Source organism: Salvelinus namaycush, chromosome 21 (assembly GCF_016432855.1).
Source record: "Salvelinus namaycush isolate Seneca chromosome 21, SaNama_1.0, whole genome shotgun sequence".
Lineage (NCBI taxonomy): Eukaryota > Metazoa > Chordata > Actinopteri > Salmoniformes > Salmonidae > Salvelinus > Salvelinus namaycush.
This window is the reverse complement of record NC_052327.1, coordinates 11,423,480-11,567,658: the sequence shown is the minus strand read 5'-3', so window position 1 is coordinate 11,567,658 and position 144,179 is coordinate 11,423,480. Positions and strand designations below refer to the sequence as shown.

The following is a 144,179-nucleotide window of genomic DNA, read 5'->3' as shown; positions in this document are numbered from 1 at the left end:
AGATTGCCTGCAATGACAACAAGCTCAGTCTGATTATGCTGTGACACACTGCCCCAGACCATGACGGATCCTCCACCTCGATCCCGCTCCAGAGTACAGGCCTCGGTGTAACGCTCATTCCTTTGACGATAAATGCGAATCCTACCATCACCCCTGGTGAGACAAAACCGCGACTCGTCAGTGAAGAGCACTTTTTTCCAGTCCTGTCTGGTCCAGCAACGGTGGGTTTGTGCCCATAGGCGAGTGATGTCTGGTGAGCACCTGCCCTACAACAGGCCTACAAGCCCTCAGTCCAGCCTCTCTCAGCCTATTGCGGACAGTCTGAGCACTGATGGAGGGATTGTGCGTTCCTGGTGTAACTCGGGCAGTTGTTGTTGCCATCCTGTACCCATCCCGCAGGTGTGACGTTCGGATGTACCGATCCGGTGCATGTGTTGTTACACGTGGTCTGCCACTGCAAGGACGATCAGCTGTCCGTCCTGTCTCCCTGTAGCGCTGTGTTAGGCGTGTCTTAGTACGGACATTGCAATTTATTGCCCTGGCCACATCTGCAGTCCTCATGCCTCCTTGCAGCATGCCTAAGACACGTTTACGCAGATGAGCAGGGACCCTGGGCATCTGTATTTTGGTGTTTTTCAGAGTCCGTAGAAAGGCCTCTTTAGTGTCCTAATTTTCATAACTGTGACTTTAATTGCCCACCGTCTGTAAGCTATTAGTCTCTTAACGACCGTTCCACAGGTGCATGTTCATTAATTGTTTATGGTTCATTGAACAAGCATGGGAAACAGTGTTTAAACCCTTTACAATGAAGATCTGTGAAGTTATTTGGATTTTTATGAATTATCTTTGAAAGACAATGTCCTGGATTTTTTTGCTGAATAAAAAAAATAAATATTATGGACACCTGTCTGATTTATGCATGTCTCGGTGGACTAATCCATTGGAGGCCGCAGGATGGCACACCAGTATCACCAGTGGTACATTTACCACTAATTCCGCTAATATTATTATTCGTATTTTACCGTTCTCATTGTCGGGGTGGACACATTGTTTGCAGACCGCACAACCTAGGCTACACTGGTGAGGAACAAGTTTTGGTTTATTTAATTTCATTCCATTGTATTTTATTTGTAGAGCTCCGGTCAATGCTGAGTAAGGACGCGCACCTGATTATGCATAGAAGTAGGCCTAGGCTACCTGGCCTGCATCGAAATGTAGGCCTATAAATGTGCCCATTTTTGGATCTGATAGTATTTATGGATTGTCTTAACGCACCACCACTGTGGAGCTTCTCAAAGTAATTACATCCATTGAGGATGACAATAGTTCCTCAACGTAGCCTATTTGAAAAATCTTTCCAGCTCTTTCGATAACCACTTGGTGTGAAAGGGGAAAAAAATGTAATACTCTGATCTGGTGGAAACGTCATAAAATAGGCCTACCTGATTACTTATTTTCCCTTGCTCAAATAGCCTACAGCTGTGTCTGTCCGGAGATCAATGGCGCTTGAAACTGAGGGTGCAGAATATTTTATACAATTTTGCAAGTGTAATGTTTCAAGTTCCTTGCAGACAGGCCATGCGTAGCCAATGTGATTTATAGGATATTTATAAATCAGGATATTTTCTACCTGCAGGCTTCAATGTTTTTATTTGTTGGCTTTATGTAGGCTATTTTTCCATAGTTGCTAATGGCAATAGAAGTCACTTTTGGAATTTTGATAAGAGTATTATAAATGAAACTGTTCCACAAAAATGTGCATATGACAATCATAACTGGCATGCAGATCAGTATAAATGTTAAGATAAATTGGTACTTCAAATGGAAAAGGTTGCCGACCCCTGGTGTAGCCTATTACCGACAACTTCAGGAGCTTAAATGGCAGAAGCTGCCAAGGCCAGCAGCTGCTGGAGGAGGGGGAGGTGGGGGGATCGGGAACAGTTTTTTAAAATTCTGGTTAGGTGATCTTGATCTCTGGCTCCCTCGAGTCATTGGTGTGCCTTAATTATTTAATCACAGTGTGCTAAAAGCATCAGACAAGCTCAGTAGCCTACATCTGGTTGATTTTATTAACACATAAGGGTGTGTCTATTTAGGGAAAAATATGTGTTAAAAAATGTTGACTAATAGGTCGAAAGAACAGACTACTCTCGACCAACCAAAATACATTTTTTTTTTTTTAGTCGGGGACAGTCCTAGTGTAGATGCAGTTGCATGTAACCTTTGTTGAGATGTCACCTCTCCACGCCATAACAACTTTAGCCTGTCTTCCCTGCTGAGAATGACATCACTGTGGTATTTCATGAGGTTTGACCAAGGCCCATAGCGACTCGTGACATGGGCTTTGAGAGGACTGTTGCTCAATGTCGGCAATTAAGAGTTGTTGGGGAATGTGGGTCTCTATGCCCATGTCTATCCTCACTATGAGACATTGACAGTGTAGAGCGGAATACGAGCTAGAACTAAGGTACCGTATTCCCTATAGGAGGTAGGCCAAGTTTGAAGATCTCCTCCTGCAGTCACCTATTGCGCTCTTTGCTGAATAGCTTGATGGTTTTCCCCTTTAAGGCTCCTTGGGGGTTCAGGTTAATATATTTAAAAAAAAAATAAACTAACCCATGTGCTTTGTAGAGTATGGACATGGTTCCTTACAATAAAATGGCATGATGCTATTATATAGTTACTATAGATAATGAATACATTGTTGCTCTGAAAAGTGCAGTTTCCCCCTCATCAAAACGCTTATGATGCCCATCCTGCAAGCATCTCCATACACCAAACGCAACCTCACTGAATAAGCCATGTTGACCAGCGGCAAATAACGCAGTGGCTACATGTGTAACAATACAAGTCAAAGAGTAATTATACCCCCCCCCCCGCGACATGGAACGCTACTAGTCAGATACAAAGTAACTAAACCAAATGCGTCACGTTCAGTATTGCTTGTCCATTGAAAATGTGACACTGTATTATTATAACGTTACATGTTTGATAGGTGGGGTCAACAAATCTAACCGACCTAGTATCTAACAGTTTGGGGAAAATGTGTTACGTTTCTGTTTTAAAACCGCATCCATGACATTATCAAAGGCAAAGGGGTGAAAATGATGCTTCTTCGAGCCTGTTTGGGTGACTGAGCTAGTGGTTTTCGACCACACAAAGCAAACCTAAAGATAACCTGAATGTTGTCACGTTATTTTCTCGACGTAATAACGTTACTACCCTACCAAGCGTCTGTGTGTTGGAATTGAACGGCCACGATAGATGTGCCGTTCAACGCTATGCAGCGAGACAGCAGCTTGCAAGAGCGATTTGACATTCGACTTGATGTCAATAGCCTTGCACAGGGACAGTTAGGTAGATTTGGTGCTTGCCATAGACTATATAATCTATGCCCTCGTATGTAAAGTGTGAGTAACGTTATCAAACGGGTTTACCTCCACTGTTGCTTGAATCCACTCCTGTAGTCCAGCTCCCGATACAACCTTTTCTAATGAGGAAGGCGTGCGCTCCGTCTGCTTACAAATACAGTACTGCACTCAAACCCATACTAATTCCCTTTCCACGAATGACAATGTGACTGCTTTCCAAACGGCACCCCCTGGTTAGCTTCTTCAAAATAAATCTTACTCAGTACAGCTGTCAACTAGTAGATAATCCACATTTCCTTTATTTTTTTTCCTCCAGAATATTGCGTATTTGAGAGCGCTGTGTCACGTCACCAGCCAACAGCTTGGTCTTTTTCGTGTTAATCGGTGTAAACTTCTGAGCGCGCGACCTCTCTATTTTATCATTTCATTGTATCGTATTATGGGAGGTAGCCTACAGTTTGGTGGGAGGGAGTTGTGCTGGGAATGGGCGTCAACGAGGGAGGGGTCTCCAGAGTAATTCAACCTGAAGATAGGCTACTGTATCATATACATTCTGAAAATTAAGAGTAAGTTTTCTGCTTTTGCCTATAGTATCCCAGGCATGTGATATGACTAGATGTACACTCAGTGGCCAGTTTATTAGGTACACTCATCTAGTACCAGGTCAGACTCCCCTTTGCCTCCAGAACAGCCTGAATTCTTAGGGGCATGGAAACGTTGCTCAATTGGTATCAAGAGACCTAATGTGTGCCAGGGAAACATTTCCCACACCATTACACCACCAGGCTGTATCGTTGACACCAGACAGGATGGGGCCTTGGACTCATGCTGCTTACGGCAAATCTTGACTCTGCCATCAGCTAACGCAACATGATGATGGCGCCGGAGGGTAGGGCTGCCGTCTTATCGGCTCTCAAACAATCATATGATTTTGTTTGTTTTTTTGCATTGTTCGTAACTTGTTTTGTACATTTTGTTGCTGCTACCATCGCTTATGAACGAAAAGAGCTTCTGGACATCAGAACTGGGATTATTCACCTCAAATTGGACGAGGGGTTCTTCTTCAATGAGTCGGACGCGAGGGATATACTGCAGACACCTGACCAGGCCCTGAGTCCAGTGATTTGCTGGAGAAGGAAACAGAGATTTAGAGGCAAAAGATCAGGGTGCCTTGCGAGGATCAGGCGATAAGTGGCTAATCTGCCTTTACCTTCCGTTCTGCTAGCTAACGTTCAATCGCTGGAAAATAAATGGGGTGAACTGAAAGCATGTATATCCTACCAATGGGACATTAAAAACTGTAATATCTTATGTTTCACCGAGTCGTGGCTGAACGACGACATTAAGAACATACAGCTGGTGGATTATACAATTTATCGGCAAGACAGAACAGCAGCCTCTGGTAAGACACGGGGCGGGGGCCTATGCATTTATGTAAACAACAGCTGGTGCACAATATCTAAAGCAGTCTCCAAGTTTTACTCACCTGAGGTAGAGTATCTCATGATAAGCTGTAAACCACACTATCTACCAAGAGAGTTTCCATCTGTATTTTTCGTAGCTGTCTACATATCAGTGAGGTTGGCACTAAAACCGCACTCAATGAGCTGTATTCCGCCATAAGCAAACAGGAAAACGCTCATCCAGAGGCTGTGCTCCTAGTGGCCGGTAACTTTTTTGCAGGGAAACTTAAATCAGTTTTACCGAATTTCTATCAGCATGTTAAATGTGCAACCAGAGGGGGAAAAAGTTCTAGACCACCTTCACTCCACACACAGAGACACGTACAAAGCTCTCCCTCGCTCTCCATTTGGCAAATCTGACCATAACTCTATTCTCCTGATTCCTGCTTACAAGCAAAAATTTAAGCAGGAAGCACCAGTGACTCGGTCTATAAAAAAGTGGTCAGATCAAGCAGATGCTAAACTACAGGACTGTTTTGCGAGCACAGACTGGAATATGTCCCGCGATTCTTCCGATGGCATTGAGGAGTACACCACATCAGTCACTGGCTTTATCAATAAGTGCATCGATGACGTTGTCCCCACAGTGACTGTACATACATACCCCAACCAGGGTATGCCATGGATTACAGGCAACATTCGCACTGAGCTAAAGGATAGAGCTGCAGCTTTTAAGGAGCGGGACTCTAACCCAGAAGCTTATAAGAAATCCCGCTATGTCCTCCGGCGAACCATCAAACAGGCAAAACGTCAATACAGGACTAAGATTAAATCGTACTACACCAGCTCCTACGCTCGTCGGATAAGGCAGGGCTTGCAAACTATTACAGACTACAAAGGGAAGCACAGCCGAGAGCTGCCCAGTGACACGAGCATACCAGATGAGCTAAACAACTTCTATACTAGCTTCGGGGCAAGTAACACTAAAACATGTATGAGAGCTTCAGCTGTTCCGGATGACTGTGTGATCCCACTCTCCGCAGCCGATGTGAGTAAGACCTTTAAACAGGTCAACATTCACAAGGCCGCTGGGCCAGACGTATTACCAGGACATGTACTCCGAGCATGCGCTGACCAACTGGCAAGTGTCTTCACTGACATTTTCAACCTCCATACCACCATAGTCCCTGTGCCCAAGAACACTAAGGTAACCTGCCTAAATGACTACGGACCCATAGCACTCACGTCTGTATCCATGAAACGCTTTGAAAGGCTGGTCATGGCTCACATCAAATCCCAGAAACCCAGAAACCCTAGACCCACTCCAATTTGCATACCTCACCAACAGATCCACAGATGATGCAATCTGTATTGTACTCCACACTGCCCTTTCCCACCTGGTATAAAAGGAACACCTATGTGAGAATGCTATTCATTGACTACAGCTCAGCGTTCAACACCATAGTGCCTTCAACGCTCATCACTAAGCTAAGGGCCCTGGGACTAAACACCTCCCTCTGCAACTGGATCCTAGACTTCCTGACGGGCCGCCCCCCCAGGTGGTAAGGGTAGGTAACAACACATCCGCCACACTGATCCTCAACACGGGGCCCCTCAGGGGTGCGTGCTCAGTCCCCTCCTGCACTCCCTGTTCACTCATGACTGCGTGGCCAGGCACAACTCCAACACCATCATCAAGTTTTCTGATGACACAACAGTGATCACCGACAACGATGAGACAGCCTATAGGGAGGAGGTCAGAGACCTGACCTGGTGGTGCCAGGACAACAACCTCCCCCTCAACGTGATCAAGACTAAGGAGATGATTGTGGACTACAGGAAAAGGATGACCAAGCACGCCCCCATTCTCATCGACGGGGCTGTAGTGTAGCAGGTTGGGAGCTTCAAGTTCCTTGGCGTCCACATCACCAACAAACTATCATGGTCCAAGCACACCATGACAGTCGTGAAGAGGGCACGGCAAAGCCTATTCCCCCTCAGGAGACTGAAAAGATTTGGCATGGGTCCTCAGATCCTCAAAAGGTTTTACAGCTGCACCATCGAGAGGATCCTGACGGGTTGCATCACTGCCTGGTATGGCAATGCTCAGCCTCCGACTGCAAGGCACTACAGAGGGTAGTGCGTACGGCCCAGTACATCACTGGGGCCAGGCTTCCTGCCATCCAAGACCTCTATACCAGGCAGTGTCAGAGGAAGGCCCTAACAATTGTCAAAGACTCCAGGCGCCCTAGTCATAGACTGTTCTCTCTGCGTCCACATGGCAAGAGATACCGGAGCGCCAAGTCTAGGTCCAAGAGGCTTCAAAACAGCTTCTACCCCCAAGCCATAAGACTCCTGAACAGCTAATCAAATGGTTACCCAGACTATTTGCACCCCCGCACCACCCCAACGCCGCTGCTACTCTCTGTTATCTTCTATGCATAGCTACTTTAAAACCTTTTCTCAATAGGGGGGTGCTGTTTTCACTTTGTAAAAATTTGTTCCCAAATTAAACTGCCTCGTACTCAATTCTTGCTCGTACAATATGCATATTATTATTACTATTGGATAGAAAACACTCTCTAGTTTCTAAAACCGTTTGAATTATATCTGTGAGTAAAACAGAACTCATTTTGCAGCAAACTTCCTGTCAGGAACTGAAAAATCTGAAATCTGGGGCTCTGTTCCAGGGTCAGTTTATAAATCTGCATGTAATCTATGGGTCGACATGCACTGCATACACCTTCCCCTAGATGTCAGCAAGCAGTGAGAATTGGAATGGAGTTGCTAGGTAGATCTGAGGCAGTATAAAGGCTCTTGGAACGGGTGGTGCACTCTTTTCAACGTTCGTCATGGCGCAAGACAGACCTCAGGATGGCATTCTGAAAAGCTCTCGTTATAGGCCTTAGATATATCCGGCTCTGATTTTATTCGATATAGGTGTTAAAAACATCATAATGTAGTTATTTTAAACCGAGTTATATCAGTTTATATCAGTATATTGCGATTTTCGGAATTTTCTTTGTGCTGCGTTATGAAGAGTTGGACACGTCTGGGCCACATAGCTAATGTTTGCTGCTAATTCCTAAGTTGAAGACGACAATCTACAACCGAGCAACGATGATTATGGACAAAGGACAACTTGCACAAGATTCTGATGGAAGCTCATCAAATAGTAAGAACTATTTATGATGTTAATTCGTTGTTCTGTTGAAAAATGTGAAACTATTATTCCGCCATTCATTTCGGTGCGGTCTCGCTTTAACGCACGCTGTATGTCGTAGTAACGTTAATTTTAAAAATCTAACACAGCGGTTGCATTAAGAACTAATGTATCTTTCATTTGCTGTCCAACCTGTATTTTTTAGTCAAGTTTATGATTAGTTATTGATTAGATTAGGTGCCTCTCCCAAGATTTCTCCCGACATTTTGTTTGTTGTTTGGCTACTATTCATATTGTATAACCACGATTTGTGCCGCTAAATATGCACATTTTCGAACAAACCATATATGTATTGTGTAATTTGATGTTATAGGACTGTCATCTGAAGAAGTTTGAGAAGGTTAGTGAAAATGTATATCTTTTGCTGGTTTATTCGTTATCACTACTGTTGGCTTGAATCAATGCTGTTGTGTGGTTGGCTATTGTAGTAAGCTAATATAATGCTATATTGTGTTTTCGCTGTAAAACACTTAAAAAATCTGAAGTATTGGCTGGATCCACAAGATCTTTGTCTTTCATTTGCTGTACACTGTGTATTTTTCATAAATGTTTTATGATGAGTATTTAGGTAATTCACGTTGCTCTCTGTAGTTATTCTAGTTGCTTTGGTGAGAGTTGTGATGGTGGCTGCAATGTAAAACTATGATTTATACCTGAAATATGCACATTTTTCGAACAAAACATATGCTATACAATAAATATGTTATCAGACTGTCATCTGATGAAGTTGTTTCTTGGTTAGTGACTATTTATATATTTATTTGGTCGAATTTGTGATAGCTACCTATGCAGTAAAAAAATGGTGGAAAAAAAAGTTGGCTCTTTTGCTATCGTGGTTAGCTAATAGAAATAGATATTGTGTCTTCCCTGTAAAACATTTTAAAAATCAGAAATGATGGCTGGATTCACAAGATGTGTATCTTTCATCTGGTGTCTTGGACTTGTGATTTCATGATATTTAGATGCTAGTATTTACTTGTGGCGCTATGCTAGGCTATGCTAGTCAGCTTTTTTACTCATGAGGGTGCTCCCGGATCCGGGATTGTGTGCAACTAGAAGTTAATAACCCTACCTGCATGTACATAATTACCTCAACTACCTCGACACCGGTGCCCCTGCACATTGACACATTGAGCCCCGCTATTGCTTTTTTACTGCTGCTCTTTAATTATTTGTTTTTCTTATGTCTTACTCTTAAATTTTGTATCTTTTTTCGGTATTTTCTTAAAACTGCGTTGTTGTTTAAGGGCTTGTAAGTAAGCATTTCACTGTCAGGTCTACACCTGTTATTCGGGCATGTGACAAACAACATTTGATTTGATTTGATTTGAACTGGCAATTCGTCAGACCTGGTGATTGTTTTTCCACTCCTCAGCGATCCAGTGTTGGTGATTGCTTTCCCACTGGAGACGCTTCTCCTTGTTTTTTTGCTGATAGGAGTGGAACCCGGTGTGGCCGTCTGCTGCAGTAACCCATCCGTCAAAAGGATTTATGAGTTGTGCGGGCTCAATTGGGAAGGTGGAGTCAATCAGTGACCAGGAGTGGTATGGTGTTGATTTATTGTACGTCAGGAGAACAAAAGGAAAGTGCATTGTGTCTCAGGGAATTTTCAGAAAAAGATGTAATCTCTGGCGTCGCAGTGTACATTCTTATTATGCACCACGTACCAGGAGTGGAAGCATGTCAATTGAACCATATGGTGAATGGAAGGAAAGAGGACGTGTTAATTACACCATGAGATTCGGGGGTCTCTATTGAGTGCACGCACATTCCTTTTTTTATGGGCCTATTAATAAAGATGTAATTTAAACGGTAAAAATGTATTACCTTTCAATTTGGCATGAACATAATCAGTCATGATATTTTCAAGCGAATCACTTCAAAAAGGGCATGTTTGTCCACTCCCAAATAATTCCAGCATCCAAACGGCATGTACTGCATACTCACGCTATTTAATGAGTGGAAATAGACATCTGTTACAAAATGCCAAAAAGTTTGCATAATGACATCTTAGGGATAGCCCCCTTTTTTTCTAACTGCCTGTAGCTCAGGCCCTAAAGCAAGGATATGCGTATTCTTGGTACCATTTGAAAGGAAACACTTTGAAGTTTGTGGAAATGTGGATTGAATGTAGGAGAATATAACACAATAGATCTAGTAGAAGAAAATACAAAGAATAAACCAATCGTTTTCATTTTTTGTCTACCACCATCTTTGAAATGCAACAGAAAGGCCCCAAATCTAGCCATCACTCTGGTTGTAATTCCGATGGAATACACAAGATGGCAGCAGTGTATGTGCAAAGTTTCAGACGGATAACTTGAAGTATGAGCAAACTACATGACATTTAGTGTGAAGTCACCCAGGTACATTTGGGCAAATCGTGAAGGAGACATTTACATTTTTCTGCAAGAATATCGTCAAATCTGTATACTTGGACTTTGATTTAGCTTTTCCAGTATTAGTAGCCATATTATAAGTTAAACATTTGCAAAACACCCAGTTTTCCTAACTTCATAACTCATTTTTGTCCAAAAGGAAAAGGTTTGCTGTCGCACAAGGTTAGCAGCAACATTCTGCGACAGATACGGGATTTGTTTACATCCCTGTTAGTGAGCATTTCTCCTTTGCTCTGATAATCATTGCAGAGGTGCACCTTGTGCTGGGGACAATAAAAGGCCACTCTTAAATGTGCAGTTTTGTCACACAAGACAATGCCACAGATGTCTCAAGTTTTGTCGGAGTGTGCAATTGGCATAGGAATGTCCACCAGAGCTGTTGCTAGAGAATTGAATGTTCATTTCTCCACTATAAGACGCCTCCAACGTCGTTTTAGAGAACTTGGCAGTACATCCAACCGACCTCACAACTGCAGACCACGTGTAACCACGCCAGACCTGACCTCCACATCCGGCTACTTCACCTGCGGGATTGTCTGAGGGGAGAGGGGGGTATTTTCTGTCTGTAATAAAGCCCTTTTGTGGGGAAAAATGTATTCTGATTGGCTGGGCCTCCGCAGTGGGTGGGCCTATGCCCTCCCAGGCCCACCCATGGCTGCGCCTCTGCCCAGTCATATGAAATCCATAGATTAGGGCCTAATGAATTTATTTCAATTGACTGATTTCCTTATATGAACTGTAACTCAGTAAAATTGTTAATTGTTGCATGTTGCGTATATATTTATGTTCATTATAAAACATTGAACTTGAACCCTGTATGAGTCATGGATCTTGGAGATCTCAGAAAATGCATTGCAAGTGTAACTATGCCTACATAATATTTAATTATGTTTAGCTGTGATTCAAAATTCAAATGGCACTCCCACATCTGGGATATCTTTCTTTCAGGTGCATGGTAACAATTAAATAAAATGAGAGAAAAAAGAAGAAACCGCACACAGCTCTTGCTAGCATCACTGCTCTTAATTAAGCTTTACGTATCGGCCTCAAGGCCTTCGTCGGAGCTTCTGTCAGTGTTTTTAATGTGTACCCTTATGTAGACATTGCTCCACCCACATCCGTTCAATGCATCGAATGGGGTGTGGGTGGAGCAATGTCTCCCTTAATTCTCTATTTGCGGGGGGGGCTGGTAGGAGTGAGCCAACAAACGGAGGGTTGCTGGCATCAATATCTCAGACAGATCTCATGTGCCACCTACTGCCGATGTTCCCATGAGCAAGGAAATTAACCACCTAAACTGCTCGTTGGGTGCTCCACTGCGGCTGCCTTCTGATCCAGTGGTTCAAACCTGATGTGTGTGTGTATATCGGAGGGGTTGGGTTAAAAGCAGCGTAAAAATGTCCATCATGTATGGACTAATAAGGTATATCTCACTCTTATTTGTTGTGGGCAATTTAACTGTATTGTCTACCTACCGCCCCTAATAGTAGTTCAATTATCAAGGATTATTATTATTGGCAAACCAAACAAACTGTCTCAGCCAGAAGAAAATAGTTGTACTCTTGGATGTGTATTGGCTCCTCAGGAAGGGGAGGACCATCCTCAGTGAATTTCATAAAAATTTAAATAGTGAAACATTTAAAAATTATCCTTTTTAGATAAAACTATTAAATATATTCACATCCCCAAATAATTGATTAAAACACTGTTTTGCAATGAAGGTCTACAGTAGCCTCAACAGCACTCTGTAGGGTAACACCATGGTGTAGCTGTAGGACAGCTAGTTTCTGTCCTCCTCTGGTTAAATTGACTTCAATACAAAACCTAAGAGGCTCATGGTTCTCACCTCCTTCCATAGACTTACACAGTAATCATGCCAACCTCCGGAGGACATCCTCCAACCTATCAAAGCTCTTGCAGCATGAACTGACATGTTGTCCACCCAATCAAAGGATCAGAGAATTAATCTAGTACTGAAAGCATAAGCTACAGCTAGCTACCACTGCAGTGCAGAAAATGTGGTGAGTAGTTGACTCAGAGAGAAAGACAATAGTTTAACAGTTTTGAAAAAATTAATTTCTTCAAAAATGAAGGAGAAGCGAGAGGGAGCTAGCTATATTTTGTAGTATTTTTTTCAATTAGACATACTTAGCTAGCGAATGCAGCTAGCTAGTTTAGCCTACTCAAACACCCAGCTCAAACAGAGGGATGCAATGTTAGCTAGCTCGCTATGGCTATCCAACACTGGAAATCTTCCAAGTCAAGGTAAGCTTTTGGTTTTATTAATTTATTGCCACCAGGGCCCGACAGTGTAACTGCTAAACTGCACGAATGTAGCAGGTTTACTAACACGTTAGTGAACCAGGCGAGGCAGTCATTAGAGAAACCAAGGCTGTTGAGTCTGCCGATAAGAATACGGTGATTGACAGAGTTGAAAGCCTTGGCCAGGTCGATGAAGACGACTGCACAGTACTGTCTTTTATCGATGGCGGTTATGATATCATTTAGGACCTTGAGCGTGGCTGAGGTGCACCCGTGACCAACTCGGAAACCAGATTGCATAGCGGAGAAGGTACGGTGGGATTCGAAATGGTCGGTGCTCTGTTTGTTCACTTGGCTTTTCAAGACTTTAGAAAGGCAGGGCAGGATGGATATAGGTCTGTAACAGTATGCGTCTAGAGTGTCTCCCCCTTTGATGAGGGGGATGACCGTGGCCGCTTTCCAATCTTTAGGAATCTCAAACGATATGAAAGAGAGGTTGAACAGACTAGTAATAGGGGTTGCAACAATGGCGGCGGATCATTTTAGGAAGAGAGGGTCCAGATTGTCTAGCCCAGCTGATTTGTAGGGATCCAGATTTTCCAGAACATCAGCTGTCTGGATTTGGGTGAAGAAGAAGCGGTGGGGGGCTTGGGCCAGTTGCTGCGGGGGTGCAGAGCTGTTGGCCGGGGTTGGGGTAGCCAGGTGGAAAGCATGGCCAGCCGTAGAGAAATGCTTATTGAAATTCTCAATTATCGTGGATTACCGGTGGTGACAGTGTTTCCTAGCCTCAGTTCAGTGGGCAGCTGGGAGGAGGTGCTCTTATTCTCCATGGACTTTACAGTGTCCCAAAACTTTTTGGAATTAGTGCTGCAGGATGCAAATTTCTGTTTGAAAAAGCTAGCCTTAGGTTTCCTAACTGACTGTGTATATTGGTTCCTGGCTTCCCGGAAAAGTTGCATATGCTAGTGCTAGTGCAGTATGCCACAGGATGTTTTTGTGCTGGTCAAGGGCAGTCAAGTCTGGAGTGAACCAAGGGCTAACACTACTACAAGCAGTGCACGCACACATGCCGTGCTGTACACATACTTTCTCTTGCGAGCATTGTTGAGGAGATTTAGAGGAACTGCTCAAGGGCTGCTCAAGGCGTTGATTACCTATTTATATCTATTTGATATATGACAGAAAAGGTCGCCTCCGTCAACATCAGATTGACACTTGTATACAGTGCTGTATGTGGAATGTATGGGTAAATGAACACCTCTTCGAATATTCAGAAGACATACCACCTGTTTTTCAAGGGATTGATTGCCAAGCCCTGTGACATACAGTGCCTTCAGAAAGTATTCATCCCCCTCAACTTATTCCATATTTTGTTGTTACAGCCTGAATTCAAAACGGATTCATTCGATTTTTTTTCTCACCCATCTACCCACAATACCCCATAATGACAAAAAATGTGCTCATTTATTGAAAATGAAATACAGAAATCTAATATACCTTAGTATTGACACCCCTGAGTCAAAACTTTGTAGAAGCGCCTTTGGCAGCGATTACAGCTGTGAGTCTTTCTAGGTAAGTCTCTAAGAGCTTTCCACACCTGGATAGGAAGGACGCTTGTATCTTTGTAGTGACTGGGTCTATCCAAAGTGTAATTAGTAACTTCACCATGCTCAAATGGATATTCGATGTCTGCTTTTTTATTTTTACCCATCTACCAATAGGTGCCCTTCTTTGTGCCATTGGAAAACCTCCCTGGTCTTTTTGGTTGAATCTATTTGATATTCACTGCTCGACTGAGGGACCTTACAGATAATTATATGTGTGGGGTACTGAGATAAGGTAGTCATTAAAAAAATATGTCAAACTCTATTATTATGTTAAACTCACCAATAAAAATGGAGCAAATGCATCCCCAGCAGACAAAACTATGAACTTCTACCAAAACAGGTGGAAAGACAATACATTCCCTGTAATCTCCCTGTATCCCCCCACCTCATTTTATACAGTTAACAAGTAAACAATATGTGTGTTAGTATCACAGCCCTTTAGGGAGTGGAGCCACACAAAGGGGAGTGAATGCATGGCAGAGCAGAGCAGTATGAGCGGGCTGACAGTCTACTTCTCATATTTACTGTCTCTGGAGCCATGCCACCCTCTGGGTGATGATGGGTGGCCATCCACACCAGGCTTCGACATTTCACCAGGAGCACGCGGCACCTACTGCCGACACGTTAAGGTTTATAGGCCCAATAAAAGCCTTCGGAGCGGGAATGAGTGAGCCTCTGCACCGGCAGCCAACTAACTGTTACAACATAACCCCCCTTTTTGAGATGACAAACAATTTAAGAGGCCAAAGGAAGAAAATTGGACACCTAACATTAGTCAGTCATCTGTGCGGAGTATGTCACAACAATGGGGTTGTTTGTTAAAGAAGAAAGAGTTTTAGTAAAGCAACCTAATGGCCCATACGAAGAAATTCTCTCTCTCTCTCAATTCAATTCAATTTAAGGGGCTTTATTGGCATGGGAAACATATGTTTACATTGCCAAAGCAAGTGAAATTGATAATAAACAAAAGTGAAATAAACAAAACAAAAATTAACAGTGAACATTACACTCATAAAAGTTCCAAAAGAATAAAGACATTTCAAATGTCATATTATGTATATATACAGTGTTGTAATGATGTGCAAGTAGTTAATGAACCAATTAGGCACATTTGGGCAGTCTTGATACAACATTTTGAACAGAAGTGCAATGGTTGCTTGGATCAGTCTAAAACTTTGCACATACACTGCTGCCATCTAGTGGCCAAAATCGAAATTGCGTCTGGGATGGAATAATACATTATGGCCTTTCTCTTGCATTTCAAAGATGACGGTACAAAAAAATGCAAAAAAACGCATGTTTTTTTTTTTTGTATTATCTTTTACCAGATCTATTGTGTTATATTCTCCTACATTCCTTTCACATTTCCACAAACTTCAAAGTGTTTCCTTTCAAATGGTATCAAGAATATGCATATCCTTGCTTCAGGTCCTGAGCTAAAAGGCATTTAGATTTGGGTATGTCATTTTAGGCAAAAATTGGAAAAAAGGGGCGGATCCTTAAGAGGTTTTAAAGTACAAAAGGGAAAATAAATAAACATAAATGTAGGTTGTATTTACAATAGTGTTGGTTCTTTACTGGTTGCCATTTTCTTGTGGCAACAGGTCACAAATCTTGCTGCTGTGATTGCACTCTGTGGTATTTCACCCAATAGATATGGAAGTTTATCAAAATTGTATTTGTTTTCGAATTCTTTGTGGGTCTGTGTAATATGAAGGAAATATGTGTCTCTAATATGGTCATACATTTGGCAGGACATTAGGAAGTGTGGCTCAGTTTCCACCTCATTTTGTGGGCAGTGTGCACATAGCCTGTCTTCTCCTGAGAGCCATGTCTGCCTTCGACGGGCCTTTCTCAATAGCAAGGCTATGCTCACTGATTCTGTACATAGTCAAAGATTTCCTTAATTTTGGGTCAGTCACATTATTTGGTGTTTTACGTTGTACAGTACATGGAGGATATTTTTGCATAACTCTGCATGCAGTCTCAATTTAGTGATTGTCCCATTTTGTGAATTATTGGTTGGTTAGCGGACCCCAGGGCAATGGGTTCTATAACTTTAAAGTATTTTTAGCCAGATCCTAATTGGTATGTCAAATTTTATTTTACTTTTGATGGCATAGAAGGCCCTTCTTGCCTTGTCTCTCAGATCGTTCACAGCTTTGTGGATGTTACCTGTGGCGCTGGTGTTTAGGCCGAGGTATGTATCGTTTTTTGTGTGCTCTAGGGCAACGGTGTCTAGATGTAATTTGTATTTGTGGTCCTGGCAACTGGACCTTTTTTGGAACACCATTATTTTTGTCTTACTGAGATTTACTGTCAGGACCCAGTTCTGACAGAATCTGTGCAGAAGATTTAGGTGCTGCTGTAGGTCCTCCTTGGTTGGGGACAGAAGCACCAGATCATCAGCACACCTTAGACATTTGACTTCAGATTCTAGTAGGGTGAGGCCGGGTGCTACAGACTGTTCTAGTGCCCTCACCAATTCGTTGATATATATGTTGAAGAGGGTGGGCCTTAAGCTGCATCCCTGTCTCACCCCCCGGCCCTGTGGAAATAAATGCTTTTTCCAATTTTAACCGCACACTTGTTGTTTGTACATATGGATTTCATAATGCCGTATGTTTTTCCCCCAACACCACGTTCCATCAATTTGTATAGTAGGCACTCATGCCAAATTGAGTCAAAAGCTTTTTTGAGATCAACAAAGCATGAGAAGAATTTGCCTTTGTTTTGGTTAGTTTGTTTGTCAATTAGGGTGTGCATTGTGAATACGTGGTCTGTCTTACGGTAATTTGGTAAAAAGCCAATTTTGACATTTGCTCTGTACATTGTTTTCGCTCAGGAAATGTACGAGTCTGCTGTTAATGATAATGCAGAGGATTTTCCCAAGGTTGCTGTTGACGCATATCCCACAGTAGTTATTGGGGTCAAATTTGTTCTAAATTTTGGGGAATATGCCAGAGCTGAGGATGATGTTAAGGAGTTTAAGTTTAACCAATTGGAATTTGTGGTCTGTATATTTTATCATTTAGGATACCATCAACCCCACAAGCCTTTTTGGGTTGGAGGGTTTGTATTTTGTCCTGTAGTTCATGCATTGTAATTGGAGAATCTAGTGGGTTGAGGTAGTTTTTAATTGTTGATTGTAATATTTGTATTTGATCATGTATATGTTTTGGCTGTTTGTTCTTTGTTAAAGAGCCAAAAAGATTGGAGAAGTGGTTTATCCATACATCTCCGTTTTGGATAGATAATTCTTCGTGTTGTTATTTGTTTAGAGTTTTCCAATTTTCCCAGAAGTGGTTAGATTCTATGGATTCTTCAATTACATTGAGCTGATTTCTGATGTGCTGCTCCTTTTTTTTCCTGTCGTGTATTTCTGTATTGTTTTAGCGATTCACCATAATGAAGGCGTAGACTCAGGTTTTCTGGGTCTCTATGCCTAGGTTTGATTGATTTCTCAATTTCTTTCGTAGGTTTTTGCATTCTTCATCCAACCATTTCTCATAGATTTTCTTAGGTTGTCTGCTTGAAATGTTTAGATTTGATAGGGAAGCTGAGACGTCAAATATACTATATAGGTTTTCTACTGCTAAGTTTACACCTTCACTATTACAGTGAAATATTTTGTCCAGGAAATTGTCTAGAAGGGATTGCATTTGTTGTTTCCTAATAGTTTTTTGGTACATTTCCACACTACTTTTCTTGCATCTATAGTATTTCTTAATAGTATTCAGTTCCTTTGGCTTTGATGCCTCATGATTGAGCATAGCTCTGTTCAAGTAGTGTGTGATTTTGCTGTGATCTGATAGGGGTGTCAGTGGACTGACTGTGAACCCTTTGGGTTGAGGTCAGTGATAAAGTACTCTTTTTTTTATTTAACCAGGTAAGTTGACTGAGAACACATTCTCATTTACAGCAACAACCTGGGGAATAGTTACAGGGGAGAGATGAATGAGCCAATTGTAAGGATCAGGAGGCCATGAAGGTATGAATGCCAGAGTGGGAATTTAGCCAGGACACCGGGGTTAACACCCCTATTCTTAAGATAAGTGCCATGGGATCTTTAGTGACCACAGAGAGTCAGGACACCCATTTAACGTCCCATCCGAAAGACGGCACCCTACAGTACACATGACAATATCCCGATTCACTTATCTGGGATATTTTATTTACACCAGAGGAAAGGGTGCCTCTTACTGGCCCTCGAACACCACGTCCAGCAGCATCTGGTCTCCCATCCAGGGACTGACCAGAACCAACCCTGCTTAGCTTCAGAAGCAACCAGCAGTGGGATGCAGGCTGGTATACAGTACTAGTGCCATATTGTGTACCTACCAAAGGAGTCCCCTCGAAGCCTGCCATTGACTATGTACATACCCAGTGTCTGACAGAGCTGCAGGAGTTGTAACCCATTTCTGTTGGTTATGTTGTCGTAGTTGTGTCTAGGGGGGCATATGGGGGAGGGAATGTTGTCACCTCCAGGCAGGTGTTTGTCCCTCTGTGTGTTGAGGGTGTCAGGTTCTTGTCCAGTTCTAGCATTTAGGTTGCCACAGACTAGTACATGTCCCTGGGCCTGGAAATGTTTGATCTCCCTTCTCGGATGGAGAAGCTGTCATCGTTAAAGTATGGGGATTCTATTGGTGTGATATAGGTAGCACACATGAGGATATTTCTCTCTGTTGAAGTCATTTCCTTATTAATTTCTAGCCAGATGTAAAATGTTCCTGTTTTGACTAATTTAATAGAGTGGGTTAGGTCTGCTCTATACCAAATTAGCATACCCCCTGAGTCTCTTCCCTGTTTCACACCTGGTAGATGTGACTACCAGCTCTCTGTAACCTAGAGGGCAACCAGTCTCCTTAATACCATGTTCTCTCTCTCTCTCTCTCTCTCTCTCTCTCTCTCTCATGTATGTGTGATATATATTAATATAATAAAGGAAACACTTTAGTAAATGAGAGATACAAAGTATATTGAAAGCAGGTGTGATTCCTGAGTTAATTAAGCTATTAGCATCCCGTCATGCATACATTTCTTTGGCTACCATGGCTAGAAAGAGGGCTCTCAAAGGAGCATAAGGGGTTTAAAGTGTGTGTGTGTGTCAGTCATTCACCAGATCTCAACCCAATTGAACACTTATGGGAGATTACAACTACGTTTTCCACCACCATCAACAAAACACTAAATTATGGAATTTCTTGTGGAAGAAAATTGTCACATCCCTCCAACAGAGTTCCACTTGTAGAATCTATGCCAAGGCACATTGAAGCTGTTCTGGTGGCTCGTGGTGGCCCAACGCCCTATTAATTAAGAAGCTTTATGTTTGTCACGTAGCTACGAGTGGTGGGTGTGGAGTCAGGCGCAGAGAGCAGAGGTTTCGGGAAAACCGTATTTATTTCGGTAGTAATGGTCACGCCAAAAACAACAGGCGAAAATAATGACCGACCCAAAACAGGAAACCAAACAGTCCGGAAAATACACAACAACACCATCCACTAACAAAACAGAGAAACAAGCCCGCACAAAAACAGGCGGACATAAAAGGCTTAAATAGTCCTGAAACAACCCCCAAACAAGAAACAGGAGAAACCAATATAGACATAACCAACAGAAAAAAGAAAAGGGAAATCGGTGGCAGCTAGTAGACCAGTGACGACGACCGCCGAGAGCCGCCCGAACAGGAAGCGGAGCCACCTTCGGTGGAAGTCGTGACAATGTTGGTGTTTATTTTGGCAGTTACCAGTATATTTTAACATGTACAGTGGGGTCCAGAATTATTGGATCCCTTGATAAAGATGAGCAAAAAAAACCTGTATAAAACTGTATACATATTGAATGGTCAAAATGATATCAATTATACACTTTTATTGTAATACAATTGCTTAGAGAGAGATTTTGTTTAACAAGTAATATACAGTATATATATATTTTATTTTGAAAAATAAGAGCCAAAATGATTGGCTCCCCAGTTTTCAATATTCCAGCCCCCCCCCTTGCTGTCAGTGTCATTATTCTGGCAAGGGGATGGTGCTGGAGTATTGAAAACTGAGGATCCAATCATTTTGACCCCCCATCTTTTTTACCTACATTATTTGTTACTTGTTAAATATTTCTTTCTCTGAGCAATTGTATTAGTATAAAAGAATACGTTAAAAAACATTTAGCATACATTACAGCTCAGTGTTTGTATTATTTATTTTATAGTCATTTTTGCTCATCTTTATCAACGGAGTTTAAATGTATTTGGCTAAGATGTATGTAAACTTCCGACTTCAACTGTATATCCATGGGGTACCGGTAACGAGTCAATGTGCGGGGTCACAGGTTAGTCGAGGTAATTTGTACATGTAGGTAGGGGTGAAGTGACTATGCATAGATAATAAACAGCGAGTAGCAGCAGTGTACAAAACAAATGGGTGGATGGGTGGGCGGGTGGGTGGGGGGCGGACTGGAATCTCTGACAATTTTATGGGCTTTCTTCTGACAACGCCTAGTATATACTAGAGGTCGACAGATTAATCGGAATGGCCGATTAATTAGGGCCGATTTCAAGTTTTCATAACAATCGGTTTTCGGCATTTTTGGACAAAGATTATGGCTGATTACATGGCACTCCATGAGGAGACTGCGTGCCAGGCTGACTACCTGTTATGCGAGTGCAGCAAGGAGCCAAGGTAAGTTGCTAGCTAGCATTAAACTTATCTTATAAAAAACAATCAATCTTAACATAATCACAGGTTAACTACACATGGTTGATGATATTACTCGTTTATCTAGCTTGTTGCATATAATCGATGCGGTGCCTGTTAATTTATCATTGAATCACAGCCTACTTCGCCAAAACGGGTGATTTAACAAGCGCATTCGCGAAAAAAGCACTGTCGTTGCACCAATGTGTACCTAACCATAAACATCAACGCCTTTCTTAAAATCAATACACAAGTATATCTTTTTAAACCTGCATATTTAGATAATATTGCCTACTAACATGGAATTATTTTAATTGGGGAAATTGTGTCACTTCTCTTGCGTTCTGTGCAACAGGGTCAGGGTATATGCAGCAGTTTGGGCCACCTGGCTCGTTGCGAACTGCGTGAAGACCATTACTTCCTAACAAAGACAGCCATCTTCGCCATACGGGGGATGATTTAACAAAAGCGCATTTGCAAAAAAAAACAATCGTTGCACGAATGTACATAACTATAAATATCAATGCCTTCCTTAAAATCAATACACAGAAGTATATTTTTTTAAACCTGCATATTTAGTTAAAATAAATTCATGTTAGCAGGCAATATTAACTAGGGAAATTGTGTCACTTCTCTTGCGTTCATTGCACGCAGAGTCAGGGTATATGCAACAGTTTGGGCCGCCTGGCTCGTTGCGAACTAATTTGCCAGAATATTACAAAATTATAACATAACATTGAAAGTTGTGCAATGTAACAGGAATATTTAGACTTATGGATGCCACCCGTTAGATAAAATACGGAACGGTTCCGTATTTCACTGAAAGAATAAACGTTTTGTTTTGGAAATTATAGTTTCCGGATTTGACCATATTAAAGCCCTAAGGCTCGTATTTCTGTGTTTATTATATTATAATTAAGTCTATGATTTGATAGAGCAATCTGACTGAGCAGTGGTAGGCAGCAGCAGGCTCGTAAGCATTCATTCAAACAGCACTTTCCTGCATTTGCCAGCAGCTCTTCAAGCATTGCGCTGTTTATGACCTCAAGCCTATCAACTCCCGAGATTAGGCTGTCAATACTAAAGTACCTATTAGAACATCCAATAGTCAAAGGTATATGAAATACAAATGGTATAGAGAGAAATAGTCCTATAATAACTACAACCTAAAACTTCTTACCTGGGAATATTGAAGACTCATGTTAAAAGGAACCACCAGCTTTCATATGTTCTCATGTTCTGAGTAAGGAACTTAAACGTTAGCTTTTTTACATGGCACATATTGCACTTTTACTTTCTTCTCCAACACTTTGTTTTTGCATTATTTAAACCAAATTGAACATGTTTCATTATTTATTTGAGACTACATTTATTTTATTGATGTATTATATTAAGTTAAAATAAAAGTGTTCATTGTTCATTCAGTATTGTTGTAAATGTCATTTTTACAAATATATATAAAAAAAATCGTCCGATTAATCGGTATTGGCTTTTTTTGGTCCTCCAATAATCGGTATCTAGTATATACAGTTGAAATCGGAAGTTTACATACACCTTAGCCAAATACATTTAAACTCAGTTTTTCACAATTCCTGACATTTAATCGTAGTAAAAATTCCCTGTTTTAGGGTAGTTAAGATCACCACTTTATTTTAAGAAAGGGAAATGTCAGAATAATAGTAGAGAGAATTATTTATTTCAGCTTTTATTTATTTCGTCACATTCCCAGTGGGTCAGAAGTTTACATACACTCAATTAGTATTTGGTAGCATTGCCCTTAAATTGTTTAACTTGGGTCAAACGTTTTGGGTAGCCTTCCACAAGCTTCCCACAATAAGTTGGGTGAATTTTGTCCCATTCCTCCTGACAGAGTTGGTGTAACTGAGTCAGGTTTGTAGGCCTCCATGCTCGCACATGCTTTTTCAGTTCTGCCCACAAATTTTCAATTGGATTGAGGTCAGGGCTTTGTGATGGGCACTCCAATACCTTGACTTTGTTTTCCTTAAGCCATTTTGCCACAACTTTGGAAGTATGCTTGGGGTCATTGTCCATTTGGAAGACCCATTTGCGACCAAGCTTTAACTTCCTGACTGATGTCTTTGGATGTTGCTTCAATATATCCACAGAACGTTTTGTTGCTTCTTCCTTGCTGAGCGGCCTTCCAGGATATGTTGATATAGGACTCGTTTTACTATAGATATAGATACATTTGTACCTGTTTCCTCCAGCATCTTCACAAGGTCCTTTGTTGTTGTTCAGGGATTGATTTGCACTTTTGGCACCAAAGTACGTTCATCTCTAGGAGACAGAACCCGTCTCCTTCCTGAGCGGTATGACGGCTGCGTGGTCCCGTTATGTTAATACTTGTGTACAATTGTTTGTACAGATGAATGTGGTACCTTCAGGCGTTTGGACATTTTTCCCAAGGATGAACCAGACTTGTGGAGGTCTACAATTTAGTTTCTGAGGTCTTGGCTGATTTCTTTTGATTTTCCAATGATGTCAAGCAAAGAGGCACTGAGTTTGAAGGTAGGCCTTGAAATACATCCACAGGGACACCTTCAATTGACTCAAATTATGTCAATTAGCCTATCAGAAGCTTCTAAAGCCATGACATAATTTTCTGGAATTTTCCAAGCTGTTTAAAGGTACAATCAACTTAGTGTATGTAAACTTCTGACCCACGGGAGTTGTGATACAGTGAATTATAAGTGAAATAATCTGTCTGTAAACAATTGTTGGGAAAATTAATTGTGTCATGCACAAAGTAGATGTACTAACCGACTTGCCAAAACTATAGTTTGTTAACTGTAAATTTGTGGAATGGTTGAAAAATTAGCTTTAATGACTCCAACCTAAGTGTATGTAAATTTCCGACTTCAACTGTATGTCCTGGATGGCAGGAAGCTTGGCTCCAGTGATGTACTGGGCCGTACGCACTACCCTCTGTAGTGCCTTACGGTCAGATGCTGAGCAGTTGCCATACCAGGTGGTGATGCAACTAGTCAGGATGCTCTCGATGGTGTAGCTGTAGAACTTTTTGAGGATCTGGGAACCCATGCCAAATCTTTTCAGTCTCCTGAGGTGGAAAAGGTGTTGCCGTGCCCTCTTAACAACTGTCTTGGTGTGTTTAGACCATGATAGTTTGTTGGTGATGTGGACACCAAGGAATTTGAAACTCTCGACCTGCTCCGCTACAGTCCCGTTGATGTTAATGGGGGCCTGTTCGGCCTGTCTTTCCCTGTAATCCACGATCAGCTCCTTTGTCTTGCTCACATTGAGGGAGAGGTTGATGTCCTGGCACCACACAGCCAGGTCTGTGACCTCCTCCCTATAGGTTGTCTCATCGTTATCGGTGATCAGGCCTACCACTGTTGTGTCGTCAGCAAACTTAATGATGGTGTTGGAGTCGTGTTTGGCCACGCAGTCGGGGACTAAATACACACCCCTGAGGCGCCCCAGTGTTGAGGATCAGCATGGCAGACATGTTGTTGCCTACCCTTACCCTTGTTCTGTCTATTCTGGTGGATTAAACGGAAATTACAACCACCTTCGCATGGCCTGTTTTTGAAAGTTTTTTTAAAATTGATATTTTGGAGATTATTTCATTTTCAAATAACCAAAAGTGAGAGGTTGTATCTAAATAAAGGGAAAAGGGCATTCTTTAACATGGGGTGAGGCCTCTGCCTAGAAGTCCAACATCCCGGAGTCGCCTCTTCACTGTTGACGTTGAGACTGGTGTTTTGCGGGTACTATTTCATGAAGCTGCCAGTTGAGGACTTGTGAGGCGTCTGTTTCTCAAACTAGACACTCTAATGTACTTGTCCTCTTGCTCAGTTGTGCACCGGGGCCTCCCACTCCTCTTTCTACTCTGCTTAGACCCAGTTTGCTCTGTTCTGTGAAGGGAGTAGTACACAGCGTTGTACGAGATCTTCAATTTCTTGGCAATTTCTCGCATGGAATAGCCTTCATTTCGCAGATCAAGAATAGACTGACGAGTTTCAGAAGAAAGTTCTTTGTTTCTGACCATTTTGAGCCTGTAATCGAACCCACAAATGCTGATGCTCCAGGTACTCAACTCGTCTAAAGAAGGCCAGTTTTATTGCTTCTTTAAATCCGCACAACAGTTTTCAGCTGTGTTTTAACATAATTGCAAAAGGGTTTCTAATGATCAATTAGCCTTTTAAAATGATAAACTTAGATTAGCTAACACAACGTGCCATTGGAACACAGGTGTGATGGTTGCTGATAATGGGCCTCTCTAAGCCTATGTAGATATTCCATAAAAATTCAGCCGTTTCCAGCTACAATAGTCATTTACAACATTAACAATGTCTACACTGTATTTCTGATCAATTTGATGTTATTTTAATGGACAAAAAAAAGTGCTTTTCTTTCAAAAACAAGGACATTTCTATGTGACCCCAAACTTTTGGACAGTAGTAATATATATACATATATATATATACATATATACATATATATACATATATATATACATATATATATATATATACTGTATATATATAATTTCAATGACAACCTCAAGCCAACTATAAATTGTAGAAATTCATATACAAATATTAAAAGCATTTAATAAAGCATAAACCATTGTAACATGAAAATATTATGTGTAATTTATGTGTAATTTATTGACGGTCCCTAACTATCCCCACAGATATCCAAAGTGAATCAGTCGATATAATCTAGAACTATTAGAAATCACGCGATATGAATCAGACACACGGGCGTAATGCAGTTTCTCTGGACCCCCGCGAGGTCGGAATCACCCCCTCCCCTAAAGAAAATAATAATGAGTCAGCCAATCACAATGTCGGCCTATAGACTACCGATCACTGTCCATGGTGCTGAAACGTGTCTATGATGCTACATGCCTATCGAATCGATGATAGGCTCTCTGTGTTGCCAGGGTTTATATAGCTTTGCTTTAGCAAATGGATAAATGTTTATTGGTAGGCCTATATGGTCGTAATTTTCTCCATGTTAAGGATAACATTTCACGAAGCTATAGACTGTGTCGCAATGGTGCCATTTTTAGACTGCTGGCTGGTGTCGTACTTGCTCAGTAATTAAAGTTGGAAATTCCTACATTGCAGATTGTACATGAGCATGACTAAGCCGTCTGTGGTCAACAATGCGCACCTCTTCTTTGAATCGATATTTGGTTTTAATGCAGACGAGAGCACTGAATCCAGCTTCACACAGATATGAGCTGGTGAAGGGTAGCCTACCATGAGTTTTATGGTGCTTTCAAGACACCTGGAAACTCTGAAAAATAGATCAAATCATGATGTCAGTGGTCTTTAGGTCGGAAAGTCAGAGCTCTAGAAACAGGTCGGAGTTCCTGAGTTGGAGTTCCGAGTTGGATAATCGGTCAAAAAAATGTTTTCCAATTGGAGCTCGTTTCTTTCAGAGATCCCAGTCATCTTGAACGCACTGAAGTCAAAGTTCCGAGTTCCAAGTTGTTTTGACAGCAGGGTGTTCCGTTTTGAGTCAGGAACCAAAACTCCTCCGTAGTGACCTGTGAATGCGTTCTCTGCAGCATTCGGTCAGCTGTTCGATTTCACTTACCGGAATATCAACTGAGCCAGGATCACAGCCAAATGGATTTGGAAGTAGGTCCCAAAGTGCTATTCCAAGCGAGGGAGATGAGCAGTCCTCACTCGTGTGGGTCACTTACTGATGCATCTCCCAACATATATAGTGAACAAAAGTCAATGCTTCGGCATCTCTGCCCTCACAGCTAACGTCCATTTGGAGAGCATAAGCCGGAGAGTTTGAGTCATTCAGTCAGAGCATAAGTTCTTTGTTTAACAGTGTTATGTGACAAAGGTATTGATGTCAGTTTCTGTGCCTCTGCCTCACCACACATTGTTTTCACCATATCAATTGTGGCCGGTTTTATCAAAGTCTCTGCAATTATCAGACCTCAGGATAAGACCCAAATGCAGACAGTTTGAAGTAACAAAAGTTTATAACAAAAACAGGGGGCTTGGCAAACGACAGGTCAAGGGCAGGCAGAGGTCAGTATCCAGATCAGAGTCCAAAAGGTACAGAACAGCAGGCAGGCTCAGGGTCAGGGCAGGCAGAGATCAATAATACAGGGTCGTGTCACAAGGTATAGAACGGAAGGCAGGCTCAGGGTCAGGGCAGGCAGAGGTCAATAATACAGGGTCGTGTCACAAGGTATAGAACGGAAGGCAGGCTCAGGGTCAGGGCAGGCAGAGATCAATAATACAGGGTCGTGTCACAAGGTATAGAACGGAAGGCAGGCTCAGGGTCAGGGCAGGCAGAGATCAATAATACAGGGTCGTGTCACAAGGTATAGAACGGAAGGCAGGCTCAGGGTCAGGGCAGGCAGAATGGGCAAAACCGAGAAAACAGGGACTAAAGCGAAAACAGGAGTACGGGAAAACCACTGGTAGGCTTGACGAGACAAGACAAACTAGCAACAGACACACAGAGAACACAAGTATAAATACACAGGGGATGGCAAATGGGCGACACCTGGAGGGGGGTGGAGACAAGCATCAACACAGGTGAAACAGATCAGAGTGGGACAGCAATAATGTGTGGTTTCATAGCATAGCGGGCCTAGCCATTTACCGTGGGAAAGTATTCTTTACTATTTTGTTGTCTTCCTATTGTTTCCCCTGGAATTGGTTAGGGAATGAAAGAAGAAAACTGGCCCAGAATCAAGCTGTCTCTCCCAAAAAAACGAAGCTCTACAAACGTAATGTGTCGGCCTACAACCTGTTTATGAGGGACCTGCAAATGGCAGGCATTACAACCTGCCACAAAAGCTCATTACATTAAGGAGGCAGACGAGTTACAGGCAGTTGGTCAGGAGTTGGAGGAGAACCTGAAGGCATTAAAAGTCAATGATTATTTAAGCCGGCTGAAATCAATGGTTGGAATATAAACAGTGCATTCGGAAAGTATTTAGACCCCTTGACTTTTTCCACATTCTATTATGTTACAGCCTTATTCCAAAATGGATTAAATAAATGTTTTTCCTCATTAATCCATACACAATACCCCGTAATGATCAAGCAAAAACAGGTTTTTTAAAATGTTTGTAAATGTAATAAAAATAAAAAACTGAAATACCTTATTTACATACAGTAAGTATTCAAACCCTTTGCTATTAGACTCAAAATTGAGCTCATGTGCATCCTGTTTCCGATGATTATCCTTGAGATGTTTCTACAACTTTATTGGAGTCCACCAATGGTAAATTAAATTGATTGGACATGATTTGGAAAGGCACACACCTGTCTATATAAGGTCCCACAGTTGACAGTGCATGTCAGAGCAAAAACCAAGCCATGAGGTCGAAGGAATTGTCCGTAGACCCCCGAGACAGGATTGTGTCGAGGCACAGATCTGGGGAAGGGTACAAAAACATTCTGCAGCATTGAAGGTCCCCAACAACACAGTGGAAGGAGTTTGGAACCACCAAGACTCCTCCTGGAGCTGGCTGCCTGGCCAATATGAGCAATTGGGGGAAAGGGCCTTGGTCAGGAAGGTGACCAAGAACCAGATGGTCACTCTTACAAAGCTCTAGAGTTCCTCTGTGGAGACAGAAGACTAAAGCCACTCCTCAGTAAAAGTCACATGACAGCCCACTTGGAGTTTGCCAAAACGCACCTAAAGGAAACAAGATTCTCTGGTCTGATGAAACCAAGATTGAACTCTTTGGCCTGAATGCCAAGTGTCACGTCTGGACGATACCTGACACCATCCCTACGGTGAAGCATGGGGTTGGCAGCATCATGCTGTAGGGATGTTTTTCAGCGGCAGGGACTTGGAGACTAGTCAGGATCAAGGGAAAGATGAACGGAGCAAAGTACAGAGAGATCCTTGGTGAAAACCCGCTCCAGAGTGCTCAGGACCTCAGACTGGGGCGAAGGTTCACCTTCCAACAGGAGAACGACCCTTAGAACACAGCCAAGACAACTCAGGACTGGCTTCGGGACAAGTCTCTGAATGTCTTCGAGTGTCCAAGCCAGAGCTCGAACTTCAACCCGATCGAACATCTCTGGAGAAAACTGAAAATAGCTGTGCAGCGACACTCCCAATCCAACCTGACAGAGCTTGAGAGGATCCGCAGAGAAGAATGGGATAAACTCCCCAAATACTGATGTGCCAAGCTTGTAGCGTCATACCCAAGAAGACTCGAGGCTTTAATCGCTGCAAAAGGTGCTTCAACAATGTACTGAGTAAAGGGTCTGAATACTTAAATACAGTGCCTTGCAAAAGTATTCATCCCCCTTGGCGTTTTTCCTATTTTGTTGCATTACAACCTGTAATTTAAATGGATTTTTATTTGGATTTCATGTAATGGACATACACAAAACAGTCCAAATTGGTGAAGTGAAATGAAAAAAATTACTTGTTTCAAAAAATTCTAAAAAATAAAAAACGGAAAAGCGGTGCGTGCATACATATGTATTCCCCCCTTTGCTATGAAGTCCCTAAAAAAGATCTGGTGCAACCAATTACCTTCAGAAGTTACATAATTAGTAAGATTGCACACAGGTGGACTTTATTTAAGTGTCACATGATCTCAGTATATACAGTTGAAGTCGGAAGTTTACATAAACCTTAGCCAAATACATTTAAACTCAGTTTTTCACAATTCCCTGTCTTAGGTCAGTTAGGATCACCACTTTATTTTAAGAATGTGAAATGTCAGAATAATAGTAGAGAGAATGATTTATTTCAGCTTTTATTTATTTCATCACATTCCCAGTGGGTCAGAAGTTTACATACACTCAATTAGTATTTGGTAGCATTGCCTTTAAATTGTTTAACTTGGGTCAAACATTTCGGGTAGCCTTCCACAAGCTTCCCACAATAAGTTGGGTGAATTTTGGCCCATTCCTCCTGACAGAGCTGGTGTAACTGAGTCAGGTTTGTAGGCCTCCTTGCACGCACACGCTTTTTCAGTTCTGCCCACACATTTTCTATGGGATTGAGGTCAAGGCTTTGTGATGGCCACTCCAATACCTTGACTTTGTTGTCCTTAAGCCATTTTGCCACAACTTGGAAGTATGCTTGGGGTCATTGTTCATTTGGAAGACCCATTTGCGACCAAGCTTTAACTTCCTGACTGACGGTTCCGAACTGGGAACCCTCGCAGGAGGCTCTGGACTGGGAACCCCCGCTGGAGGCTCTGGAATGCAGACCGTCTCTGGAGGCTCTGGACCGCAGACCGTCGCTGGAGGCTCTGGACCGCCGACCTTTGCTGGAGGCTCTGGACTGCCAACCTTCGCTGGTGGTTCCGGACCATTGACAGTCTCAGGAGGTTCCGGACCATGGACCGTCTCAGGAGGTTCCGGACTGCGGATCGTCTTAGGAGGTTCCGGACTGCGGATCGTCTTAGGAGGTTCCGGACTGCGGATCGTCTCAGGAGGTTCCGGACTGTGGACCGTCTCAGGAGGTTCCGGACTGTGGACCGTCTCAGGAGGTTCCGGACTGGGAACTGTCGCCGGAAGCTCTGGACTGGGGACTGTCGCCGGAAGCTTGGTGCATGGGGCCGGCACTGGTGGTACCGGGCTGGTGACACGCACCTCAGGACGAGCACGAGGAGCAGGCACAGAACGTACTGGACTGTGGAGGCGCACTGGAGGCCTGATGCGTGGGACCGGCACTGGTGGTACCGGGCTGGTGACACGCACCTCAGGGCGAGTGCAGGGAGGAGGCACAGGACGTAATGGACTGTGGACATGCACTCAAAAGAGAGTGCGAGGAGCAGGAACAGGACGCACCTGACTGGGAAAGCGCACTTGAGGGAGAGTGCGAGGAGCAGGCACAGGACGTACCGGACTGGGGACACGCACTTGAGGAAGAGTGCGAGGAGCAGGCACGGGACGTACAGGGCTGTGGAGACGTACTGGAGACCTGGTGCGTATAGCCGGCATCAATGGTACCGGATCTTTAACACACTTCTCACGGCAAGTGCGAGGAGCTGGCACAGGACGTACTGGGTTGTGAAGGTGCATTGGAGACCTGGTGCGTATAGCCGGCATCAATTGTTCCGGAACTTTAACACACTTCTCAGGACGAGTACGGGAGCTGACTCGGGTGGCACCAAACTGACAACACGTTCCTTTAGTCCAAATCCGTGCATCCTCCACCAACTCAACAACTCTCCCATTTCTCTCTCCTCCAAATTCTCATTCCTCTCCCAGACTGGCTCTGGTTCACTCCTCGGCTCCGCCGACTGCTCCATGTGCCACCCCCCAAAAAAATCTTGGGGTTTCTGTGGCCTTCCTCCCCGACTTCGTCGCAGTCCCTCCTTCGCTGCTTCTGCCTGCTTCCATGGCAGGCTCTTCTCTCCTGCCATTATGTCGTCCCAAGTCCAGGATGTTCTCTCCCTAATCTCCTCCAAAGACCAGGATGCCATTACCTCCCTGCACGCTACTTGGTCCGTTGTTGGTGGGATCTTCTGTCACGATCGTCATAATAACTGGACCAAAGCGCAGCGTGATCTGGGATCCACATCTTTTCATTTCTAAGTGAAACTCACAGCAAAACCAAAACAATAAATCTCAAAACGAAACATGAAGCTAACAATAGTGCTAACAGGCAACTATACATAGTCAAGATCCCACAATGCACAAAGGGGAAATGGCTGCCTAAATATGATCCCCAATCAGAGACAACGATAAACAGCTGCCTCTGATTGGGAACCATACCAGGCCAACATAGATCATTATTCACCTAGATAACCCACCCTAGTCACTGTCAGGCCCCAACCAACATAGAGAATAAGCAGCTCTCTATGGTCAGGGCGTGACACATTTCACATTCTTAAAATAATGTGGTGATCCTAACTACCCTAAGACTACCCACATTTTCTACTAGGATTAAATGTCAGGAATTGTGAAAAACTGAGTTTAAATGTATTTGGCTAAGGTGTATGTAAACTTCCGACTTCAACTGTATATACTAGAGGTCGACCGATTATGATTTTTCAACGCCGATACCGAATTAACTATACACATTTATGTGATTCAACAATGAAATAAGTGTCCTGCTGCATTTAAGCAAGCCTAAAGTGGAACTGACAGTGTTTTAGCAACATGAAATCTTATTCAAATCTGTTCATATACACCCCCAGGAAGAATTACACTTTTTTTTGTTACATTTTCTGACAAGCGAGCACTTAGATATGGTCATTTTCAATTTTTTTATAAATTCATAGAATGTTTGGGAATGACAGAGTAAGGCATTTTTGAAAATTCGGCTAACTGATTGTGTCAGTATATGCGACCGAGTTGATGGCCATGATTGTAGGTTTGAGATGGATGGAGGAGGTGAAACCACTCAGAGTTGTCATCTGTTCTGATTCGGCTGCAGTGTTGAGGAAGTGTGAAAACGGGCTGGTCGGATAGGGGAGACTTGTTTGTGGAGATGATGGTGCTGTTAATGGGATTGGAGGTAAGCTTTTGCTGGGTTACCGCCCATGTGGGTGTGGATGATAATGAGAAGGCTGATGTATTGGCTAAGAGTGCGTTGAGGAGAGAGGGGGTAGATATTAAGGTCCCACTGGGCCGCAGGGAAGTCAAGTCCTTGATCCGGGCAAAAGGGCTCGATCTTTGGCAAAGGGAGTGGGATGCTAGTCGTAAGGGGAGGCAATTCTATCGCATGCATCAGTCAGTAAAGGAAGAGGTGGGGAGTATGGGATCTAGGAGAGAGGAAGTTGTGCGGAGTAGACTACAGTTGGGGCACACAGGTTTGAATGCCACAGTGTGGATGACAGGGAGACATGAAACAGTTCTGTTTGTTTAGTGGAGGAAACAGTGTGTCATGTGTTATTTTGTGAACTGTATGACGTAGATAGGGAGAGATTGTGTGCAAGGGTTAGAGATGCTGGACGGGTTTGGGGTTTGGGTGGTGTAGTGGGGGGAGGAAAGTGTTGTCTAGGGCTCTATTTCACTTTCTTCAGGGAACAGGAATAATGAGGAGAATGTAATGTACAGTAAGTGGGGGTGTATGCACCTTAAAAGTTGGATGCGATCTGCCAAGAAGAAGAAGAAGCTACGTAGATGTTCCATAGCCAATCAGAGCTACAGTAGTAGCGATTTGCAGTAATAATCGATTTGCTACACGGGCCTGCGATCATTCATTTGATCTGGACTGTGTGTTTACAGGCAGAGGCAACAGAGCGACTTTCGATGATTAGAACGCATTCGTCAAAAGCCACAAAATTCACCTGAATGTATTTTTGCAAATATGTAACTACCACGGGAATCCTCTTGCATTTGGGAACTTTACAGTCCTATTGATCAAACAACCATGAAAAGGTAGGCTCTCTCTCCCTCGGTTATGCACATCAACAACAGCTAACGCTAGAGAGAGATGAGCTCAAATCTAACGAGGGAACACTATATAACCCCAATCAAACTTTTTCAGCCAGTTGGCCGTCAAAATTGCACTAATAAACGATGGGGAATAGTAGTAGCCTGCTTGTCCTGCAGCTTGCCTGCCAATGCATGCTTGTTCCAACCAGGGGTGAACGTGGGTTTCATTTCTTACCGTATGTGACACCCAAGCCTAGGTGTAATCATGGAATTACATACATATAGAATCCCTATTAATTTCATATATGATCTCTGTGCCTCAAGGATTTGTCATATCGCATTTAACATGCAATTACCTTTCAGCATAGGCGGTGCGTGGGTTTGAGGTTTAGGAAACTAATTTTCCCCATGAACATGTGCCATTTTAATAAAGCATTCCATGCATCCTTGCCTACTATTCCTAATGTGATGATTAGATCACATTAGATGGGAATGACTTTGTCACGCCCTGACCTTAGAGATCCTTATTTATTCTCTATGTTTGGTTGGGTCAGGGTGGGACTCGGGTGGGAAAATTTATGCTTTCTATTTCTTTGTTGTTTTGCCGAGTGTGGTTCCCAATCAGAGGCAGCTGTCTATCGTTGTCTCATTTTGGGGATCATATATGTTGTGATTTTCCGTTTGGGTTTTGTGGGGTGTTATTTTCTGTTTAGTGTCTGTGCCTGACGGCACTGTTCTCTTTCGTTTTTGGATTTGTTATTTTTGTTTGAGTGTTTTTGTAAATAAATATCATGAACACTTTCCACGCTGCGCTTTGGTCCACTCTTCCGACGATGAGCGTTACAGTCTTCTTCTTTAAGGTTTTATTGGCTGTCCTTTGGGTGATAGACCATTCCTGATACACACTGGAAACTGTTGAGTGTGAAAAACCCAGCAACATTGCAGTTCTTGACACAGTGCGCCTGGCACATACTAACCTTACCCTGTTCAAAGGCACTTAAATCTTTTGTCTTGCCCATTCACCCTCTGAATGGCACACATACACAATCCATGTCTCAATTGTCTCAAGGCTTAAAAATCCTTCTTTAACCTCTCCTCCCCTTCATCTACACTGATGAAAGTGGATTTAACAGATGACATCAATAAGGGATCATAGCTTTCACCTGGATTCACCTGGTCAGTCTAAGATAAGTGTATAAAATCAACTGCACAGCCATGCAATCTCCATAGACAAACATTTGCAGTAGAATGGCCTTACTGAAGAGCTCAGTGACTTTCTACGTTGCACCGTCATAGGATGCCACCTTTCCAACAAATCAGTTCGTCAGGGCTCTGCCTTGCTAGAGCTTCTCCGGTCAATTGTAAGTGTTGTTATTGTGAAGTGGAAACGTCTAGGAGCAACAACGGTTCAGACGCTCGCAAAGTGGTAGGCCACACAAGCTCACAGAACAGGACCGCCGAGTGCTGAAGCGCGTAGCGCGTAAGAATCATCTGTCCTCGGGTTGCAACACTCACTACAGCGTCCAAACAACCTCTGGAAGCAACGTCAGCACAAGAACTGTTCATCGGGAGTTTCAGGAAATGGGTTTCCATGGCCGGGCAGCCACACACAAGCCTAAGATCACCATGTGCAATGCCAAACGTTGGCTGGATTGGTGTAAAGCTCGCCGCCATTGGACTCTGGAAAAGTGTAAACGCGTTCTCTGGAGTGATGAATCACGCTTCACCATCTGGCAGTCCGATGCCAGGAGAATGCTACATACCCCAATGCATAGGGCCAACTGTAAAGTTTGGTGGAAGAGGAAAAATGGTCTCGGGCTGTTTTTAATGGTTTGGGGTAGGTCCCTTAGTTCTAGTGAAGGGAAATCTAACGGCACAGCATAAAATGACATTCTAGATGATTCTGTGCTTCCAACTTTGTGGCAACCGTTTGGGGAAGGCTCTTTCCTGTTTCAGCATGACAGTGCCCCCATGCACAAAGCGGTGTCCATACAGAAATGGTTTGTCAAGATCGGTGTGGAAGAACTTGACTGGCCTGCACAGAGCCTTGAACTCAACCCCATCAAACACCTTCGGGATGAATTGGAACGCCGACTGCGAGCCAGACCTAATCGCCCAACATCAGTGCCCACCTCACTAATGCTCTTGTGGCTGAATGGAAGCAAGTCCCTGCAGCAATGTTCCAACATCTAGTGGAAAGCCTTCTCAGAAGAGTGGAGGATGTTATAGCAGCAAAGGGGGGGACCAACTCTACATTAATGCCCATGATTTTGGAATGAGATGTTTGACGAGCAGGTGTCCACATACGTTTGATAATGTGGTATCTATCTATCTATCTATCTATCTATCTATCTATCTATCTATCTATCTATCTATCTATCTATCTATCTATCTATCTATCTATCTATCTATCTATCTATTAAACAGGACATATCTGAAGGGGAAAATTGCATACTATATCACATATGTACAGATATGTGCACCGCTCATTGTGCTTTCTCTCGCTCTGCTGTGTGTGATGCTTGCTAGCTGTCACTCAAATGGCGAGGGGCTGAATGTCTTTGTCTGGAACTCGAATTGCTCGGGGGCTGGTCCATGTGGGGAGAAATGTAGGGGAAATGGCATAGCACAGCTTCCAGTTGCTTTCAAACAATTTTGTGGCTAATTGAGGTAAGATAGTAATTCTGCTCATATATTATGCATGTATAAACTACACATTGACACAACCAGCATGAACCTGGAGGTTTAAAAAATCTAAAATCACTCGCCAAAGTACCAGAGCATGTCTTTAAGACCTATCCAGAGAAATGAGACACAGCCTAGCACCAAAAACAGGAAATGACACCATCCATGGTTCCCGGGAAATGTAAAAGCCAAACTGCTAATGCAAAATTGCAAATCATGTGAAATTGATAATACAGTATATACAAATCGAATTGCACTCAAGAAATGTTCTCCCCTACTATGGGTCATATTAGCGGGCTACCCCAGGGTAAAAACACATTTGAAAAATCTATAACATTAGCATTTGTAAATCACAGTTTAAAAAACAATGCTATTGGGAACCTTTTTGACCTTTGAAGGGAAAGTCAGAAGATCTTCTAGTTTTAGTTACAGCACAATAAAAATGCAATAAAAACTGTCATTACTGCCACCAACTTGTACGGGGTGTAATAGCAGCCAATTTACTGTAAATATTGCACTCAGAAATTGCGATATGAATAGTTGATTTAAACCTTCTGACCAACTAGTGGGTCAGGCGGCACCCAACTGTCTGATTCAGAGACAGCAGGGTTTCAAACTGTAGATCCCAGTTCCTACATTTGAAAATAAAAATGGATTTGATCAAACAAAACTATGCTATATTTTATCTCTGGGACCCTCAGGATGACAAATCAGAGCAAGATTACTAAATGTAAGTACATTATTTACCTTCAGAGGTGAATGTATCAAACCAGTTGCCGTGATAAAAGTTTTTTGTTGTTGTGCACTCTCTTCAACCAATAGCATGGCATTTTTTCACTGTAATAGCTACTGTAAATTGGACAGTTTGCTGTTACTTACAATGTCATTCTAGTCACATTAGCGCACGTTAGCAACAACCGTCCCGGTATAGGGACACCGATACCGTAGATCCTTAAGAGGATATATCACATACTAATGGTACCAACGGATGCAGAAGAAATAGACCAATGTTGTAACCCAAAAGTCTGTACCTCAAACACACAATGTTTAAAGGGGGTTAGAGTTCCAAATCGCACTGGCATCGTGGTGGGACTCATTGGCTTAATAAGGTAACACATTTAAATGTTACTCCAGCAGCCTGTGCTTGCTTGTAGTTTGCACATCCTGGTACTGTGCGCCACACCATGACTATACGTTACAGTTGTTGTCGAAACAAAAATAAAAATACATCGTTTTTGCAAGCTGATGTTCTATGAACGAGTGACTGGTCCATTGAGTAACGTTAGCTACCTGTTGACACCCATTCTCGACTGACTCCACCTTGACAGGGGTGGTACTATGTAATGGAATCGCTATGAATTCTGGATATTGTGGTTTTCTTACAACCAGGAAATATAGATGGCCCGTTTCTACCGGTGAGATGCAGAAAGGCTTGTCTTTGAGTGTAGTGAGGAAATGTAAAAAAAATTATGATATACATTTATAATTATATTAATGACAGCAGCAGTGAAATTTCTCTTTAACAAAATTTGGCAATTAAATTATATGTAATACATACACAGTAAAATCGCAAGAGTTAATTCAACCCATATGGAGTCAAATGTAACACTATTTTGGGGTTTAGATGGTCCCACCCCCATTTTGTGTTAAAACTACTCTGGTCATGGTGTTGATATTTTTGGAGTTAAAACGATACTAAATGGAGTAAATATCCAACTCTCAGACTTACTTAAATTTAACTCAAATTATTATTATTTTTCTTCCTTTGAGTCTTATTTTAATATTTCTTAATGTGTCACATAATGGTAGTTTGCAATGTGACAAACAAATTAAAGAAATTTTTGTTTTTTCTAAAGTCTAGCAACCTTGCCAGTAGGCATGCCAGCTAAGACTTGATTGATAACCTGAAATGGTTTTGTAGCTATGAGGTTGGGTGATTGGGAATCTGTCTAGCTGGCTAGCTAAAGCCAACTTCATAAAATTGTTGGGTGGCTAGTATTACAGAGAAACAACAAAACATTTTAATAGTATTTATTCATCAAGAAGGAATCAATAAATTGATCAAATTCATTTACAAACACAACGCGAGTCCTGCCCGTCAACGGCGGCTAAAATCAAATGCTGTGCGTGTCACTTGACACTCTCTCTCCTCCTCCACTGACAATACTGTCTATATACTACTAGAGTATCTAGCTTCCTGCTTGACGGAATGTCGACGTGACATTATAAAATCGAATCGAAATCCCATGTATTATTCACTTTCACTTTCTTCCTGTAAACAAAGCAGCTACATACAGCGGTGGAGCTGGACCTCCTCTTCCTGGCTCCCAGCCAATCTCAGCCCAGGAGAACAATATGAGGATATGATTATTTGTGGTAATCCCAAGGTCAGTTTACCAAACTTTGACATATAGTTTACATAAAAAGAACAGGGGTTATTGTGTGGATAAAGCACAAGAGCCCCAAACACGGGCTGGTTATAAGGACATGAATAGGCTTTGGGTTTGATTTTGTTGAAGTAGGGCTGGAAAATACTCTCTTCTCTGGAATGCTTCTGAAGACGGCTGTTGTTCGATAACAAGGGTTTGTCAGGCACAGCCAGCGGAGACTGCTGAGGGGAAAACGGCTCATAATAATGTCCGGAGCAAATGGAATGGCTTCAGACACCTGGAAACCATGTGTTTGCTGTATTTGATAGCATTCCACTGAACCCGCTACAGTCATTACCACGAGCCCCTTCTCCCCAATTAAGGTGCTCCTAACCTTCTGTGGTCACAACGTGGCTGACCCTACACAACCATGGTTATGGGAACATGAAGCTGTGGGGTAATGTCAAAATAGTACTGGATTATGGAGCAAAAACGCCCTCTTCTCTACCACGTTCGGTGGTCTTCTCAATGTGACGATGGTGTTGTTTGGTAACAAGAGTTTGTGGGGCTCGAGATGGTTTGAGGACACGGCTGGCTTTCTAGCGTCATGTTCCGAGGGCGCTATGAGCATCAACAAGCTGTCATGGTGTCTCTCTTCTCATGTCTGTTTCCTAGAAGACGAGGTGTAAACTAGGGGACTGGACCACTTTGACCTCTGGTGGTGGGGGTGTATAGTGCTATGAAAGGATAAGAAACCCCCCATAGGCCCAGAGTGACGTGTTCCTCTGGTAAGAGTTGTGATACTAATGGATTTTACTTGTAGCTTCACTTGTTTCATCATACCCAGCACTCAATATCACAACTGTGATATTTTCAATCCTAAACTCTACCGTGTCTACAGTTGCTGCTCCTTATTGACAATACCCAGCAGTGGAGGCTCCTCAGAGAAGGAAGGGAAGGACCATCCTTCTCAGTGAATTTCATAAAAATAAAACATGTAAAACATTGAAAAAGTTATCCTTTTAAACACATTGTTTTGCAAATGTCTACAGTAGCCTTAATAGCACTCTGTAGGGTAGCACCATGGTGTAGCCGGAGGACAGCTAGCTTCCATCCTCCTTTTGATACACTGAATTCAATACAAAACCTAAGAGGCTCTTGGTTCTCACCCCCTTCCATAGACTTACACATTAATTATGACAACTTCTAATTTGGACGTCCTCCAACCTATCAGAGCGCTTGCAGCATGAACTGACATGTCCCCCACCCAATCAAAGGATCCGAGAATGAATCTAGTACTGAAAGCATAAGCTACAGCTAGCTAGAACTGCAGTGCATAAAATGTGGAGAGTAGTTGACTCAAAAAGAGAGAAAGACAACAACAAATTAATTTCTGAGAGAGAGATTGTCTTTTTTTCCCCTTTCAATTTCAATTACTTAACTTACAAATGCAGCTCGCTTGTTTAGTCTACTGAAACACCCGGCTCAAACAGAGGGATGCTATGTTAGCTAGCTGGCTATGACTATCCAACACAACATTGGAACTCTTCCAAGTCAAGGTAAGCTTTTGGTTTTATTAATTAATTGCCACTGGGGCCCGCCGGTCTAACTGCTTACTGACTATACACTGTAACGTTACTGCATGATTGTAGAGGGTTACTTTAGCTAATATGGGGACAACGACGTAGGCTGTGTGTAGCGGTTATGACATGGTTTGGCTTGGAAAGGTTTTTTCGCCTGGTCACATACAGCTGATGTGTTGTTCATTGAAGTCAACAAACAAAGGGAAAATGTGAGGAGTAGAGTGCATAGAGGCTAGAATGAATACAACGTGGCTGCTATGAAAATGAACTGTGTTTGCGTTATCAGGGGTGTATTCAATCCGCCGATTCTGTTGAAAAAACGTTTCTTAAACAGAAGCAAACTCTCGTTTGCAACTGTTGGACTAATGATTACACCTTAGATAAGCTAGAAGCAGGTAAGAGTGTGCAAGGCGGTATTGAATGTGTCACTGTCTGTCCATGTGTCACTGTCTGTCATCTCAAAAACATTCTTGACCTGTGTGCACCTACGTTGTAAACTTTCATTCACAGGCTAGGTTGTAGCAACCTCATGATGGGTATAGGGAAATTTGAGTGTCATATAGTAGCCTAAACCTATCGATGTTATATGAATGGAATATGAATGACAGTCATCCAACATGCTGTAATAGAAATAAGGCCATGCTCATGAGAAAAAAATGTGTCCTCTCTCATCATAAATGGCTCTGACCGCCACTGATGCCCAGCAATACCACAACCAAACTGCCACTGTAAGAACTCAAGGGTTTTGCTGCTTCACATTTGTGTATTTACTCTCCAGGCTAGGGAGCTAGAATACACCTGTTGTCCGCAGACAGACAGTGTGAGATATCCGGTATGAAAGAGACTGTCAGTAACTCTCCCAGAGCGCTAAGGGAAGCTGGATACAAAGGGATTAAGTCCTGTACTGGAGTTATGTTAATGACATTTACCACCTAAGTGAAGATTGACACTTATGATGGTGTGCTGGGAAACCAGTCTCCACACTTGAGGCTCAAACACAAAATCATAAGCCTCTTGCTGACATCAGTTAGGCTTCTCCTAAATGTGATTTACTTTTCCTGGAAGCCCGATTTAACCAAAGTCCTCCTTCCTTTGATGAGATCTGTAGTCTAGTAAACACACAACCAGCTTTGAACCACAGTGTGTAAATAATTGGCTCATTCCAAGAGACAAGAGACGTTACAATCAACTCCACATGTGTCACGGCCAATGGCTGAGCATCGTGGGAAGCCGTAATGTGGGTGAGACGACAGACCTTTCTCATCTGCAGACCTGTGTTCAAATACTTTAATATTTTTCTAATATTTTTAGCGTTTGCTTATGTCTGCCTGGAGTGCCAGATGGGCAGGGATTGCATATATATATATATATATATATATTTTTTTTAATTTTATCCCCTTTTCTCCCCCAATTTTCGTGGTATCCAATCGCTAGTAATTACTATCTTGTCTCATCGCTACAACTCCCGTATGGGCTCGGGAGAGACGAAGGTCGAAAGCCATGCGTCCTCCGAAGCACAACCCAACCAAGCCGCACTGCTTCTTAACACAGCGCGCCTCCAACCCGGAAGCCAGCCGCACCAATGTGTCGGAGGAAACACCGTGCACCCGCCCCCCTCGGTTAGCGCGCACTGCGCCCGGCCCGCCACAGGAGTCGCTGGAGCGCGATGAGACAAGGATATCCCTACCGGCCAAACCCTCCCTAACCCGGACGACGCTAAGCCAATTGTGCGTCACCCCACGAACCTCCCAGTCGCGGCCGGCTGCGACAGAGCCTGGGCGCGAACCCAGAGACTCTGGTGGCGCAGCTAGCACTGCGATGCAGTGCTCTAGACCACTGCGCCACCCGGGAGGCCCCTCGGGGATTGCATATTTGCTACTATTCTATAGGTTCCATTGCGCCAGGAAAGCTCAATCAAGCCCAGCTCAAGTATTTGAAATGATTTTCGGGTCTGCTCCCTTGCTACACTCTGCCCTCTGCTAGCACCTTGTTCCTGTCAAACACACCCATGGAGGGGTGTTTATACAAAACAGGTGCCTTGGACTCGAGTCCCTTGCACGAGGACATGGGTACTAATCGTAACCCCCTTTCCCTTTTCTTTGCCCCCCTCTGAAAAAAACATTGCCTCTCCAATCAACACCCTAGTTAAAGACCCAACTGTCAACCCGTGCATAAATTCACAGCCCCCAACCTATTTTTAGGGATGCACGATATATCGGTGAACATATAGGAATCAGCCGGTATTAGCTAAAAATGCCAACATCGGTATCGGCATGTCTAGTTTAATAGATCGCTATGTCTAGTTTAATACATCGGTATGTCTAGTTTAACGTCAACATTAAAAACCGATGTCAAAGCTACCGTGCATACCTAATGACGCCACGTAAAATTTGGTGCAACACGTGCAACACAGCATTCCTAACCTAGCCCACAATGTCTGCTGTGTGGATCGAGCAGTCAACAAGTCTAGCAGTCATTTGAAAGAGTAAGACATTTTCAGCGAGAATCCATTAAAGCCAATATAATGGAATTCATTGCCCTTGACAATCAACCATTCTCTGTTGTGGGTGATGTTGGCTTTCGCCGACTGGTCGAGCATAGGTACGCACTACCAAGTGCGCTATTTTTCAGATGTTGCCCTACCGGAGTTACACAGTAATAGCGTCACTGCTATTAGCTTCACGATATACATACTATGGAATGCCGTTTCGGTCTTTGTATGTCAAAAAAGATACAGTAGCACTGTCAAAGCTGTACAAAAAAGTCTGCAAACAAGCAAACATCGGCCATGAACGATGAGTTTACAATACCGCGTAGGTAATAAAGAATAATTTAACAGACATCCTCAACTGGCAACTTCATTAAATTGTACCCGCAAAACACCAGTCTCACTGTCAACAGTGAAGAGGCGAGTCTGGGATGCTGGCCATCTAGGCAGAGTTCCTCTGGCCAGTGTCTGTGCTCTTTTGCCCATTTTAATCTTTTATTTGTAATGGTCAGTCTGAGATTTGCAACTCTATATATATTCCATTCAAAATCAGCTGTTTCCAGCTACAATAGTCATTTACTACATTAACAATGTCTACACTGTATTTCTGATCAATTTGATGTTATTTTAATGGACAAAAAATGTGCTTTTCTTTAAAAAACAAGGACATTTCTAAGTGACCCCAAACTTTTGAACGGTAGTGTATGTGGCAGGGACTCCAGACAATCACGGATTATAAAGAAAAAGTCAGCCATGTAGCGGACACCGACGCCTGGCTCCCGGATAAGCTAAACACCTTCGTCAGGGAGGTGAGCAAGAACCCGATGGTCACTCTGACAGAGCTCTAGAGATCCTCTGTGGAGATGGGAGAACCTTCCAGAAGGACAACCATCTCTGCAGCACTCCACCAATCAGGCCTTTATGGTAGAGTGGCCAGACGGAAGCCACTCCCCAGTAAAAGGCACATGACAGCCTGCTTTGTTTGCCAAAAGGCACCTAAAGAATCTCAGACCATGGGAAATAAGATTCTCTGGTCTGATGAAACCAATATTGAACTTTTTGGCCAAGTGTCATGTCTGGAGGAAACCTGGCACTATCCCTACGGTGAAGCATGGTGGTGGCAGCATCATGCTATGGGGATGTTTTTCAGAGGCAGAGACTGGGAAACTAGTCAGGATCGAGGTAAAGATGAACGGGGCAAAGAACAGAGAGATCCTTGGTAAAAACCTACTCCAGAGTGCTCAAGACTTCAGACTGGGGCGAAGGTTCACCTTCCAACAGGACAACAACCCTAAGCACAAATCCAAGACAACACATGAGTGGCTTCGGAACAAGTCTCTGAATGTCCTTGAGTGGCCCAGCCAGAGCCCGGACATGAACCCGATTGAACATCTCTGAAGAGACCTGAAAATAGCTTTGCAGCAACACTCCCCATTCAACCTGACAGAGCTTGAGAGGATCTACAGAGAAGAATTGGAGAAACTCCCCAAATATAGGTGTGCCAAGCTTGTAGTGTCATACCCAATAAGACTCGAGGCTGTTATCACTGCCAGGTGCTTCATCAAAGTACTGAGTAAAGGGTCTGAATACTTATGTAATTTTTTTTGTTTTGAAATTAGCAAACATTTCTAAAAATCTGTTTATGCTTTGTCATTATGGGGTATTGTGTGTAGATTGATGAGTGAAAAAAACGATTTAATCGATTTTATAATAAGGCTGTAAACATAACAAAATGTGGAAAAAGTCAAGGGGTTTGAATACTTTCTGAAGATACTGTATGTATATACTGTATTCTACTAGTCATGGCTCATCCTATATAATTATTCCTAAAGACCGTTTCAATTCATATACTGTCCATACTGTCTATACACACCATTATTATATATATATATATATATATATATATATATATATATATATATATATATATATATATATATATATATATATATATATATATATATATATATATATACAGTACCAACAAAAGTTTGGACACACCTACTCATTCAAGGGTTTTTCTTTATTTTTACTATTTTCTACATTGTAGAATAATGGTGAAGACATCAAAGCTATGAAATAGCACATATGGAATCATGTAGCAACCAAATAAGGCTTAAACAAATAAAGATATATGTTATATTAGAGATTCTACAAAGTAGCCACCCTTTGCCTTGATGACAGCTTTGCACACTCTTGGTATTCTCTCAACTAGCTTCATGAGGTAGTCACCTGGAATGCATTTAGATTAACAGGTGTGCCTTGTTAAAAGTTAATTTGCGGAATTTCTTTCTTTCTTATTGCGTTTGAGCCAATCAGTTCTGTTGTGACATGGTACAGGTGGTATAGAGAAGATAGCCCTATTTGGTAAAAGACCAAGTCCGTATTATGGCAAGAACAGCTCAAATAAGCAAAGAGAAACAACAGTCCATCATTACTTTATGATATGAAGGTCAGTCAATAGGGAACATTTCAGTGCAGTTGCAAAAACCATCAGGCGATATGATGAAACTGGCTCTCATGAGGACCGCCACAGGAAAGGAAGAGATATTTTGCATTTTCTTTCATTCAACTTGGATAATTTGGGTTATGTGCGTATTGTTTTGTATTGTTGTTTTGTATTGTATTATTACTGTCCTGTTGGCGCTAGAAACACAAGCATTTTGCTACACCTGCGATAACATCTGTAAATCTGTGTACCAATAAACTTTGATTTGAAATCTTCGGTTGGAGTCTGTACTGTGTTCGCTTCACTCTAAGATGGGTGGAAAGAATTTAATATATTCCAATGCCTTGAGCATATCTCATTTGCATTTTCTCATTTATACAAGAATATAGCACAGTAGGGCTAGGCTAAAAAGGAAGGGAAATAACATTCAGAATTGCAACCAACCCAGCGTAGAGACAGAAATGACACACACACTGAGCTGTCTATGGTCATATGTAGTAACTATCACGAGTGTGATACAACATACCTCCATAGCACCCATGGGTCACTGCCTGAGGTAATTTGTTTAGGACATGTACTCCTCCGACACCTCTCTCTCACTCTCTCTCTCCAGCAGGTGGTGTTCATTAGCATGTGGTGACAGGCGACCAGGTGCTGCAGGTTCGAGTTCCCCTGTCTCTGTCGCCACTTGCGGCCTTGGCGCCTCCACGGTCTCAGGACGGGGGGGGGGGGGGGTCTGTGGTGGAGGGATGTGGACTAGAGATCCCAAACGGCACCCTTTTACTTACATAGTGCACTTCATTTGACCAAGAGCCCTATGGACCCATTTGGGACACAGACTAGAGGGTCTGTAGCGCTGAAAAAAGTAATGAATGCCCTCTGAAAGGTAGAGCTCTCTGCGGGTGAATGATGGTTAGAATTAGACAGCTTTAATATGAGGAAACAGTCCAGTTCCATGGCTGACGGTTCGTCGACTACCTCGCCAACCCCCCAACCCCCCAACCGTCTCTCCCCATTAGGCATATCGAAAGCAGCAGAAATGGGCCCCGCACACAGGCAAATGCACCTCAGCTATGATCAAGTGCCTTGAGGTCTGTGTGCGTGTTGAGTTGATGGAAGGCATGTTCTCTCCTAATTAATCGTTCTTCGTAACTTTATCACTCAATTTCACGCGTCCCAATCCCCCCTATGCCCCCCCCCCCCAACACACACACATACGCACACCTCAGCTATGATCGAGTGCCTTGAAGAGGTGTGTGTGTTGCTGCGCATTAGCACATGTGCGTGTGGACGCGTGTGTGCGCTGAGAGGGACGGGAGGCAAGGCATGTTCTCTCCTGACTTTATCACTCAACTTCACCCGTCCCGACATCTCCATGCCTGCCCTCTGGTTTTCCTAAGGCCTCGACCGGGTTTAGAGATTGAGGAGCCCCACATTCAGCCACGTATCTGATGGAAAACACATTTCAGAGACCACGTGCCGACGCTATAGTCAATGGCTGAACACATGTGCACATGTGCTCCACATAACATCCACACATTAGAGGAACGTCTATTACGTAAACATGAGATCAGATTCATCATTTGAAGACTGCTGTTGGTCGTCGCATGCTTTTCATTCTCATGCTTCTGCTGCCAAGAAAAACCGAAAGGCCTTTTTTGTCCTTTGCTCCCGTAACTGAACAAGAGCCCCTATAAAATCAAACAGTTATGTTATGTTCCTGTTATGGTCCAGCTTGAGACATCTGATTGGTTAATTTACACTCACAGAACATAACACTGTGGACATAGGATGTACAACTGCTTTAAACACAAAGAAACTGCCCAAATATCCCGGAGGCACTATTTATTTTCAGGCATTCGACTGTAAGACAAGGCAACGCTTCGTTCTGGAGGATAGAGAGGTATCTTCTTGCTAGATCTACATTAGGAAATTAAATACGCCAGAAAAGACCAATGTTTATCATTGCGCTGAGGGAGGGGGGGTGTTTGCAGCTTTTAGGCTGCCCATAAGTGTCCCAGCGTCTGCAGTATACCTGGGGAAAATGATAGAGTAGAACAGGGTTCCCCAAACTGGTGATTTTTTTATCCCCCGTCAAGTTTTCTGAGCAAAAAAACCCTGTAAAAACACTAGCAAATCAGCTCTAAGTGATTTTAATTTTGAAAATCTGTTCCAAAGTAGTCCCACGTATAACAGAGAGATATGGGATCGTATACAAATGTAAGCAAGGTTTGAAATGATTATGCTTTAGTCAAACATATCTGTTTGGGCTTCTTGCGGTCAATTTGCAGTCTACAAATTATTTGTAATTATGTTCTGGCCCCCTGAACATCCGCTTAGGAAATAAATCTGCCCGGGGCTGAATCTAGTTGATGATCCTTGGAGTAGAAGAAACAGGGCATGACTCTGAAGCAGTCAGGGCTTTTACATCACCATGGGTCATTCTGTTATACAGAGAAACTCATAATTTGGATTTTATTTGATGTGTTTAGTAAAGGACCCTGAAAGAATACCAGTAAGGAAATACTTTACGGTAAGCTTTGTGTGTGTCCATTACACTTGTGCGAATTGACTAACTTTATCATCGTATATATATTTTATGGAGCACCCCCTGCTGGCCTGGTGGTCTTTAAGCTGACGGTCGACTGGCTTGTCAGTAAATCCTCCATTGCACAACTCTTCATTCAAAATGAGTTCAAGTGCCCCTGTAATACTGATCCTTGATCAGATGTATCACTTTGAGGCCAGTTTACAGGGGCCTAACCCTTTACACTTGTACCCATATACGGCTTGAAAATGGAGCGCAGTGCCTGTACAGTAATATGCTATACATGACGTCAGAGCTCTGGCTCTGCGCTTCACAGCACTTTATGGGTTTTGACTTACAGCCGTTCTGAACTTGAGCACCTCATCCCACCCACTAACTGGGCAACTTTAGCAAATTTTTTTGTTGTCTGAGTGCGGGACATGTTGTAAATTAAGAGGACTCTATGTATTTTGAAAGATGAGGCATTGAGGATTATAAGAATTTCGCTACACCAGCAATAACATCTGCTAAACACATGTATGTAATAATAATAAAATTGGATTTGATGGGATTTGATCATCTACACCACGTTGATGTCAATACAAGCAAGCCAAACACCCGTGAGTCCAAATGTGCACTTCACGTTTCCTTATAATAAAACTCATGTCATATACAGTGTCAATGTTTATGATCACTATGTTTGATGTACAGTTAGTTACAAGATGTCATGACATCACACCATGGGTTGTTCTGAACAGAATGAGCTTATGTTTGTGTATTGTGAAGAACGTTTGCCACGGCACGCACACCTGAATGCACTCAGGACTCCTTTCTATGCACACCAAGCGTATCTGTTTCCTTGAATTGTATTGTGAAAGACTAACACTGTAATATTGTATTTTATAACTTAGCCAGTCATGTTGGCAATAGAACAGGCTTACAAATTATGCCCACCTGACCCAGATTGTGATTTATAATGGACCGTATTTGGACTGCGTAAACAACGACAGTAATTGTGTGAGGGCAGGGATGCAGGGTTGTGTTCCAAACAAAACAACTGCAAGTGTGCTCGCTCTAGTTCCTCAACGGCACAGGAAGGAGAGCTCAAAAAAAGCACTTTATAGTTGAAGACTCTTCTTTGAGTCATAAAAGTGCATTGAAATGACTTAGGATCAGTGCACTTTGGAGAGCTGTGCGGCCACTTGGAGACACCAGTTAGTCCTCTCTAAAAAACCTTTGTGATTTTTTGGGGTCTTATGTTGCATCTACCCGACATTGTCCAGGAATATTCTTATCATGTTACTGAATGTATCCAGAGTATTTTCAGATTTCGTTATAAAGAAAATGTGGTGAAAAGTACAGTAAATGTAAAATGCACATTACTTCTTGTTTAAAGGTGAACTGTTGTGTCCTCACCTTTGGTATAATAATTCCCCCATGATATCCAAACTGTTCCCTTTCAATTGCTACCATGGTTATGCATATGCATTTCATAATTCTTCTGTAAAAAACATTTAAATGTAGCCCTATCCATATAAGCCAATTTCAGGGTCTGACAGGTGTATAAAATCGAGCACACAGCCATGCAATTTCCATAGAAATACACTGGCAGTAGAATGGCCTCACTGAAAAGCTCAGTGACTTTCAACATGGCACAGTCATAGGATGCCAGCTTTCCAACAAGTCAGTTTGTTACATTTCTGCCCTGCTAGAGCTGCCCCGGGCAAATGTAAGCGCTGTTATTGTAAAGTGGAAACGTCTAGGAGCAACAACTGCTCAGCCGTGAAGTGGTAGGCCACACAAGCTCAGAGAACGGGAACCGGCGAGTGCTGAAGCATGTAGCGCGTAAAAATCATCTGTCCTCGGTTGTAACACTCACTACAGACTTCCAAACTGTCTCTAGAAGCAACGTCAGCACAAGAACTGTTCGTCGGGAGCTTCATGAAATGGCTTTCCATGGCCAAGCAGCCACACACAAGCCTAAGTTCACCATGCGCAATGCCAAGCGTCGGCTGGAGTGGTGTAAAGCTCGTCACCATTGGACTCTGGAGCAGTGGAAACGCGTTCTCTGGAGGGATGAATCACGCTTCACCATCTGGCAGTCTTCCGAACAAATCTGGGTTTGGCGGATGGCAGGAGAAAGCTACCTGCCCGAATGCTTAGTGCCAACTGTAAAGTTTGGTGGAGGAGGAATAATGGCCTGGGGAGGATTTTGATGGTTTGGGCCCCTTAGTTCCAGTGAAAGGAAATCTTAACGCAACAGAATACAATTACATTCTAGTGTATTCTGTGCTTCCAACTTTGTGGCAACAGCTTGGGAAAGGCCATTTCCTTTCAGCATGACAATGCCCCTGTGCACAAAGCGAGGTCCATACAGAAATGTTTTGGTGAGATCGATGTGGAAGAACTTGACTGGCCTGCACAGAGCCCTGACCTCAACCCCATCGAACACCTTTGGGATGAATTGGAACGCAGACTGTGAACCAGGCCTAATCGCCCAACATCAGTGCCCAACCTCACTAATGCTCTTGTGGCTGACTGGTCCCCGCAGCAATGTTCCTACATCTAGTGGAAAGCCTTCCCAGAAGAGTGGAGGCTGTTAGAGCAGCAAAGGGGGACAAACTCCATATTAATGCCCATGATTTTGGAATTAGATGTTTGCCGAGCAGGCGTCCACATACTTTTGGTCATGTAGTGTATGTGCACTGATTTGGTTCATTCTGGTATATTGTTTCTTCACTGCTTGTTCTAAATGGAAGAGAAAGACTGAGACGGTGTCAGTCATTTCATTTGTCATCCTCTGTCTCGCCCACGGCTGCCTCATCTCGTACAGACAGGCTGAGCAGAGCAAAGGTCCCTGGAAGAACATTCCAGAGGCTGAAGGGACTCCGGGGAGAGCTAGAGGCCGAGTCGAGACTTCCATCTGCTGAGTCAGCACATTCCCCATTCCCGAGTCTCACTGTGTTGCCTCTATCCACTGATCCTGGAACAGCCAGGCCTCACACAGATACTAGTATGGCTTGACACAAACACAAAAATGGATCTCAGTTCAGGAAGTTTCTACATAGATACCATCATAGATAGACACAGACACAGATCCCATGTCAGACAGGATCCCTGCAAGGAAACAGACACTGTCAGGTCATGGATAGTTAACCCACAGACATGATTGTCCTCCCTGGTTGTTTTCCCGTTTTATTGAATTTGTGGCACGTGCTGCCCCCCACACTGAGGTGTGTGTGTGTGACCCCTGGCTCTACAGCAAATTACACCCAAGGGCCACATTGGCTGCAGCATGCATGGTATTTTTCCTTCGCTTCACTGTTTGCCTGGACAGCGGTGTTTGGAGCATATCTGGCCTAACCACTCTGGCCCCATGGTACTCAGCCCAAGGTCTAGACTCTCAACAGTGGTCAGTCCCCAAGAACACTAAGGTAACCTGCCTAAATGACTACCGCCCCGTAGCACTCACTTCCGTAGCCATGAAGTGCTTTGAAAGGCTCGTCATGGCTCACATCAACACCATCATCCCAGAAACCCTAGACCCACTCCAATTTGCATTCCGCCCCAACAGATCCACAGATGATGCAATCTCTATTGCACTCCACACTGCCCTTTCCCACCTGGACAAAAGGAACGCCTATGTGAGAATGCTATTCATTGACTACAGCTCAGCGTTCAACACCATAGTGCCCACAAAGCTCATCACTAAGCTAAGGACCCTGGGACTAAACACCTCCCTCTGCAACTGGATCCTGGACTTCCTGAATGGCCGCCTCCCAGGTGGTGAGGGTAGGTAACAACACATCCGCCACGCTGATCCTCAACATTGGCGCCCCCTCAGGGGTGCACGCTCAGTCCCCTCCTGTACTCCCAGTTCACTCATGACTGCATGGCCAGGCACGACTCCAACACCATCATCAAGTTTGCCGATGACACAACAGTGGTAGGCCTGATCACCAACAACGATGAGACAGCCCTTAGGGAGGAAGTCAGAGACCTGGCCGTGTGGTGCCAGGACAACAACCTCTCCCTCAACATGATCAAGACAAAGGAGATTATTGTGGACTACAGGAAAAGCACACCCCCATTCTCATCGATGGGGCTGCAGTGGAGCAGGTTGAGAGCTTCAAGTTCCTTGGCATCCACATGACCAACAAACTATCATGGTCAAACACACTAAGACAGTCGTGAAGAGGGCACGACAAAGCCTATTCCCCCTCAGGAGACTGAAAAGATTTGGCATGGGTCCTCAGATCCTCAAAAGGTTCTACAGCTGCACCATCGAGAGCATCCTGACTGGTTGCATCACTGCCTGGTATGGCAACTGCTCGGCCTCCGACCGCAAGGCACTACAGAGGGTAGTGCATACGGCCCAGTACATCACTGGGGCCAAGCCTCCTGCCATCCAGGACCTCTATGCCACTCGGTGTCAGAGGAAGGCCCTAAAAATTGTCAAAGACTATAGCCACCCTAGTCATGGACTGTTCTTTATGCTACCGCACGGCAAGCAGTACCGGAGCAGCAAGTCTAGGTCCAAAAGGCTTCTTAACAGCTTCTACCCCCAAGCCATACGAATTCTGAACAGCTAAACAAAGGGTTACCCAGACCCCTCTTTTACGCTGCTGCTGCTCTCTGTTTATTATCTATGCATTGTCACTTTAACTCTAACTACATGTGCATGTTACCTCAACTACCTCGATTAACTGGTGCCCCCGCACATTGACTCTGTACCGGAACCCCCTGTATATGGCCTCGCTATTGTTATTTTACTGCTGCTGTTGAATTATTTGTTATTTCTATTTTCTATATTTTACATAACACTTTTTTTCTTAACTTCTTAAAGCGTTGTTGGTTAAGGGCTTGTAAGTAAGCATTTCACTGTAAGGTCTACTATACCTGTTGTATTCGGCGCATGTGACAAATCAAATTTGATTTGATTTGTCTAGTCGTTTGGTCAAGTCTTATGTAGAATGGAAAAAGAAGATTGAACACGGACGCACACCCACCCAGACATCCTCCACCACGGATGGTTGGTTGCCCTCCACTTGCTCTGCTCTCCCCCCACCTCCCTGGGGAGAGGCTCATAAAAACTGTCCCCTGAACCCCAGCAGCCAATTGCCACCAGACAGGAATGTCCTAGTCAAACTCCCTCGCAGTGCATATTAACTGGAGAGGAGGAAGGAGGGGTGTGGAACCCTATACTGTCCCCACCACCCACACACAGTCCCAGCCCCATTATACAGCTTCCCGCACATACACACATGCACGCACAGGAATGTCATGTTGACGTTTTTTCTGTTGATCATTAGACTAGATACCCTCTGGTTCCTACCGAAAAGCTAAGGTGGATACAAATACTAAATCTTACAGACCCTTCTGACTGTACAGTCGCCTCAACCCACCTTGTCATTTCGATATTAGCAGTGTTCCTGGAGTTGCACAATCTCAAATCCAGCCCGAGAACCTATGCACCTATGAAGATATGAGAGGATTTGATGTGTGTAAGCAATATGGTAATACGTTTCACCGTATTGCTTTTAGCTGTCCGATCCCCTCCGGTATCCACAAGCGCATCAGGCGTAGGGTCTAGCGGTGAATTTGGAATTGGGGCAATGGGCTGTAGATTTATCAGCAGAGAAGCAGATATATGTTCATAACAGCATCTCCAGTTCCTCTCTCCGCAGAGCTGTGTAGGTGTTGACCATGAGAAGAGGCCTCGAGTCTGGTAGACGGGAGACTAGTAATGTAGCATAAACATCACCATCCGTCATAATCTACCGCCGTGAACTTCAGCTTCACCTGTGCATATCTGAAAACATTTCTCACCGCAAGTGGGAGAGAATCCCAGAAGGTTTTTGACATCAAATTTTAAAAACAATGTATAAAACGTCGATGGTGGTAGGTCTATCATTCCACAAACCATGCTCCATAATCATTCTTTATACACAAAAAGTGGCAGGTTACTGCGCCCGAGGTATCCTCTCGCTCACCTCCAAGAAAAATGACCTGTTGAATAGTTGTGTCACGCAGATAGTTAATAGGTAGGGAGAGTTATTTTTCACATTCCTTGATACTGCTCGGGCAACACAAGATCGGAGAAAGCACAAGAGAGCATAAAAACAAAAATGACAATTGATGGACACAGGGCATCTACTTATCTAAAACATAGATGAGTAGATATCCTTCTGGAGAAATGCTTTGAGGAGAACAAGATCTATTTTAGTGGGTCAATTTCGATTGGTCACTCCTCTAATTTCTGTGTAATTTCTTCTATGTGGATGGAAACAAATATGATCTCTTGCTTGAATGAAGTGGCCTCTACTGTACAGTCCCACTACTTGAGCACTCACAGCGACTACCAGGTAGACTCCCTTCACAGGTATGCTTTAACTTAGCATGTAGTGTGTGCACAGGGTGAAGTTTGTAAACAAAGACGGGTTTGACTGTATCCCGGCCATAGTGCGATTATTTTTGCTATGATAAGAGACACAAGCAACTTCACACACGTAGGCTGGAAATGTTTGCTCCAAATACTGTTGTTGCTTGCAGTATTACCAATGGACTGCAGACAGTAATTCACAAAACCCAGAGCTGTACTAGACTCCGGATGAATTTGCTACAACTAGAAACCAACAACCAAGTCTAGATTTACCACTGAACTTTCTATAAACCCATAACAATAACTATCTATATCAACTATATCTACTTAGTTTGAGTTTGGGTCTGTTTTTGCTGAATAATATAATAATATACGTCCACAGACAATGGGTATCGTATTTCCATTGGGTATGCAATGTTTTGTAACCAATAGCGAAACTCCAGCTATTTTCCCCCTACTTTGTCAGTGGTGCCTCTCCCAATGTGTAGCCAGTGTCATGGGTGTGTCAGCAAAAAAAACTTCTGTACATCCCCCATCAAAGGCTCCCATTGACTGAGGTGAAGATCACTTTTTATTGGTCATTGCATACAAGGTCCAACACGAAATTTAACTTCCACTTTTAACCCAACCACTCCAAAAGACACACACAATTTTTGGAGGGAGAGGTGCCCGCACTGGGCGCCCTGGGAGCTGTTGTTGTGGGGGGGTTAAGTGCCTCGATCAAGGGCATAACGGCAGGCAATGGCATCTAGGATTTGATACCAGCAACCCTTTGATTGCCAGCTCACTTCCCAACCAATTTTTTCCAATTGTACCCGGGATTTGAAATGGCAACCCTCCTGTTGCTGGTTTGCCTCTTACCGCTAGAATACCTGAGGGGTGGGGGGGTCATAATCCAATAGTCACACCAATCTGGCTCTTTAGCTGGGAGAAAAATAAATGTAGAGTAGAATCTGACACTGTTAATATCCAATAGGGTTTCTTGAAGTCCAACACAATCCAAAAACTCATGAGAAACCATCTGATTGTATGGAGTAAGTATCACGGCCTATGTGCCTCCCCTCATAGACAATCAGCTCTTTGTCTTATCCATAACTTATTGCTGAGTAACACAAACAGATTTGTTGCATACAACGTTATAAACTCTACTTTAGTAATAATAATGTACAGTGCCTTGGGAAAGAATTCAGACCCCTTGACTTTTCCCACATTTTGTTACGTTACAGCCGTATTCTAAAATGGACTAAATAAAAATGTTCCTCAGCAATCTACACACAATACCCCATAATGACAGAGCGAAAACAGGTTTATAGATTTTTTGCTAATGTATTAAAAACAAAAAACAGATACCTTATTTACATAAGTATTCAGACCCTTTGCTATAAGACTCGAAGTTGAGCTCAGGTGCATCCTGTTTCCATTGATCATCCTTGAGATGTTTCCAAACTTTATTGGAGTCCACCTGTGGTAAATTCAATTGATTGGACATGATTTGGAAAGGCACACACCTGTCTATATATGGTCCCACAGTTGACAGTGCATGTCAGAGCAAAAACCAAGCCGTGAGGTAGAAATGATTGTCCGCAGAGCTCTGAGACAGGATTGTGTCGAGGCACAGATCTGGGTAAGGGTACAAAAAATGTCTGCAGCATTGAAGGTCCCCAGGAACACAGTGGTCCCAATTATTCTTAAATGGAAGAAGTTTGGAACCACTCTTCCTAGAGCTGGCTGCCCGGCCAAACTGAGCAATCGGGGGAGAAGGGCCTTTGTCAGGGAGGTGACCAAGAACCCAATGGCCACTCTGACAGAGCTCTAGAGTTCCTCTGTGGAGATAGGACAACCTTCTAGAAGGACAACCATCTCTGCAGCATTCCACCAATCAGGCCTTTATGGTAGAGTGGCCAGACGGAAGCCACTCCTCAGTAAAAGGCACATGACAGCCCGCTTGTAGTTTGCCAAAAGGCACCTAAAGACTCTCAGACCATGAGAAAGAAGATTCTCTGGTCTGATGAAACCAAGATTGAACTCTTTGGCCTGAATGCCAAGCGTCACGTCTGGAGGAAACCTAGCAACATCCCTACAGTGAAGCATGGGGGTGGCAACATCATGCTGTGGGGATGTTTTTCAGCAGCAGGGACTGGGAGACTAGTCAAGATCGAGGCAAAGATTAACGGAGTAAAGTACAGAGAGGAGAGATCCTTGATGAAAACCTGCTCAGAACTCACTGGGGCGAAGGTTCACCTTCCAACAGGACAACGACCCTAAGCACAAAGCCAAGACAACACAGAGCTTGAGAGGATCTGCAGAGAATGGGAGAAACTCCCCAAATACAGGTGAGCCAAGCTTGTAGTGTCATACCCAAGAAGACTCGAGGCTGTAATCGCTGCCAAATGTGCTTCAACAAAGTACTGAGTAAAGGGTCAAAATACTTATGTAATGTGATATTTCACTCTTTTACTTTTAATGTTTGCAAAAATGTATAAAAACCTGTTTTTGCTATGTCATTATGGGGTATTGTGTGTAGATTGATGAGGGAAACATTTTTTTATAATCAATTTGAGAATAAGGCTGTTTCGTAACAAAATGTGAAAAAAGTCAAGGGGTCTGAATACTTTCCGAATGCACTGTAAGCATTAGAACACATCTGCAAACAATAAATACATACATTTAACCCTCCGATACATAAAAAGGGAGTGGACATTTCATCACTGTGTTTACCATAGCCTCTCCCAACTAAACTAACATCCCACACACTTGTAATAAAGTAACCCCTGCACGGTAAAAAGGCTGTAGGTCAGTAGGGGGAAGACCTAGTGTTGATGTTCCTCCATTATTTCTTCCAGATGTTTCCATTTCCAGTGTTGGGATCCAGTTATATGAGGTGGAAGGTCGCAAGAGGCACGGGCAAAGACGTGTGTGCACAAGAGGTCAAAGTTCACAAGAGGCACAGGCAAGGAAGGCTGTTTATTAGTCACTGCTGTCTCACAGTTACGCATGGCACTGCTGTGACTCCAGCCCTACTGCAAGACAGGGTCGTGTTCATTAGGGCACGATTGGACAAATCCAAGTAGTTCATTTCAAATCAGTCCCCCCCCCCATTTTGTGCAAAATGAACACGACCCAAGTCAGAAATACGTCAGTGAACAAACACCCACACCGACTCACTAAAAACAACATGCCTTTCTGACTCAGTACAAAATTGCACACAAATAAATACATACAGGCTCTAGTAGTAAATACACTCTAGTCTACACAATTCTCTCTGCCCAGCCTCGGATACGCTTTAAAAGGTGCACCTAGTAGCTGAAGTGGAGGCCATATTTTTCCACACCATGGATTACATAAATACATAATCTCCTATGAAATGCATGATTAGGTTTCAAGTACTGTACAATCTCTATAGTACACACCTCCACATGGAACATTAAAGAACAAGTGAACAGCAACGACATTCACTGTCAACCTGCGTCTCTCACAATACCTTCACTGCTTTACTCTGCGTTAGTCCCACTCCATCGATAACATCCATGCAACAGTGTCACAGACAATGGCTTTACAATTCAGTCAATATCTAGTATTACATTACATGCAGGCATCGTTTGTCAGGTGGAGAAGCTGCACGCTACCTTGAGATAGTCCTAGCCACTTGTTAAGTTGCACACACAATGTTGAAGACACTCATACACACATAAACACGCACCCACACTGACACACACACGCGCACCTTTCACCTCATGACTTGTCGACCTCACCTGACACACACGGTACCATGTTTTCAGTTTGCATGGCAAGACCGCTATAATTCAGCCGTAACTCTAGCATATCATCTCACAATTCTGACAGACAGATAAAGTTCTAATAATGTCTATTGAAATAGTTTCTTCATTAGGGTACAGGAGAGTTCGTGCCTTAGTGACCGTGCTCAGTAAACATTGCCGGGTGGGCTGCGGTGGGAACTGTTTGACCAGGTCAGGTTGAGTTCCTGATCAGAATGGAATGCCTTGTCTTCAGTCTCTCTGGCAGCAACTCTCCACAAAAGTGTACACAAAAAGTGTTCCTGTTGAAAAAGTCTCTGGAAAAAAAAGACTCTAGTCTCTGAAATCCTGAATGCGAAAGTGTCTGATCAGTCGAGTGGAATTGTAATTCCTTGGCAGTAAAATAAGGACATTGAGGTCAAAGGTCAAAATCAGGTGAACTTGGTTGGCATGGCCCTATTGACATCTACCGGTACTCTGTAGTCCTCTACTTCCAATCCTCCTCCATTCTCCTCATTCCATCCTAGTCTCTTGTCCGAGGGGTCCATAGTCTTTCTAGGGAATGACAAGAGGATTATTGACTCACTGGCACCACCTACTAGGCTGTCTGTTTAAGTGCAGTTTTTGCTTCAGGTCTTGGCTTTTCTCAAGTCATTGTCTTCTCATTGAACCAGCAGGGCACTCCTCCACACCTACATGGTGGTACAGGTAAATAAACCGAGTCTCTGTTTGCCCAATCATCAGGAGAACCTCCGTGACTGACAGGACATCTGTCCAATGGGGACGCAGCATACAGCAAGTGTTACCTGGGAGGAGACAAACATGCACGTTGGCATAGCAATAACACTATCTGATCTTGAAGTGGGAATATAATGTTATATATAGTAAAATATGACTATGCAGCAAATATGACTTATCAAAGCATTCAGCACTCTTGAGATAGGAAATGAGCAAAGGGACTGGGGGACAAAGATTAGTTTTCCGTCTTCTGGGTACATTGACTTCAAATACAAAACCTAGGAGGTTCATGGTTCTCACCCCCTGCCATAGACTTACACAGTAATTATGACGACTTCGAGAGGACGTTCTTCAATCTATCAAAAGCTCTTGCAGTATGAATTAACAACTTGTCCATCCAAGGATAAGAGAATGAATCTAGTACTGAAAGCATAAGCTACAGCTAGTTAGCACTGCAGTGCATAAAGTGTGGTGAGTAGTCGACTCACAGACAGAGAAAGACAATAGGTGAACAGTTTTCAACAAATTAATTTCTTGAAAAATTAAGGAAAGCAGCAGCGAGAGAGAGAGAGAGTTACTAGTTTACCTTTCACTAACCTAATGTGGCAGGCGTAGAAAGACGCCTGAGCGGAGTTCCCACTTCCGTTTTTCAGGGGAAACAGAAGTTAGGTTGCAAATACTGTATCCCTGAAAAACGTATGTTAGCATTTTCTGGTGACGCCAGGAGAAGAAGCATAGTTTACCTTTCACATACTTAGCTAATGCAGCTAATTTAGCCTATTCAACAACCTGAATCAAACAGAGAGGAATTGTATCTATGTTAGCTAGCTGGCTAAGGCTATCCAACACTGCAACTCTTCCAAGTCAAGGTAAGCTTTTGGGTTGTATTTATTCCACTGATTCTGTCGCAAAACATTTCTGAACGAAGGGACCTAGGGCTGGGCGGCATACCATATTTGACTATATACCGGTATTGATGCACGTACCAGTTTGGGTTTTTACTTTACCTTGTATTACGGTATTTCAATGTATGGTTTGTTTAATGTGTTACACCACTCCACCGCGTGTAATGACAGTTTTTTATAGTTTACTCATTTTGCTACTTGAGTCGTCTCTCTCCCGCTCTCCTTCCACACACGCCAAGCCCCACCCCCTGTCACCCAAGGAGAGCGCTCTACCACGAGTCACAGCCACTTCACTTGCTGTGACTGTCTGCATGGTCAATGCTGCAGATGCAACAAGATGGTGACAGCGGTGCTGCTTTCTACTTCGCTTCTTAACATGCTGTAAATCCACAAGCCTTCTATGATGACACTATTAGTTTGTGCATCTTACTGTCTGCAAACAACTAGTTTGTCTTTTCTTAGCAAGTTGTGGCTAAAATAAATTGTATTAGCCACTAATGCTCATCGATAGTTAGCTGGCTAAATGTGCTTAGTCAGAGCAAATGTAGCTAGCTAGCTAGCTAGAAAATACAGCCTGATACCAGTGCTGGTGTAGGCCTAGATCAGCATGTCTTTTGTGCAACTCTATATTCTAAATCAGAGAGAAATAGGTAAAACATTAATATTTTAGCTACATCAGTAGATACCTATAATGTAACCTCTAATTAGGGTCCAGTGGGAAACACTGACCAACACTTTGGTTCCAACACGGTTAAAATAACCCCTCCCTGGATTTTTCATTCGTTGTCATGTCAAACAACACTGTATCCAATATATTCCAACTTTTGGATGAAGTTTGATTGAACAGTATAAAACAATCAGAATGTAGAAATCCCCATTAAAAACATTTCAAATGTATGTGTTGCCGCCACCCTAGGGTTATGCATTACTCATGAACCATATTTAGAACTTGTATTATTCAAAAACCTAAAATACCGTCATATCGTAATAAATTGAACAAATATCGTGATATGATATTTTGGCCATATTGCATAGCCCTAGAGGGACCAACCTGAATTTGTCCAATAGAAGCTCTCCTTTTAGTTGCAACGGTTTGGACTAATGATGATACTCCAGATCAGCTAGATGCAAGGTGGTATTGAATGTGTGTCACTGTCTGTCACCTTGATTACTCCAGTTTGTCTCTCGACCTGCGTTATAAACTCATTTGTAGGCTAGGTTGTAGCAACCTCATGATGGGTATAGGGCAAATTCGAGTATCATGTAGTAGCCTAAACCTATCGATGTTACATTGAACTGGGTGAATGGAATATGAATGACAGGTATCCAATATGCTGTAATAGAAATAAGGCTAAGCTCACTCATCTTGAATGGCACCGACTGCCACTGCTGTGTATGTGTGTTCAGTGTGTGTGTGTGTATAAGTGTGTGCCCATGCCTTTATGTGTGTGTGTTTGTGTGTGGTCTCGTGTGTGTTTGTGTGTGTGCCCATGCGTGTCCCTCACCTCTCTCTCATGTGCACTGTCGGGTGTGTATTGAGGAAGGACAGCTGCTGCTCCAGACTACACACACGGAAGGCCAGGTAGCAGGAGGACATGATGAGCAGAATGATACTGAGGGAGACAGGAGACATACACTTTCACCACACAATTACCACATTGTTTTCCACACGTGTACACTGACAGCTATAATAAAAGGCCTATGGATCATTATGTGAGTGACGTGCCATGAGCTTCAACATAGTTTTTCCCCCCAAGCATGCTATAAAATTCATAAAAATCTTAACAGCCATGAAAAATAACAGTGTAATGCCATTTACAAAAAAGACAAATGTCTCATGTAAAGAGATGCAAATGTAATATGTACAATAAGTGTAATATGAACTGGTCAGAATTACTATGACCAGCAGGTGGCAGTATGACAGCAAGGGAGAATCGCAATTGCATCGCCTTTGTCGTCACTCCCTGTGTTTGTCAATACCCATGGGAAGAGAAGGTCAGAGGGGGGGACCTCTGACCTTCTCATCCAATGGGTTTTGAGAAGCAGATGAGGAGCGGTGACACCAGGAAAGAAGGCAATGCAATTTATATTCTTCCTAAGTGTATAGTATTAGGACATTAGCCCTGTGTGTGATGTGAGTGCATTGTGGTCCGTCCGAAGCCTGGTCCCAGATCTGTTTGGGCTGCCTTGCCAACTCCTATGGTGATTGTCACGCCACGAGAACACAAACAGCACCTGGTTAGTTTGTCCAGTACTCACAGAAGGATGAAGAACTTGAGCAGCTGGTACTCCATGTGGCCCAGCTCTGGCACTGGCTCTGTCAGGAGGATCTTCTCTGTCTCCAGACTCCGCTCTGCACACAACACAACAGACCAAAATGGGTTAGCGTTAGTGTTGAGCAATTGCTTCTCTATAGACAACACCACAAGAGAGAGCAATGCTAACTAGCGTTAGCATTAAGCTATTCTGTCTCTAGAGACGAGTTGGCTGACAACGTCACAAAAAATGATGCGCGCACATCGATGAGGCAGAAGGCCGTTTGGCGTTGTGATTCTGAATGGTCAGATAGCTAGCAACAATGACAAGACGCTACCATGTGGGGAGTCGTAGGTGGCTTGTTACAGCTAGTTGTATCTTGTTATTGATACCATGTCTTGTTTTGCTAATATGGTCAAAGAATTGCTAGCTAGCTAACCAACAACTGTAACAATATATTTGAGAGACAACAAGTGCTCACATATGTATTTATGTTTTCAATAAACATTGCGCAAGTGCCGGTTTTGTTGCCAAACAACCAACCCGTCTATAGACAACACACCACAGCATAATGGCCTTAGTGTTATCATTGAGCTTTTCTTTCTCTATAGACCACACAGTCAACACAGCGCTGAGTATGTGGGTGGCTAACAGCTAAGCGCCACTGCCTGTCTCCTATCCCAAGTCTGACACCAATGCAGCAGGAATTACACTTGAAGGCAGACACGTTGGAGAAACTCAGGGGGTCCATTTACAACCTTACTTATTTACAACCTTACTTAGCCTACACAAGACCCTTTAAACCATAATCGTTGCTTTGAAGTGGTGCTTCCACATAGAAAGTAACAATACTAGTCTTGGAGCTAGTTTTACAGTAGGATATATTTTGTACATTTGTATGTGTTGATTGTGCTAACATTTCATTCTAGTCATCTTTTTTAACAGGGTTGGCCTCTACAGGGTCTTGTTCATTATGTCACGCTATGGAAATTGTTTCAAAATGTTTTGCAACGGCAAACAGAAAATGGGCATTTCTTATTGGACAAGTCAAGGTAGTCCCTCCATTTTTCAGTCCACTTTCTTCCATTTGGTGCCTAATGAACAGGACCCTGCTAAAAACTCCACACAGCAGGGCTTTTAATGATCTGAGAGAAGGTACAATTATGTATGAAAGGAGCGGTCTGTGTTTTTCCCGCCACTCTGAGGGCACCTCTCCTACTTCTAGAACTACAGGCATGCCATAACCAGAGATACAACCAGAGATACTGGAAATAATGATGAGATGCTTGTGTCTTCGCCCTAACAATGGGATTTGTTGTCCACAGAGCGGAACAGTGGGCTGTCAAGCTCCCGCCTATTCCTGTCTTTGGATTGATGGATACATCTCGTTATGTGAATACTTTTTTGAACTCTTCGATGAGGGGTGTTGACGTCAACCGCCTGTATTCAATGGAGAGTGAGATGCTAAGCTAGCCTCATGAATATGTACAGAACGTCTCGAATTTAAACAGGGACAACTCCGATGTCAAGTGTTTTTTTCTCAAAGTTGCCGGGATGTCACGTGCATCACACTTATATCAGTACACTCGTAACAACCCAAGCATGATGTTCCTTCTATTAGAGTAAATATGCCTCACGTATCAAAATAGCAATAAAGGTTTATCTTGACTAAATTTGACAATCTCATTGCCCCCCATACAAAAACTCCTCACTGGCTTAATAATTAATGCTATAATCCTGCTATCCTACACATTTTGCCATGGGGCGGAGAGAAGACTTTGCTATTTTATAACTCATTTCAAGCAATTCTTCTCATTTTGCCACGGGGCGGAGAATTTTTTTTCTTCAGTTTTACAGCTAATTTGCTGCAATTCTACACATTTTGCCATAGGGTGGAGGCAAACGTTTGCAGTTTTTTCTATCTAAACTGCTTACTAGAAGTTTAAATAGCTGGCCACTAGACTCATTTACCAATCTGCTGATGCACAACCAAATTTCGAAATTGCACTTTGTGTACTCTATTACTCTAACTCTCAAGGAAAAGTATGTTGAGTTCCAAAAAAAATAAAAAAAATAATTTTATTAATTGGTCCGCGGGCCTAAAAAAAAGGGGTGGGGGGCACCAGTTGCCCATCCCTGCTCTAGTCAGTAGAAGAAAAAAAAAAAAAGTTGAGCTCATACAAAAATCAAGAGTTCAGGTAGTTTATTGGAGAACGTACGTGGCTCTATGCACGCTGGTTAAAAAAGACTATCAGCTGGGTAATTAGTAGCCATAGATCCCTACTTATCAGTGTGTGAGTCAATAGCGTGTGACTTTTGGCCCAAAAGGTGACTCCAATGGCTACATTAGCAACAGCTTGCGTGTGGAGGAAGGAAGAGATATCAGCTAATAGTCCTCTTTTCTGTCAAGAATTATCTCGGTACCCGTCTGTCATGAGAGACTATGTCAGGCATAGAGGACCAAAACAGAGCCTAGCTTACATTTAAATGTTAGTCATTAAGTATGTATTATTTAGTCATTTAGCTAAGTTAGCCTGTTTCTGTTTTAGTTAGCTTGTCGTTGCCCGTCTTGCCAAGGGTATGTTGTTGGATAAATAAAACAAATCAGTCAGTCAGGCACCCATGCAAGCTACAACTGAGCCGGGTCTATTCAGAGCCTGCCACCGCTGTGTGTGTGTGTGTGTGGGGGGGGGAGTGAGAGGGAAAGAAACATGACAGGCTGTTTGTGAGAGTGCTGACAGTGTGATGGATGAAAGGTTGCCTCTGGATCAGATTACAATCATCCCAATCCTAAACTAGGCCATAAAATGGCTGGAAAATATCTGACCTTGGACCAGTGGTTAGGTTATTGTCCACTGTTTTAGGATACCTGCTGTATGATTTAGGCTTTGAGCTCAGACCTGACAGAGGTCCTAAAACATGTTCACCATTTGTAGGACTTGACAACAGCAACCCTCCAGTTGCCTGCTCACTTCATTTTAGATTTTCCCCATAAGACCCGGGATTCAAAGTTTCGAACTGGCAACCCTCTTGTCGCCGGTTTACCTCTCTAACCTCTAGGTGAAAGCAACATCGAGGGTTTGAGGGCCACATAAGGGTTGAAAAATTCAAAAGGAAGGTTGTGAATACTTTTGTTTGGACTGATTTGTTTGTCAAAATCTATTTGTGGACTGGAAAAAGGGCAGTTATTACCAAATAAATAGGTCCATTATAATTTCTACATACTTTCTATCAGGTTTTAGGCGTTTATGTGCAGCCTGGAGTAATTCTTTTATCCAAAATAATCCTTTCCAACCCAAGAAATTACTACCTGTCGCCCCATGATGATTAATGATTGAGCGGGGCTTACCTTTGATCTTACTCTTCAATGTCAGTGGAACCTCAGTGGGTAGGTAGGGGGTGTCCACTGCACTCAGGCTGCTGGTGGAGTTCCCCAGGAGGTCTGGGAGAGAGGAGGACACGGACGGAATGGACGGCTTTCTCCTCCACTTCAACATTGGAGGGAAGTCATTGACCACAGGGAACTCATCCTGAATGAGGGAGGAGAGGAGCAAGGGGAAGAGAGGAGAGGCCCGGCAGAGGAAGAGAGGAGATGGAGTTGAGAGAGGCTGAAATGAAAAGGTATCTTTAATTAAGTTTAGGTGATATAATCACAATGTTTTGGTTGACACGTTAGGGATTGTATTGCCTAAGCTTTATTAAATGATCACGTTTGGGAGCAGCGAAACACTGAGTGGGCATTCTCTTTTTCTATATATTGGCCTTATTTTTTTCCCCAGCGGCTGTTATTAATTTGGATATGCGTTAAAAATGAATTGTAACCTACCATTATGCCAGTAAGTAAAAAGATCAAGAGGAGAAAAGGCAAGAAGGGCAGTTCCAGTTTGAGGTCCCTTTTAAGCACTCACATCACTGAGTGGATTATTATTGCTTTAGCTCTAAAAAACATTTGACTTTCGCCTGAGTAAAATACCAGCACGCTAAGCTTCTTAACCCATGATGACGTCAACAATCACAAAAGGGTCTACTAAAGGATTAAAAACAGCAGCAAAAAAACAGCAGTTTGAGGCACTCTGCTTATCTTATTCTTAAGAGGACTTACAATTTACAAGGAAGGCCAGAAGCATGCTTCAGTGTATATACACCGAACAAAAATATGTTTCATGAGCTGAAATAAAAAATCCCAGACATTTTCCATATGCACAAAAAGCTCATCGATCGACATTTTTTGGCACAAATTTGTTTACATCCCTGTTAGTGAGCATTTCTCCTTTGCCAAGATAATCCATCCACCTGAAAGGTGTGGCATATAAATAATCTGATTAAACAACATGATCATTACACAGGTGCACCTTGTGCTGGGGACAATAAAAGGCCACAGGTGTCTCAAGTTGAGGGAGCGTGCAATTGGCATGCTGATTGCAGGAATGTCCACCAGAGCGGTTGCCAGAGAATTTAATGTTAATTTCTCTACCATAAACTGCCTCCATTGTCGAAATCCATAGATTAGGGCCTAATGAACGTATTTCAATTGACTGATTTCCTTATACAGTGTGAACTGTAACTCAGTAAAATCTTAGAAATGATTGCATGTTGCGTTTATATTTTTGTTCAGTATAGTAGTGCAATTTACTACTACGAGTTACGTTGAGTAATGTGTAGGGGCATATTCAAAACACTTAAAGTAGCACTCCAGTCTCTGTGCAGTAGTGTCTACAAAAACCTATTTTGCGCAAACATTTTTTTTACCATAAAGTGTGTGTACTTTACTGTGCTCATACTTGGGATATTGCTTTCCAACAGTAAAAGTTCAAAAATAGATGTCTTTAACAAATGCCTAACTCTGACTTGCATAATGCTAATGCTACACCCCATCTATCTCTTTGACCCTACACACACTTAAAGTACAGGGATTCTGTAAATTGCACATTGCCAAGTTCAATTTATGGTCTTTGGCAGCTGGTCAACAGTAGCAGATGGATCTAGACTGTTGTGTAAAGCAGGGTTGGTTGCACCACAACTGTATCCTGGGTAAGGGTCTGTGTTTGATCTCTTGCTAACTCCTTGTCACTCATGCCATGAAGTGTTTGTAAGAGACCAGAAACCGCTTGGCACCCAGGCTACCATATCTATCCTACTGTACTGCACCCAGAGTAGTGTAGTTTAGTGTACTGGCTGGGCTTACCATAGATAGTGAGCTAGGCTCCTCCAAGTACTGCTTCAGGCTAAGGCTTTTCTTCCCATTCACCTAAGGAGGAAAATAAGGTTACATTGTAACTACAGTAATTATTAGTTCTCTATTGTGTAACTACACTACAGTATTGATATCCACGATATCTGCTCAATCTTACAGACCATAGATGAGGTAAAGAGGTCAATGGATCTCGACCAAAACAATGGAAATGCCATGGAAACGGGTGGGGGGAAAGATCCTGAATCGCCTCATTAACCCCAAGCAATATTAGCCCATTCAAGCTATTGTTTATGTGTATTTCACACTATGTTGAGGTAAAAATCGGTGTATAATGCTTGTGTGGATGTCAACCCCAATACATGTACATTACAGTAAAAAAAGTCTGACTGCCACCAACAATTTCTGTATGCTAGCTATGCCATCAGCTTATACGAACGGGAGCTAGCATTTAGCAACCACTTTTTCTAAACCTGAAAAGGGACAACTTTCTAAATGTTATGCACTGAAAACAGCCAAATGTATCCAAATGGGACTTTAGTAACCACATTGTGGGCCTGTTACAATACAGCAATCATGATGGATTTGGAAAATATCAACTTGGTTAGTGTGCGCCAATCCGGCAAACTTCTTCTCTCCCCCAAGGTTTGCGTTCCATTGACCTTTTTACCGCATCTATTGGTATACTAAAGTCCCTTTGATAATGGCATATTGTGAGGTTATTTCGCACCTGAAGGTGTGTACAGATCCTCCTGAGGACATCGTAGACACTGTCTCGGGACAGCAAGGACACAAACACATACTGCAAGAGAGAACAAAACACTTGTGTAAAAAAAAAAAAAACACTTGAGCTCCACTATCTTTAATGGTCTATTACAGCAGATGTGAAGACGCACAGGTTATCAACAAAGTTAGATTTCTCACTTGTCAACTGACATCTTTATGACATGCAATGACTGAGTAGCTTCAGCCAATTCAGCTGTGCACTAGATAAACAAAACAGACAATAGGTGTATAGTAAGTGTTACCCATTCATTTTTTGCTTAGACCACTATTCCCAAAACACTATTCCCATTGAAGTTATCTGAGAGCTGTCTCTCCCACTCAGCTTCTTTAATTCATGAAAGACAAAACAAAGCCAGGTGGCAGCCAGCAGCTTTAGCCGTCATCACTAAGGATCATAAAACCCCATAAAAGGCGTTTGCTGTGTCAGGAGCCCTGTTACATCACACCACTAACTTGTACAAGAACGAGAACAGACTACTGAGTTACCGTTTGAAACAGAACACAAGCACCCTGATCGCTGTACATTCCTTTTTATGATCAAATGTTTATATTTATAATAATAACTGTTGGCAAACAAGAATACAGATACACAGAATGAAGTTACAACCTCCCCAACTCAATCCCACCACACCGAGGACCCAATGGATCTAATTAAATAAAGAAAAGCAAACAAAACAAAACAGAATGAAGTTACAATCCCCCCCTCCCCCAACCCCACCCCATTGAGGACCCAATGGATCTAATTAAATAAAGAAAAACAACCAAAACAAAAAAACTCAAAGCAATACATCACGAAGTGATTAAGTAGCAAGAAGCCATTGGGTCGTGTCTTCTTAAGCTCCATGAATGCGAGCTGTAGACTACTCCATATAAATCACATCCAAAAATATTAAGATCCATTGAGTGTGGAGGCTTCCATCATACAGAAATCATTAATGGCCGGCAAGAAGAATGGGCGTCTGACACAGAGATAAATGAAGTACAGAAAAAGCTGTTCATTCCTTTACAAATAAACTACTCATATCCCCAAAGCAAACACCTCTGAAGAACTGTACATCGTCAGCAAGGTGAACATGGATGTGACCTTTGACCTTTCAAGGTCCAATAGCGCCATTTTTATCTCAATATCAAATAATTTCTGAGTAACAATTAAGTACCTTACTGTGATTGTTTTCCATTAAAATAGTAAAAAAGGAACAAAAATAGCTTTGAGCAAAGAGCAATTTCTCAAGCAAGAATTTTGCTAGGACTGTCTGGGAGTGGTCAGTGGGGAGGGGAAAACTAGCTATTATTGGCAGAGAGGTTTGGAACTCTTTCTTATTGGTATATTAACAAATGTAATGCCTGGTCACCAAAACTCCATCCCACAAAAACAGGCTGAAATTTCAGAAGTCCGCGTCTGCGGTGAAAGGTGACAGAGCTAGAGCGGTGTTTGTCAGAGCATGAGACATCCTGAAAATCGGACTTCTCACAAAATCGTCTGTAGTTTCTGAACGGCCTACATACTATTATGATGAGACTCACGAACAAGATGGTGTTCTCCATTTTGCTCTACGACCCCCACAAGCGTTTTGGGATTCGTCTGAAGTCGGCACAGCCGATCTGCCAACTTCTGTCTGCAGTGTCCGAACAGTTTGACCTACACACTATGACCTAGAGGTCGACCGATTAATCGGAACGGACGATTTTTTTTTATATATATATATATATATATATATATATATATATTTTTTTTTTACACTTTTATTTAACTAGGCAAGTCAGTTAAGAACACATTCTTATTTTCAATGACGGCCTAGGAACGGTGGGTTAACTGCCTTGTTCAGGGGCAGAGCGACAGATTTTTACCTTGTTAGCTCGGGGATTCAATCTTGCAACCTTACGGTTAACTAGTCCAACGCTCTAACCACCTGCCTTACATTGCACTCCACGAGGAGCCTGCCTGTTACGCGAATGCAGTGAGAAGCCAAGGTAAGTTGCTAGCTAGCATTAAACGTATCTTATAAAAAACAATCAATCAATCATAATCACTAGTTAACTACACATGGTTGATGATATTACTAGTTTATCTAGCGTGTCCTGCGTTGCACTTAATCGATGCGGTGCGCATTCACGAAAAAGGACTGTCGTTGCTCCAAAGTGTACCTAACCATAAACATCAATGCCTTTCTTAAAATCAATACACAAGTATATATTTTTAAACCTGCATATTTAGTTAATATTGCCTGCTAACATGAATTTCTTTTAACTAGGAAAATTGTGTCACTTCATTGCAAGAGTCAGGGTATATGCAGCAGTTTGGGCCGCCTGGCTTGTTGCGAACTGTGTGAAGACCATTTCTTCCTAACAAAGACAGCGAACTTGTAACGTCCTGACCAGAGTTCTTATGTGTTGTGCTTGTTTTAGTGTTGGTCAGGACGTGAGCTGGGTGGGCATTCTATGTTGTGTGTCTAGTTTGTCTGTTTCTGTGTTCAGCCTAATATGGTTCTCAATCAGAGGCAGCTGTCAATCGTTGTCCCTGATTGAGAATCATATATAGGTGGCTTGTTTTGTGTTGGGGATTTTGTGGGTGGTTGTCTCCTGTGTCAGTGTTTGTGCCACACGGGACTGTGACGGTTAGTACGTTTGTTGTTTTATATTCTTGTCTAGTTTTCATGTCATTAAATTATGGAAACTTACCACGCTGCACATTGGTCCTCCGATCCTTCTCGCCTCTCCTCGTCCGATGAGGAGGACGACTTAAACTGCCGTTACAGAACTTCGCCAAACGGGGAATGATTTAACAAAAGCACATTTGTGAAAAAAGCACAATCGTTGCAAGACTGTACCTAATCATAAACATCAATGCCTTTCTTAAAATCAATACACAGAAGTATATATTTTTAAACCTGCATATTTAACTAAAAGAAATCCAGGTTAGCAGGCAATATTAGCCAGGTGAAATTGTGTCACTTCTCTTGCGTTCATTGCACGCAGAGTCAGGGTATTTGCAACAGTTTGGGCCGCCTGGCTCGCTGCGAACTAATTTGCCAGAATTGTACGTAATTATGACATAACATTGAAGGTTGTGCAATGTAACAGGAATATTTAGACTTATGGATGCCACCCGTTAGATAAAATACGGAACGGTTCCGTATTTCACTGAAAGAAAAAACGTCTTGTTTTTGAGATGATAGTTTCCGGATTCGACCATATTAATGACCTAAGGCTCGTATTTCTGTGTGTTATTATGTTATAATTAAGTCTATGATTTGATAGAGCAGTCTGACTGAGCGATGGTAGGCACCAGCAGGCTCGTAAGCATTCATTCAAACAGCACTTTTGTGCGTTTTGCCAGCAGCTAAGCATTGCGCTGTTTATGACTTCAAGCCTATCAACTCCCGAGATTAGGCTGGTGTAACCGATGTGAAATGGCTAGCTAGTTAGCGGGGTGCGCGCTAATAGCGTTTCAAACATCACTCGCTCTGAGACTTAGAGTAGTTGTTCCCCTTGCTCTGCATGGGTAACGCTGCTTCGAGGGTGGCTGTTGTCGATGTGTTCCTGGTTCGAGCCCAGGTAGGAGCGAGGAGAGGGACGGAAGCTATTTGGTTACACTGGCAATACTAAAGTGCCTATAAGAACATCCAATAGTCAAAGGTATATGAAATACAAATCGTATAGAGAGAAATAGTCCTATAATTCCTATAATAACTACAACCTAAAACTTCTTACCTGGGAATATTGAAGACTCATGTTAAAAGGAACCACCAGCTTTCATATGTTCTCATGTTCTGAGCAAGGAACTTAAACGTTAGCTTTCTTACATGGCACATATTCTACTTTTACTTTCTTCTCCAACACTTTGTTTTTGCATTATTTAAACCAAATTGAACATGTTTCATTACTTATTTGAAGCTAAATTGATTTTATTGATGTATTATATTAAGTTAAAATAAGTGTTCATTCAGTATTGTTGTATTGTCATTATTACAAATATATATATTTTTTAAATCGACCGATTAATCGGTATCGGCTTTTTTGGTCCTCCAATAATCAGTATCGGTATCGGCGTTGAAAAATCATAATCGGTCGACCTCTACACAGGCCTCACAAGACTCGTCTGAAGGTCACCCGGTACCAGTAAAAGAAAATTATGGAAGTACAGTACAAGTCAAAAGTTTGGACACCCCAACTCATTCAAGGGTCATTTCTACATTGTAGAATAATAGTGAAGACATCAACACTACGCAATAACACATATGGAATCACGCAGTAAACAAAAAAGTGTTAAACAAATCAAAATATATTTCAGATTTTAGATTCTTCAAAGTAGCCACCCTTTGCCTTGATGACAGCTTTGCAAACTCTTGGCATTCGCTCAACCAGCTTTATGAGGTAGTCACCTGGAATGCATTTCAATTAACAGGTGTGCCTTGTTAAAAGTTCATTTGTGGAGTTTCTTTCCTTCTTAATGCGTTTGAGCCAATCAGTTGTGTTGTGACAAGGTAGGGTTGGTATAGAGAAGATAGCCCTATTTGGTGAAAGACCAAGTCCATATTATGGCAAGCAATTTGACCATGAAGGCCTGATTCATGCAGTCTCCTCTGAACAGTTGATGTTGAGGTGTGTCTGTTGCTTGAACTCTGAATAATTTATTTGGGCTGGTAACTCTAATGAACTTATCCTCTGCAGCAGAGGTAACTCTGGGTCTTCCTTTCATGTGGCGGTCCTCATGAGAGACAGTTTCATCATAGCTCTTGATGTTTTTAGCGACAGCACGTGAAGAAACTTTCAAAGTTCTTGAAATGTTCCGCATTGACTGACCATGTCTTAAAGTAATGATGGACTGTCATTTTTCTTTGCTTATTTGAGCTGTTCTTGCTATAATATGGATTTGGTCTTTACCAGATAGGGCCAAATACAATTTTTCCATTAAATAATTTTTGTATATATTTATTTTGATACTTCAAGGGGTCTTCAAATTCAAAATCAAATAGCTAAATGATCCTCGGTATGACCTTAAAACACCATCCCGGAGTCACCTCTTCACTGTTGACTTTGAGACTGGTGTTTTGCGGGTACTATTTAATGAAGCTGCCAGTTGAGGACTTGTGAGGCATCTGTTTCTCGAACTAGACACTAATGTACTTGTCCTCTTGCTCAGTTGTGCACCGGGACCTCCCCCTCCTCTTTCTATTCTGGCTAGAGACAGTTTGCGCTGTTCTGTGAAGGGAGTAGTACACAGCGTTGTACGAGATCTTCAGTTTCTTGGCAATTTCTCGCATGGAATAGCCTTCATTTCGCAGAACAAGAATAGACTGACGAGTTTCAGAAGAAAGTTCTTTGTTTCTGGCCATTTTGAGCCTGTAATCGAACCCACAAATATTGATGCTCCAGATACTCAACTAGTCTAAAGGCCAGTTTTATTGCTTCTTTGATCAAGACAACAGTTTTCAGCTGTGCTAACATAATTGCAAAAGGGTTTTCTAATGATCAATTAGCCTTTTAAAATTATAAACTTGGATTAGCTAACACAACGTGCTATTGGAACACAGGAGTGATGGTTACTGATAATGGGCCTCTGTACGCCTATGTAGATATTCCATTAAAAAAAATCTGCCTAGTCATTTACAACATTAACAATGTCTACACTGTATTTCTGATCAATTTGATGTTATTTTAAATGGACCGAAAATGTGCTGTTCTTTCAAAAACAAGGACATTTCTAAGTGACCCCAAACTTTTGAACGGTAGTTTATATACAGTATATATATTTTAATAAATATTTGTTTATACTGTTTGGACATAGGCGTCCCGAAAAAACACTTACCCGGCCTGCTCAAGACTCTTCTATGAAGAAAAAACTCTTAAAGTGTTAAGGTTAACACCTAGATAATGCTAGCTGTCTGTGAGTGGTAGAGCCATATTGCATTGTGCTGCTGTACTATGCTGAGCCATACCTTCTGGCTGGTGTCCACAGTGATGGCCAACCCGTTAGGTACTAGGCCTGCTGTCCTGTGTTTCTTCACCAGCCGTACTGACACCACCGGAATGGCCACCTGTAGAGGAAAAGCAAACATGGTTAGCACCTGCACTTCATAATAGCATAGCATCCCTTTACTCCCGCAGCACTAGGAGAGCCAAGAGCGTCATGTTGACTAAAAACAAGTTAACTTTTTAAATGACTCTGCCATTTTTAAAGTCCCCCCCTGTCCTTCACATTTCCTAAAAAATACTTTACCCCAAAAAATACTTGAATTCGCAACACTCAAAGCACAGTGATCTATTTAACTCAAAAACCATAGCGGCCGTCAACGGACTTTCTTATCTAACAATAATATTTGTGTCAATATCGCAAAATGTACTAACTAATAAACCTGTTGTCGTATTTGCGTGGCTATTGTCATCAAGCAGAAACCGGAAACGGTATTCTGTCATTTAAAATGGTATATATTTGGGGCAGAAAAGTGATGATGTCAAGGTGATTGAAATAAGTAAACAGCAGATATATGTTTGGTGTTGTCGATGTTTGATGCTGTGAAACTTGTGGATTCGTTCTCAGATTAGCAAGTCATGTCATTTAACTTGGTTGGTACAGGTGAGAGCATCAGCGGTGTAGCTCGAATAATTGCTCTCTGTCTCTTTGAAATAGTTACAGCCTTTAGCTGTATATACTGTAATTAGCTAACTAGCTGGCTGTTTTGTTTTGAAGAGGAACATGGAGGAAGAGCATGTGAAAAAGGGACAGGAGGAGGGAGAGGGAGAGGAGGAAGCAGAGGTAGAGGAGGAACCAGAGTGAGAGAAGGAGGAAGAGGGAGAGCAAACCCGAGGGGAGCCTACGTTTCCATGGAGTTTGTCTGCCTGAAGTCACAACATTCACCCTTGTACCACACAGCATGTGCCTAAAGTGAAAGGCAGGGGGTTTGGAGTTGTTTTTAAAAGTGGGAGAAACGGCTATCTCTTCCAGACCTTATAATGGATTACAACAAGAAAATGAGGAGTGTGGTTGACCATCTTGACCAAATGAGAAGCTATTACAGTGTTGGATCCACAGGCAAAAAATGGTGGAAGAATATGTTTTGGGGACCCTGCAAAGGCCCCTTCCCAGAAACCGCAGGCGCTGGTCCCTGAAGGCATTCAAAATGCAGCTTGTGCATTCACTTTGTGATATGACTACAGTGGAAGGAAGAGGGGAGCCAAGAGGGTGGCACCAGGGCGTGTGAACCGAGTTGTATCTCATCATTTAAAAGCAGGTGAAGTTTGAAGGGCTTTTTACTTTTTAAAATTGTCTCTGAACAGTTGTTTTGTATCTTGTCTCTACCTAATACTTGTTGCATTCACTGAATTTTTGTCAAAGTAGGCTACTATTTCTACATTTTGTGTCCAGCCTGGTCTGTACTAAATCTTACTGAGAGAGGTTATCTGCATTTTGAAATAGTCTCTGGATAGTTGTTTGCATTTTTACAGAAGTAGGAATAGTTGTTAATCAAATAGCTTACTTTGTGTGGGTTTTGAAATAGTTTCTGAATATTGTCCTCTGGTCACATTTTTTATATATTTTTAAATATGTATATGTAAATAATATGTATAAGTATAATATATTATACTTGGTACATTTTGAAGGAGCAATTTAGTCAAATTTACTACAATTTAAACACTCTAGGGATTTTTGTTGGGTTGTGTGTTAATCGTTTTTTGATAGTGAGCGTCTTTACACAATTGACAAAATGAGTCTTATTCCTATAGACATGAATGTGGTGTAATACTAAATAAGAGGTTGTGCTCTTTAAAACTAAGGTAACTTGTAATTGTCATTTGTTCTTTGTTTTTGAGCTGTGTCTGTTTGTTTGAAATGTGTGAGAAAATTTGGATTTTTTTGAAAATTCTCAATAATCTACAGCAGCATTCTAGAATTCTATTGGGGCCACACACACACAAACACACATCATCATCATGACACTATACTATATATATATTGTTTTATGAAGCCCTTAGTGGCCAGATTGTTTCCCAGTTCATAATGTTCATCAGACTGATGGATAATCAGACAGGAGAGAGTACACAAAAAAGACGTTGATGAATATGTTCATAGATGGGTCAGATTATAAACATAAAGGCTATATAGGGTACACACTTCAATACCCATGGTCAGATGACTTTTCATAGATGGTAAGAGGTCAAAGTATGTGGTACAGAGTTCGCCAATCTTAGCTGATTAGTTACGGAGCTGGGACAGATTCCAAATGAATTGCATCGGTAGAAACACAACAAAACAAGCAACTTGCTAGCTGGCTATGTAAACAAATATCACTGCAACTCAATATCATATGAGCTCAACTGCGCGGGCATCTACCTTAACGTGACAGGTAAGCTGTCAAATAGTAGGACAAGTAGGCAATGTATATAGCCTATGAATATCTGTATCTAGCAAACATGACAAACCATGACATAAACCCAACAGATAAATGCGAATTACTCTAATCTCAATTTTGATGGCGAGTTAGCTGGTTGTCTGTAAGGCTAGCTAGTGAAAGTGACAGCTGAGGTTGACGCTTACCAAATTTACCGCCACACACAACTTTTCTTGCCTGACAGACTAGCTGGCTAGCTAGCTATAGCAAGCCGCTTGAGCCGTTTCCATATCAATTACATCAGTAGAAACAAGACTTAACAACAAATTAGTTAGCTGACTATATACAGCTAAACCACGCCACTGCCCCTTGTGCCCCCTACTGCTGGTCAGGTGTATTCATTTGAAGGATCGGTATGATGTGTAATTAATAGATTGTTTAAATGTGAAATTAATATGGTTGATTTTTAAGGTTAGGGAGAATTTTAGGATGTCAATATAAATTAATGTATTTATAGTTGTTTGTAATTTTGGCATTCTCTTTCCCAACAGTCTTGAAGGAGTTCCCACATATGCTGAACACTTATTGCCTGCTTTCCTTCACTCTGCGGTCCAACTTATCCCAAACCATCTAAATCGGTTTGAGGTCAGGTGATTGTGGAGGCCAGGTCATCTGATGTAGCACTCAATCACTCTGTTTCTTGGTCAAATAGCTCTTACACAGCCTGGAGGTGTGTTCGGTCATTGTCCTGTTGAAAAACAAATGATAGTCCCACTAAGCGCAAACCAGATGGGATGGCGTATCACTGCAGAATGCTGTGGTAGCCATGCTGGTTAAGTGTGCCTTGAATTCTAAATAAATCACAAGACAGTGTCACCAGCAAAGCACCCCCACACCATCACACCTCCTCCTCCATGCTTCACGGTGGGAACAACACATGCAGAGATCATCCGTTCCCCTACTCTGTGTCGCGCAAAGACACGGCAGTTGGAACCAAAAATCTCATCAGACCAAAGGACAGATTTCCACCGGTCTAATCAAATCAACTCATATTTGTCAAATCAAATTGTATTTGTCACATGCGCTGAATACAACAGGTGTACACCTTACAGTAAAATGCTTACTTACAAGCCCTTAACCAACAATGCAGTTGAGAAAACACCTAAACAAAGTAAGCGATAAAAATAGCAAATAATTAATGAGCAGCAGTAACATAACAATAGCGGGGCTATATACAGGGGGTACCGATACAGAGTTAATGTGCGGGGGCACCAGTGTCGAGGTAATTGAGGTAATATGTACATGTAGGTAGAGTTATTAAAGTGACTATGCATAGATAATAACAGAGAGTAGCAGCAGCATAGAAGGGGGGTGTGGGGGGGAAATGCAAATAGTCTGGGTAGAAATTTGATTAGATGTTCAGGAGTCATTTGGCTTGGGGGTAGAAGCTGTTTAGAAGCCTCTTGGACCAAAACTTCAACCTCCAGTACTGCTTGCCGTGAAGTAGCAGAGAGAACAGTCTATGACTAGGGTGGCTGGAGTCTGACAATTTTTAGGGCCTTCCTTCCTCTGACACCGCCTAGTATAGAGGTCCTGGATGGCAGGAAGCTTGGCCTCGGTGATGTACTGGGCCATACGCACTACCCTCTGTAGTGCCTTGCGGTCGGAGACCGAGCAGTTGCCATACCAGGCAGTGATACAACCAGTCAGGATGCTCTCAATGGTGCAGCTGTAAAACCTTTTGAGGATCTGAGGACCCATGCCAAATATTTTCAGTCTCCTAAGGGGGAATAGGTTTTGTCGTGCCCTCTTCACGGCTGTCTTGGTGTACCATCGATGAGAATGGGGGTGTGCTCGGTCCTCCTTTTCCTGTAGCTCCTTTGTTTTGATCACGTTGAGGGAGAGGTTGTTGTCCTTGCACCACACGGTCAGGTCTCTGACCTCCTCCCTATAGGCTGTCTCATCGTTGTCGGTGATCAGGCCTACCACTGTTGTGTCATTGGCAAACTTAATAATGGTGTTGGAGTTGTGCCTGGCCGTGCAGTCATGAGTGAACAGGGAGTACAGGAGGGGACTGAGCACGCACCCCTGAGGGGCCCAGGTGTGGAGGATCAGCGTGGCAGATGTGTTGTTACCTACCCTTACCACCTGGGGGTGGCCTGTCAACAAGTCCAGGATCCAGTTGCAGAGGGAGGTGATGAGCTTTGAGGGCACTATGGTGTTGAACGCTGAGCTGTAGTCAATGAATAGCATTCTCACATAGGTGTTCCTTTACTCCAGGTGGGAAAGGGCAGTGTGGAGTGCAATAGAGATTGCATCATCTGTGGATCTGTTGGAGCGGTATGCAAATTGAGTGGGTCTAGAGTTTCTGGGATAATGGTGTTGATGTGAGCCATGACCAGCCTTTCAAAGCATTTCATGGTTACAGACGTGAATGCGCTGAATACAACAGGTGTAGACCTTACAGTGAAATAACTACTTACAGGCCCTTAACCAACAATGCAGTTAAGAAAAAAAAAGTTTAAGTATTTACTAAAATAAACTGAAATAAAAAATATATGTCCATTGCTCGTGTTTCTTGGCCCAGGCAAGTCTCTTCTTCTTATTGGTGTCCTTTAGTAGTGGTTTCTTTGGAGCAATTCGACCATGAAGGCCTCCTCTGAACAGTTGATGTTGAGATGTGTCTGTTACTTGAACTCTGAAACATTTATTCGGGCTGCAATCTGAGGTGCAGTTAACTTTAATGAACTTATCCTCTCAGCAGAGGTAACTCTGGGTCTTCCTTTCCTGTGGCAGTCCTCATGAGAGCCAGGTACATCATAGCGCTTGATTGTTTTAGCGACTGCACTTGAAAGAACGTTCAAAGTTCTTGACATTTTCTCCATTTACTGACCTTCATGTCTTAAAGTAATGATGGACTGTCACTTCTCTTTGCTTGTTTGAGCTGTTCTTGCCATTATATGGAATAGGTCTTTTACCAAATAGTGCTATCTTCTGTATACCACCCCTACCTTGTCACAACACAACTGATTGGCTCAAACGCATTAAGAACAAAATAAATTCCACAAATTAACTTTTAACAAGGCACACCTGTTAATTGAACTGCATTCCAGGTGACTACCTCATGAAGCTGGTTGAGAGAATGCCAAGAGTGTGCAAAGCTGTCATCAAGTCAAAGGGTGGCTACTTTGAAGTATCTCAAATATAAAATATATTTTTATTTGTTTAACACTTTTTTTGGTTATTACATGATTCCATATGTGTTATTTCATAGTTTTGATGTCTTCAATATTATTCTACAATGTAGAAAATAGTAAAAATTAAGAATAACCCTTGAATGAGTAGGTGTGTCTGAACTTTTGACTGGTACTGTATATGAAATGTATTTACTAAAATGTTGATGTTCAAAAGACACGTCATTGGCCCGAAGGGGGGTCCAATGAGGCCAGGCTTTTCTAGTGTTAAGCGTAGCATCCCTTCACTCCCTTAGTGATCAGTCAGTCAACAAGGACACATTAAGGTAACTGTCACGCCCTGGCCATAGAGAGGCTTTTATTCGCTATTTTGGTTAGGCCAGGGTGTGACTAGGGTGGGCATTCTAGTTTCTTTATTTAAATGTTTTCTGTTTCTATGTTTTGGCCGGGTATGGTTCTCAATCAGGGACAGCTGTCTATCGTTGTCTCTGATTAGGAATCATACTTAGGCAGCCTGTTTTTCCACCTTAGTTGTGGGTAGTTGACTTTGTTAGTGGCCTGTATAGCCCTAGTAAGCTTCACGTTCGTTTTTTTTTTTGTTTCTTGTTTTTGTTGGTGACATTCAACATTAAAAGAAATGTACGCTCACCATGCTGCACCTTGGTCCGGTCATTTCCACCCTGACGACGTTCGTGACAGTAACATTGTTATTTGCACATTCTCATTGCAATGGCATTATTGCATTATTGTTGCATATTGTTGCATAACATGGACATTATATTCTACCCAATCCATTTATACATGGGGAATCTGAGCCGGATGACTTGCAAACATTTCGAACAAGCATTTTATTCTGTACAGAACAGTGTTTGGGATGCCAGTAGCTTAGTTAAGAGTAGACACACGGCACATGACAAAAATGAGCTGTGTGACCTTTACGCTACATAACTATGCACCCCAATCTTGGGACTTTGTGCCCATTTAAAGAAAGGGGGAGCGGAACGGGTCAAAACAAACAGTGTGAGAAAAGGAACAAATAAAGGTCTATTCCTGCGGGAGTGTACACACAGGGAGTGATTGATAGATGGGTTCAGGGTGAGTTGACACCGTGCTTAATCTTCAGTCACTTCAAATGACTGGCTGGTTAATGGGTCTTTGAGCTTAAAATAGCCTTGTTAGGTTTATGCTTTATCAATTCAATAGAATTCTGTTATTTCACAGGAATACAATACAAATACCCTTTCCTCTTGAAACCATTTTTACACTTGACTGACCAACAATTGTATTATTCAGAACTTATTTTCCCTTTCACAACTACATTTTATGTTGTATTCCGTGATGTCATGGAAAGTAATGATTTGTAAATAAGGAAATTGGTGCTCAACTCAATTTCCCTTTACTGTAAATGGACTCAACATCTTGTAAAACTGTTTGCTGTTCAATAAATAACCTGACTATCATGTCACTTTATTGTACTTATTTCAATACCTACATCAGGCCTTTTCATTTTTCAAGCTCAATTATCTGAACTAGGAAACATAAGTAAATAAGCAGTTTCAATGATGGACTTAATAGAGGGAAACCTGCATGCGGTGCGATTCATTTGAATGTCTTTTGTGTTCAGGTTGTTAAGTGCAGAGGATAAAAGTCTCTATCAGACATCCTTATTCTCTATTTCAAAGAGAGAAACCTTCAGCAATTGAACAGAGAAACATCCATTTATATTGAATGATCTCTAGTCAATGGAAAGTGTGGCGGTAAAAATGAGAACCTGTTATCAACGGGAATGATCAAACCAACAACGCTATATAAACATTGATAGGTATGATGATAAGTCTATTACTTATTTTCAACACAGGTCTTCATATTTGGTGTGTTTGTAAATTAAATCTGGAGTGCCAGAGTGCGCTAGCAAGCTAATGTTGGCTAGCTTGCTAGCTACTTCCAGACACAAATGAGAGAACACCTCACTCTGACCATTTTACTCACCCTACCAGAGCTGGTTAGGCTGTTTTCATGTTATCCAGAGCGTTGGTGACTGTAACTGTGCTGCTGGCAACAATTTAATTACACTTTTTCCCCAACGTTTACTGACACAGGCCATTACAACGGGCGGTGAGCGTTCATAAATTCATCAGTTATTTTGCGCTCTGGCACACTCAAACGAGAGTGCTCTGAAATCGGAGTAGATAGCCAGAGTGAATTTACGAACGCGCCCATTGTTAGAAGAGAGAAGCCATTTTGTGTCAAGGCTGAGGGCAGTTGCAATTCCTTCCCATTGTCGAACTAGGCAGCATCAGCGTAACTGCTAACCAGGGAAGACCCACTGGAGCCAATGATCCACCACATCACCTGTGGCTGTTTGACACTCACCTTGATGTCCTTCCCAAAGAGGTTGGCATAGAAACACAGCCAGTTGCGGGAGATGTAGAGGCGGCCCTGAAGTAGGATGTCTCGGAGAAGAGCGCAGGAATACACTGGGAATGACAGAAAAAAAACACAAATAAGACTGGGAATACCATAGAGATACAGTATAATAATGTTCTATTTCATTCTGTGGGGAATACACACCGCAGAGGGAGAATGCACAGAGCTGGAGACTAGCGTGGGATATATACGAGTTGGCTTCAAAACTACACATTGTGGCAGTGGGATACAGCTGAAGTTTATGGGATTGTAGAACACTGTTGGCTAGTGATGATTTCCTTTAGTATAGAAACACAACTCTACTTGCAATATCATTATGTCATTTTCATTTTCCCGTAAATATGCTCTTCGGGGAATGCATACTAACACGTCAATCTGTAGACGCCAGTAACACAAATTATGCAAGAACCAAAAATAAACTCAATTCTGTTCTAACACAGATTATGAACTAACGTCACAAAATATGAGTCATGACCAAAACACAAACAAACAGTCCAAAATGGCAATGTGTGATTGGAGAGGCTTTTGATCATGGCCTCATTATGGCCCCCGCACCTCTCTGATTCAGAGGGCTTTTGGCTTAAAGGCGGTTGAATGCATTCAGTTGTCCAACTTCCATTTCCAGCTGAATGCAGCAGGCTGGTACAGGGTTCCCCACAGAGAGGAGAAAAGGGAGAGAGGGAGAGTGGTCAAAAGAGAGAGAGAGACGGAAAGAGAGAACAGTAATGGGAGAGGAAGACACTGTGGAGTGGAAAGCAGATGTCTAGGAAGCACTGTGAAGCCTGACGTAAGGAGATGAGGACGTGATTCTAACAGCCAGCTGACAGTGATTTGCAACGAAAAAGGAATTGATTGACTCTGGCTCAAGTCACATAATCCCAAATGAATTTGTAACCTAAAAATACCACTTTGCCGGCTTTTTAGCGACTAGCGAGTTTGACGTGGTTTATGATAGTGTGAATGTCCATATGCGGCAGAAGAAGTAAGGCATTGCAAGTTATATGAATAGCCTACATCTCAACTGTTGTACTGTAGCTGCACAGCCATATCTAGTTTAGTGTCAAGTCAACCCTTGCACATTAGAGTGATGCAAACCTTATTCAAACAAAGTGCAGTTCAGCACTCCCAATTCAAATGGTATTTTCTTGCACTGTATTTGATCTTCCCACAAATTTCATGCACACATTCATCCCAAGCCATCAGATGGCATACCACCTTGTATGAAGCAATGTACTGGGCATGCATTCTAAGTACAAGAGTATTCTAGTATTATAGACTGAGTGTATGATGTGTAGACAGTGTTCAATTTCCCCTGACTTACCTTTCATGAGGATCTCCTCCTTGGGCACGGTCTGGAACAGCTTGTGGTACTGGGAATTGTACTTGCTGACGGTCTGTAAGGGGGAGACAGGGGTGAGACGGGGATAGACGGGTGAGACAAGGGGGAGACAAGGGGGAGGTGGGTGAGGTTCCTTTCAGAAAATGTCCACTCACTGTTTAACTTCTCCCAAACGGAATCTTGTAATAAAGTTGATGGCCATGTGACTATATCACCTAAGCTTTATTAACAGATTATGATTCAGCTCCTGTAATTATTTTGGAAGTGCATAAAACCCCTTCCAATCAATTAGGTTCCTCTCAGCCATGTGATCCTGCCCTGTCCTTTCCCTATGGGGGCTGGAGCTTTGGCATGGTAGCCTACAGGATCATAAACACACACACACACACACACACACATACACACACACACACACACACACACACACAAAAAATGCACTCTTCCGCACACACATTCACACACACGTGCACGCACAAACGCAGGCAAGCGCACAAAAACACACACACCTGTTCCCCTGGTGCTGGTCAATCACTATACACTAGTCCCACACCCTCTCTGTTACACTGTGTTGTTTTATAACTCAGACACACTTCCTATGTCACAATGTGTTCTGACCCAATTGTTTATCCTGCGTAACATCTAACAGTGTTCCCTTCCCTTCTCTGTTCCTCTGTAGTGGTGCCACAGACAATCCCTTCCCCTCTTTGCCTCAACCTGGGTTATAACTTATAATTGTCATGGTTCCACCTGTCACCAGAGGGCGGCAGAGACCGTCCTAGAGACATTAACAACACTCAGGTGTGTCCTATTTACTCATTATGATTTCCCTGTTAAAAGAGGCGTGTTTTCTATTGTCCTTTGCTGAAGCTTGAGTTATGTGCCGTGTGCGTTTGTCGCCTGAGTGAGTTTTCGAGACTTAGTGTTTGTTGGTTTCCCAGCGTTACTGTGATCCTTCTGTTACCGTTTCTCAGTAAACTCTTATGTTCCTACTTAACCACTGATTCCTCATCTGGTCTCTTCTCTGCACCCGGGTCCAACCTCACCATGTCACAATAATAGATAAAGACGGAAACTCCTTTGCTGGAAATGTCTGCGGGTTATATGTCCAAGGGATCGTTTTCGTCAGCCATTCTGAAGGGGAGTGATTTGTTTGAATCAGTTCGATTGCAGGTGTGCGTATAAGACTGGAGAGAAGGTCATTTAAATCAGAAGACGTACGGTCTGATCCATTCCGAGCTTAATTTAACCCTCACATACTTTTTTAACCGTGTATGTGAAGCTTGCACTAGAAAACCTTAGACAATTATAAACATTTGAAATCGTTTCAAATGCAAATCCCTGAAACTCATACTGTATGCGTACAATATTACGTGGACTTGTGAGCGTACTGTTACTGTGCTAAAATCATGTAAAATAATAAACACTTCATAAGATTTCAAATGCATTAGCTGACACTCATACTATGCACATACCCTATTCTGTGGACTGGTGAACTGACTGTTACCATGCTAAATAACTTGCCATAAATGTATTCCTTTGTTTTTGACAAAATACCATGTCTTGCTTAGAATCGGGTAAAGACAGTATTTCTGTATGATAGTTCAAGTATAACTACACGCGTCCTTACTTTGTCTCCCCTTGGACTATACGTAATATTGTAGTGGGTAGGGCATTTTTTACACATGAACGAAGCGCTCCATTACTTCCTTATGCTGACAATACCGTGTAAACGTCCACCAACAGTGGGAATCGGGACGCGGTAAAAACGACTCACCGAGCCCCTGTAGCATTTCTTGACATCTTCATAGGTCAGGTCATCAATCAGTTGCAGCCTGTAGAGGAGAGAGAAACACCGAGAAGTTTAGGAGTGGTGACACAGTTTCTATGGTTTGTCACCGTCAGAAAAATAAATATGTAGAGAAAAAAAAGAATCATCTGACTGTTGTGCCATGTTCAGCTCAGTCCGGATAGTTAACAGAACATTTTTGTTTCTGCTATTTTGTTAATTAGTCCACTGTCCGTACAATCTCCCCAAGTCTACAAGATACAGCACTTTCAGTACAGAGCAAAAGCTGTGATGATGATGATGCATTTGTTCTTAAATGTATTCTCCATATAGTCTTTAAGCAAAGGACGACTATGATAGCATGTACTGTTGAACTGCTAATGATGGACAAAATGAGCCTTATATTTGAGTGGCACACACAAGCTCAGTCTTCTCTCTCTCTCTCTCTCTCCTCTCTCTCTCTCTCTCTCTCTCTCTCTCTCTCTCTCTCTCTCTCTCTCTCTCTCTCTCTCTCTCTCTCTCTCTCTCTCACTCACTCACTCACTCACTCACTCACTCACTCACTCACTCACTCACTCACACCACCTAAACAGTCATTACAACCATTAATCAAAGACAGGGACATGCAAATGGACACACAGACAAACACACACACACACACACCTCAAACAGGTCATCGGTGTGAATGTAAATGCTTAGGTAATATGAAAAGTCTATTTATGTAAAGTCAGATTGTGAAAGTCAAGTAAAAGACAAACAGTTTAGCAGATGTCTCCATTGGCCAAGTCCTGACCCGACACACACACACACACACACACACACACACACACACACACACACACACACACACACACACACACACACACACACACACACACACACACACACACACACACACACACACCTAAAGTGGTTGATACTGAACTCAGACCACTAGAGCCCAAAGTAGACTCCCTCTAATATCCCTAAGGGCCTATTATAGCTTGGAGAGGCTACTTCCCATTCACAGCTCAAGCCTGGCATATTGTACTGTTTGTGTTTTCGGGGCCCCAATACTACACAATGAGGACGAGGAAGTCATTTGCTGTTTGGGGTAAGTTTTTCAAAAACGTGAAATCACACAAAAGGTGTCTGGACCCTTCTATAACATGTCATTTAAATCAAAAATAGAGATTTGGTTGTAAAAAAAATACTTCTCTTTTAAACCTATATTGGACAAATCCATAATAATAATTTCAGCTCTATAGATTTTGGACGGTGGTCAATGAGGGACAATAAAGCCTTCAGACCGGTTGTGACTGGTTTTCATTGATAGGCCACTGTGTCATTATCACTCTCTCCAGGTATTCTATTGTGGTTCAGGGGCGTCATAGTGACAATCTAATGTGACAGGCAACCCCCTACTGTATTGTCCATTACATGGCAGTAGGCTATACAAACAGTCTATACAAACAGAGAACATGCTAAATGGTTTCTACATGATACCAAAACAAACTGCACAATAATTGGTTTTCACTAGATGTAGGCTACTATAGAAACAAACACTGTATACTTAAGCAATAAGGGCCGTGGTATATGGCTAATATAATATACCACGGCTAATATACCACGGCTAAAGACTGTTCATATGCACGACGCAACGCGGTGCCTTATTGCTATTATAAACTGGTTACTAACATAATTAGAGCGGTAGAAAGAAACGTTTTGTCATACCTGTAGTATGCGGTCTGATATACCACGGCTGTCAGCCAATCAGCATTCAGGGCTCGAACCACCCAGTTTATAATATAATATATACTCTATTAAGGAAACAGCAGCACTATAGTATACCTAGATCTCTGCGTGTCCAGCTTTCCTTTCCCTATATGGCTAGTGTTGTGGTCTGATTCTGTCACTCCCCTTCACCACCGCAACAACTGAAGCCGTCCCCAAAATAGCCTCTTCTAAAGAGCAGTGACAGTGTTTTAACCCCATGTTGGGACAATCCTGCCTGTCACGTGCCATCGGATACCTGTCAGTCAGCTGGTGTCAGGCCACATGCACCCAGTCGGGTCATTCTCTCCATCTGTCTCTCTGTCAGCCAGGAGGTGAGGTGTTGTAAGTGAGTCACTGTTGTAAGTGACTTTGGCTAAAAGCGTTTGCTAAATCGCATATACAGTATTATTATATTATTTTCAGAGGAGAGCGGAGAGAAAGAAATGAGGACAGGAGCCAAGGAACAGAGAGGACAGCAGGGTCTGTCTAACGGCGGGGGGGGGGGGGGGGTCAGACCACAACAGTAGCTGATTGACAACATAGTCAAGGTGACAGGTTGAGTTTTCCTCTGACTGAAACCAAGAACACTGTATCTGAGTCACAAATAAGAATGCAGAATATAAAACAATGTATTCGAAAAGATTTGACTCTGGTACCAGCATGATACCAGCATGATTATGTATAATAATACTGTGCAAATAATCATTTTGAATTTGATCCTAAATGGTTTTATAATAAAATGTGTGTCTGTCTTCAATTGGAACAGCTTAATTTATATTAATTATCCAGGCATAGTCACGTGCAAGGTCTCGGTTCAAGCCCTATATAACCGATTTGATAACTGCCAGGGTTTGAATTACATACTGACTCCTAAAAGTGCCCTAAAAATAGCGCTCCAATCCAATGTGGATATTTTTACAGTTTTTGGGTGTGTCCATGTTGATGTTACAACGCAACAGAAAACTGTAATTTATACTGTAATTTGGGCTATTCTCAACAGAAAAATACGACATCTCCTGACGTCCTCAGACATGGATGGTTGTCGAGTACTGACTTGCATCACTGGTGACCTGGCTGATTTTTGTTTCTGTCTCATTAACATATTTACAAGTGTGCCTTGTAATAGTGACGGGGGAAAAATCGTCACAGTTACGTATCGGGATATTATTTTTAAGGATATATCGCAACATTCTTTTTTACAACGTCACAATGTCATTTTTGCGCTAGTTGGCTGTACCTGTTCCAAAACGCAGGTATTTTTTAAACGGTGAGTCAATATGTTTTCGGCACTTTTATTACCATGACTCTGATCAAAAATAGTTTTCTCATGTGTCTCTCTTGTCCCTCTGCAGCAGACACATAGTGGGCAATATGTTTGGAACATCGAATTGCAATAAAATCACAGTATCGAATCACAATACATATAGAATCGTGAGAATAGCAATACATTTCGTATCGGCACCTAAGTATTGTGATAATATCGTATCCTGGCAATTCCCAGCCCTACCTTGTAACACACTATATTTGTTGCACCCGTGAGTGAGAATGCTGTACCAATTTAACCCCTATGTGGTTATAGTGCCCCATCAATTTAACATGTATACAGATTGGAGTGGCAGCATGTCTTAAACCATAAATGATTGAGCATTTTGCCATGTCCTTTTGGTCTGTTTTGCCCTGTAGTAGCTTCCAGTTTGGAAGCCTATGTTAAGGCCTCTAAAGTGCAAGCAATATAAAACACCAAATATGAATTAATATGCTATAATGTATAAGCAGTTTACCTATCTGCTAACCTGCTTGCACCAATCCCTTGTAATTACAGTTAAATACTGTGAATTTCAAACCCCTCCCCTCAATGAATTGAATTCATTCATCCAATCACTCATTCAGATTACGGTAGCATTTACATTTTTACAGTATAATACAGTCAATTTTACAGTATTGTACTGTGTGTCATAACAACAATACTTGCTTTGATACCATATTTATATTAAAGTAGGTGTCATAACACATAGGTGTCATAACAACAATACTTGCTTTGATACCATATTTATATTAAAGTAGGTGTACTGTCATATGAAATATAGAATTTGAGATAATGTGAGATAATTACCCTTATTGTCCCATTTACATTGTGTAATTTATTGACTGTCCCTAACTAGCCCCACAGATAGGCTCTCCAAAGTAAAAACCAACTTTGCCACAGTCGCACACCGGCCGGCTGAAGCTAATTGGCTAAATTAGTTGGCTAGCTTGCTAGCTAGTGTAGGCTACTTCCAGACACAAGACCTGGTTAGACTGTTTCAGTTTATCTAGAAGAGTGAGTGACTGTAACTGTGTACTGTTTTGGCAGAGTGAAAGTTCAAACGCTTCCCACGTTCGAACACACACACAAAAGATCCCCACATCAAAGCATCCAAGACCCACATCTCGTTCTCAGGCGCATTTCCTAATGAGGAGAATTGAAACAGAGGCTCAATCAGGAAGTTCAGCCTCCCTGTAAGTATTTTATTATTTATAAACATGAATATACATCTAAAAGCATTTATACTTTTTTATAATCATTACAATTCATAAGCATTTAAACATCCATGAGCTTTTTAATGGCTTATTTGTGAACGCTATTATTATAAAGCCTCTATAGTCCCTGGATTTCTGAGGCCAACCACCGTTTGTTTGTTGCTTGCGGAGATGCCTTCCTTTAAAGAAATGCCAACCGTGGATCACGAGGCTAGGTAGGTATGATGACACCCCTTTGGGCCGTGCCAACATTGCCAGACCAGACCTCCCCCCACTCCCTGCCTTCAGGGAAAAGAGAAGCCTGATCTAAACTGAAACAAGTGTTAAACGGCTTCCTTTCCCCACAGTCCTCTGTAATGTACTCCATTCATGAGACACACGATATACAGTGCATTCGGAAAGTATTCACAACCCTTGACTTTATCCACATTTTGTTACGTTACAGTCTTATTCTAAAATGGAATACATGGTATTTTTCCTCATCAATCAACACACAATACCCCATAATGACAAAGCAAAAACAGGTTTTTAGAAATGTTAGCAAATGTAGTCAAAGCAAAAGACCGCAATATGACATTTACATAAGTAATCAGACCCTTTACTCAGTACTTTGTTGAAGCACCTTTGGCAGAGATTACAGCCTCGAGTCTTATTGGGTATGACGCTACAAGCTTGGCACACATGTATTTGGGGAGTTTCTCCCATTCTTCTCTGCAGATCCTCTCAAGCTCTGTCAGGTTGGATGGGGAGCATAGCTGCACAGCTATTTTCAGGTCTCTCCAGAGATCAAAATAATTGAATCAATTTTAAAATAAGGCTGTAAAATAACAAAATGTGGGAAAAGTCAAGAGGTCTGAATTCTTTCCGAATGCACTGTACATACAGTATATATACACAACAGAGAAGTTCTCTCTCTCTCTCTAACACACACACACACACACACACACACACACACACACACACACACACACACACACACACACACACACACACACACACACACACACACACACACACACACAAACACACACCTCCACCTAAGCACACTCTTATTCCTACGCAGAAACCATTGTTAATATTCTAATCTAGTGCAAACAGAGACCAGGAGAAAATGAAAGCAGAACAATACTAAACACCAGAGGATAAATAGATAGTCAGCTTTAGAGTTCCCAGACACTGTGTGTGTGTGTGTGTGTGTGTGTGTGTGTGTGTGTGTGTGTGTGTGTGTGTGTGTGTGTGTGTGTGTGTGTGTGTGTGTGTGTGTGTGTGTGTGTGTGTGTGTGTGTGTGTGTGTGTGCTCGATCAGAGTTCTCAGACACTGTCAACAGGAGGAGTGCACAGACTAACAAAGTTATTGGACACAGACCCTCAGGTAAGGAATTGATGTCAGATGGTCTGAGAGATATACTCCAGTTCTTGTGTGGGTTATACAAGATGTAAACTGCATTGCATAATGAGGTTAGTTCCCCCAACATAGAATTGTGTTCATTATGACAGGGAATTATTTACTCTCCTCTTTTTTGTCGTTGCAAGGGTGCTTTTCTGTGTTTGTGAGAGGTGTGAAGGGGAAAAGTGTGTGTATATGTGTGTTTGAATGTCAGTCTGTGTGTGCTTAACTGTCTTGTCTGTGTGTGTGTAGGCCACAGCCTGCGTGTGGGTGAGTAAGCGGCGTCAGTTTGTCCGTAGTGGTGAATGCAGCATTTGTTGTCCTCAGGAACTTTTGGGTGGCCTACATGTTGTTCTCACAGGAGACAATTGCTGGTACACAAACACAAACACACACACACACACACAGCCCTCTGACACGCAGCCAGACCCAATTTAGAGCTGTTCTATCGCCTATTCACTGAGGCTCTATAGCCCTCAGTACTGAGAGGTCCTTCACTCACACTGCCCTTCATAGACTCACTGTCCCTCCTGTAATTCCTGCAATTAACAACTCTCTTCCAGTAAACTGCTGTGTACCGTTATCTGTGTATACTTTCAGTTGGAGTTCCACCACAAATTAACGACACATAACAGAGGGGCCTTAAGTTGAACCGGTTAAAACAGGAATAGCAAGCATTTGCACATTTCATATGATTTTTTTTCTTGTTGGTAGCACACGGCGGACCTCGATTTCCAGTTGGCGAACTTTCGTTCTGAGAATAACAGAGCGAAAACGAGGCATTCAATTATGGTAATGGAACACTACGAGACTACATCGGGGGGAAAGCTACCTCGGATATTTATATAAAAATAAGAATAGAGCTTCACTCAACCTAGTATTTTTTCCTGGTTTAACAGACAGGTATACTGTATATACCGGTAGTAGGGGATATAGTGAGAAGGGAGACATAAGAGAAAACAGGGATGGAACCCCAGTCTCCAGTGGGGAGGCATATGCAGACTGGGCCGGTAGTGTTACCCACTCGACCACGGCTCTGCACAACCTAGCTAGGACACAAGCTGCAGTACTGTGGTCCTCTTGTCTAGTCCAAGGGTTTTCAATCCTCTCCTCAGGCACCCTCAGCAGTTCCATGTGTTTGAACAATCTGACAGCTAGCACACCTGATTCAACTTGTCAACTAATCATCAAGCGCTTGAATAGGTGAATCGGGTGAGCTAGTTAAGGGCTACAACAAAATTGTGAAATGTCTAAGGGTTCCCGAGGAGAGGTTTGAAAACCACTGGTCTAGTGAAAGAGATGAGGGAGCCAGTTAATCCCAAACTGTTTGTTTGTCCTACAGTTCTGCAACCCGCTGGCTTCTATAATGAGGGAGTAGCAGACAGACAGCAGAGGAAAAGAAGAGAAGATATTTCTGCTGGCAGTGGCATCAGGCCGGCCCAAGACAAACAGAGACTGGCTGTACTCTAGCCCTGTGGCCCAGTACAGAATTCCCACTGAGACAGAGATGGCACTGTGTGTGTGTGTGTGTGTGTGTGTGTGTGTGTGTGTGTGTGTGTGTGTGTGTGTGTGTGTGTGTGTGTGTGTGTGTGTGTGTGTGTGTGTGTGTGTGTGTGTGTGTGTGTGTGTGTGTGTGTGTGTGTTTGTCTGTGTGTATGGGCACGTGCAAGTGTGTGTGAGTGCATTTATTCATTCCTCATGTCACTATTTCTATATACAGTGCATTCGGAAAATATTCAGACCCCTTGACTTTTTCCACATTTTGTTATGTTACAGCCTTATTCTAAAATTGATTTCCTCATCAATATACACACAATACCCCATAATGACAAAGCAAAAAAACGTTTTTAGAAAGGTTTACTAATTTATAAAAATAAAAAACTGAAATATCACATTTACATAAGTATTCCTTCGACCTCATAGCTTGGTTTTTGCTCTGACATGCACTGTCAACTGTGGGACCTTATATAGACAGGTGTGTGCCTTTCCAAATCATGTCCAATTAATTGAATTTACCACAGGTGGACTCCAATCAACTTGTAGAAACATCTCAAGGATGATCAATGGAAACAGGATGCTCCTGAGCTCAATTTCGAGTCTCATAGCAAAGGGTCTGAATACTTATGTAAATAAGGAATTTTTATTTTTACTTGTAATAAATGTACAAAAATGTCTAAAAACCTGTTTTTGCTTTGTCAATATGGGGTAGTGTGCTGAGGAAATGTTTTTATTTAATCCATTTTAGAATAAGGCTGTAAAGTAACAAAATGTGGAAAAGTCAAGGGGTCTGAATACTTTCCCAAGGCACTGTATATAAGTAAGTGTTTCACTGTTAGTCTACACTTGTTGTTTTACGAAGTATGTGACTAATAACATTTTATTTGATGTATGTGTGGAGGGTGTGTGTGTGTGTGAGTGCGCACGCGGGCGCGTGTGTAACCCAGCCTCACATGGGCATCTCTATAGCACACTCTCATTAGAGGGAAAGGGAGAGAGTGGCCGTTGCAGCAGCGTGCCCTCTGGCTCCCTGGTAGTACAAAGACACTTTAGTACAAAGACACTACACCAACAGACACCCAGCCACACACAGCTACAGAGAAAGCGAAAGAAAGAGAAAGGAAGGAAAAAAGGAGAGAAAGGGAGGTATAGGAAGGAGGGAGGGAGATGAGAGTCAAAAGGAGGGAGAGGGGGGGGTATAGCAATGGCTATATATGAATGGACAAAGCCATCGATCACGTAACACCATTCATTCCTATGTGATGCCTCAATAGCGCATTGAAGCAAAATGAAGTCGGTTAAGATGGCGTCTCATGGAGACATAACATGCGCAGTTTGAGCTACTCCAGGAAGTGACGTTGTAGGCTAGCTCAGTGCTGTCCCCTCTCATTAAGTAGCTCAAGTTGGAGGCCGCCCGGGGTACTGCAGGCTGAACAGCAACTAAATTATGCTTATAACTTCTTCTGTGTGCAATTTTTTACATACAACTGGTGTAATAGAAGAAATTATTGGTACGAAGATTGACCACAAAGATTACCATTTTGATTATCTATCCCGTTGCTTAGTCACTTTATCACTTCCTACACAGTATATACATCTCTACCTCAATTACCTCGTACCCTGCTACTTTGAAGAATCTCAAATATAAAATATATTTTGATTTGTTTAACACTTTTTTTGGTTACTACATGATTCCATATGTGTTATTTCATAGTTTTGATGTCTTCACTATTATTCTACAATGTAGAAAATAGTAAAAATAAAGAAAAACCCTGGAATGAGTAGGTGTGTTCAAACTTTGACTGGTACTGTATATATATTTTTGGGATTTGATATTCCATTCACTATAATGGAGGATCCTGTTTTCTGCTAACAATGCCTGCAGTACCGCGGTCGGCCTTGAACCTCTGTGGCTTCAATGAGAGGGGGCAGTCGTTCTCCCCTGGGCTAATAGGAAAGGGAGGGAAATCGATGAGTCATTATTAAAGTCATTCTACTGTATTTGTTTCAATCAATTTGGGAACATGTTAAAAGCATTATCTAGAGTGGCTTACTTTGAGACGGGTGCTGAATCAGTCTTGAGGGTAGATAGAGACATTTAAATGCCAATGTATGATGTGTGAGAGAGTAAATGGCATGTATGTGCTGGTGTGTGGGACATGTGAGTGGTTTGTGTGTGTGAGAGTGAAAGAGGGAGGGAGAGCGAAAGAAAGAAAATGGTTTGTAAGTAGCATGCATGTGTGTGTGTCAGCCTGACTGATGTAATCCTCAACTGCTAAGGGACCACTGCCGCTGACGCAATGGGTCTGTGCCTGCGTGTGTTCTGTGCGCACTTGTGCCTCCATTTCTTCCGTGCTGTAAACAGGCAGTGCTAGGTCCCTTGCCAGTACCCAGGCAGCGCCGAGGCCGCTAATAGAAAAACACTGGCACTCCGTGGGGACGAGTGAGCTGCATCGTCCTCCATTATTAAACAGCTTTTAATTAATACTCGGCACAACCACAGCGTACACAATGTTTCTCGGCACCCATGCTACTGTCAACTATGCTAGTAATGGTGTATAGTAGATAGTGTGCTACCAGGATTTGAGTCCCCCATTCAAAATGCCACTGATATACCAAATCAGCCAATTGTTGTCTTTTTCTCACCATTCTGGCAGGAAAATCAGTGTTTACCTACATCAAAGCCAACGCTGTTCACTAGTAATACCATCTCTGATAGAATTCAGTAGCTGGTATAAAACAATATGTTGATCACGACAACTCTCGGTGGGAGTGGAATTGGAAAAATGACACTTTTGGGAACTCCCCAATGCAAAATAGAATAGTCCTATAGAATTCACTGTGAAAAAAAACTGTTTCATGTGTCAATGTGATTTTCCTTAAAGGTACTTGGTTCCCATGCTTTCCCAGCACCCCTGATATAGATGCTGAGCCATGCTTCTCGAGTCAAAGGCTGGCAGTTCTTTGTGTTCCCTGGCAGTGGATTAGAAGCAGGTGTATGGTGTCTAATCTCAGTGTGTTTGTGGTGTCTAATGTCTCTGTGTGTGAATGTGTGTGTGTGTGTATGTGTGTGTGTGTGTGTGTGTGTGTGTGTGTGTGTGTGTGTGTGTGTGTGTGTGTGTGTGTGTGTGTGACAGGGCTATCATTACCTCCAATGGCATGGCTCCAGGCTCTCAGCTCTCACTGACTGAGATCTATCCAGCCGGTGAGTGGAGGCTCTTTGCTTTGTATTTGAAAGGTAGGTAGCAGTGTATGTGTGTGTATGTGTGTGTGAGACTCATTCTCTCTCTTTCCCATATACAGTGCCTTCAGAAAGTATTCATACCTCTTGACTTATTCCAAATGCTGTTGTGTCACAGCCTGAATTCAAAAAGAATTAAATATATTTTTTCTCTCTCCCATCTACATACTATACCCCATAACGGCAAAGTGAAAACATGTTTTTAGACATTTTTAGCAAATGTATTGAAAATGAAATAAGTATTTACACCCCTGAGTCAATACATTTTAGTATCACCTTAGGCAGCGATTACAGCTGAGTCTTTCTGGGTAAGTCGCTAAGAGCTGGATTGTACAATATTTGCACATTAATATTTTTTAAATTCCTCAAACTCTGCCAAGTTGGTTGTTGATCATAGCTAGACAGTTCACACCCTGTTGTGAATCAAGGATTAGAACTTTAAGCTATCTCCCGCTCCAAATTCACACATAAATACTGTATAATGAAATTTGTTTCACAGACGTTTTCCCGCCGAAACTGTAACACGTTCTAAAGCGAATACTGGAACAATATTTCTAACATAGAACATGGAGAATGGTCAGAGGCAATCTAAAGAATAATAATGTCATTTCGGTTGTTATTTTGTAATGTCATTAAAAATGTTATAAAGGAAATACTGTAACTTGAAAAGTATATACACTACATGTACAAAGTCTGTATCCTCTACATCGTGTACGAAATATTAACAATTCTGAACGTGTTTTTGTTAAGAGAGGGATGTGATCTTAGAAACTACAAGAGGAAATTGTTTCTATAACTTTGTACAAGTGAGTAGTCACCGCCCCTTTAGTGAGGTCAGAGAGCATTTTTGAATGAACTGTATAAAATAGTGGGTTAAGAATTAACATACCAGGTCAGAGAGGCGTTGAGCTGCAGCTCACGTCCAAAGTGGTTAAAACTCTGAAATCTCAACACGAGGTAGAGACGATAACGTCACCTCTCGGACAATCACTGGTATGGCTGATTTAGCTGGGATCATTCTACTACTCTTCAAACCATCGTATGTATTCTACTACTCTCATCACCCCACTGAGAACCAGTGATATGGCTGGCTTGCCTATCTTCAAAGAATCATCTTCCAGAGCGAGTGGAGGCAGAGTGAGCTCTGTTGTTCTGTTCAGGACTACACGATGGATCGCCGGATGCCGGGCGACGGCAGAGGAGAGCAAAAGTAGAAGAGACGGGTGGGGACCCCTTTTGGACAATCAGAGCATTACAAGCGTGCCGCGGAAAGGCCCAACCAAACACCTTTCAAAGAAGTCTTGGTTCCGACAGAGATACCCGGCGAACCAAGGCATTTACATGTAAATAAATTCATGATTTCTTACTCCAAACGGGCAGCGGTTCGTGTGCAAAGTATATGATTACTGTGAGAGTAGTTTCTAAATGTACCAAAGTATGATGTCTCTGCCCCTCTCTCCCTCTCGATCTCCTTAGTAACAAAACGCCATATTGTGTCAGTTCGCTAGGGACCTGTTTTAATGTATTAAATGTGTATGTTTATCCTGTGTTATCATTTAGTTCACTAGTAAATAAATAATTAAACCAATTTGTGTAGTACTGAATCATAAGTAAGGCTGGGGTTTATGCAGATGCAGGAGGTTATGACTGTTCAGAAGGATGATATGATATAAGGTTATGATTAATAAATTTACTGTTTATGGATGTAATAGGTAAAGACCTTTAGAGTTAAATCTAGAGATGGTAACTCTTTAAAAAAATGCTCTCGTGGTACCATAAAATCCTAATGAGTTAATAGTTACATTATGTATTTAATCGATTGACTTTTAAAGAGTTAGTTGATTTGATAAATAACAGTCATCAGATTAATGAAAGTAAAGTCACAACATAGGTTAGTATTGTGGAGTAACTACAATGTTGTTGATCCATCTTCAGATTTCCCCTATCACAGCCATTAAACTCTGTAAATGTTTTAAAGTCACCATTGGCCTCATGGCGAAATTCCTGAGCGGTTTCCTTCTTCTCCGGCAACTGAGTTAGGAAAAACGCCCGTATCTTTGCAGTGACTGGGTGTATTGATACACCATCCAAAAGTGTAATTAATAACTTCATCATGCTCAAAGGGATATTCAATGTCATTTTTTTTTACCCATCCCCTACCAATAGGGGCCCTTCTTTGAGAGCCTCCCTGGTCTTTCTGGTTGAATCTGTGTTTGAAATTAACTGCTTGACTTAGGGACCATACAAATAATTGTATGTTTAGCATACAGAAATTAGGTAGTCATTCAAAAATCATGTTAAACACTATTATTGCACACAGAGTCCATTGAACTTATTATGTGACTTGTTAAGCACATTCCTACTCCTGAACTTATTTAGGCTTTCCATAACAAAGGGGTTGAATACTTACTGACATTTCAGATATTATTTGAATTAATTTGTAAAAATGTAGAAAAACATAATTCCACTGGGATATTGTGTGTAGGCCAGTGACACAAAATCTCAATTTAATCCATTTTAAATTCAGGCTGTAACACAACAAAATGTGGAAAAAGTGAAGGGGTGTGAATACTTTTGTATTTCTCTCTCCTTCTCCCTCTCTTTGCCATATATATTTCTCCCTCCTAGCCCCTCTTTTCCATAAATGTCTCTCCTTTCCCCCTCTCGTTCCATTATTTATCTCTCCTCCCCCTCTCTTTCCCATCTATTTCTCCCTCAATCCCCTTCTATCCATCTCACTCTTCCTCTTCCATCTAACTCTTCCTCTTATCCTCCCCCCTCACCCTAGATATGTGTTACATAACGGGGTCTCCGCTCTTCTCTAGTAAACATGTGCAGGCTGCACGTGCGCTGGGCTGCAGCACTCTCTCTCTCTCTCCATCTATTCCTGTGATCCTCTCCCAGCACTCTGCATCTCCTGCAGCCTCTTGGGTGCTGCGTGAGAGGAGAAGAGGGTGAGGAGTGTGTGTGTGTGTGCGTGGTGTGTTTGTAGGGGTAGGATCTATCTTAGGGAGGAGTTTTTGAGCTCTGCTGGGGCCCAGTTCAGATCACACCACAGCCGCACTGATATGGCATTTAAGTGTGCGAGCAGCTTGAAGATGACATGGCTCCTGTCTGCAATTTTTTTAGGAGATGCAAACATCTATTTCAATAACTACTAGCTAATTTACATAGACAACAGACAACATAGACAACATTACAGCCTTATTGTAAAATTGATACAAAATATTTTTATTCCTCATCAATCTACACACAATACCCCATAATGACAAAGCAAAAACAGGTTTTTTAACATTTTTGCTAATTTATAAAATAAAATAAAAAACTGAAATACCTTATTTACATAAGTATTCACATACTTACATTCACCTTCGCTATGAGTCTCAAAATTTTGCTCAGGTGCATCCTGTTTCCATTGATCATCCTTGAGATGTTTCTACAACTTGATTGGAGTCCACCTGTGGTAAATTCAATTGATTGGACATGATTTGGAAAGCCACACACCTATCTATATAAGATCCCACACTTGACAGCGCATGTCAAAGCAAAAACCAAGCCATGAGGTCGAAGGAATTGTCCGTAGAGCTCCGAGACAGGATTGTGTTGAGGCACAGATCTGGGGAAGGGTACCAAAAAATGTCTGCAATATGGAAGGGCCCCAAGAACACAGTGGCCTCCATCATTCTTAAATGGAAGAAGTTTGGAACCACCAAGATTCTTCCTAGAGCTGGCCGCCCGGCCAAGCTGAGGAATCGAAGGAGAAGGGCCTTGGTCTGGGAGGTGACCAAGAACCCGATGGCCTTTATCAGGCCTTTATGGTAGAGTGGCCAGATGGAAGCCACTCCTCAGTAAAATGCACAACAGCCCGCTTGGAGTTTGGATAAAGGCACCTAAAGGACTCAGACCATGAGAAACAAGATTCTCTGGTTTGATGTTACCAAGATTGAAGACTTTGGACTGAATGCCAAGCATCACGTCTGGAGGAAACCTGGCACCATCCCTACATTGAAGCATGGTGGTGGCAGCATCATGCTGTGAGGATGTTTTTCAGCGCGACTGGGAGACTAGTCAGGATCGAGGGAAAGATGAACGGAGCAAAGCACAGAGAGATCCTTGATGAAAACCTGCTCAGGACCTGAGGCAAAGGTTCATCTTCCAACAGGACAACGACCCTAAGTACACAGCCAAGACAACGCAGGAGTGGCTTAGGGACAAGTCTCTGAATGTCCTTGAGTGGTCCAGCCAGAGCCCAGACTTGAACCCGATCGAACATCTCTGGAGACCTGAAAATAACTGTGCAGCGACCCCCCCCCCCATCCAACCTGACAGAGCTTGAGAGGATCTGCAGAGAAGAATGGGAGAAACTCCCCCCAATACAGGTGTGCCAAGCTTGTAGCGTCATAGCTAAGAAGACTTGAGGCTGTAATCGCTGCAAAAGTTGCTTCAACAATGTACTGAATAAAGGATCTGAATACTTATGCAAATGTGATATTTCACTTTTCTTTTTATACATTTGTAAAAATGTATTTTTTAGCTCTGTCATTATGGGGTATTGTGTGTAGATTAATGATGGGGGGAAAAAACAATTTGATCAATTTTAGAATAAGGCTGTAACAGAATGTGGAAAAAGTCCAGGGATCTGAATACTTTCCGAATGCACTGTACATACCGGTAACTGCCAAAATAATGGAAACACTTCAGTGGTCACTGAATGGTTTGATAAGCATGAAAACAATGTAAACCATATGCCATTGCCATCTCAGTCAATAGATCTCAACCCAATTGAACACTTATGGGAGATTCTGGAGCGCTTGAGACAGCGTTTTTCCACCACCATCAACAAAACACCAAATTATGGAATTTCTTGTGGAGTTCCAAGAGTTCCAGACACTTGTCAAATCTATGCCAAAGTGCATTGAAGCTGTTCTGGCTCATGGTGGCTCAACACCCTATTAAGACACTTTATGTTGGTGTTTCCTTTATTTTGGCAGTAACCTGTATTTACATAGACAACATTTTCATGGGTTGCACATTACATCACGATATTGTTTTGAACGTTTGTTTTAGGCCTGATGTCCAGCTGAGCATTCTACTCAATGCAATCTCAATGGGTGCTAGTCTGAAGTGCATTACTGTGGCTTGGAAACACGATGACATTTCAAAAGGAGGCAAATCATTTGTAGGACAAGCTTTTGTGATCATTGCGATATCTCCAAACAACTGACTAAGATTGAGGGGAGAGTGCTGAAATTTCAGCTCGCTAACGTTAGCATTGCTAGCTAGTTCTGACTAACTTTGCTAGCTCAAAGCAACATTTCCACTCCTCTAAATTAAACTTGACGACATCACAATGATGGCAACGTTGTTTTCTACTCTTTATTTGTCTATGTTAGCAATGTCATGATATTTCCAGGCCACAACAGTGTACATTTTACGAAACAGCCATTAGACCCCGTTCAGAAAGACTTGGTATTAACCATCAGTCACACATCAATAAGCAGCGGATAACAATGGCAACGATGCGACCGAGTGACGGAGGTGCAACATAGACAACATATTTACCTAGACATAGACAACATAGACAATGGACAACAAAGTCAATAGACATCATAGACAATGGACTACATAGACAACATATTTACCTAGACATAGACAATAGACAACATAGACAATGGTTTTGCCCACTTATTTTCCAGCATTTTCCCTCTTAAAGAGCTAGCTCGTCTCTCTGACCAGGTCTGGTTTTCCCTCTTTGGCTCAGTGCAGTGAGCCGCCAGTATCACCACAGGGATTCTCTTTACACGTGAGACTCTCTGAGTGAGCAGAGACACAACGCCTTTGTGTGTGTATGATAGCGTGCGTGCGTTTTGAGTGTGTGTGCCTTTTCTGTTTGTGTGATGTGTGTGTGTGTATGGGGCGGAGGGGGGGGTCCCATTTTCATATCTAATGATCCTAACTCCCTCTGTATTTTCCCCCTCAGCACGCACCCTTCTAGGCTTTCATGTGCTGCCAGAGAGCCTGTTTATCAGTCACACTCCCAAAACAGCACAGACTACTGCTGCCTCACCGTTAGTGCTGTTATTATGAGCGCTTCAGACAGATCTCAGATCACCTGAAGGGTAAATTAGCCCTATAGCATTACTTACTAACATTAAGATGCTAGGTGGGTAGTTATCTGTAAGGAAACTCAATAGAGTCTGGCTGGTATTATGAATTCTGCCTCAACTCGCTGAAATTAACTGAATCTGAACCAAAACAACACTGGGGCAAAAGAGCTGATGTTTCATAATTCATAGAATAACATAGCTGTTAAAAACAAGGTTCATTATTGGTTATACATATTATAGCCCAATTCTCCAAGCAGTGTATACTATAGCCACAGCACATGATATGATAGTCTGATGGTATGGATGAATTTTAGGACTATCGTGTTGTGTTGTATGTTCAAGATGTAATTCAAATCAAATCCAATTTTATTGGTCACATACACATGGTTAGCAGATGTTAATGCGAGTGTAGCGAAATGCTTGTGCTTCTAGTTCCGACAGTTCCAATAATTTATGTCATTGTGAATTTGTACTCTCAATGATGCCTTAAATTGCTCCTGGGGGGGATTTATAAAGTTATATTGTCATTGATTTCTATTGTATTATATTGTTTTGTATTGTATAGCATAGCATAGCAATGTACTGTATTATTGGACAGACAGTTAAAACCAGGACGCTGTGTTAACAGGCCTGATGTGATCTCTGACTCTGTTGGCTGTGTTCCTGACAGAGAGAACGTGTCTGTCTGTCTGTTCGTCTCTGCCAGTGAGAGGTTACCCCAGGTCTGACAGTGATTGTGAGTCACAAACCAGGGTAGGTACGGGTCTATGTCAGTGTAACGGATGTGAAATGGCTAGCTAGTTAGCGGGTACGCGCTAGTAGCATTTCAATCAGTTACGTCACTTGCTCTGAGACTTTAAGTAGGGTTGCCCCTTGCTCTGCAAGGGCCGTGGCCTTTGTGGAGCGATGGGTAACGATGCTTCCTGGGCGACCGTCGTTGATGTGTGCAGAGAGTCCCTGGTTCGCGCCCGTGTCGGGGCGAGGGGACGACGTAAAGTTATACTGTTACATTGATGCTGTTGACCCGGATCACTGGTTGCTGCGGAAAAGGAGGAGGTTGAAAGGGGGGTGAGTGTAACGGATGTGAAATGGCTAGCTAGTTAGCGGGTACGCGCTAGTAGCATTTCAATCAGTTACGTCACTTGCTCTGAGACTTTAAGTAGGGTTGCCCCTTGCTCTGCAAGGGCCGTGGCCTTTGTGGAGCGATGGGTAACGATGCTTCCTGGGCGACCGTCGTTGATGTGTGCAGAGAGTCCCTGGTTCGCGCCCGTGTCGGGGCGAGGGGACGACGTAAAGTTATACTGTTACATCAGGACATTACTCCGTAACAGTCTCTCTCTCTGTGTGTGTGTGTGTGTGTGTGTGTGTGTGTGTGTGTGTGTGTGTGTGTGTGTGTGTGTGTGTGTGTGTGTGTGTGTGTGTGTGTGTGTGTGTGTGTGTGTATATGTGTGTTTGTTCTGTGCACTTTAGATTCATCACACCCATAGATAAGTATCAAAAGACTATGATGTAAACGGCATGTTGACAGATGGGTAGAATATAGAAATGAGATAGCATTAGGAAAAGAGAGCTTTTCCAGAAATACTACAGTATATAGTAATTGCTAGGATAGCATGTGAAAGCTAATCCTCCTCCTGAGTCAAGGAAAATGTCACTATAATTACACTTTGGAAAAAGGGTGGGTCCCAGACCTCAAGACAGCATTCGCACCTCGTCATCAATGTTGAATCACGAGGTGTGATTCTATTCTACTCGATACCAATGTAAAACTAAATAGACCATAGAGACCTTTAACTGTCTTTGTATGCCAGGCTGCCGCCGTTTTCCAGACTTATTGTATCCTAACCCATGAGCAATTATACCACTCCCGTATGCAGAGGAGACTGCAAGGTGGGGCAGAATGCAAGTGGGGACGTGTAGGCTACCGAAGAGGAGAAGACAGTGTTGTTGAATATGGTGAAAAGAGGTGGAGATATCACTGTACATCATACTGCTAGTTGCTAATTTGCCTCCCTGTCCTTAGTCAGCGCAGCAAGCAATGACGGCAGACGGCAATGGCACATGGCGTCTTAATTACTTTCTTTTCTGGTTGAGAATTGTTTTTCTCATTCAGAAGATGTCATATAAACAGATTACAATGTGATTTTCTGGTTGCTAAAAAGATGTTAACGAAATGTCCTTATGCAACCAGTATAGAACCATGATAATGACGTCATTGCAACTAGTTTTGCTCGCTGGGGGTGCGGTGTGACCAGAGTAGCCACATTAACTATGACTGACTGAGTGTGTACATCATGACAGCATGAGGTGACATTATCCATATGTTTATCACTCTGGAGTCTGCAGGGAGGCAGACAACTTTCACACCAACAGTCGGAAGCCTCTTCTATTTGCCCTAACAATTGCTAAAATAACAGGGGAGGACAGACATTTTTTTGACCACTCAAAGCCACTCATATCCAGGATCCGTATAAGTGTACTGTATTTTATTTTGAACCTTTATTTAACTAGGCAAGTCAGTTAAGAACATTCGTATTTACAGTGACGGCCTACCCCGGCCAAACCCTAACCCGGACGACTCTGGGCCAATTGTGCACCGCCCTATGGCCTGGTATTGAACCAGGGTCTGTAGTGACGCCTCTAGCAATGAGATGCAGTGCCTTAGACCGCTGTGCCACTCAGGACCCCTGTATGGGAAGGGAGTAGGTTGACTTGACCCTAGTTCAGTTCTTCTGAGGTCAGTTTTATAGCCCAACAATTAAGATTAGGCTTGAGAGGGTAGGGGGTTAGCTGATCCTAAATCTGTGCCATAGGTAGTAGAAATGCCTCACCTGAACTGTGGTTGGCAGTGTCCATCATCCTCCTTGGCGGCCTCTGCCAGCAACTCCAGCGGGCTCAGGACACTGATGTCATCACTCTGCTCCTGGTGTTCCATCATCTTCAGCCTGAGGGGACAGAACAAAACACAAAACCCGTTCACACACTGACTAAATTATCAACAGAAACACTTCATTCAAGTACATACACAAACCCTTTTCTAACTATAGTGCTGACTCGAGACAAACTGTGCTGGCAGATGATATTTTCCTTTCACAATGTCTTTTTCAGCTACAATGGTGGATGTGTAACAGGGCCAGCTCGGTACAGCTTGGTTTCACTCTGCTCAGTGGTGTGAAAAAGCCTATAATCTCACTTTCCCAGGATATTGTCCACAGCTTCAGCTAGGTCCATAATTATTGGCACCCTTGATAAAGATGAGCAAAAAAGACTATATAAAATAAGCTGTATAAAATAAATGATATATTGCATGTTCTAAACCATTTGAAATGTATTTTATATTAATACAATTGCTCAGAGAAAGAGATTGTGTTTAACAAGTTATATACATATATATATTTGTTTTTAAGATAGGGGACAAAATTATCAACACCCATTTTCAGTACTCCAGCACCCTACCCTTTGATAACGACACTGAGCCTTTTTCTAAAATGTTTTATGATATTGGAGAACACGCCGGGAGGGATCTTAGACCATTCCTCCATACATAATCTTCCCAGATCCTTGACATCCTTTGTCTGCGCTTATTGACTGCCCTCTTCAATTCAAACCACAGGTTTTCAATGGGGTTCAAATCTGGAGACTGAGATGGATACTGCAAAATGTTTATGGTGGGTTTGGCATTGAAAAACAGAAGCATATGCAGAAAAGTACCTCATATCTACGGTAAAATATGGTGGTGGATCTTTGATGTTATGGGGCAATTTTACTTCCACTGGTCCTGGGGCCCTTGTTAAGGTCAACGGCATCATGAACTTTACCAAGTACCAGAACATTTTAGCCAAAAACCGGGTAGTAGTATTTATTGGGTTCCCCAATTATCCGCTACCAAGGCAGCAGCTACTCTTCCTGGGGTCCAAACAGGAAATAAAACACAACAAATAAAATACATAATATACATAATAATACTTAATCTCCTGACTCTGCCTCACTCTTCAGAAACAGGAGATGGCTCCTGCCCAATGAGCCGTTCGGGCTCGCATAAGCCAAGGATTTGTGCAAGGCCACCCACCTACATAATACAATACATAATACAGTGTAAATTACAATACAAAATATATACAAATTTCCGTGTCTCTTCACAGTCCCTATTGTGCCGTAAGGTGTTATTTTATCTGTTTTTTGAATCTGGTTTTAATTGCTAGCTTGAGTTACCTGGGGTGGCAGAGAGTTCCATGTAGACATGGCTCTATTTTTTACTGTACATTTCCCAGCCTCTGTTCTGAACCTGGAGACTGTGAAGAGACTGCTGATTGCCGATAAATGTCCGAACTGTGTGCCAACTGCTTGAACAGACAGTTTGATACCTTCAACACATCAACATCTAAGTGCAATACGTGCTACCCTGTTCTGGACCAACTGCAATTGACCTATGTCCCTCTTTACCGCACATGACCAGGACTGTAGGACATATCTGGTCGACTGAGATGTCAAGAAAGCAGAGCATGGACAGATCGATTACCATTTTAGCCACCATAGAGTCTATATGTTTTGGTTTCCTCTGTCAGGATGCTGACATTTGGCCGCAAGTGGATAACCCCAAGCACTAATCAAAATCCACAAAGAAATGGTTGACTTGTTTAATATGCTCACCTTTATCAAGGATGCCAATAACTATTTAGAAAGTGGGAAGGGTGCTAAAAATGCGAGAAAAGCACTTCTGAGGAAGAGCTAGTGACACCCACTCTCCTTAATATGTGTGGGTAATGCAATTTTACCCAGACACAATTTCCCACTTGCGCATTTCCCTTGCTGTCCCTGGACCTTTCCTTTCATAAACAGTTTCAAAGGCTTAGTACTCTCTGTACTCTTAGCAGATCTGAAGTCAGTGAAAAATGTCGCACTGTGCAAATGACTACTAGTGAAGGGGGGGGAATCAGTTACATATCGGGATATTCATTTTAACAATATATCGTATCGTTTTGACAACATCACAATATTATTTTTGTGCTAGTTGGCTGTACCTGTGCCTAAAATCCAGTATCTTGCCTTCATAGCTTGTTCTCCATCTTCTTTTTAAATTTGTTTTCAGCACTTTCATTCCCATGACTGATCAAAACTCATTTTATTTTGTCTCTCTCTCGTCCCTCTGCAGTAGACATATGGTGAGCAATATGATTGTAACATCGAATCACAATAAAATCACAATATCGAATTGCAACACAATATAGAATTATTGTGATAATATCATATTGTGAGATCGCTGGAAATCTCCAGCCCTAGTTGTAAAATGACGGGATCCCTCTCTTTTAACAAAGGCCAAAACTGCTTTCAAAATTGTTTTCCCGCGATTGTATTAAGAATTGTTTAGCCAAGACTGCTTGTCTAAAAGACGACATGTTTCCCTCCCTATCTATGGCTCTCGCAACTTGAATGCGCCTCGAGGAATATTTTTCTCGCATACTGCACACAACAACAAGCTGACTAGGTAAATAGGTCAACTATTCTACTATATTCTACTTCTGATTTTGTTTTAATAACAACATTACATAGAAAAAATAGTATCACGGGAAAGTTGCATCCTAAGTGATAAAGTACAGGCTTTGAATTACTTTGGACCAACTGGCAAGTGTCTTCACTGACATTTTCAACCTCTCCCTGACCGAGTCTGTAATACCTACATGTTTCAAGCAGATAACCGAAGTCCCTGTTCCCAAGGAAGCGAAGGTAACCTGCTTAAATGATTACCGCCCCGTAGCACTCACTTTGGTAGCCATGAAGGGCTTTGAAAGGCTGGTCATGCATCACATCAACAGCATCATCCCGGATACCCTAGATCCACTCCAATTCGCATACCGCCCCAACAGATCCACAGATGACGCAATCTCAATCGCACTCCACACTGCCCTTTCCCGCCTGGACAAAAGGAACAACTATGTGAGAATGCTGTTCATTGACTACAGCTCAGCGTTCAATACCATAGTGCCCACAAAACTCATCACTAAGCTAAGGACCCTGGGACTAAACACCTCCCTCTGCAACTGGATCCTGGACTTCCCGACGGGCCGCCCCCAGGTGTTAAGGGTAGGCAACAACACGTCTGCCACGCTGATCCTCAACACTGGGGCCCCTCAGCGGTGCGTGCTTAGTCCCCTCCTGTACTCCCTGTTCACCCACGACTGCATGGCCAAACACGACTCCAACACCATCATTAAGTTAGCTGACGACACAACAGTGTTAGGCCTGATTATCGACAACGATGAGACAGCCTATAGGGAGGAGGTCAGAGACCTGGCAGAGCAAGACAAAGGAGCTGATCGTGAACAATAGGAAAAGGAGGGCCGAACAGGCCCTCATTAACATTGACAGGGCTGAAGTGGAGCGTGTCGAGAGTTTCATGTTTCTTGGTGTCCACATCACCAACAAACTATTATGGTCCAAACACACCAAGACAGTCGTGAAGAGGGCACGACAACACCTCAGGAGTCTGAAAAGATTTGGAATGGGTCCCCAGATTCTCAAAAAGTTCTACAGCTGCACCATCGAGAGCATCCTGACCGGTTGCATCACCGCCTAGTATGGCAAATGGTCGGCATCTGACGTAAGAGGGTAGTGCATACGGCCCAGTACATCACTGGGGCCAAGCTTCCTGCCAGGAAGGACCTATATACTAGGCGGTGTCAGAGGAAAGCCCAAAAATTGTCAAGGACTCCAGTCACCCAAGTCATAGACTGTTCTCTCTGCTACCGCACAGCAAGCGGTACCGGAGCGCCAAAGTCTAGGACCAAAAGGCTCCTTAACAGCTTCTACCCCTAAGCCATAAGACTGCTGAACAATTAATAAAATGGCCACCCGAACTATTAACATTGACACCTCCACCCCATTTGTTTTTACACTGCTGCTACTCGCTGTTTATTATCTATACATAGTCACTTTACCCTTACCTACATGTACAAATTAGGCAGAGTTGCAAAGAAAAAGCCATATCTCAGACTGGCCAATAAAAATAAAAGATTAAGATGGGCAAAAGAACACAGACACTGGACAGAGGAACTCTGCCCAGAAGGCCAGCATCCCGGAGTTGCCTCTTTACTGTTGACGTTGAGACTGTTGTTTTGCGGGTACTATTTAATGAAGCTGCCAGTTGTGGACTTGTGAGGCGTCTGTTTCTCAAACTAGACACTCTAATATACTTGTCCTATACTTGTCCTCTTGCTCAGTTGTGCACCGGGGCCTCCCACTCCTCTTTCTACTCTGTTTAGAGCCAGTTTGTGCTGTTCTGTGAAGGGAGTAGTACACAGCGTTGTACGAGATCTTAATTTTCTTAGCAATTTCTCGCATGGAATAGCCTTAATTTCTCAGAACAAGAATAGACTGATGAGTTTCAGAAGAAAGTTCTTTGTTTCTGGCCATTTTGAGCCTGTAATCGAACACACAAATGCTGATGCGCCAGATACTCAACTAGTCTAAAGAAATCCAGTTTTATTGCTTCTTTAATCAGGACAACAGTTTTCAGCTGTGCTAACATAATTGCAAAAGGGTTTTCTAATGATCAATTAGCCTTTTAAAATTATAAACTTGGATTAGCTAACACAACGTGCCATTGGAACACAGGAGTGATGGTTGCTGATAATGGGCCTCTGTACGCCTATGCAGATATTCCATAAAAAATCTGCCGTTTACAGCTACAATAGTCATTTACAACATGAACAATGTCTACACTGTATTTCTGATCAATTTGATGTTATTTTAAATGGACAAAAAATTTGCTTTCTTTCAAAAACAAGGACATTTCTAAGTGACCCCAAACTTTTGAATGGTAGGATATGTCTGTTCAGTTCAGTTTACACAGTGTAACAGAGAAAACACAATATTTGAGAATACATTTATTTGGGAATATATTTCGTAGAACCGACATGCTTCTGTGTTCAGCTTTGTCACCTCCAAACCAAAAGTTTTGTTAGTGAGAGTCACACACCTTGATGGACCCCTAATTAATTGGTTTGGCTGACAAGCTTTGGGTATCCACGTGCTAATAACTGTGGGATTCCAGTTGTTCTGCTCACGAGTTGAGACAACCGCAACAAAGTGTGGTTTTCTGCTTGTCATTAGTGGTTTCCTGTCAATCCACTAAACTGGTCCTGACCTGAAACAACAAAGCCCTCTTTCATTAGCTAATACCCTTCTCTAAGAGAGTAGAAAGTCACTAATGAGAATAACAACTGCAGACTGGGTGGCTGTATGAGAGAAGACAGGCACGCTAACAGTTGATTGGCTAGCATGGAATGGAGAGACAAGGTAGGTGACAGTTGATTGGTTGGCTGGGAATGGAGAGACAAGGTAGATGATAACTGACAAGACGGGCGGAGAAGTGACGTGAGGATCAGGCTGTCAGTTCAGCAAACAGCCCAGCTTATTGAAAAGGTGGGAAGGGGAAGGAGGGAGGGAGGGAGTGTGGGAGATAACGACTAAATATAGAGGTTCGACCATCGTTAAAAGACTGCAGAGAGAAAGGTTGAGGCGTGGGCGCTCGCACAGTTTCACAACCGTTAGCTTGGCAAAGCACGTAGACTCCTTCGACTGGGTGAACAATGAACACATTTAGAAACAGTAATTAGCGGGCACATCAAACAAAATACCATTGTTTCAACTTCCCTTCAGTGCTCTGAAGGGAATAAAACAGAGCCAGTTTGCTGAACAGATGCAGTTCAGACAGATGAGGAAGGCTGATAAGATGGAAGTGAATCTGAGATAAGACCACCACTGAGCTTGACCTGTCTCCATTCAAGCCCGTGTTTCATACCTGCTTTACGCACACCAAGAACAAGGTCTTTCAACCTCCCCCTGGTGTAAAATCCCTTATCACCCCCTAAAGCCTTTCAAGGACTTAAACTTTGTTCCTCTGAAGATGCTGAAGACCCCACATTCTTCATTGGTGTACATGATAAACACCCATTCTCGAGATATTCTTTCAAGCATTCAAAGGACAACGGTTAACACTGAAGGTTCAACCGGGGATGCCAGGCAGCAATGAGTTTACATTGAGACAGATAGGCCTACAAAGGATTACATGGCATGACAGCGAGTTGACAACGAGAGATGACAAACACTGTGACAGGTAGTGATGCAGTGTAAATAGTGTGGTGGCAGCAAACGGAGAAGCAGCAGAGACACAATGAGTGCCAAAAGTAACTAGGTTGATGAGTCTGTATGTTTGCGCCTTATGAGATGAGAGAATGACAAATGCACACACACACACACGATTCAATGTGAAATTAAGTAACTACGCTCACATTCGAACTCAAAGGGCTGAATCAGCCCTACTTTAACCAGGGAGATGAGGCATTCACAGCTCTTGGTCTATCAACCCCATATTCTGTATTCTGTACTTAGTCAATTATATCTTGCCAGGTTCCCAATCCTCACCAATGCTACCTCACCCAAGGACACTGAAGAGGAGATAATTGTGCTTTTGGAGGATGTCCAAAACGCAGCTCAGGGAAAAGCTCAGGGCTGGTCCGGAGGACTAGCTGGCATTGTGTTTTCTTTAGTTGCAATGTGACGGGAGTCGGGACTGCCATGGGATAGAGTTGGCACCAGACACTGCCCGCCCGGACTGTCCGGACACAAAGGGAGTTTTATATCCCCACCATGACCTCAAAAAAAGAGAAACGGTAAAATGAGACGGAATAGTGATCTTATTGTTTGAGGGAAATATTACAGGAGATGATGAGGGTAGATTACAGGCCACCAACACGTTTCGGGAGGACGATGTTTTTTAATAATGGCAGTGAAAAGAGAATGGAGCAATATAAGGAAATTACTCTCTACTGCATGCCAAGCCTGGCTCGTTATTCTCTGTCCAGTGGCCCTGCACTACGGATAGACAAAGGCTTCCTTACTCGACAAAGACCAAACGCATCACCACAAAAAAAACTCTTGGCAGTAACGTGACAGTGTTGCACATATTTTGCACATATTGTCAGTGGGCTTTCTTTTGTCCCCACTGCTTGCAAAATCTCACTCTGCCACACAGTCACGTACGGCCGCTATGCATGCAGGTATTTTCCTCTCTCAGTCGCCATGGCAACAGCCTGAGAAAAGGCCATTCGAGTCGGGCATTTTCTTCTTCTTGTTACCGAGTTCTAAAGTGGACATGAGGAGACACCTTGTTTAATGGTCAACCGATAGAAACCCAGTGCAAACACAACCTGGGCTATATGAAGAGTGCAGGTTAACTCACGAAAGGTCAGGTAGCACACAAAACAGAGGACCTTGAGAGTGTTTGCGAAACGAATCATCTGTGAGCAAGTGTAGCCTTTCCGTTCCCTTAGACAAACATGAATGCCTTCAAAAGGGAGTCACAATTTAAAACAGCGCTAAACAGAACAAAGACCCACTTCTAAAAATAAATACATAGGAACAGAATTCTGATAGTGTTGAAATGGTGGATAGAAATAGTAGAGTGAATGTGCCGAAATGTATTTCAGAGTAAAAACATGGGATAAGATGTAAAAAATATATAAGTCAGTCTGTTGTCGTACTATATAAGTGTATCTGGCTTCCTGTTCCTGTCGGCTTCAGCTGTCATTAAAGTGATGCTCCAGAGCTTTTGTATATTGTCACCCATTAGTTATGGAAGTAGTGCTCACAAGCAAAAACAGGTCCCTCGAAAATTGTGCACAATTGTGTACTACGCCATCCATTTCGTATGAAATGTTCCGTACAATATGCTATGAAGTAAGTGCTTAAGGTCCCAGACAGCATCTTTAAGAAGAATTGACGCCTCTCTGTTCCCTTCCTTTCCTTTCTCTCCAGTCCACCCATCTCCTGACGTGATCCTATCTGCAACAGCTGCGGACATCACACACACTGCCTGAGTAGATAGGTACAAGCTCCATCGAGACAAACCATGACTACGGTTTCCATGGCTCCCTGATTCTTGGAAACCCATTTCCTGTGATGTGGCTGGGAACATAAATAGATCTAATTAGTCTCATCCCCATTTCTCTTCTCTAATCACAGTGGCGTAGGGTGAAGGTGGTGTATTGGTTGATTTGGCCTTGAGTGTGGAGATCAAGGAGAGTGTCTAAGCACGGCTTTATCGATCGCAGCTTCCTGATGCAGGTTGACGTGTGACCACTGAGGTGTGATCACTATGATACAGGAACTAGGGGTGTGAACATTAAAACTTTGAAACGAAATTGGGATCCTTAACGTTAACAAAAATCCCTAAATGAAAAACACAGTGCCGTTATCACAAAACATATTATTTTCCGTTTTATAGCCTAACAAGACGATAGGCTATAAAGGGCAAGATGCGTAATTTAAATGTAGACAGCGATATTAAGTATTTTTTTATATATTTTGTATTTAACTAGGCAAGTCAGTTAACCTGCATCAACCGGCAGCATGACTGTGGAAGCTGCGATCGATAAAGCCGTGCTTAGACACTCTCCTTGATCTCCACACTCAAGGCCAAATCAACCAATAAACCACCTTCACCCTACGCCACTGTGATTAGAGAAGATGCAGAAAGTAAACAGTATAGTGGGTCAATTTCCGCAGCAACTAAGAGTGTCGAAGCACGAGGCTCTGGTGTCCTGGCTACCACGCTGTGAACAGCGTGAAGCGAACCCGTACGCTTACGCAGATACCGTGTGTGACTGGGAGAACGAAGTGTTGCATCTCAATATCCTAGCCTATTCATTGATGATAGGCCCTGCTTGACTGAAGTTGCGAGACATTGCAAGCCAAAAAGAGATACAGCTGTCCATTGCGAGAAACAGCTTTTGATTGTCCATAGATGGGCCTCGTGCACAGTTCTGACTCAGTCTGCCTGGTGGTCTACCTGCCCTCCCCTGTCCCTCTTCGTCCCTCGCTAGCTCGCTATGAAAGATGCAAGTGTTTCTGTTTTCGGAAGTACGGCAACTAATCAGTCTCCTCCGTTCCAAAAAATACTGAATCTTAGGAGTGGAGTCCTAGCGGAATCGAATCTTGACACTCAGAAATTAGAGTTTACACCGGGAGTCAGCATGACAGGAGTCAAGGAATCAATTAAATTGGAGTCGACTCTCCACCACTACGTCATCGTCGTTAACAGTTGAAAAAATGGCAGAAAAAGGCAAGGGACAGCGGTGAAGTCCTGTATGACAATACTTTGGGGAAGATAAATGAGAATGAAATGCAAACTTTGCAAGGTGGAATTGAGGTATAGTAATGGTAGTACAGGTTCAATGCTTAACCATCTGAAAGGGACACACCGTGAGGCCCAAACTGTTGCTGGCAGAAGCGCAGCTGCATTGTGAATTCATGTGGAAAACCGATTTTAAAAAATGGTGGTTTAAACATTTTAATTTGTTACATTCCTAGCATTAACAAACTATCATTCAAAGTGTCTGTGCCTGCCCTGTCTGTTCCCTTCGGATTTAATCAGGATACACGGCTTACAGCAACGCATTCCCCTTTGAGAAATCAAATCAAATCAAAGTTTACTTGTCACGTGCGCCGAATACAACAGGTGTAGACCTTACAGTGAAATGCTTACTTACAGGCTCTAACCAACAGTGCAAATAAGGTATTAGGTGAACAAAAGGTAAGTAAAGAAATAAAACAACAGTAAAAAGACAGTGAAAAATAACAGTAGCGAGGCTACATACAGGCACCGGTTAGTCGGGCTGATTGAGGTAGTATGTACAGTGGGGAGAACAAGTATTTGATACACTGCCGATTTTGCAGGTTTTCCTACTTACAAAGCATGTAGAGGTCTGTAATTTTTATCATAGGTACACTTCAACTGTGAGAGACGGAATCTAAAACAAAAATCCAGAAAATCACATTGTATGATTTTTAAGTAATTAATTTGCATTTTATTGCATGACATAAGTATTTGAACACCTACCAGCCAGTAAGAATTCTGGCTCTCACAGACCTGTTAGTTTTTCTTTAAGAAGCCCTCCTGTTCTCCACTCATTACCTGTATTAACTGCATCTGTTTGAACTCGTTACCTGTATAAAAGACACCTGTCCACACACTCAATCAAACAGACTCCAACCTCTCCACAATGGCCAAGACCAGAGAGCTGTGTAAGGACATCAGGGATAAAATTGTAGACCTGCACAAGGCTGGGATGGGCTACAGGACAATAGGCAAGCAGCTTGGTGAGAAGGCAACAACTGTTGGCGCAATTGTTAGAAAATGGAAGAAGTTGAAGATGACGATCAATCACCCTCGGTCTGGGGCTCCATGCAAGATCTCACCTCGTGGGGCATCAATGATCATGAGGAAGGTGAGGGATCAGCCCAGAACTACACGGCAGGACCTGGTCAATGACCTGAAGAGAGCTGGGACCACAGTCTCAAAGAAAACCATTAGTAACACACTACGCCGTTGTGGATTCAAATCCTGCAGCGCATGCAAGGTCCCCCTGCTCAAGCCAGCGCATGTCCAGGCCCGTCTGAAGTTTGCCAATGACCATCTGAATGATCCAGAGGAGGAATGGGAGAAGGTCATGTGGTCTGATGAGACAAAAATAGAGCTTTTTGGTCTAAACTCCACTCGCCGTGTTTGGAGGAAGAAGAAGGATGAGTACAACCCCAAGAACACCATCCCAACCGTGAAGCATGGAGGTGGAAACATAATTCTTTGGGGATGCTTTTCTGCAAAGGGGACAGGACGACTGCACCGTATTGAGGGGAGGATGGATGGGGCCATGTATCGCGAGATCTTGGCCAACAACCTCCTTCCCTCAGTAAGAGCATTGAAGATGGGTCGTGGCTGGGTCTTCCAGCATGACAACGACCCGAAACACACAGCCAGGGTAACTAAGGAGTGGCTCCGTAAGAAGCATCTCAAGGTCCTGGAGTGGCCTAGCCAGTCTCCAGACATGAACCCAATAGAAAATCTTTGGAGGGAGCTGAAAGTCCGTATTGCCCAGCGACAGCCACGAAACCTGAAGGATCTGGAGAAGGTCTGTATGGAGGAGTGGGCCAAAATCCCTGCTGCAGTGTGTGCAAACCTGGTCAAGAACTACAGGAAACGTATGATCTCTGTAATTGCAAACAAAGGTTTCTGTACCAAATATTAAGTTCTGTTTTTCTGATGTATCAAATACTTATGTCATGCAATAAAATGCAAATTAATTACTTAAAAATCATACAATGTGATTTTCTGGATTTTTGTTTTCGATTCCGTCTCTCACAGTTGAAGTGTACCTATGATAAAAATTACAGACCTCTACATGCTTTGTAAGTAGGAAAACCTGCAAAATCGGCAGTGTATCAAATACTTGTTCTCCCCTCTTTACATGTAGATATGGTTAAAGTGACTATGCATATATGATAAACAGAGAGTAGCAGTAGCGTAAAAGAGGGGTTGGCGGGTGGCGGGACACAATGCAGATAGCCCGGTTAGCCAATGTGCGGGGGCACTGGTTGGTCGGGCCAATTGAGGTAGTATGTACATAAATGTATAGTTAAAGTGACTATGCATATATGATACACAGAGAGTAGCAGCAGCGTAAAAGAGGGGTTGGGGGGGTGGCACACAATGCAAATAGTCTGGGTAGCCATTTGATTACCTGTTCAGGAATCCTATGGCTTGGGGGTAAAAACTGTTGAGAATCGTTTTTGTCCTAGACTTGGCACTCTGGTACCGCTTGCCATGCAGTAGTAGAGAGAACAATCTATGACTGGGGTGGCTGGGGTCTTTGACCATTTTTGGGGCCTTCCTCTGACACCGCCTGGTGCAGAGGTCCTGGATACACTGAGTGTACAAAACATTAGGAACTTTTTCCATGACAGACTGACCAGGTGAATCCAGGTGAAAGCTATGTTCTCTTATTGATGTCACTTGTTACATCCACTTTAATCAACAGTTTCCTCTGTGTATCAATAATGGTCCACCACCCAAAGGATATCCAGCCAACTTGACACAACCGTGGGAAGCATTGGTGTCAACATGGGCCAGCATCCCTGTGGAACGCTTGACAAGTTCTAGAGTCCATGCCCCGACTAATTGAGGCTGTTCTGAGAGCAAAAGGGGGTGCAACTCAATATTAGGAAGGTGTTCCTAATGTTTTGTATACTCTGTGTATATGCTGTGCTTGGTAAGATTTTCCTTTTATTAGTTACACAACCTTGCTCTCTCCATCTTTCCTTTCTAGAACTTTATCCTAATTTGCCAGTCAGGTAGTCAGGTAGGAAGAACTGGATCTGAGGTCAGTGTAGGTGAATGCCCGGTGACTCCGCAGACCAGGTATCTCCTGGTTTCATCTGCGAAACATGCTCTTCTCTTCCCACTTTTATTCAAAGCGTCATGTTCTCTGAAGTTCAGTAAGCCCCTTGGTGACTGACTGGCTGTCTAGCGTCCTAGTTCCGCCAGGACCAGAGTGATGTGCAATGAGATGGCCTGGTCCCAGATCTGTGTGTGCTGTCTGGCGTCCTAGCTCCACCAGAACCAGAGTGACGTACACTGAGATGGCCTGGTCCCAGATCTGTGTGTGCTGTCTTGCCAACTCCCATGGTCATTGTCACACAGAGATCGAAAGACATCTAGGACCAGGCTAGCATTGAGATGATGGTTAGAAATAATCTAGATACAATATTAAAAACAACCACTGGATGTTCAAAAGTATATTTCATTCAGAGATTTTATCAATAATCCAGCCTCACCTGTGCTGTTAAAGGAAAGGCTACACAATATATATTCCACAAATCTAAAACAACGTCGACTGATTATATTCCATCGAAACGGTCTTTACGCAAAAGTTTATAAAAAAATACTTCTGTTTTCGCAATTTGAATTACATTTATCAAAAACTCGTATACCAACAATACACTGCAGCTTTGAAGTCAAGAAAGGAACAGCCTGCTGGTGGCTTCGGTGATGGAGGCGAATCAAGTAAGTAGGTACTAAAGTGCCCAAAGAGTTATGTCATGTTATGTTGCTAGTAGATGATTAAAAAAACGTGCCATGCAAAACAAACTGGCCCACTCGGATTTAACATGGTGTATGGGGATGGAATAAGCTAGCTAGCTAGCAAGCAAGCTACAACAACTCCATCAACACTGCAAGTTTTGCAGAAATTAACGGTCAAATACCAATCGGATTAATGTCAATGTTTATTTCAAAATATGTCTTTATTTTTGATCAACTGCCTGATCTTTATTGGCTGATATAACTTGCAGGATATTATGGTAGCCACTGACCACATTTACATGCACACCAATATCCCATTATTATTCGGGGTACTCAAGTATTCTGTTTTTGAGTTGACGCATATAAACATCATATCCCATTTACAATAACATATCCCATTTACAATAACATATCCCATTTACAATAACCCGAAAAAGCTTGTATCCCGGTTATGACAAACCCGGATAAGATGCCTGGTCTTAGACGGGATACTGTTGCATGTAAACATCTTATCGCATATACTGTAGTTTTTTGTGGTCTGTGCAGGCTCAGGTTCGCATATCATGGTTGTTGTGGGATGTTTTCATCATTGTCAAACAAATCACTTTGAAAAGTAGGGCACCTGTGCAGTTAAATCCACCATAATAATTCCATAATAATTTATTTTGCTGATACTCTGTACTGGACTGTAAAGCCTACTGGCTACTTTCACCCCTATTTTAGAAAAGTTTCTGCTTATAATTTCCGACATTTGGTAGGCCATATTATAATACAACAAGTGTAGACATTACCGTGAAATGCTTACTTACAAGCACTTAACCTACGGCGCAGTTCAAGAAGAGTTAAGAAAATATTTACCAAATAAACTAAAAGAAAAAAAGAAAAAGGAACACAATAAAAAAACAATAACGAGGCTATATACCAAATTTCCAACACTTTGTAGGCCATTTGTTTGTCAGCTATAGTTAGATACATGCAGCTTCTCTTCTGTCATAACTTGTTGCCCCAGAAGACAAAATAAAGTAGCGCTCACCTGAAGAATGTCTTACATCGATAGAATTAATGCATTAGTAATCTAGTTAACACCGGTAAAGTTGTCTGTTTCGTTTAGGTCGGCGTTTAGTGACCGGCAAGAATGCAATAACTTCAAAACAGTGGAAAGACTGGTCCTCTGAAAAATGTCCAAATGTCATCAGTTTGACCGGTTTTAAGGAAATAAAACGCTGAGAAAACGATGAAACACGTTTCTGATAAGACTTCAGTTCATCTTGGGTGCATTATTTATGTGGTTGAAATACTGTCTGCTTGCATAACAGTGTCAAAGAAAACAAATAAATAATATTTCTCCAATCCTGTTCCCGAGACAAAATTAACATAAGTTATATCGTTTTACTGCAAGAAGTGCATAATTCTGCCAGAGTTAATATTATATTAGACTACACGTGAGAGGTTATAGGCCCTACAGTCAGTGTCCAGATTTCAGTTACTATTCCATTTAACCCATATGAACTTAAATTAGGAATATTCTGTTTATTCATGGTTAAAGGGATACTCCTGAGTGGGATATCAAAGGTGCATGTAAACAGCTTATCCTGAATAAGACCTTAATCTGGATATGAGCTACTATCCGGAATACTGTGCTCATGTAAACGTGGTCAATGTTTGTGTTAGCCATTATACTTGGACTTACTATTACTGCTGCTGGTAATGTTAGTGACGTTAGAACTCAGGTAAACATGTGTAGCTATAGCTACCATCGGCCAACAACAGAGTTTTAGCCAGTTTGGTTATGGATGTTTAATGTCTTCTATGATAGTAAAGGTTCACCTTGATTTTGCGTAACAGTACGAGAAACGCTGATGTGCTGAACTGCTAATTAGTGATGATGCAAAATGGTTCCGAAAATAATATTCCCCTCTCGCTGGAATCAACACCCATCTACTGTACTGAAATTAAATTGATTCAATCTTTGAGTCCTGTTCACTGTTATTTGACAGACGATAGAACGATAGATAATGGCTGCTCTTCGGGAGTTCTAATGAGTAGTAACTTTGAGTCCAAAAGACACACAAGGGGCGGCGGTTTTACAACTAAACAAACACAAACAGTTATATTGTGTAGTGCTGCTACTGACTCCAAATCAGAGCCAAAATGCTTCTAAATCTCCTCAATGGGTCTCTTGTTTAAGTGTCCTTGAGTGATCTCATCCCTTCAGTGCTCCCTGTCCCCAAACGAGGAGTCCATTCCAAACAACGCTAGGGGAAACGACCACATTGTGCCTGTCTCAACTCTGTGGAGGGGAACCATTTCCCCCTAGAAAAAGATTTTGGCTTAAGCCTAGTGGACCGGAAACTGTAAACAACATCACACCAGGCCACACAGTAAATCAGTCATTATGGGAGAAGCATACCAATAGACAGGGGGCATGTGTGGTGGATAGGTCTAAGGAAGTTGCATGACAAGCAATAATTCAATAATTTACTAGTAAAGTAATATCTTCGCCCACGAAGTCCATTTTACTGTTTGGTTTAGTTGAGGCTGATCTGTCCAACTTGACTTTCAGACAGCCGTTATATCTACAAAACAAGCAGATACAGAACCTTGAGATGTAAATTACCTCGCCGCCGAGAGCTGTGTCCACAGTTTTATAAATGGGTTCTCTTTGACGCTCCCAACCTACTTCACTTTAGAATATTAGGCTGGCCAAACATAGCCTGCAGTGCTCAATTAGCACCTTTCATTTACAATACAAGTACAATAAAACTGACTATTCCCCATTATAATGGGACAGAATAATTGATCCATCTCTTTCGGGCCATATGCAATGTTAACATGTTTAACCTTTCAATAAAGAGGGCTTTTACAATTCTGATGGCTGTAATTGGTATTGTGTGATAGGCTTGGGCGATATACAGTATATACCGTACACCGCGGTATTTGGAAAAAGCCACAGGATGGTTTTTCAATACCGTCAAAACGATTTATTTGAAGTTTTTCATAATATGCAAGCCCAAGGGAGCACTGGGCTAGATGTTGCAGCTGGATAATACATTGTGTCAGAAGAATCTAATAATAATCATGTGGTTCAGTCTATGAGTGGTTACATGGAGATCAGAGAGGATGCTACACTATATATACAAAAGTATGCCAAATGTTTTCAAACACACTTGTGTCTAATTATTAACCCCTCTCTGGAATGTATGACCCGTTTGATACTAACCATTAGAAAATGCATGTCATTCCCTTTCAGACAGACACTAAATGTACATGGGGCTGTTGGCTAAACTAATCATAATACCCCCAACCACATATCTGACATACCCATGAGTGGAACATCATGTGCTGGGTGACAAGTTTCCATTCCCAAAGTAGAAACTACTGAGAACCGTGCAGTCTATTTTAGCAGCCATGATTTCATATTGTCAGCACACTGGAAATCTCTCTGCACACCTTTTTCATTGTTCTAGATGAACACTGCACAAAGTTGGCACAGAAGAATGACTTATCAGTTTTGGTTTCCTTTGTAATTATGTATAGCTAAATAGGCAGGATGAGTGCATAGACTACCACCGCACAGTGGCACGAGGGTCGAAGATTTGCATTATGTAAATCAAATGGATAATTCAATGACCAAGCACGAACCTAGATGTTATGTAATAACATAATAATAATAATGTTACTGTCCGACTTGAATCATCTGTTCATTACCATAAGCTGTCTGTCATATTTCCAATTAACTTGTCTATCTTGTAAAATAACCGGTAAATACAGTACCAGGAAAGCGAAGCAGAAATAAATCTGCCTCTCGTTGACAATGTCTGCGGTCTCGACATGGATAAAACCTACCGTGGAAACTGGGTAGATATGCTGTCGAGTATATCATTTCCGCGGCGGGCTCAGAGAAGAGAAATTAGGGTCGAATGTCCACATAATCGTATTCTAAAGGAAGAAGTCCGTGGGTAAAGTGAAAATGGTAGACAAGACTGGAAGGGGGGAAACGGTTGTCAGAGTTGTCGCGCTGTCAACACAAAGGCAGGAGCACCGAGTAGATGAAATTTCGGCTGACTAACAAGCTAACTTGTTGCGCTGAGCATCCACGAGCGCTGGGCACTGGCTTATCTATTTACTGTTCCCGCCTCCTGCATTTTTTTGTGCCTTACTACTGTGATCTCTACGGTCCATCTACTACGTGCACTCGTGCAGAGATAGCAGAACACATAACTTCTAGTGGTTGATCAACTGTACTGCAAGCACATATTGTAATTTAAGGGGAAAATGTAGGTGTTTTAATGCACGGGAATTATAATAATGGTAGGCTAATAAAAACATTCAAATGTAGGCCTAAGAGATGCATTTACCGTTGGTTAGGAGATCACAAAGCAGCATAATACAATTAACATTATGGGTAGGCTACAGTATTGCTTTGTGATAGGAGCCGACATCATAGCATATTTAATCTCAGCACCTACTGTATACTAAGGCAGGAGATAGTAAACACATTAGGGCAATTTTAGCATGTACATCTTGGTGGGGGAAAAAATATATATATTTGATACATGCCAGCAAAGGCACTACACAACACAACACTAAAACAGTACATTAATTGCACTGTAACGGTGACAAACGGTGCCCACAAATTGTTGTCCCAACAGCAGAGCTTTCCTTTCAGCACCATGGAGTTAATCCTTACCACTGCTACACCTGGCTATCAGCGGAGCCTTGTCTAACAGCGAAACAGTTCATTCAGCCTCATTTACTGCCTTTTTTTAAAACATAGCTGATATTGCTGACTTGCTTAAACAAATGGGGTTTCTACTGACAATTGAGATGTGCAAACTATGGCATAAGGGAAAAATTTGCGGATAAGAGGCAATCCAAGCTAGGACGGACGTATTCAATATAACTATTTGTTCAGCACTTTTGAAATGTACAGTGACAGAATTCAGAACATGGGCCGTTCTTAAAGTATTTTCCCTGTACACCAAGTCAAAACTGTAGGATAAATAAAGGAGGATATAAGCAGAAAATTAAAGCTCTTAAAAAATGTAATGATTACATTTCTCTAAAACAGGCTATAGGCTACATGTGCACCACCAAGTCAGAACAGTATGCTAAGTTATGAGGGGGAAAGGGACCGAATTATTAGGGTGAGGCACATGGGCTACTAACAGCTTACTACACAACATACTCTTAGTATTACTTTCGTGGCTACAGTATACAGTGGCAAGAAAAAGTATGTGAACCCTTTGGAATTACCTGTATTTCTGCATAAATTGGTCATAAAATGTGATCTTATCTTCATCTAAGTAACAACAATAGACAAACACAGTCTGCCTAAACTAATAAAACACAAACAATTATATGTTTTCATGTCTTTATTGAACACACACCGTGTAAACATTCACAGTGCAGGGTGCAAAAAGTATGTGAACCCTTGGATTTAATAACTGGTTGACCATCCTTTGGCAGCAATAACCTCAACCAAACGTTTTCTGTAGTTGCGGATCAGACCTGCACAATGGTCAGAAGAAATTTTGGACCATTCCTCTTTACAAAACTGTTTCAGTTCAACAATATTCTTGGGATGTCTAGTGTGAACCACTCTCTTGAGGTCATGCCACAGCATCTCAATCGGGTTGAGGTCAGGACACTGACTTGGCCACTCCAGAAGGCATATTTTCTGTTGAAGCCATTTTGTTGTTGATTTACTTCTGTGCTTTGGGTCATTGTCCTGTTGCATCACCCAACTCCTGTTAAAATTCAATTCATGGACAGATAGCCTTACATTCTCCTGCAAAATGTCTTGATAAACTTGGGAATTCATTTTTCCGGCGATGATAGCAAGCTGTCAAGGCACTAAGGCAGCAAAGCAGCCCCAAACCATGATGCTCCTTCCACCATACTTTACAGTTGGGATGAGGTTTTGATGTTGGTGTGCTGTGCCTTTTTTTATTCACACATAGCGTTGTGTGTTCCATCCTTCCAAACAACTCAACTTTAGTTTATTCTATCCACAGAATATTTTCGAACATCCAGATGCTCTTTTGCAAACTTTAGATGTGTATCACCAGTTCCGGCACCACTCATCAGGCCTCCAGTGCACTTCCACAGTCCAGTACGGCCTGTGCCTCTTCCCCGCACTCGCCCTGAGGTGCGTGTCCTCAGCCCGGTACCACCAGTTCCGGCACCACGCATCAGGCCTCCAGTGCGCTTCCACAGTCCAGTACGGCCTGTGCCTCTTCCCCGCACTCGCCCTGAGGAGCGTGTCCTCAGCCCGGTACCACCAGTTCCGGCACCACGCATCAGGCTTCCAGTGCGCTTCCATAGTACAGGGCTTCCGGCGACAGTACCCAGTCCAGAGCTTCCGGCGACAGTACCCAGTCCAGAGCCTCCGGCGACGTTTCACAGTCCGGAACCTCCAACGACGGGCCACAGTCCGGAACCTCCAACGACGGGCCACAGTCCGGGGCCTCCAACGACGGGCCACAGTCCGGAACCTCCAACGACGGGCCACAGTCCGGAACCACCAACGACGGGCCACAGTCCGGAACCTCCAGCGACGATCCACAGTCCGGAGCCTCCAGCGACGATCCACAGTCCGGAGCCTCCAGCGACGATCCCCAGTGACGATCCCCAGTCCGGAGCCTCCAGCGACGATCTCCATTCCGGAGCCTCCAGCGACGATCCCCAGTCCGGAGCATCCAGCGACGATCTCCAGTCCGGAGCCTCCAGCGACGATCCCCAGTCCGGAGCCTCCAGCGACGATCCCCAGTCCGGAGCCTTCTGCGACGATCTCCAGTCCGGAGCCTCCTGTGACGATCTCCAGTGACGATCTCCAGTCCGGCGCCTCCAGCGACGATCCCCAGTCCGGAGCCTCCAGCAACGATCTCTAGTCGGGGGCCTCCAGCGACGATCCCCAGTCGGGGGCCTCCAGCGACGGGCCACAGTCCGGAACCGCCAGCGGTGGGCCACAGTCCGGAGCCTCCAGCGACGATCCACAGTCCGGAGCCTCCAGCGACGATCCCCAGTCCGGAGCCTCCAGCGACGGGCCACAGTCCGGAACCTCCAACGACGGGCCACAGTCCGGAACCTCCAACGACGGGCCACAGTCCGGAACCTCCAACGACGGGCCACAGTCCGGAACCTCCAACGACGGGCCACAGTCCGGAACCTCCAACGACGGGCCACAGTCCGGAACCGCCAGCGGCGGGCCACAGTCCGGAGCCTCCAGCGACGATCCCCAGTCCGGAGCCTCCAGCGACGATCCCCAGTCCGGGGCCTCCAGCGACGGTCCCCAGCCCGGGGTCTCCAGCGACGGTCCCCAGCCCGGGGTCTCCAGCGACGGTCCCCAGCCCGGGGTCTCCAGCGACGGTCCCCAGATGATCCGCAGTCCAGAGCCTCCGGCGATGATCCACGTTCCGGATTTAGAAAGGCGGAGGGATCAGTGTAAAGAGGGGGGGCGGCGTTCAGAACCAGAGCCGCCACCGAGGGTAGATGGCCACCCGGACCCTCCCCTATAAGTTCAGGTTTGCGGTCGGGAGTCCACACCTTTGGGGGGTGGTACTGTCACGCCCTGACCTTAGTTATCTATGTTTTCTTTATTATTTTGGTTAGGTCAGGGTGTGACGAGGGTGGGTATGCTTGTTTTGTATCGTCTAGGGTTTTTGTATGTCTAGGGGTGTTTGTAAGTCTAGGCATATGTAGGTCTATGGTGGCCTGAATTGGTTCCCAATCAGAGGCAGCTGTTTATCGTTGTCTCTGATTGGGGATCATATATTCAGGTTGACATTTTCCCTTGGGTATTTGTGGGTTCTTGTCTATGTGTAGTTGCCTGTTCTGCACTCTTTGTATAGCTTCACGGTTCGTTTTGTTAGTTTTGTTCAGTGTTCATTCTTATAATAAAGAGAATGTACGCATACCACGCTGCGCCTTGGTCTCCTCCCTACGACGGCCGTGACACCTAGGGCTCAGGTCCTCTGAGAGAGAGAGAGAGAGAGAGAGAGAGAGACGAAGAGACAAAGCGAGAGATAGAGAGAGACAGAATTAGAGGGAGCATACTTAAATTCACACAGGACACTGGATAAGACAGGAGAAATACTCCATATATAACAGACTGACCCTAGCCCCCGACACATAAACTATTGTCCCATAAATACTGGAGGCTGAGACAGGACGGATCGGGAGACACTGTGGCCCCGTCCGACAATACCCCCGGACAGGGCCAATCAGGCAGGATACAACTCCACCCACTTTGCACAGCCCCCACACCACTAGAGGGATATCTTCAAACCGCCAACTTACTGTCCTAACATCCTCCAGCTATTTGCTTAGAGATTCTAGGGACAACTAGGAGGCCTGCGTCTTGTGATTGTAGCGTACGTGTAGGTATGTACGGCAGGACAAAATCGGAAAGATAGGGAGGAGCAAGCCCATGTAATGCTTTGTAGGTTAGCAGTAAAACCTTGAAATCAGCCCTAGCCTTAACAGGAAGCCAGTGTAGTGAGGCTAGCACTGGAGTAATATGATCAAATGTTTTGGTTCTAGTCAAGATTCTAGCAACCGTGTTTAGCACAAACTGAAGTTTATTTAGTGTTTATCTGGGAAGCCGGAAAGTAGAGCATTGCAATAGTCCAATCAAAAGAGAGATCAGGGTCCAGAGTAACGCCGAGGTCCTTCACAGTTTTATTTGCAACGACTGTACAACCATCAAGATGAAACAAAGATCTCTTTGTTTCTTGGGACCTAAAACTAGCATCTCTGTTTTGTCTGAGTTTAAAAGTAAAACATTTGCCGCCATCCACTTCCTTATGTCTGAAACACAGGCTTCCAGGGGGGCAATTTTGAGGCTTCACCATTTTTCATCGAAATGTACAGCTGTGTATCATCTGCATAGCGGTGAAAGTTAACATTATGTTTCAGAATGACATCACCAAGAGGTAAAATATATAGTGAAAACAATAGTGGTCCTAAAACAGAACCTTGAGGATCACAGAAACGTACAGTTGATTTGTCAGAGGACAAACCATCCACAGAGACAAACTGATATCTTTTTCGACAGATAAGATCTGAACCAGGCCAGAACTTGTCCATGTAGACCAATTTGGGTTTCCAATCTCTCCAAAAGAATGTCATGATCGATGGTGTCAAAAGCAGCACTAATGTCTTGGAGCACGGGGACAAATGCTGAGCCTTGGTCTGACACCATTAAAAGGTAATTTACCACCTTCACGAGTGCAGTCTCGGTGCTATGATGGGGTCTAAAACCAGACTGAAGCGTTTCGTATACATTGTTTGTCTTCATGACGGCAGTGAGTTGCTGCGCAACAGCTTTTTCAAACATTTTTGAGAGGAATGGGAGATTCGATATAGGCCTATAATTTTTTATATTTTCTGGGTCAAGGTTTGGCTTTTCCAAGAGAGGCTTTATTACTGCCACTTTTAGTGAGTTTGGTACACATCCGGTGGATAGGGAGCCATTTATTATGTTAAACATAGGTGGGCCAAGCACAGGAAGTAGCTCTTTCAGTAGTTTAGTTGTAATAGGGTGCAGTTTGCAGCTTGACGGTTTAGAGGCCATTAATATTTTCATTAAAGTGTCAAGAGATATAGGATTAAAAAACTTGAGTGTCTCCCTTGATCCTAGGTCCTGGCAGTGTTGTGCAGACTCAGGACAACTGAGCTTTGGAGAAATATGCAGATTTAAAGTCCATAATTTGCTTTCTAATGGTCATGATCTTTTCATGAATTTCATGAATTTATCACTGCTGAAGTGAAATCCATCCTCTCTTGGGGAAGGCTTTTTAGTTATCTTTGCGACAGTATCAAAAATAGCAGTGGAGGCTCTTTGATATTGCACGGTATTGTCTTTGCAAGCTAGTTGGAAGACTTCCAGTTTGGTGGAGCGCCATTTCCGTTCCAATTTTCTGGAAGCTTGCTTCAAGGCTCTGGTATTTTCTGTATTCCAGGGAGCTAGTTTCTTATGACAAATGTTTTTTGCATCTAGGTTATTACGCAAGATAAAATTTAGTTCCTCAGTTAGGGGTTTAACCGATTGGGTAGGTGACGGGAGTCTGGAAGGGCATCTAGGAATCTTTGGGTTGTCCGGGATTTTATAGCATGGCTTTTGATGATCCTTGGTTGGGCTTTAAACCTCTTAGCGCGAAGATCCTGCTAGCGGGATCAAATCCGACAACATCCGGTGAATTTGGCGGAGCGCGCCAAATTCAAAATACAAAATCGTAATATTAAACATTCATGAAAATACAAGTGTCATACATGATTCTTTAGCTTAGAATCTTGGTAATCGAACCGCGTTGTCCAATTTACAATAGGCTTTACGGGCGAAAGCATAGCATTCGATTATCAGAGGACAGCGCCCCACAACAACATAAGTTTTCAAACCAGCACAGAATGTCACAAAATCACAAATAGCGATAAAATAAATCACTTACCTTTGAAGATCTTCCACTGTTTGCAATCCTAAGGGTTCCAGCTACACAATGAATGGTTGTTTTGTTCGATAAAGTCTTTCTTTATATCCCAAAAAGTCAGTTTAGTAGGCGTCATTGAGTTCAGTAATCCACCCGTTCAACGTGCAGACAAAGAAGTCCCAAAAGTTACTGGTAAAGTTCGTCCAAACAAGTCAAACGATGTTTCTAATTAATCCTCAGGTAGTCTAACATCTAAACAAAGATAATATTTCATACGGAGAATAGTATGTTCAATAGGGAAGGAAAATAACGAAGAGCGTGCCCTTGTTCATGTGCGACTTTTGCCTTACCTCTCCCCATGGATAAACAACTATTACTCGTTGGTTTTTCAAAAAGCAAGCCTGAAACCATGTATAAAGACTGTTGACATCTATTGGAAGCCATAGAAACTGCAATCTGGGAGGCGCAAGTCATAGTTTTCAATAGCTTCACATTTGAAGTTGATGAGAGCTCAAAAAATAAAATCAGGATGAACCTCGGGTTTTCACCTGCCATATCAGTTCTGTTATACTCACAGACATTATTTTAACAGTTTTAGAAACTTCAGAGTGTTTAGTATCCAATTCTACCAACTATATGCATATCCTAGCTTCTGGGCCTGAGTAACATGCAGTTTACTTTGGGAATGTCAGACAGGTGGAAATTCAGGATACTGCCCCCGACCCTAGAAAGGCTAAGAAGATTATTTGTTGCGATTGCAAACGTAAAAAATTGGTGGTCCGATAGTCCAGGATTATGAGGAAAAACATTAAGATCCACAATATTTATTCCACGGGACAAAACTAGGTCCAGAGTATGACTGTGGCAGTGAGTAGGTCAGGACACATGTTGGACAAAATCCACTGAGTCGATGATGACTCCAAAAGCCCTTTGGAGTGGGTGTGGACTTTTCCATGTGAATATTAAAATCACCAAAAATTTGAATATTATCTGCCATGACTACAAGGTCCGATAGGAATTCAGGGAACTCAGTGAGGAACGCTGTATACAAAGGCAGGAGGCCTGTAATCAGTAGCTATAAAAATTTATTGAGTAGGCTGCATAGTTTTCATGACTAGAAGCTCAAAAGAAGAAAACAGTATTTTTTTGTAAATTGAAAGTTGCTATCGTAAATGTTCGCAACACCTCCGCCTTTGCGGGATGAGCGGAGGATATGGTCACTAGTGTAACCAGGAGAAGAGGCCTCATTTCATCAGGCATAAGCCATGTTTCAGTCAGGCCAATCACATCAAGATTATGATCAGTGATTAGTTCATTAACTATAACTGCCTTGGAAGTGAGGGATCTAACATTAAGTAGTGCTATTTTGAGATGTGAGATATCACAATCTCTTTCAATAATGACAACCTACTGAAACATTCTGGGAACCTTTAAAAAGATTAAATGTGTTCTGGGAACGTTTTTGTAACATCAGGCAAATGTTTTATACAAACATTGTATAATCATCAGCACGACTTGACAGTTGTTGTGTTATGAGAACATTTGATCGCAACCTAACAAATGTTCTGGGAACAGTGGCTATCTGAAGAAGTTCACATTCCGTATGTTTATGTTCAATGTGCTGCCTCGCTCTATTTGTCGAGGCGACTGGTTCACGTCAATCAACATGCAGGACTTTTTTTCTTCATATAAGCATCCTCACAGGACACACACAGGTTTCTAGGGTTAGCTTTTCAAGGAACAGCCAACAATTATCTCTCTGTTCCATTCGGACTAGCACTAGCTCCCTGAAAGTTCAGCAATGTGTAGAGGCAGCTTTCACACCCCTGAGAAGCGGTATGAGACACAACTTCCCTTGTAACCCACCCCTCCAAGCTAGGGTTTAAGATCAATCAGATGAAGTGCTTTTTGGTGACAACTCCGAGAATAGAATAGATGTAGATGTAATGCTGGATTCTTTCTCTTATCAGGCAACACTCTCAGGCAACCGCATAGCGTGGGTGTTTGCCCAACGGCTGTGTACACGGTGTCACCTCAATCGTCAGATACTAACTGTTAGATATGCTATTTCCTCTGTACTGTGTGTGGGAGGGCTCAGAGGCTGCCGGGGGATCGTCATGCATATTTAACAGGAGGATGAGTACATCCACTGGAACCATACTAGACTACTAGTATTAAAACGGCATATCCTGCATCATACAGTACTTTTAGCAGGTTGTAATACGAAGCTCGTCTTACCAACTATGGAGGCCTGTTTGAAGACAAAGGTACAGTTCCTTCAGAAAGTATTCATACCCCTTGACTTATTCCACATTGTGTTGTGTTACAGCCTGAATTCAAAATATATTTTCTCTCACCCACCTACACACAATACCCCATAATGACAAAGTGAAAACATGTTTTTAGAAATGTTTGCAAATTTAATGGAAATGAAATGCAGAAAGATCTAATTTACGTAAGTATTCACACCTCTGAGTCAATGCATGTTAGAATCACATTTGGCAGCGATTATAGCTGTGATTCTTTCTGGCTAAGTCTCTAAGAGCTTTGCACATCTGGATTGTACGTTATTATTTTCAAAATTCTTCAAGCTCTGTCAAATTGGTTGTTGATCATTGCTAGACAACCATTTCCAAGTCATACCATAGATTTTCATGCAGATTTTAGTCAAAACTGTAACTCGGCCACTCAGGAACATTCACTGTCTTCTTGGTAAGCAACTCCAGTGTAAATTTGCCCTTGTCTGTTAGGTTATTGTCCTGCTGAAAGGTGAATTAATCTCTGGAGTATTTCTCCTGTCTTATCCGGTGTCCTGTGTGAATTTAAGTATGCTCTCTCTAATTCTCTCTTTCTTTCTTTCTCTCTCTTGGAGGACCTGAGCCCTAGGACCATGCCTCAGGACTACCTGGCATGATGACTCCTTGTTGTCCCCAGTCCACCTGGCCGTGCTGCTGCTCCAGTTTCAACTGTTCTGCCTACGGCTATGGAACCCTGACCTGTTCACTGTGATTACTATTATTTGACCATGCTGGTCATTTATGAACATTTGAACATCTTGGCCATGTTCTGTTATAATCTCCACCCGGCACAGCCAGAAGAGGACTGGCCACCCCTCATAGCCTGGTTCCTCTCTAGGTTTCTTCCTAGGTTTTGGTCTTTCTAGGGAGTTTTTCCTGGCCACTGTGCTTCTACACCTGCATTGCTTGCTGTTTGGGGTTTTAGGCTGGGTTTCTGTACAGCACTTTGAGATATCAGCTGATGTAAGAAGGGCTATATAAATAAATGTGATTTGATTTGTTGTTGATCCATCCTCAGTTTTCTTCTATCACAGCCATTAAACTTTGTAACTGTTTTAAAGTCACCATTGGCCTCATGGTGAAATCCCTGAAGAGTCATTCAAAAATCATGTTAAACGCTATTATTGCACACAGAGAGTCTATGCAACTTATTATGTGACTTGTTAAAAACCCCTAAGGTTGATGTCTGCGCTCCTGTGGAAATCAATTGGCATAATAAAACAATCTCCATAAAAATCTGTCCGTTTTGGTATTTGGTATTTTATTAGGATCCCTATTAGCTGTTGCAAAAGCAGCAGCTACTCTTCCTGGAGTCCACACAAAACATGAAACATAATACAGAATTACATAATACAGGACACCATTAGACAAGAACAGCTCAAGGACAGAACTACATACATTTTTAAAAAGGCACACGTAGTCTACATATCAATGCATACACACAAACTATCTAGGTCAAATAGGGGAGAGGCTTTGTTATTTGAGTAATATGAGATGGAACGGAGTTCCATACAATAATGGCTCTATATAATACTGTACGTTTTCTTGAATTTGTTCTGGATTTGGGGACTATGAAAAGACATCTGGTGGCATGTTTGGTGGGATAAGTGTGTGTGTCAGAGCTGTGTGTAAGTTGACTATGCAAACAATTTGGGATTTTCAACACATTCATGTTTCTTATTAAAAGAGTGATGCAGTCAGTCTCTCCTCAACTCTTAGTCAAGAGGGACTAGCATGCATAGTATTTATATTAGCCCTCTGATATTAGCCCTTTGTTCTTAATTACAATTAAGAACAAAACATGCCGCTCTGTTCTGGGCCAGCTGCAGCTTAACTAGGTCTTTCCTTGCCGCACTGGACCACACGACTGGACAATAATCAAGATTAGACAAAACTAGAGCCTGCAGAACTTTCTTTTTGGAGTGTGGTGTCAAAAAAGCAGAGCATCTCTTTATTACAGCTAGACCTCTCCCCATCTTTGCAACCATTGAATCTACAGTGGGGCAAAAAAGTATTTAGTCAGCCACCAATTGCGCAAGTTCTCCCACTTAAAAAGATAAGAGAGGCCTGTAATTTTCATCATAGGTACACTTCAACTATGACAGACAAAATGAGAAAAAGAAATCCAGAAAATCACATTGTAGGATTTTTAATGAATTTATTTGCAAATTATGGTGGAAAATAAGTATTTGGTCACCTACAAACAAGCAAGATTTCTGGCTCTCACAGACCTGTAACTTCTTCTTTAAGAGGCTCCTCTGTCCTCCACTCGTTACCTGTATTAATGGCACCTTTTTGAACTTGTTATCAGTATAAAAGACACCTGTCCACAACCTCAAACAGTCACACTCCAAACTCCACTATGGCCAAAACCAAAGAGCTGTCAAAGGACACCAGAAACAAAATTGTAGACCTGCACCAGGCTGGGAAGACTGCATCTGCAATAGGTAAGCAGCTTGGTTTGAAGAAATCAACTGTGGGAGCAATTATTAGGAAATGGAAGACATACAAGACCACTGATAATCTCCCTCGATCTGGGGCTCCACGCAAGATCTCACCCCGTGGGGTCAAAATGATCACAAGAACGGTGAGCAAAAATCCCAGAACCACACGGGGGGACCTAGTGAATGATCTGCAGAGAGCTGGGACCAAAGTAACAAAGCCTACCATCAGTAACACACTACGCCGCCAGGGACTCAAATCCTGCAGTGCCAGACGTGTCCCACTGCTTAAGCCAGTATATGTCCAGGCCCGTCTGAAGTTTGCTAGAGAGCATTTGGATGATCCAGAAGAAGATTGGGAGAATGTCATATGGTCAGATGAAACCAAAATATAACTTTTTGGTAAAAACTCAACTCGTCGTGTTTGGAGGACAAAGAATGCTGAGTTGCATCCAAAGAACACCATACCTACTGTGAAGCATGGGGGTGGAAACATCATGCTTTGGGGCTGTTTTTCTGCAAAGGGACCAGGACGACTGATCCGTGTAAAGGAAAGAATGAATGGGGCCATGTATCGTGAGATTTTGAGTGAAAACCTCCTTCCATCAGCAAGGGCATTGAAGATGAAACGTGGCTGGGTCTTTCAGCATGACAATGATTCCAAACACACCGCCCGGGCAACGAAGGAGTGGCTTCGTAAGAAGCATTTCAAGGTCCTGGAGTGGAGGAATGGGCCAAAATACCAGCAACAGTGTGTGAAAACCTTGTGAAGACTTACAGAAAACGTTTGACCTCTGTCATTGCCAACAAAGGGTATATAACAAAGTATTGAGATAAACTTTTGTTATTGACCAAATACTTATTTTCCACCATAATTTGCAAATAAATTCATTAAAAATCCTACAATGTGATTTTCTGGATTTTTTTTTCTCATTTTGCCTGTCATAGTTGAAGTGTACCTATGATGAAAATTACAGGCCTCTCTCATCTTTTTAAGTGGGAGAACTTGCACAATTGGTGGCTGACTAAATACTTTTTTGCCCCACTGTATATGTTTTGACCATGACAGTTTACAATCTAAGGTAACGAAAAGTAATTTAGTCTCCTCAACTTGTTCAACAGCCACACCATTCATTACCAGATTCAGCTGAGGTCTAGCACTTAATAAGGAATAATTTGTACCAAATACAATGCTCTTAGTTTTAGAGATGTTCAGGACCAGTTTATTACTGGCCACCCATTCCAAAACAGATTGCAACTCTTCGTTAAGGGTTTCAGTGACTTCATTAGCTGTAGTTGCTGATTCATACAGTGGGGCAAAAAGTATTTAGTCAGCCACCAATTGTTCAAGTTCTCCCACTTAAAAAGATGAGAGAGGCCAGAAAATCACATTGTTGGATTTTTAATGAATTTATTTGCAAATTATGGTGGAAAATAAATATTTGAAACTGAAAAACCTTACTTACAAAAATATCCAGACCCTTTGCTATTAGACTTGAAATTGAGCTGTTTCCATTGATCATCCTTGAGATGTTTAAACAACTTGATTGGAGTCCACCTGTGATAAATACAATTGATTGGACATGTTTTCGAAAGCCACACACCTGTCTATATAAGGTCCCACAGATGACAGTGCATGTCAGAGCAGAAACCAAGCCATGAGGTCGAAGGAATTGTCTGTAGAGCTCTGAGACAGGATTTTGTCGAGGCACAGATCTGGGGAAGGGTACCAAAACATTTCTGTAGCATTGAAGGTCCCCATCATTCTTTTTTTTAACACCCCTTTTTCTCCCCAATTTCGTGGTATCCAATTGGTAGTTAGAGTCTTGTCTCATCGCGGCAACTTCCGTACTGACTCGGGGGAGGTGAAGGTCGATAACCGTACGTCCTCCAAAACACAACCCAACCAAGCCACAGTGCTTCTTGACACAATGCCAGCCGCACCAATGTGTTGGAGGAAACACCGTACACCTGGTGACTGTGTCAGCGTGCACTGCACCGGCCCGCCACAGGAGTCGCTAGTGCGCGATGGGACAAGGACATCCCTGCCGGCCAAACCCTCCCCTAACCCGGACGACGCTGGGCCAATTGTACGCCGCCCCATGGGTCTCCCGGTCGCTGCCGGCTGTGACAGAGCCTGGACTCGAACCCAGAATAACTGGACTGTTTGTATTCAATCATATTCCCAGTCACCTTGCCATGGTTAAATGTGGTGGTTTGCCCTTTCAGCTTTGCGCGAATGCTGCCATCTATCCATGTTTTCTGGTTTGGATAGGTTTTAATCGTCAAAGTGGAAACAACGTTCCTTATACACTTCCTGATAAACTCAGTCACCGTGTCAGTGCATACGTCAATGTTATTCTCAGAGGTATCCCGGAACATGTCCCAGTCCGATTGGTCAGACTAGCGTTGAATAGACCTTTGCCAGGTACTTCTTGTTTGAGTTTCGGCTAATAGGAAGGGAGGAGAAAAATGGAGTCGTGATCTGAAGAGAGGTTGGAGGAGGGCCTTGTAGCCATCCTGGAAGGAGGAGAAACAATGGTAGATAATTTTTGAAGGACTAGAGCTGCAGGCGATGTGAAGACTTCGGTAGCGTTTTCCTCAGATTTGCGTTATTACCCTCTTTGGGCTAGGGGCAGCATCCTGCATTTCCGGATGACTGACGTGCTGTTACGACTCCGACCGAAGCCGGCTCCCCTTCCCGTTCGTGTGGCGCTCGGCGGCCGTCATCGCCGGCCTACTAGCTGCCACTGATTCTTTTCTCCCCCTCCTTATGTGTTTATTGATTACACCTGTTTTGAGTTTGTTGTAATTAGTTGGGCTTTATTAGTCAGCCGGCCCGCCCGTTTCTTTGTGCAGGATTGATTATTGTAAGCCTGGTGTTTGATACAGACGAACGTGTTGGTTTATGTTCGTGTATAGTGCTGGACTGTTTTCGTTCCCCGTGTCTGGGGCAGTTTGTTTTGAGCACCCAGTGTTTAGTGGGGTGGCCGTGGTTCACCGTGTGCGCATTAAAGCACTATATTGAGCACTATATTGAATTCTCTGTTTTCCTGCGCCTGACTTCACACACACGACACCCAGTACCTTACACGTGCCCAAAGTAAACTTCCTGTTACTCAGGCCCAGAAGCTAGGATATACATATACTTGGTAGCATTGGATAGAAAACACTCTGATGTTTCTAAAACTGTTAAAAAATAATGTCTGTGAGTATAACAGAACTGATATGGCAGGCAGAAACCCGAGGACAATCCATCCGGAATTTTTTTTTTTTTGAGGTCACAGGCCTTTTCAATGCTAGCCTATGGGATATACAAAAAAAGGACCCAGATTGCAGTTCCTATGGCTTCCACTAGATGTCAACAGTCTTTAGAAAGGGTTTCGGGCTTGTTTCTTGAAAAATGAACAAGTAGTTGTAGTTTATCCAAGGTGTTCTCATCAGGACAGGGAGACTTTTGGCGCGAGTGAACGAGGGTGCGCTCTTCGTTATTTTCCTTTTCTATTGAACACCGTTCTTTCCATCTGAAATATTATTGTTTATTTACATATTAGGGTAGGTGAGGATTGATTAGAAACGTTGTTTGACTTGTTTGGACTAAGTTTACCAGTAGCTTTTTGGATTCCTTTGTATGCATGTTGAAGGAGTGGATTACTGAAACCAATGGCGCCAACTAAACAGAGTTTTTGGATATAAAGAAGGACTTTATCGAACAAAACAAACATTGATTGTGTAGCTGGGACCCTTGGGATTGAAAACAGAGGAAGATCTTCAAAGGTAAGTGATTTATTTTATCGCTATTTGTGATTTTTGTGAAGCCGGTGCTGGTTGAAAAAGTATTTTGATGTGGTGCGCTGTCCTCAGATAAGCCTTTTTGAAATCTGACAACGCGGTTGGATTAACAAGAAGTTAAGCTTTTAAATGATGTAAGACACTTGTATGTTCATGAATGTTTAATATTTCGATTTTCTTATTTTGAAGGACACCAGAAACAAAATTGTAGACCTGCACCAGGCTGGGAAGACTGCATCTGCAATAGGTAAGCAGCTTGGTTTGAAGAAATCAACTGTGGGAGCAATTATTAGGAAATGGAAGACATACAAGACCACTGATAATCTCCCTCGATCTGGGGCTCCACGCAAGATCTCACCCCGTGGGGTCAAAATGATCACAAGAACGGTGAGCAAAAATCCCAGAACCACACGGGGGGACCTAGTGAATGATCTGCAGAGAGCTGGGACCAAAGTAACAAAGCCTACCATCAGTAACACACTACGCCGCCAGGGACTCAAATCCTGCAGTGCCAGACGTGTCCCACTGCTTAAGCCAGTATATGTCCAGGCCCGTCTGAAGTTTGCTAGAGAGCATTTGGATGATCCAGAAGAAGATTGGGAGAATGTCATATGGTCAGATGAAACCAAAATATAACTTTTTGGTAAAAACTCAACTCGTCGTGTTTGGAGGACAAAGAATGCTGAGTTGCATCCAAAGAACACCATACCTACTGTGAAGCATGGGGGTGGAAACATCATGCTTTGGGGCTGTTTTTCTGCAAAGGGACCAGGACGACTGATCCGTGTAAAGGAAAGAATGAATGGGGCCATGTATCGTGAGATTTTGAGTGAAAACCTCCTTCCATCAGCAAGGGCATTGAAGATGAAACGTGGCTGGGTCTTTCAGCATGACAATGATTCCAAACACACCGCCCGGGCAACGAAGGAGTGGCTTCGTAAGAAGCATTTCAAGGTCCTGGAGTGGAGGAATGGGCCAAAATACCAGCAACAGTGTGTGAAAACCTTGTGAAGACTTACAGAAAACGTTTGACCTCTGTCATTGCCAACAAAGGGTATATAACAAAGTATTGAGATAAACTTTTGTTATTGACCAAATACTTATTTTCCACCATAATTTGCAAATAAATTCATTAAAAATCCTACAATGTGATTTTCTGGATTTTTTTTTCTCATTTTGCCTGTCATAGTTGAAGTGTACCTATGATGAAAATTACAGGCCTCTCTCATCTTTTTAAGTGGGAGAACTTGCACAATTGGTGGCTGACTAAATACTTTTTTGCCCCACTGTATATGTTTTGACCATGACAGTTTACAATCTAAGGTAACGAAAAGTAATTTAGTCTCCTCAACTTGTTCAACAGCCACACCATTCATTACCAGATTCAGCTGAGGTCTAGCACTTAATAAGGAATAATTTGTACCAAATACAATGCTCTTAGTTTTAGAGATGTTCAGGACCAGTTTATTATTGGCCACCCATTCCAAAACAGATTGCAACTCTTTGTTAAGGGTTTCAGTGACTTCATTAGCTGTAGTTGCTGATTCATACAGTGGGGCAAAAAGTATTTAGTCAGCCACCAATTGTTCAAGTTCTCCCACTTAAAAAGATGAGAGAGGCCAGAAAATCACATTGTTGGATTTTTAATGAATTTATTTGCAAATTATGGTGGAAAATAAATATTTGAAACTGAAAAACCTTACTTACAAAAATATCCAGACCCTTTGCTATTAGACTTGAAATTGAGCTGTTTCCATTGATCATCCTTGAGATGTTTAAACAACTTGATTGGAGTCCACCTGTGATAAATACAATTGATTGGACATGTTTTCGAAAGCCACACACCTGTCTATATAAGGTCCCACAGATGACAGTGCATGTCAGAGCAGAAACCAAGCCATGAGGTCGAAGGAATTGTCTGTAGAGCTCTGAGACAGGATTTTGTCGAGGCACAGATCTGGGGAAGGGTACCAAAACATTTCTGTAGCATTGAAGGTCCCCATCATTCTTTTTTTTAACACCCCTTTTTCTCCCCAATTTCGTGGTATCCAATTGGTAGTTAGAGTCTTGTCTCATCGCGGCAACTTCCGTACTGACTCGGGGGAGGTGAAGGTCGATAACCGTACGTCCTCCAAAACACAACCCAACCAAGCCACAGTGCTTCTTGACACAATGCCAGCCGCACCAATGTGTTGGAGGAAACACCGTACACCTGGTGACTGTGTCAGCGTGCACTGCACCGGCCCGCCACAGGAGTCGCTAGTGCGCGATGGGACAAGGACATCCCTGCCGGCCAAACCCTCCCCTAACCCGGACGACGCTGGGCCAATTGTACGCCGCCCCATGGGTCTCCCGGTCGCTGCCGGCTGTGACAGAGCCTGGACTCGAACCCAGAATAACTGGACTGTTTGTATTCAATCATATTCCCAGTCACCTTGCCATGGTTAAATGTGGTGGTTTGCCCTTTCAGCTTTGCGCGAATGCTGCCATCTATCCATGTTTTCTGGTTTGGATAGGTTTTAATCGTCAAAGTGGAAACAACGTTCCTTATACACTTCCTGATAAACTCAGTCACCGTGTCAGTGCATACGTCAATGTTATTCTCAGAGGTATCCCGGAACATGTCCCAGTCCGATTGGTCAGACTAGCGTTGAATAGACCTTTGCCAGGTACTTCTTGTTTGAGTTTCGGCTAATAGGAAGGGAGGAGCAAAATGGAGTCGTGATCTGAAGAGAGGTTGGAGGAGGGCCTTGTAGCCATCCTGGAAGGAGGAGAAACAATGGTAGATAATTTTTGAAGGACTAGAGCTGCAGGCGATGTGAAGACTTCGGTAGCGTTTTCCTCAGATTTGCGTTATTACCCTCTTTGGGCTAGGGGCAGCATCCTGCATTTCCGGATGACTGACGTGCTGTTACGACTCCGACCGAAGCCGGCTCCCCTTCCCGTTCGTGTGGCGCTCGGCGGCCGTCATCGCCGGCCTACTAGCTGCCACTGATTCTTTTCTCCCCCTCCTTATGTGTTTATTGATTACACCTGTTTTGAGTTTGTTGTAATTAGTTGGGCTTTATTAGTCAGCCGGCCCGCCCGTTTCTTTGTGCAGGATTGATTATTGTAAGCCTGGTGTTTGATACAGACGAACGTGTTGGTTTATGTTCGTGTATAGTGCTGGACTGTTTTCGTTCCCCGTGTCTGGGGCAGTTTGTTTTGAGCACCCAGTGTTTAGTGGGGTGGCCGTGGTTCACCGTGTGCGCATTAAAGCACTATATTGAGCACTATATTGAATTCTCTGTTTTCCTGCGCCTGACTTCACACACACGACACCCAGTACCTTACACGTGCCCAAAGTAAACTTCCTGTTACTCAGGCCCAGAAGCTAGGATATACATATACTTGGTAGCATTGGATAGAAAACACTCTGATGTTTCTAAAACTGTTAAAAATAATGTCTGTGAGTATAACAGAACTGATATGGCAGGCAGAAACCCGAGGACAATCCATCCGTATTTTTTTTTTTTTTGAGGTCACAGGCCTTTTCAATGCTAGCCTATGGGATATACAAAAAAAGGACCCAGATTGCAGTTCCTATGGCTTCCACTAGATGTCAACAGTCTTTAGAAAGGGTTTCGGGCTTGTTTCTTGAAAAATGAACAAGTAGTTGTAGTTTATCCAAGGTGTTCTCATCAGGACAGGGAGACTTTTGGCGCGAGTGAACGAGGGTGCGCTCTTCGTTATTTTCCTTTTCTATTGAACACCGTTCTTTCCATCTGAAATATTATTGTTTATTTACATATTAGGGTAGGTGAGGATTGATTAGAAACGTTGTTTGACTTGTTTGGACTAAGTTTACCAGTAGCTTTTTGGATTCCTTTGTATGCATGTTGAAGGAGTGGATTACTGAAACCAATGGCGCCAACTAAACAGAGTTTTTGGATATAAAGAAGGACTTTATCGAACAAAACAAACATTGATTGTGTAGCTGGGACCCTTGGGATTGAAAACAGAGGAAGATCTTCAAAGGTAAGTGATTTATTTTATCGCTATTTGTGATTTTTGTGAAGCCGGTGCTGGTTGAAAAAGTATTTTGATGTGGTGCGCTGTCCTCAGATAAGCCTTTTTGAAATCTGACAACGCGGTTGGATTAACAAGAAGTTAAGCTTTTAAATGATGTAAGACACTTGTATGTTCATGAATGTTTAATATTTCGATTTTCTTATTTTGAATTTGGCGCTCTGCAATTTCACCGGATGTTGTCGCAGTTGGACCGCTAGCGGTCCGCAATCCCTAAGAGGTTTAAAGTCCCCAGCTATAAATAATGTGGCCTCAGGATATGCAGTTTCCAGTTTGCACAAGGTCCAGTGTAGTTCATTGAGAGCCATCGTGGTATCGGTTTGAGGGAGAATGTGCACGGCTGTGACGATAACCAAATAAAATTCTCTAGGGAGGTAATGCGGTCGGCATTTGATTGTGAAGTATTCTAGGTTGGGTGAACAAAAGCACTTGAGTTCCTGTACGTTACCACAATAACACCATGAAAGTTCATCATGAAACATACAGCTCCGCCTTTCTTCTTCACAGAGAGTTCTTTATTCCTATCTGCACAATGTATTGAAAACCCAGCTAATCCCCCCGATTGCCAGGCAAGCTCTGGATAGCAGAGATCATTATCCTGCTGTATGACAAACCCTGGCAACTCCCGTTACTCAGGGATCTTCTGACCAAAGCAAACAGACATACTTTCCACCCTTACCCAGAAACTATGGCCCTCTGGGCCTGGTCCGTGAAAAGTTAAATCTGGATGTGACAGGCATGCCTCTTGGAGTCATTGACACTATCCAGAGTGCCATGGCTCCTTCTACATGCTCACTGTATGGAATCAAGTGGTGCATTTTTGAGAAGTGGTGTGACCAAAAACAGATTATTCCTTACCAATGCTCTGTATCAGAGGTTTTCTGCTTTTTGTAGGACCTGATGGACAGAGGGAAGGCTTTTTACACCCCTTGTTATGTTGTTTCATGAAGGGGGTGAGTTGCTGAGTTGCTTAGGTCCAGTTTTCAAGCCTTTAGTCTCATCTTGGGATTTGTCTATTGTGCTTGAGGCTATTTCACAGCAGCCTTTTGAGCCACTGGAAAATGTAGAGATGAAATATATATCCGTTAAGAGTGCTTTACTGGTCGCACTTACGTCCCCGCAAAATGAGTGAGCTGCATTCATTGTCAGTTCAGCATTCATGCCTACAGTTTGTCCATGGTTTTTCCAAGGTTTCCTTGTTGCACAATCCCGCCTTCATGCCTAAGGTCAGCAGCAATTACAATTGTATCGCCCTGGAGCTTGTGGCTTTCCACCTACGGCCCTTCCCTTTTACGGAAGAAGAGCGTTTCCATCGTTTATGTCCAGTATGCACGTTGCACATATACTTGGATAGAACGTGAGATTTGTGCAAGAGCAACCAACTCTGTGTCCTGGGCACCTCCCTGCGAGGGGAGGCCCCTCTCCTGTCAATGGTTTTCACATTGGATCGTGGAAGATATTATATTGGCATATAATAGGAAGGGGGTCCTTCCTAACGCAGGTGTCGGAGAGGAAGGAAAGCGCTCAGGGATTTCACAATGGGTCAATGGTAACTTTAAAACAGTTACAGTGATTATTGGCTGTGATAGGAGAAAACTGAAAATGGATCTGTAATTGCTGCCAAAGGTGCTTCTACAAAATATTGCCTCAGGGGTGTGAAAACGTATGTACATTTCTTCTGTATTACATTTTTTATAAATGTCCAACAATTTCAAAAAATGTGTTTTCATTTCGTCATTATGGGGTATTGTGTGAGAAAAAAAGTATGTGTGAGAAAAAAAGTAGATTTAATCCATTTTGAATTCAGGCTGTAATACTTTGAAAATGTGGAATAAGTCACGGGGTATGAATACTTTCTGAAGGCGCTGTAGTCACGGGGTAAGTTGACTAGTCATCAGGATATGTGATAAACAGTGAAGCAGCAACAGTGCATTCGCAAAGTATTCAAACTCCTTCCCTTTTTCCACATTTTGTTACGTTACAGCCTTTTTCAAAAAAATGTCAAAATAAAGCATTTTCCTCATCAATTTACACACAATACCCAATAATGACAAAGCGAAAACATGTTTTTAGACATTTTTGTAAATGCATTGAAAATGAAAAACAGAAATATTAGATTAACATAAGTATTCAGACCCTTTGCTATGAGACTCAAAATTCAGCTCAGGTGCATCCTGTTTCCATTGATCATCCTTGAGATGTTTCTGTAACTTGATTGGAGTCCACCTGTGGTAAATTCAATTGATTGGACATGATTTGGAAAGGCACAAACCTGTCTATATAAGATCCCACAGTTGACAGAGAAAAAACCAAGCCATGAGGTCGAAATAATTGTCTGTAGAGCTCCGAGACAGGATTGTGTTGAGGCACAGATCTGGGGATGGGTACAAAAAAATGGCTGCAGCATTGAAGGTCCCAAATAACACAGTGGCCTCCATCATTCTTAAATGGAAGAAGTTTGGAACCACCAAGACTCTTCATGAAGCTGGCCGCCCAGCCAAACTGAGCAATCGGGTGAGAAGGGTCTTGGTCAGAGAAGTGAACAGGAACCTGATGGTCACTCTGACAGAGCTCCAGAGTTCCTCTATGGAGAAGGGAGGACAACCATCTCCGTGAAGCAGGAGTGGCTTCGGGACAAGTCTCTGAAAGTCCTTGAGTGGCCCAGCCAGAGCCCGAACTTTAACCCGATCTAACATCTCTGGAGACCTGAAAATAACTGTACAGCGACGCTGCCCATCCAACCTGACAGAGCTTGTGAGGATCTGCAGAGAAGAATGGGAGAAACTCCCCAATACAGGTGTGCCAAGTTTGTAGCATAATTTTTTAAATTTAATTAATACAGGTCGCTATGGTGGGTAGTATATGGGGCTTTGGTGATAAAACGGATGGCACTGTGATAGACTGCGTCCAATTTTCTGAGTAGAGTGTTGGAGGCTACTTTGTAAATGACATCGCCGAAGTCAATGATTGGCAGGATAGTCAGTTTTACCAGGGTATGTTTGGCCGCATGAGTGAATGAGGATTTGTTGCGAAATAGAAGCCGATTCTAGATTTAATTTTGGATTGGAGATGTTACTATGAGTCTGGAAGGAGAGTTTACAGTCTAACCAGACACCTAGGTATTTATAGTTGTCCACATATTCTAAGTCAGAACTGTCCAGAGTAGTGATGCTAGGCGGGCGGGCGGGTGCGGGCAGCAATTGGTTGAAGAGCATGCATTTAGTTTTACTAGCGTTTAAGAGCAGTTGGATGCCACGGAAGGAATGTTGTATGGCATTGAAGCTCGTTTGGAGGTTTGTTAACACAGTATCCAAAGAAGGGCCAGATGTATACAGAATGGTGTCGTCTGCATAGAGGTGGATCAGGGAATCACCCACAGCAAGAGCGACATCATTGATATACACAGAGAATAGAGTCAGCCCGAGAATTGAACCCCGTGGCACCCCCATAAAGACTGCCAGAGGTCTTGACAACAGGCCCTCCGATTTGACACACTGAACTCTATCTGAGATGTAGTTAGTGAACCAAGGGAGGCAGTCATTAGAGAAACCAAGGCTGTTGAGTCTGCCGATAAGAATACGGTGATTGACAGAGTTGAAAGCCTTGGCCAGGTCGATGAAGACAGCTGCATAGTACTGTTTTTTTATCGATGGTGGTTATGATATCATTTAGGACCTTGAGCGTGGCTGAGGTGCACCCGTGACCAGCTCGGAAACCAGATTGCATAACGGAGAAGGTACGGTGGGATTCGAGATGGTCGGTGATCTGTTTGTTCACTTGGCTTTCGAAGACTTTAGAAAGGCAGGGCAGGATGGATATAGGTCTGTAACAGTTTGGGTCTAGAGTGTCTCCCTCTTTGAAGAGGGGGATGACCGCGGCCGCTTTCCAATCTTTAGGAATCTCAGACGATATGAAAGAGAGGTTGAACAGACTAGTAATAGGGGTTGTGACAATGGCGGCAGATAATTTTAGGAAGAGAGGGTCCAGATTGTCTAGCCCAGCTGATTTGTAGGGATCCAGATTCTGTAGCTCTTTCAGGACATCAGCTGTCTGGATTTGGGTGGAGAAGCTGGGGGAGGCTTGGGCCAGTTGCTGCGGGAGGTGCAGAGCTGTTGGCCGGGGTTGGGGTAGCCAGGTGGAAAGCGTGGCCAGCCGTAGAGAAATGCTTATTGAAATTCTTGATTATCATGTATTTATTGGTGGTGACAGTGTTTCCTAGCCTCAGTGCAGTGGTCAGCTGAGAGGA

General features: G+C 42.8%; 1 protein-coding gene across 1 annotated transcript; it reads right to left on the bottom strand.

Moving 5' to 3' along the window:
- Positions 1 to 56,720: 56,720 nt before the first annotated feature.
- On the bottom strand, positions 56,721 to 120,976 carry LOC120066612 (GRAM domain-containing protein 2A). The gene is made up of 12 exons (XM_039018037.1): positions 120,752 to 120,976; positions 103,821 to 103,934; positions 84,471 to 84,528; positions 82,679 to 82,751; positions 81,304 to 81,407; positions 73,346 to 73,444; positions 67,351 to 67,422; positions 66,615 to 66,677; positions 64,779 to 64,959; positions 61,433 to 61,526; positions 60,679 to 60,786; positions 56,721 to 58,336 (listed from the first exon to the last, which is right to left on the bottom strand). The coding sequence occupies exons 2-12, from the start codon at positions 103,925 to 103,927 to the stop codon at positions 58,333 to 58,335; spliced, it is 963 nt and encodes a 320-aa protein (XP_038873965.1). The 5' UTR covers positions 103,928 to 103,934; positions 120,752 to 120,976; the 3' UTR covers positions 56,721 to 58,332.
- Positions 120,977 to 144,179: the final 23,203 nt, after the last annotated feature.

What these genes read in the sequence shown, in the direction of transcription:
- LOC120066612 (XM_039018037.1), bottom strand. Translation starts at nt 103,927, where the DNA reads ATGATGGAACACCAGGAGCAGAGTGATGACATCAGTGTCCTGAGCCCG. An exon ending in CACTGCCAACCACAGTTCAG is followed by an intron (nt 84,529 to 103,820) that starts GTGAGGCATTTC and finishes TCTCCTCTACAG; the next exon opens with GCTGCAACTGATTGATGACC. An exon ending in GGATCTGTACACACCTTCAG is followed by an intron (nt 66,678 to 67,350) that starts GTGCGAAATAAC and finishes TTTCCTCCTTAG; the next exon opens with GTGAATGGGAAGAAAAGCCT.